Source organism: Manis javanica, chromosome 9 (genome assembly GCF_040802235.1).
Source record: "Manis javanica isolate MJ-LG chromosome 9, MJ_LKY, whole genome shotgun sequence".
Taxonomy (NCBI): Eukaryota; Metazoa; Chordata; class Mammalia; order Pholidota; family Manidae; genus Manis; species Manis javanica.
Window position 1 is genome coordinate 66,674,653 of NC_133164.1, and position 144,179 is coordinate 66,818,831.

Consider the following 144,179-nt stretch of genomic DNA (forward strand, 5'->3'; position numbering starts at 1 on the left):
ACCAGGACATTGGCACTGATAAAGTCAAGATAAAGAATGGTTATACAGCATAAATCTCCCCATCACCCCTTCACAGAACATCCAACTCATATCCCACAGTCTCTAGCTTCTGCCAACTGCTAACACATTCCCTGTTTTTGTAATTTTGCCATTTCAAGAATATTTTATAAGTAGACTCATACAGTATGCAAAATTTGGGTGTTAAATTTTTTTTTGTCAGTATAATTCTCTACAAATTCACCCAACTTGTCACAGGCATATCAGTAGGTTTCCTTTATTGCCGAGTAGGATTCCAGAATACAGAAGTACCACAGCTTGCTTACTCCTCATTCACACGCTGAAAGGCACCTGAACTCTTCTCAGTTTTTGATTATCATGAATAAAACTGATATGAAGGCCCATATATGGGTTTCTGTGTGTGTAAGTCTGCATTTCTATGGGATAAATTCTCAAAAGTTCAATGCTGGTGATATGGTATTTGTATATTTAATTGGATAAGAAACTGCCAAACTTCTCCAGTAACGTAGCAATTTACATTCTCAGCTACAGGGTTTGAGTGAATCCAGTTTCTCTGCATCCTCACGGGCATTTGGTGCTGATATTACTTTTTATTGTAGCCATTTGGGTAGGGATAGAGTGACAGCACATTGTCGTTTTAATCACCTATTGACTAATAAAGTTGAAAATCTTTTCATGTGTTTATTAATCATCTGCGTATCTCTTCACTGAAATGTCTCTTTTCTCCTGCCAATTTTATAAATGGATTGCTTTTACTGTTGAATTTTGAGAAATAGTTACGTATTTTCAGTACTAGTTCTTTTATATGCAGTTGCAAATATTTTCTCCCAGTCTGTAGCTTGTTTTTTCGTTCTGTTTGTAGTTCATTTGTAGAACAAGAGTTGTTAATATTAACACAGATTGATTTATCAGTTTTCCTTGTTATGGATCATGATTTGGGTGTCAAGTCTGAGAACTCTTTGCCTAGTTCTTGATCCTGATGAATTTCTTCTGTTTCTGTTATGCCTTTTTTTCCCTAAAAGTTTGTAATACAGAAGCTGACTCCATTTTGGATGTCTGAATGCAAACAGTTCAAGTTTCGCCTTTCTTCCTGTGCCCCACATCTGGGTAAACAATTTAAAAAGACCACATGTTCCCTCTTATGGCACTGGAAGAAAGTTCAAATCACATGGCCCTTGCCTGGTCCCCATGTGAGAATCTGCACCCCAGTCCCATCTCCTTCACCTGATACAACTCAGCCAGGTGCCCCTCCTCGTCATCCTAAGCCATTTCCAGACCTGCTTGCAAGCCTTCTCTGCTGTGCACAGAAAGCCTCCCTATATGAGTATAAAATTTTCTTTGTGTGTGTATGTGCCAACATTACTCTTGACATCTAAACTCAATTTTAGGAGAGAGATTGTCATGGTTCATTTCACATGTCCACTTAATTTGTGATATTATTATTGAGTTTCTATAGGGAATTCCTTTCTATTTCTTTTTTGTTGAACTCCTTTATATACCTTGTTTGTTGAATTCTGTTAAGTTCTATTTTATTTCTAGTTTATTAAATGTTTTTAGCTAGAAAAATTGTAATTTTATAGAATCTTATATCTGCAACATATGAAAACAGTCATATGTTTTCTTCTTAGAAATGTTAGTGTATAGGTAATTACTTCAGTCTTTTGATGGTATTAGACTAAGCTTGCATTCCTGGAATAAACATAACTGCATCATGGCATGTTATCTTTGTTCTAATTTGCTGCCTTTGCTAACACTTTGTTTAAAGTATTTTTTATGATCAGAAGTGGTAGATAGGTGTGCAATTTTCCTTTTCTAACTAGTCCTTACTTGGTTCTGAAATTAAAGTTTTATTATTCTTGTGAAATATTTTGGAAGTGTTTTCTACTTCTCTCTACTCTAAAAGAGTTTGTATAAATTGAACTTACCTGCTTATTAAATACTTAGGAGAACTACCCTGTAAAGCTGTTTAGGGAACACTAAAATTTAGATTTCTTTATGGTTATGTTTCTTTGGGGTTTTCTATTTCTTTTAGAGTCAGTTCTGATATACTGTATAGTCCTACAAATGTAAATATCCAAGTTTTAAAATTTATTGGCATAAATATATCCATAAATTCCTTTATTAACTATAAAATTTTATTTTATATGACATGCATACATAAAAGTGCATAAAACATATAGTTTAATAATTTCTCAGCAAACAAACATGTATATATTCAAAACCCACATGAAGATAAAGAACATTTCCAGTGCCTCAAAAGTCCAATATATCCTGCTTAACATCCCTTAATCATCCTTTCTAGAAAATTCTATTACTCTGAATTTTCTGGTTGTCACTTGTGTTTCCCCATATACTTTTCCCACCTAATTAAGAATTACGTATCATTGTAGTTTAGTGATGTCTCTTTTTTAACTGTATATAAATGGAATCATACAGTACATATTATTTATCTCTGGCTTCTTTTGATTGATAATAGTTTTGAGGGATTCAGCCATATTTTGGGCTGTTGTGGTATTTCATTCATTCACATTTCTGTATAGAATTCCATTTTATGATTTTTCACACTTTATTTATCCATTCAAGTTTTAATCACAGTTTGAGTGGGGTTTTTTTTCCCTACAGATATTGTCTATTTTGTGTTGAGAATTAACTTGATACCTATTTTGTCACTTATTAGTTGTCTGAGTTCAATTGATCACTGAATTTTTTTCTGTTATTCTATAAAATATGGAAAGCAATACATATTTCATAGTTTATATTTATGAAACGATATTAATAATGTAAACAAATCTGCATTTTCATAATTATAGTACCATCCTTTATGCTCAAAAGATAATATAAAATATATTATCAATACAAGATAATATAAAATATATTATCTTTTGAGACTTTTGGAAGTTGTCATTATTTACCTGTTAAAATATGTATATTGATATTACATATATTATAATTATATAATCATGTGTATTATAACTCTTAGTTCATAAAGAAGTCTGGACTATAAATACAGACATCATTTATTTCCCTCTTAAGTATAATTTTTCAAGACTATAAAATTAACAACACTTTTTAGTTTTTCATTAGTTTTAAATGTTGTTAGACTGTGAGAATTAAGTGTTTTAAAATATTTCTTCTCCCTTGGGGTCTCCAGACATACAAATTTTCAAATCATTTCTGAGTTTTTGAAATCTGTTTTTCCAAAATGTATCTTAAATATTAACTCTGAATAGTTTTTATTTCATTGGGAATCCCTGCATACCTCCAACTCTTCTGAGTCACACAAACATGTAATCTCAATACAAATGTTTAGAGCCTCTGTAAATGCAGCTTCAAAACTAGTTACCTAGACTCAGAGTAACCACATAGCTCAGTTTGCCTGGGATAATCACCATTTAAATCTGCCATCCTAAGGTTATTAGTAATAGCCCTTTTACATCCAAATCTCCCAGTTTGAAAAATAAAGTATAAGGTTACCCTACCTGGTCCTCATTCCAATGAAACTGTTGTTGGCAAACCAGCTGTTTCACCGCTAAGGTGAAATGGCTACTTTTCTTTCTATGGCCCTGTCATAGATTTAAACTGTTCCTCTTGCTGAACGAAATAAGTCTGGCATAACAGCTTTTTTATATATTTGAACACAGAAAGAGACAATTAATTTTTCCAAGAATTTTATGAAATAAGTCTGAAGGTTTTATTAATTTGCATGATCCAGGTAAGGAAAAGAGTCACAGGGTTGCGGTGTGACTATTGCCCAAGTTCAAGGTAGAAGAGAAGACAGAAGTCTTGATTCCTGATGTTTCATTCATTGCTCTTTCTACTAAAGATCAAACAGCAAATATAATATTTGGAAATAATTGGCTGACTGAGAAGGCTTTGCACAGATTTGGGATGAAAGCTACTCTTAAAGAGCAAAGAAAAAAGAATTGCCACCCATTAAAGTTTATATTTTACATTATATCTGGTAGGACCAACAGACTTAGCAGTATGTTTTTCATTTCTGAAATTTTCACATTTGGTAACCTTGAGAGATTGAAAAAGGTTTTAGATTGTCGAATCAGCCACCCTAAAAGAGGATTGTGCTTACTCATGCCGAAGTTAATGAACACATGTTATGACTTAATAGAATATTTGACTAAGTAGAAGCAGTTTTTCACCAAACTAACCTATTCTACCTATTTGCTAATATACAGCCTCTCCAAGGTGCTCCGGGGCCAGTCTCAGCCACGCCTACATCCACTCACTCCATGCTCTGCCTTCTTGCATGCAAAGCCATGCTTCTTTAATTCCCACCCCCTACTTTATTTATTATTATGATCTGTCTGAAGATATTCACCTGCATGCCTCTGCGAGCCTCCTGATCCTTTCATTCCTTCAAGTTGGTTATTTGTCAAACAAAGAAGGTAATTTGCACTCCTATAAAACCATTGGATTGTATAAGTCTGAAAATTACTCTTACATGTTTACTGGGGCTGCATATTATTAGAAACGTGAAAAATATGGCAGGAAAGGGTAGGTAGACTTAGGTAAAATACATGATACACAATTAAACTGGATTTTAAATAAACAATGAATAATGTTTTAGTATGAATCCCAAGTATTACATGGGATACACTTACATGCAAAACTAATTTCTTGTTTATTTTTATTTCAAACTTAACTTGGTGCCCGCGTTCTTCTCTGTTAAATCTGCAACCCCAGAAAGGGGAACGACAGAGTGCTCGTATTGCAATCCTGGTTCCTAGAACAGAAGACAAAATTTCCTTGACAAAAAATTGGATAGTGGAGTTAGCCAATTATTCTTTTTCTCCCTCTTCTCTTTCCTCCCTGTTTTCTTGCTCCTCCTCCTCCTCGTCCCCCCATGTCAGAAACAGTAGCAATAGTGGCACTTGTGCTCATAGTAATAGTAGGCGAGGTGGTACTCTAACAATATTGATAATGCCTTCCTTTGTGTGATGCTTTCACATGCATCATCTTCCTCAATTTTTAGTGATTTATATATATTTTTCCATATAGATACTGAGAGTGGGAAAGAAGGAAAAATACGCTCAGAGATATATTTAATATTTTTCTTCTTACTGTGCAGGCAGCTTCCTATGTAAGTAGGGCAGGTAAAGTGAAGGTAAGACAAAATCCTGATTAACTCAGAACTCGAAGTTGTGCTAGGCTTCATTTTTGAGATCAATTGCTATATTGACTTTGTTCATTGAATAAAAGGATTTTAATTAAAAGTATTTACCCTGGTAAAGTATGGAGGGAATTGAGCAGACAATTCAAACACCTCTCTGTTAATGAACCGAAGGGGAAAATTGAGGTAAATGTTACAATAGGCTAAATCATTTTTTACTTCTTGACCTCAATAGATTGAGTACTATAAACCAAGGTATATGTAGGCCTGGTGTAGCTGTATAATCAATCTCATTTATACATTTTATACTCCTTTAGTAGTAGAGGAGTTAGTTCAGACCCATTTCAAGAACTTGAGGATTTTAGTAGATGATTGAGTTCCATCCTGTGCAAAACATTTTTGCAGGTATCGTGCTGTGATGGGAGGTATAACACTGGGTTTTGACATAACTCATATTGTTCAAATCTATTATTCTACAGTTAATATTATTGTACACAAAATTTAAATATTCTAGCACTGCAATGAATGTTTTACAAAGACTATTTTATTTTTAGCTTCCAATATATAAGGTAGCTATCACCTTTAATTTATGAAGGAAGGTTTACATTTGTAGATATTAGCAAGAGGCTCAAAGTCACTCAGCTGTAGGGTGATTGAGCGAGTACTGATGGATGCTTGTGTGTACCTCTAAGGTATGATGAATTTACAATAAACTCATGTATAAAGCATACAGTCTGACAAATTTTGGCACACATACAAACCCACAAGTCGGTCAACAAAGATAATGCATGTATGTGTCGTCCCACACATTTCCTCCTGCCCCTTCGTAATCTGTCCCTCTCCTCTCTTCCAATCACCCTTCTTGTCCCCAGGAAATATTGATCTGTGTCACGTTACTGCAGATGAATTTGCATTAAGATATTTTCAAGTCTTCGTGTACTAATTCTATCACCTTTTTCATTTCTGATCAGGGTAGATTGGTTATTTTTCCTCATTATGGATAGTATTTTACTACTGCTTGACATATTTGGTAACTTTTGTTTGTCCAAACTGTGAATGTGAGATGCTGGATCTTCTTGTATCATTAAAAATATTATTGAACTATGCTCTAGGACAAAATTAAGTTACTCAAAATCAGTTTGTTCCCTTCAGATCTTGTCTATAAGCTTTGTTATATGGAACCAAAGCAATATTTAGATACTTATTCATACATTAAATGGTGATTCATAAATTATAAGGCTCTCTCCTCTGAGTGTTTGGAACAGGCCCCCTGTACTTCTTATGTCCCATGGACTTTACAGTTAATTCATTCTTTCTTGTCTTGAGTATTTTCCTCAGATGCATGAGTTGATCTGTATTCAGCTGAATACTTCAGAAGGACCTTCTGAAGATCTGTTTTCCCCTCTCTACACTGGTCTCTCCTTTCTGTTACTCTGTGCTGCAAATTTTAGCAACCCTAGATTTCTCTGGACTCTCCACTTGGGAAGACCCTGGACTCTGCCTGGCTTTCTCTTCCAAGAACCACAGCCTGGAAAATTATTCCAGCAGTGAGATGATCACTCCATGCGAAGGAAACATTTTGCACAGGATGGAGCTCAATCATCTACTAAAATTCCCATGTTTTTGAAATGGGTCTGAAGTAACTCCTCTACTATTAAAGGAGTATAACATGTATAAATGAGATCACAGCAATCATAGAGCTCACTTCCTATTTCACATATTTTAGAGATCATTATCCTTTGCTGTATGATGTGAGATATCTTGAGAGCTATTGTTTCATACATAATTGCCCTAATTTCTAGCTGTTTCATACAAAGAACTAAATGTGGCCCCTGTTACTCCATTTTGGATTGAAGTGGAAGTCTTTGTGAGGTCAATTTTAAACCTTTATAATTACAGCAATTTGAGCACTCTATTTAAAGTGTCACATTGTCATATGAAAAGCAAACAATTTAAGGCAAAATATATCTGTATCATGTGAATATTGATTTGTGTTTTGACTTCAATAAAAGATCTTGGAAGCAATTTTTATATTCAAGGAAGTTTTCTGTTTCCTAACTTGGTGTCCTTTAGGAAAGAACAAACCAAATAAATCTTTTCTCTATGTTGATCATGTATCATGAATTTATAGTGACTCTGTACTATGGGCAAATGACTTCTTTTTAATGAGCCAAATTTTTATTAATGTTATTACAACAAAAATAACACTTTGGTGGAAATAATGTGTGGTTACATGTTTATTAAAATATTTTAGAAATTGTAGTTTTATTTTCATTTTCATATTAGCAGTTATAATTTATTTACAGACATACTTTCAGAGCCTAAATCTTCAGTTTCCAAAGTAAACAGATACTTAATAAATGATTAATTATAATAAACTCTCCTGTGCTTTTAAAATAAGTAGGAAAAAACTGAAACGACCATTTGCTTATTGCAAGTTTAAAACAAATATGCAAAGACAGCAAAACTATTATTTGAAATCCTTCTGAACAAACACAGGCTTAAATTGTTGAGGCAATTCCCCATATGGATCAAGTCACTGTGACTTCAAATACCTGGGATATTGTCCATTTCTATTTTGCTTGCATCTCCATATGTTTGGAGAAGATAAGGGAATTAAGACAAGTATTTCATAATTCAAAAAAAAAATTACAGGTCGTGTTAACAATTACTAGCCAGGAGTTACACATGGCATTTATCAAGCAAAAAGCCCACCACATACTAAAGTGGGAGTGCAGAACAACTACTTGATGCTTCACAATTAGGAAAGTTATGTTTCTACTTAAATCTGCTTCTTATAAACTGATCTTTTTAAAGCCAATGGGGAAAATTTCTTTATTAAGTCATAATAGTCATAATGGAGGCATGCTGCCTTACTGACTTAGATACAGTAAATAATCAAAATATTATTTTAGGTGATTTTTCTTTTATTTCCATTTTCTTTTCCTGAATATCTGTATTGGTTGACAGTGCCATGCTGCTAATTGTGGCAGACGTGGAGATACGCTGCCTGGAGCGCCCCCTGGGTCTTGCCGACCCGTCTGCGGGTAGAGCATCGAGGAAGCAGCCTGCAGTTATCTGTCCCTTCAGGGACTGGCTCACCTGTAGAGAGTCTCAGCCACAGGATCACACTTTCCTCAGGCAATCCACCTCCAGTGACTGATTATTGTATAGATATTAAGCCCTGGACATTTGGACCTGACAGTTCTGATGGGTGATTCGAGCCCAAGAGCTCTCTGTGTGGTTAGCAGCAACTGATCTCTGGCCTGCCTTACAGCTCTACTTATTCCTCTGCTCAAACCTGCTTCCTTCCCATTCCTTCCATACAAATGATTCTCCCAAGTTCTTAATAAGTGCTGTCACCTCTGTGTTCGAGTATGGTTGCCAAAGAAAGGACTTTTGGAGGTAGTCTGTGAAGCCAGACATAAAGACGAAGCTCTAGCGCTGGATCAGTCCCCACCGAGGTGTCACTGAGATCATTATCATGTGATAATTGTGATAGAATTCTTAAAAATTTCACCAGTGGTGAGTTGACATCATATATTGGTGAAAGATTGCAAACAGTGGGTATAAATACTTGGTTTGAAAAGTACAAAGGAAATAGTAATTACAAAGAAAACGGAATTTTGTGGCTATCACTGAACTCAGTTGATATTCTAGATTTAAAAAAACAAAAATCAAGCTGATTAGCAGTGACTGAAAGCTGTGAGTGAAATCCAGAGGGCCTCTTGGGCAGCATGACCTTCAAGGCAAGAGCAGAGAAGGCTGATTCCCAGCAACAGAACTGAGATGTAAAAACTAACATGCTCGAAAGACTGTAAAGGCAGGTCGGTTATGCCAAAACAATGGCCCTGGATGAGGAAGAATGAATAGTAACGTAGGAGAAGCGGCCATCTGGACTAATTAGCCCCAGCACCTTGAATTCTTGGATTTCTCTGAACTCTCTGAATGATGGACGTGATCCACCCCATCCCTGTTACAAGCTAGCTCTTGGACCCACTGAAAGTTAACTCAGAACTCCTGGCTTCCTCCCCTACACTGCTACCTCCACCATAACCACCAAAGTGCAGCACAGCCCTCCTCAGGATCTGCCTGTCACCCTTTGTTTGCATGATGTAAACCTACTATTAACCAGGATTGAGAGAGCATGACCCAGTCCTGTACGTGTTGGGTCTGACAAGATAGGTAAGGGACTGCTCCCAGGAGTAAGGCCTACATGTACTGGCAGGCATGAGGGTGAAAAGGGTTGGTTATATTCTGATTGGCTAAGGGGGCAAAAACAAAGGATTGGATAAGGGGAACTATTTAGAGCATTCTACTAATATAAGGCTTTAACTCACTAGCCAGAACTCAAGGAGATGGTGTGAGCTGTCTATTAAGATGGCCCCAGGAAGTAAGAGAAAAGAGAATGCCAACATGGGTAAGGTAAAAATGTCAGAATTACAATGGCAAAGTGTGAAAAAAGGAATGCAAAGCATATAGAAATTATCTTCTTAATGGTTCACGGCCACTATATAAGGCTAGAAAATCCACAAAATAATTAAGGAATGAATGGAGGGTACACCATTTACCAAAGTCAAAGTGAATGCACTGGAAGAGGACACCACTCAGAAACTCTGTTGGTAATTGTCTATAAGCCAGAGCTGATAATAGGGGATGTTGTATCAGTGGATTCCCAGGTAGGAATGGGAATGATAGGCCCTTGAAACAATGGAAGCCATGTAGGTATGCTTAACCCTCAGAAGCCAAGTGGTCACAGTTATCAGGATGAAATACAAGATTGGGGCAGCAGCAAAAGCTTGAGCCACAGAGAGCTGTGCAGATGTTTATTAAAACATAGCATTCCTAAGAACAAAATGCATGGATAAACAAGAGTTCTACTCAAACTGGACCATTAAAAATGATTAGGGATGGATGATGAGGAGATTAAGAGTAATCTTACAATCTTACAAGTCACAACTGCTTGCTCAGTTGCTAGTCTGGAATCATACTTAAGGTCTTTAATCAAAATATGATTAAAGAAGAGGACAGTGGCCAGGAGAAAACACCATGTAACTCAATGGCAAGTACACATGGTGATGATCTGAGCAGTCCCCCCAGACGGGCCCTATGGCTAATAATACAGATTACTGAACACTGAGGAAAAGGATTACAGGATATTCAGATTTGTACAACCCATTGAATATAAACTCATATGGCCAGGGGAGAGATAAGTCTCTAAATCTTAGAAATAAAAAAGAATATCTAGCTTCCCAGAGATGTTTGGTATTTAATTACATAGCCCAGAGGTGTAGAAACATGCAAATATTCATGGAGCATTGTCTCTCAGCAAGTATGTGGCTATGAGTCTGGTGATTGTATGGTATGCTATTTTTTTCATAGAAGAAGAAATTATTTGTATTCATAAAGAAAAGACAATATGATATACTTGCTCTGCCTACTTCTGTCATAAAATAGTCTCAATATAATATAATTTGGGTGTCCCACATAATATTACATGTATTCATTATAATGACATCATGCTATGTAGGTCAATAAGCCACTGGAGACCCTGGAAAGATACGTGTGCTCTAGAAAGTAGAAAGTAACCACTACAAATTTCATAGGTCTGGCACATTAGCAAAATTTTAGTGGTTAAGGGCATGTCAGAATACCCCATTTGGATTATTGCATCTTGCACCTCACACCATGAGGAAGGAAGTATAACCCCCTACTGTGCCTCTTGAGTAACAGAGCTAGTGTGTGCCACACCTGGGAATATTCCACTCACCTATAGCCTGCATGGTATGACAGGCTGCTAGCTTTGAGTGGGTTAAAGAACATCCAGGCCACTTCAGTGATATACTCCAGCAACCCTAAGCTATTAGGAATATCAGTGTCGAGAAAAAGTGCTGTGTGGAGTTTATGGCGAGCCCCAGTAGGAAAATCAAAATGTCAACCACTGGGGTTAGGATAAATACCGTGTCATGTTCAGTGAAAAATCTCACTCTTTATTGTAAAACAAGTCCTGGCATGTTCCTGAGTCCTGGTGGAGTAGAGCATGTGCCATGAGTGTGGAGCTGTGTATCATCAGGCAGGTCCTGAGATATCCCCTATGTTAAAGGCTGGACAAGCCCAGCAAAAAATTCCCAGGTGCAAATGGCCTGGAACAGGATAGAGGGTGTGAGCCAGCAGCATGAACAAGTAGCTCTGACACCCATGTCTTCCATCATTGCTGAAACCGGGTTCCAGCCTCAGCTCAGCTGTGGCCATAGGAATGATCTTTTGCTACCAGGAATTGAGGAAGAAAAAGCCCAAATTTGGTTTAGAGACAGATTAGCTTGGTATGCAGATTCAAGCAAAAAATGGACACTAGCTGTACTACAACCTCACCTTCTTCATGTGTGTCCTTAAAGTTGTGGAGAAACTTCTCCCAAACAGTAGAGCTTCAAGAGAAACAGCTGTTACCCATTTTGTGCAGAAGGAGAAGTGACCTGGCTATTAGGTGGTAGGTAATGCCCTGGTCAGAAGTCTGGAAAGAGACAAATTGGAAGAACAAGGACCAGAAGTTAGAAAAATATAGAGGGACATGTAGACATGGGATAAATTGTGAAGATCTTTGTACCACATGTTAATTCCTATAATAAATGACTTCTCATGGAAAAGGTGCCTAACACCATATAGATAAAAAGACTCAATCAGTTGGAATCACCCAGGTTCTGTCACTGGCACCCTTCAGATGGAACAATGGGTATGTGAACAAAGTTACCGTGGTGGCAGAGGTGGAGATTATGCATGGGCTCATCAGCATAGGGCCTCAAGTACCTGTGGCTGATAAGCTACCGTGGCTCCCAAGGGTCCAGTCTGCTAGGCAGAGGGGCCAGTGACAAGCCCTGATAAGGTACCATTCACTAATAGCAATTAATCAGTTGGAGAAAGTTTGCATCTATTAGACCACTTTTCCTTCCCTCTTGTAAGGCCTCAGAAAACCCCATATTCAAGGGCTTGCAGAGTTGTTAGGCCTTCTGCATGGGGTTTCACATACTACCTACCATGTCAAATGAGGACCTCGTTTTACAGTAGAGGAGATGTGAGTGCAGCCCATGATTACTGTCATTTCACACATTATGCCACCTAAAATCCACCAGCCTCCTGGAATTTTAGAGCAGTCTGTCAAAAGAATAGCCAAAACTCTAGCTCAGAGACAATATATCGTGAGCTTAAGAGGCCATCACCCAGAACACAGTATGCTCCTTGAATCAGAGACCTTCAACTGTGCTTTCACTCCAAGACTGCACAGGTAATGGATCCCAGTCATGGAAATGGGGATAGTGCCATGCACCTTCCTTCCCAGTGATGCACTTTGGGAATGTGTGCTTCCCTTAGCTCTGGGTTAGAGATACATAAGCAAGGTGTGAAACACTGCTCTCCTTTGTAACTCACACCCCACAGCATGAGATTTATGGAGCTAGAAGCTACCACCATCTCCTGTGTCAGGCTTCGGGAGACAGTAAGCCCAGAAGGGTAGTCCCTACCTTGGTAGAGAGAGTGAATCCTTATCATCGGGAGGCTTTCACACCACAAAGACAGCAAGGGATGCATGTGGATCAGGGTGATCCTCCTGGGTATCTCTTGGAACCTCCTCATTTAATATTGATTCAGGAGCAAGGAGCAAAGGCACCAGAGGTGCAGTCTCCTCACAGATCAAAGTCCAAGTTATGCCAATGGGTAAGGCATCAAGAGCAGGAGAGGATATGCATTCTAATCTCATATAAAGAAACAGAGCCGGGTGGTACAAGGACAGGATTGCAGTGGGCATGGGGATATTTCATCTGGATCCTCTTTAAAGAGAGAGTTTGTTGCCCCAGATGCACAGAACTCTGAGCAAGGTAGCCCTCAGCTATCAATAACTTCAGGAATCGCCGTAGTTGCAGAGAATGGATTCCTCCCCCTGCCCCACCACTAACAGCACCAAGGCTTCCTCCACATCACGCCCTTGCCAAGTGACCCAGATCGAACAGATGTAGTTATGAAGGTTCACCATTTTTCACCAGTGTGGGATGATTTTAACATTTAGTTCCAGAGCTCCCTGTGATTTTGGGCAAAATTATTGCTGAGTTTGCATTACAGGGTGATTCTGTATTTACCCAGTCCTGCTTCTCCCTATTCTTCCCACAGTTGATCCCAAAGACACTCCTTAATAAATACCCTCCAAACTTAACTCCATCTAGGAATCTGCTTTCAAGAGATACAACATGCTACCAGGGTGTAACGGAGACACCATTCAAGTTGGAGTCACACGGAACTAAATTTGCAATCTACCAGCTCCACATGCATGGACAAGCTACTTAACTTCTGCAGACCTTGGTTTTCACATATACCCCCTCTTCCATGCAGTTTTCTTTAAAACAAAACAAGAGCTCTAGTCTATGCATTGTAGTATAGGAAACTAGATTATCTCAAAACGCTGGATTAAATCTCAAGTACAGCTCTTATGTTCAAATACGTAAAAACACCATCTTGTTTAGATAGAAGAGAACAGGAAGGTGCATTCTTATCTGAAATGTACACATAAGCACAGTGGTATGAGGCACGTGTACACTGGAATATTCAGCAGCTAAAGGCACGTGACTGTCTTCAAAGCTGGCCTTATAACAAAGAATAGTTAGGTTATTAATGTGGCCTACCACTTTCCACTCAGGTTTACACGGGTACGATCTCATGAAGCATTCATGGAGAGTTAATGGGGATAGAGTTGAATTGTACAACCACTAAGCAGAGAGATCCTCCCCACCAAGGACCCATACACCCCTTCAGGAGGTACTGCTTCACACCAGCATTTAAAAGGACAGAGGGTTTTCTGGTTTAAAGGGATCTGAGAAAGGTAAAAATTTTGATTAACTTTATTGTTTTTTAGCTTGAATTACAGACAAAGAAGAAGTACAGAACTTCCAAAACAATAAGGGAAAAACCCTACCAATCAAGAGGAATCCAGTAAAAGCTAAAGCAAAGAGAAAAATCAGGATAAATAGCAGAAAATAAGATAGGGGAAGGAATTCAAATAAATAAATAAACACAATAAATGTAAAGCAACCTAAGTTTCCAGTTAAAATGCAGGTGTTATAATGTTGAATTTCAAAAGGTATACTTATGTAATTTTATGAAAAATAAATTAAACCACAGAAATGTTAGAAATAAAACATGAGAAAAAATACACCAAGACAAAAATAACCTGAAAATATACTGACAGTAATATCATCTAAATAAAACATATTTTAGAGGAAAGTAGTAACAATAGCATAAAAAAGAAAGAAAACCACCTTAAGTTCATCAGGAAAATATAAAATTCTATAATCTGGGTGAACATAATATATACTCAAATTACAAGGAAGAAAACTGATAGAATTACATATATAGATGGACAAATCCAGCATGTTGGAAATCCCTTCAACATCCCTATTTCAGTAACTGATAGGTGAACAAATCAACTAATATGGTTTTTTAAGGTTTGATAACATATATCCATTGCTATGTAGTTCTAGCACTTGGAGAATCCATATCCTGTCAAGCATAAAAGAAACACTTATGAGAAACTAGAAGGTCCTAAGTAAAGTCTGAAAATCTTTCAAAAATCCATCTTGTAAACCATACTCTTTTATTCTACTATAATTACTTTTTAAATGAAATAAGAAAGAGATCACCCAACTCATAAACAATCTGTGTAAGTGTGGTATTGACTTCTGGCTGGCACCTGATGCAGGGTGATGATGGTTCCCAAGGAGGCCCAGGAGTCTACTACTGACCCTCAGCCAAAGCAGAGATAAAATGTACTAGCTGGCAGTTTTCAATATGTTGCAGAAAGTCCAAAACTCCCCTGGAGTCACTCTGTACTAACTTGTCTCTATTATTTACTGGAAATATATATAGACTGATTCTCTGCAATTTGTTTAACCTGTTCCTTAGCCTGGTTTTATGACCAGTGAGATACAAAAGACCCTCAGTAAATTTGCACCTTGGCTTCTTTGAGAACAAGGTATCTTTGCACGTATCTTGTTGTTTAACCACCTGAAGATAAAGCATACTGTGCTACCGGGAAAAGACCCTGGGGCTGTGCCTGGACGCTGCTGGACCTCTCTGTGTTTGCCTGTTATATGCTGCCTTTATTAAAAGCCTACATGAGGATGCCCAGTGAGTCTTACAGGTCCTTCAGTGATTCCAGTCTGTTATTACAGAGTTGGTGCCACGAGCGCAGTGATATGAGGGAGGCTTTGAGGAATCTAATTGCTCAACTCCCACAAATAAGGTTAAATGAAAGGAAAAGATTGGGATTATTCAGAAGAAAAGGAAATAATAAAAATATTAAGCATGAAGAAGACCTTTAGACAATTCAACTGGGTAGAAATGTTTGGATGATTCATTAAAAATTGCCAAAAGAGGAAGTGATAGATGGAGTAGCTACTAACATTTTAATGGATTGCTCTAAGTGAATAGATGATCTGGCCACTCCACCAACCCCTCAAAGTAGCTTCCCAATTATCCCAGGTTTGTTGAATATTGCAGATCAGATAATGATTCAAAGAGGAATCTACAGTCCCCAGGACCCAAGCTGATTAAAAATATGTGAGGTAAAGAAGAGGATTATGATTCTGAGAAATAGGATGGCTATGGTTTCTTGTGCAAACTCCACCAGGGAAATGAAGGTCACCTTGTAGGAATTCCTGGACACTGGTGCACAGTGCACTGTCAAATATAAATATAGTGATGAAAAGTTAAAGGTCAGTATATCTAAATTAGGGACATATGGTGATGCAGCTGTAGAAAGCTCACAAGTGAAAAATGTCTCCAAACAGGAATTTATTAAGGAGAGTTAAGAATCATTGTTGCTTCACCTACCAGAGTTCATACAGTGCAGAATGAGAATCCGAACCACTGAGAAAAAGAACCTCATGCAAATCTATTTTTCATCAAGTTTTCATTGGGCAGTAAGATCGAAACCTTTAGAATTAAGACCAATTGGAATTCATTTAAAGTAGTATAGATATATGGTGGAGTATCAGGAAATTTTAGGTTCCCTTAAGGGCATGTTACACACAGATGCATTTGTACTCACAAATTCCTTCTTTAATAGCATAAAATAGCCTGTGAGAAAAGCTAACGAACCCTGGACATTGATTGAGGATTACAGATCTTAATAAAATAATAGCCCCATTGCATCAGTTATGCCCAATATACTATTAACACTTCAAGTTGTGCAACTATGATTACAGGAGATTAGTATTCTGTGATCTATTTGGCAAATGTTTTCTTTTAAATCTCTACTTCTAGAGAATATTAAAGACAATTTGCATCCTAGGGACTAACTTCAGTAGTCATTAACTGTGCTTCTTCAGGGGTGTTTAAATTCTACTTATAATCTAGAAAAAGAGACAGATTTGATTCAACTAAAAAGTGCATTTAAAAAGATTATATTGATAATATAATGCTGATATCCCAATCAGAATATTGAGCTAAAAATGAATTTCAAATCCTGTTTAATCCAATGACCACCAGAGACTATCTAATTAACCTGGCTAAAGTACAAGGTCCAGCATAAACTATTAAATTCTCAGAAATTGCTTCTGCTGCAGCCATGGGAGACCTTCGACAAACAACCAAAAATAAGTTATTATCTTTCCAATTCCAAAATTGAGGCAAGAAGCACAAAATTTAATTGAATCATTTGGTTCCTGGAGAAATCACTTGGCACATCTGGGAATTTTAATACCCCTATTAATTCACATAGTTACCAGGAAGAAAAGCTGACATTGAGTGGGGAGCTAATTGGTGAAAGTAACCTGAAAGGCTGAAACATTGTATTGTTCTCTTAAAAATTTTATTATTAATTTAAAAAATACAAAAAAGGAAGTACATTTACAATATATGTAATAGAATTATAAATGCAAGTGAACACTTCAGCACCCATCTTAAGAAATAAAACATCCCAGGCATGACTCTTTGATCTGATAACCTCTCCTCTTGCCTCTCAAAGATTGCCACCACCGTAAATGTTTTGTTTATTGTTTCCTTCATTTTCTTTATTGCTCTATTGATTTATTACATGTTTATAATTCTCATTAGAATGGCTATCATCAAAAAGAACAAGAGACAGTCACACTAGTCAAAAAAGTTACTATCAATATGACAAGACATAACAAGTATTGGCAAGGATGTGGAGAAAGGGGAGCCCTTCACTGTTGGTGGGAATGTAAACTGCTGTAGCCACTGTGGAAAGCAGTATGAAGTTTCCTCAAAAAATAAAAAAATAGAAATGTCATGTGATCCACTAAGTCTACTTCTGGTTATTTATTTGGAAAAATGAAAACACTAATTCAAAAGGATACATACCTCTATGTTTATTGCAACACTATTTACAATAGCCTAAATGTGGAAGCAACCTAAGTGCCCATTAATAGATGAATGGATAAAGAAGATGTGGCATGGATTATCAATGGAATATTATTCGGCCATAAAAAAGAAGGAAATCCTGCCATTTGTGATAACATGGGTGAACTGTGAGGGTATTGTGTTAAGTGAAATAAATCATAGGAATGCAAATTGTATCATCACACTTACAGATGGAATCTACAAACACCAACGCATAGTAACAGCAAACAGACTGGCAGTTGCTGGGGTGGGACAAGGAATGGGTGAAGGTGTTTAAAGTGTACAAAATTCCAGTTGTAAGATGAATAAGTTTGGGGGTCTGATATACAGTTTGGTGACTAAAATTAACTATATTATATTGCATACTTGAAAGAAAAGAGTATTTTTTAAAAGTTCTCACAACAAAATAGTTACTGTGTAAAGTGACGAATGTGTTAACTAACCTTTTGAGGTAACTATTTCACAATTACATGTGTATCAAATCATCACTTTGTACACTCTGAATTTATATAATATTATGTGTCAATCATATCTCAAGTCTGGGAAAGAAAAATATTCATACCAACATAATGAAGGAAACCAGACATTAAAGAGTGTATCCTGTATGACTCCATTTAAATAATGTCAACAGAAACTCAAAATGAATAAATAATACTCATTTTTTGTTACATAGCATTTCAAGTGGCATCAAAGCTGCTCTGCAATTTTGGTGGAAGAGAATTAGTAGCATTAAGTACCCACAAGGGCACTACTACTGACTACAGGAAGTCAACATAAAATCTGTGTGCACTTGCCTGCCTTAAGAATAAATAGGATCCATTAGAAATAATTATTCTAAATAAAACTTGAATCATTTTACGCTATAAGAATGCAATTCTTATACTATTTTTGAAGGCAAAATGACCATGTAAAGCAGAAATCATTAAAATGTGCATTCCTTTAAATCAACCAATTTCTATCAGTCAATATTTGATTAGAATAGGTAAAGAAAACAAAAAAAGAGTGTATGACAAATGTCACAGAATAAGAAATGATTGGTTTAATTAGCATTTCTTCTGGTAAACTCTTTATTCAGCTATAGGAAAGACCAAGATCTTGAGTAAAGAGTTTGGTCAGAGTTATTTCTGAAATGAGGCAATAAAACGTAACCTTAAATACAGTCAGAGGCAGATCTTCTCAAATCTCATTAAAATCTTATTTGTAGGAACAGATTTATAGGAATAGACCAGTGTATCTGACCTTTATAGCAAAACATGTCATATTTAAAATAAAACACTAAAAAATGGTCTAGAAAATATATAGTGTAAGGAGTAATCTTTTGTAGAAAATAAGCTAATTTAGGAAAGAGAAAGTTCTTGTTGGTTCCATAATGCAATTTTTAAAACTCATATATAAAGTTTAACTTTTTAATTCTTTTAATTCTTTGAAAAAACTGTATTTGGAAAGTTAACATGTCACAGACTGTAAACTTAGGAGTACAGCATGTTACTTTGACACATTTATAGGATTACCATTGAAGCAATATTTATCACATTATATTAATATACTACAGTATTATTGACTTTGTTCATTATATTGTACATTTGATCTCTATGGTTGATTACCATTTGTTATACATTTATACACTTAAACACCATCATTCCTATTCCCCACTCCCAACACCTGGTAACCACTATTTTATTCTGCTTTTTTTTATAAGTTTGACTTTTTTTTTAGATTTCACATGTAAGCGATATCATACAGTACATGATATCATATAGTACTTTCCTTTTTGTCTGACTTATCTTATTTAGTATAATGTGCTCCATCCATGTTGTTGTAAATTGTAGGACATCTTTCTTTCTCATGGATGAGTAATATTCCACCATATGTATGTACCATATCTTTTTATCCATCCATCTGTTGATGGGCATTCATGGTGTTTCCATATCTTGGGTTTTGTGAGTAATGTAATAAATATGGGAGTGCATATACATCATCAAAATACTGTTTTCCTTTCCTTTGAGTATATACCCACAAGTGGAATTGCTAGATCATAAGCAGATCTATTTTTAATTTTTGAGAAGCTTTCATAGTGATTGCATTAATTTGCATTCCCACTGACAATGCCCAAGGATTCCCTTTGTGCCATATCCTCACCGGCACCTGTTGTCTCTTGTCTTCCTGATGGCAGCCATTCTAACAGATGTGATAGGCTATCTCACTGTGGTTTTGATTTGCATTTCCTTGATGATTAGTGATATTGAGCATCTTTTCATGTGCCTATTGGTCATTTTGATGTGTTCTTTGGAAAAATACTTATTTTGTTCCTCTGTCCATTTTTTTAAATCAGTTTTATTTTGTCATTGTTATATTAGTTCTTTATGTATTTTGGTTACTAACCCCTTATCCCATATATGGTTTGAAAATTTTCTCCCATTGTATAGGCTGCCATTTCATTTTGTTGATTGTTTCTTTTGCTGTGCAAAACCTTTTGAGTTTGATGTAGCCCCATCTGTCAAGGTTTGCTCTTGTTTGTGCTTTTGACATCATGTCCAAAACATCATTGCTGAGACCAGTATCATTGAGTTTCTTCTCTATGTTTTCTTCCAGGAGTTCTATGGTATCAGGTCATATGTTTAAGTATTTTACACATTTTGAGTTCATCTTTGTCAATGGAATGAGATAAGGTTCCAATTTCATTATTTTGCATGTGTTTCTCCAGTTTCTCAGCACCATTTTTTGAAGAGATTAACTTTCCCCTGTTGGATGTGTTTGTCTCCCTTGTTAAATATTAGTTAATCACAAATTCTGGGATTTCATTCTGGGTTCTCTATTCTGTTCTACTAATCCATGTGTCTAGTTTTCTTCTGGTGCCATATTGCTTTTATCACTACAGTTTTGTGATATGGTTTGAAATCAGGAAGCTTGAAACCTCCAGATTCATTAATTTTTCTTAGGATTGCACCGGATATTCAGATCATTTTGTGGTGGCGAAAAGAAAATGGGTATAGCTGTACTTAGACAAAGTATACTTCAAGCCAAAAATGGACAAGAGACAAAGAGAAGGTTATTGTATAATGATAAAGGGATGAATATATCAAGAAGATGCAACAATCATAAATATATATGTTCCCAACATCAGAACATCAAAATAAAATATATTAACAAATACTGTCAGATATTAAGAGAGAAATAGACAAAAATACAACAATATTAGGGGATTTAAATACACCACTATCAGTAGTGGATAGCTCATCCAGACAGAAAAGAAAAAAGGAACCACTGGGATTGAACTGCACTTTAGAACAAATGGGATTGACACATACAGAAAATCCCATCCAACAGTAGCAGAATATTGAACCTCCCAAGTACACATGGAACATTCTTCAGGGTAGATCATCTGATAGGCCACAAAACTGACCTTAAAGAATTTAAGATTGAAATCATACCAACTATCTTCTCTGACTATAAAATTAGAAATCAACAAGAGAAAAGAGAAGATGTTCATATATTTTATAATAGCATTTAAATAACCTTTTACTTAGTTTAGGTAGGGGTTCACTGGAGTAACAGTATTTGCTTTATTTCAGTATTCAAATAGAAGTATTTTTTTTAAAGAAAGGAAAAGAAGATGGTATGTAACTGCAGATATTAAGAGTTTAGAAAAGAAGGGACATAATAGCAGATAGAATTTTTTAAAACAGTGATTTATATGAAAAGAATCAATGCTTTCAAATAGGATAAAAATCTACTATTTTTAGAAAAACAAATTCTCAAAACTGAATTAAAAAGAGAAACTTGTATAAAGTTAAGGAAATTGAGTCAGTAATAAAATATTTCTTCTCAAAAACATGTCTAGGCCAAACAGTTTGATGATTCATTAATCTTCAAAGAACAAAGAATGTCCATCTTATAAAAAAAAAGGTTTTCAAGCATAAAAAACAAGTAAAGCCATTAAAATTATTTCACATGGCTTTTATTGACTTGAAAGAAAAGTGGGAAAGAAGAGTACAAAAGTGACAATTAGGGAGTAATGTTACATTTGAATATATAGGTTGAAATACTGAACAAAATTATTAAATTGAATGCAATCAAGTTAATATACTAGTAGGTTCAGTGCAGGACAGTAAGGATGTTCTTGTATTAGAAAATATGGTCAGTATAAGTTCTCTGTCAATAGATTAATGATGAAAAATATCACAAGAGATGCATCAAAAGGTTTAATAAAATTAATAGCTGTCTTTTAAATTCTCATTTAACTACAAATACAAGGGAATTCCATTGACCTGATAAAGATTATGTATCAAAACCTTACTTTAAACATCATGTACAACATCTTAAATATGTTTAATGAAAGACTGAATAAAGATGGCCTCTAAAACCTCATAATTTCCCACTGAACTTAAAACTCTAGCTGCTAGCCAATTAAATAAGATAGTAAAACAGAAATATGAGGCAAAGTATTTTGAAGGAAGAAAAATATCATAGTTATTTGTGTAATCTGATTGTCTGCAGGAAAACCAAAGATAGTCTGTAAACCATTAGAACTAACAAGAATGCTCAGCAAATTTGTTTTATACAAAGTCAACAATTAGCAATAACTAAAAAAAAACAGTTGTAAAAGAGACCCCATTCACAATACCATAAACAAAAATATTTAGGGGGAAAATAGGCAGCAGATAGGTGCAATTTCTTTAGAAAATAAAAGATTATGAAATATTGAAGAATGAAAGAAGCTCTGAATAAATGCAAGTATATAATAAGTTCATGAGTGAAAGACTTTATATTGTAAATAAATTTACTTTTCCCAAATTTATTTATCAATGTAATGCAATCATAGTGAAAATCTGGAAAACAGTTTTCTTATGGATATTGGACAGACTGATCCAAAATTTCATGAGAAAACAGACAAAAGTAGACAAGATGACTCTGGGGGAAAATAGAAAAGAACAACAGAAAATATCTTCTTGCCATATATATATATATATATATCACAGTTTATTATAAGTGTGATTTAGAATCAGAAACAGAAATTGCACAGGTGGAACAGAATAGAGAATCTAGAAATAGGCCCAGGCAAATGCAAGATTTTGGTAGAGGAAACATTACAAATCAGTGGGTTAAAGGAGCATTATTATACAAATAATAGGATATTAGGATGATAAAATAATTATTATACATTATACATTGTATATAATATGCAATATATAATATACAATATATAATACAGATATAATATATAATATAATATATTACACAATACATTATTATACAATAATAAGATATTAGGATGATAAGAGAATAAGACATTTTGGGCCTTATCTTACATTATATATAGTATTTCCAGATGAAGGAAATAACTCTGGGAAATACAACATAAAAATATTACAAGAGATGATAAAAGAACATACCCAGTAAATGTTAATGAAAGATTTAAGTCCAATACATAAGGAAATCATATAAAATAAAGATTGATGCATTTGATTATATCAAAGCTATGAACTTCTGCATGACTAAAGTCACCTTAAAAATGTCAAAAGATAAGGTAGGCAAAGAAGCAATCTATTGCCACTTTGTAAAAGATTATTGATTTGTATTCATTAGCATTTCTAAATTCAATAAGAAAAAAACACATAAATCCCCATAGGAAAAAGAAATTATAAGATTCGGTGATAAGCAATTCACTGAAGAGGAAACCAAGAGTACAATAAAAATATTAGAATATGCCAAAAAAAATTTTTACCAAACTGGGAAGTGCCAGTTTACTATGCAAATAATATTTCTTATATTTACCAAAGTTTTTAAATATTTGATAATGTCATATATTGGAAAATGTCTTTGAGAAACTATCATATGTACTTATAGGCATATAAAATTTAGCAATAACCAGTTGTGAATTAATTACATCTCTTTTCAATCAGCCATTCTATTCTACATACAAGCTATTTAAAAAAAATGTTGCACAGGTGCAAAAAATTCATGTACAAGGATTTCCATTTTAGCTCCTTTTCTAATAATTGGAAACAATTTTATGTGTGCATAAGCAAACTTGCAGATAAATAAAAAGTGTTACCTACTCTATGGTAGAATGCTATATACAGAAGAAAAGGAATTAATTACATTAGCATATACTGATAAAATTGAGGTCAAAACAATGATGGAAAAATCGCAGTATGCTCAATATTTAAATGAAACTCACTCACACAAAGTAGTATTGTAATTTGCTCACACACACCATCAAGAGACAAACTGGAAAGTTGTACAATGAGTATTTATCATTTCTTTTAGTACAATAGAGGTACAAGGGGATAGGATTTGGGGATGAGGGCACAAGAGACCTTAGTTTTATCTACAATGCTTTATTTCATTAAAAGAGACTGAGAACAGTATGATAAAAGGTTGCAATTCAAAGAAGCAACAAGAAGTAAATATTGTCATTCCACCACCTAGAGAGCACTAAGTACTGAGTCAAAATTGAGTGAATGTCACTTTTGAGTTTTGTAGTTGTTTTTACTTTTAGGAAAATAGTCTTAAAACTCTTGAGATTATAGTTTGGATGAGTTTGTAAATGAAGCAAGAGCTTACAGGGAAAAATACTTAAAGTGTACCTTATTATTGTGATTCTCTATCTCTTTCTCCATCAAAACCAACTGATCACTTACCTTCTTACATGCAGTCTTTATGAGCCAACAGTCTTACCCATTAGAGCATCGTGGTCACTGGCACACTGTTTGATGCCATTTCAATTCTTTCCTCTCTAACACTGACCCAAAACATCAGTATTTTTTATGACACAGCTAAGATGATTCTGTATTAGATATTTTAGAAATTTTTCTTAGTAATTGGAAGAGAAATTGATTTTTAGCTTCTGTGTTCAAAGTGTTTGTTTAAGCCTTACTGTTTTATGACTAGTTGATATATTTTGTGTTTGTTGAACAATGTTTTTAACACACCTATGTACTGATTATTTCAATCATGTAGTAGTGAATGAGATCTAATTGCAACCTGCTGCCAGCAAATAAACTGCATGATTGATTTTTTGATAAAAGAGTAAACGATTTTTAAATTCTTAAATCTATAAATCCATAGTTATAAAAAACAGCAGCATTATATGGCTCCAAACAGAGATTATGAAAGGATAGTGAGGAAAATTTGTTCTATTTTCACATTCAGAAACATGTCTTACTATTAAATCCTGTAAAACAGAAAGGAGATCAGTTTTCTTTGATGACATATAAAGCTTTTAAGCCACTATATTAAAAATAATAATAATAATAATAATAAAACCTTCAAGCCTGAACTAATGTGAGTGTACTACACTCTCCTGCTCTGGGATATTTCCATATCTAAGTTATGTATAATTAACTTGCTGATGAAGAAAATATTTTATATATGATCCTAATGATTCTTTGAATGCAGAAAAACATCTGAAAATGAAGGCATCCAGCTGCTTGACACATTTTTTTGTTGTTTTCTGAAACACACAGCATAATTTTGCTTGTTGAAAGTCAGCTAAATGATTTTTCTACTTGGGGCATTTTTATCTTCAAGGAACTTTCAGTGAGTATTCCTAATTTCATAACTGGTTACTTCTTTAAACAGTTAATTTAAGATTAGATGTCGTATCTTTCAGATATTCCCCAGTCTTTGAAGCTATAAGTAAGAATATGGAACAAAATATGATCATGAACATAGTAAGTGAAAATCAAACATTATAACATTTAACATCATTACACTTAGTATCTACATTATAGACAGGAGAAAAGATCTGTAGAGAGTAGCTCATATAATCTCTTATACTAGCATTTATCCTCTTATTAGAGGCATAGTTATTTATGAAAAGTAAAAAATAATTTTATATGCAGAGACCACATTAATTAATCATTTGGCAAATATTTAAGAATCTGTGGTATTGTCAAATTGTTTTGCTTTGCTACATTAAAAAGCATTAAAAGATAGGATTTCTGGCCTTGAGGTCCGAATGCTTTTTTTTTGGTTTTCTGCCAAAAAGACAATGAGAAGGAATAAAACACAATAAAAAAATTAAAAATAAGTGAAATGGCACAGATAAATACAATATGAATTTAGTGAAGTTCAAAACTATTGGAGAACTGTACCTTAAATTTGTTTTTGTGAAAGGCTGGGATTAACTAAGAGTAGGTGCACAGGTAGACCAATATGCAGAAATGTTGTAGAAAAATCTCCACACCCACACCCACAACATGTCCTGAATTAGAACAGCATAGGGAAAAATTAAATATAGGTTAAAGAGGTTGAAAAAACAAAACACCAAAAAAAGAAAAAATTATAGAAGAGTTAAGTTGAACAGCTATAGGAAAGATGTGTGTGTTTTGAGCATATTTGTGAAGAATTATAGAAGTTTGTTACTGAGCTTTAAGTTAGATTATGCATGAAAAGGAGTGATTGGGTGATGAGAGGGGAAGAAGTAGAAGCAGAAACATTTAAACACATGAAATGTGTTATTGTAAGGCAGTGAAAAGCAAGGTGTATCTAGCAATTGGTAAAGGCTTTCAAACTAAGGCTTTGAATGACTACTCAAAACCTTCACAGTGAATAAAAAATACCAGAAATGGACAGCTTCCCTGGTGAATTCTACTAAACGTTCAATGAAGAATTAATGCCAATCATTTTCAAACTTTTCCAAAAAATAGAAGAGGAGAAAAATCAAGCTTATTTTATAAGGCAATCATTATTCTATATACAAACCAGAGAAGAATGCCACAAGAAATGAAAATTACATGTGAATACCCCTGAACATAGGTGCAAAAATCCTTGAAAAAAATATTAGCAACCAAATTTAATAACACATTAAAGGTACCAGACACCATAGTAAAATGGGACTTATTCCAGGGATGCAAGGACATACACAAATCAATCAACATGATATACTACATTAACAAAATGAAGAATAAAAATTATATGATAATCTCAATAGATGCAGAAAAGGCATTTGACAAAAGTCACCACCTATTTATGATACACTTTACAAAGTTGATATAGATAGAATGTGCCTCAACATAATAAAGGACATGTATCACAAGGCCACAGCTCACATCATACTCACTGTAAAACTGACAGCCTTTCCTCAAAGATCAAGAACAAGTATATCCACTCTTGCCACTGTTTATTTAATGTAGTGTTCAAGTTCTAGCCAGAGCAAGAAGGCAATAAAAATAAAAAAGTCATCCAAATAGGAAAGAAATTGACAATGTTTGCAGATGACAATATATTGTATATGGAAAACCCTAAAGATTCCATCAAAAAAACGATTAGAGCTAATAAATGAATTCAATAAAGTTGCAGGATATGAACTCAATATACAGAACTCTGTTGAGTTCCTGTATGCTAATAAAAAATATCAGAACATTAAAAAAACAATCCCATTTAAAATTGCATAAAAAGAATAAAATATTAATGAATGAATTTAATTAAGGAGGTAAAATACCTATTGAGAACAATAAGATTAAAGAAAAATATTGATAAAAACACAAATAAATGAAGGACAGTCTATGCTCATGGATTGGAAGAAAAAAATATTGTTAAAATGTCTATACTACCCAAAACAACCTACAGATTCAATGCAATCCTTATCCAAATTCCAATACTATTTTTCACAGAAACAGAACTGTATGGATCATAAAAGACCCTGAATAGCCAAGGTAATCTTGAGGAAAAACAAAGTTGGAGGCTTCGTGCTTTCTGATTTCAAACTGTATTACAAAGCTATAGTAATCAAAATAGTAGGCTATCAGCATAGAAACAGAGACATAGATCAAGGGAACAGAATAGTGAGCCCAAAAATAACCCCATATATATGTGGTAAATTTATGTTAAACTTTACGAAAAAGGAACCAATAATATACAAAGAAGAAAAGACAGTCTCTTCAATAAATGGTGTTGGGAAAATTGGACAGCAACATGCAAAAGAAGGAAACTAGAACTATCTTACACACTACCCCAAAATTAACTCAAAATTGCTTAAAAACTTGAACATAAGCCCCAAAACCATAGAACTTCTAGAGATAAACATTGGCAGTAAGCTTCTTACATTGGTCTTGGTATGGATGTTTTTAATCTAGCACCAAAAGCAAAAGCAACAAAGGGAAAATGGATAAACAGAACTATGTCAAATTAAAAGGCTTCTGCACAGCAATGGAGACCACCAAAAAAAAGAAAAGAAAAAGCAACCTACTGAAAGGGAGAAGGTATCTGCAAATTATATAACTGCTAAGGGGTTAATATCCAAAATACATAACGAAGTAATATATCTCAATAGCAAAAAAACAAATAAGCCTATTAAAAAGTGTATTGAAGATCTGAAGAGACATTTTCCAAAGATCTACAAATAGACAACAAGTACATGAAAAGATGCTCTACATCATTAATCATTAGGGAAATGCAAATCAAAACCCACAATGAGATATCCCCTCTCACCTCTTAGAATGGTGACTATTAAAAATACTAGAAATAAAAAGTGTTAGCAAAAATGCAGAGAAAAGGGAACTCTTGCACCCTATTGGTAGGACTGCAAATTGGTGCAGCCACTATGGAAAATAGAATGGAGGTTCCTCAAAAAAATTAAAAACAAAACTACCCATGATCCAGTAATTCCACTTGTGTATTTTTCAAAAGAAAATAGAAACAACTAGAAAAGTCATATGTGCCTCCATGTTCACTGTTCATAATAGCCACAAAATTGGAACAACCTAGATGTTCATCAGTGGATGAATAAAGAAAACATGGTATACATGTATATATATGTACACACGCACAGAAATATTATTCAGCCATAAAAAAGAATGAAATCTTGCCATTTGTAACAGATGGACCTTGAGGGTATTATTTGAAGTGAAATAAGTCAAAGAAAGATAAATACCATATGATCTCTCAAATGTGGAAAACAGTAAGTAAATAAACAAACAAACAAATAAATACACACTGAGCTCATAGATACAAGAGAACAAATGTGTGGTTGCCAGAAGCAAGGAGAGGTGGAGTGGGATGAATGGATGACTGCCTCTATTTTTTAATTTAGTAAATAAATAAATAAACACATTAAGCAGGGTTCCAAAATCTTCAGCCTGACCATATCTCTTACACAGAGTGAGGCCATGACTGGGAAGATGTCAACCCTAAGATCCTTAGGACATCTGGGTCTGTGCACTCAAGAAGCTTGAAGTTCCAGATTTTCCTGAATCTACTGGGCTTACAGAAGTGGCCTAAAAATTAAAAAGCTTTCAATTGAATATTTATAAGTAAAAGTTAAATATATATATATATATATATAAAACTAACCAAGCCAAAGAAAAAGTTATAGAATCAGGAGGTCATTGAGTTACAATCTCTGATCTAAGTTCTTTAAAGAAGGTTGAACAAATTCAATTCCATTGATGGGAATGTATTCCTTGGCAAATTAGTATGGTGGTGTTTTAAAAAAACGGTTTCAAGGGAAAAGAAACTTCATTTTAGGAGAATCTTATTCTGTAATCCAGGTATGAGGTCCTCATAAACATAACAGGACAACAGCAAAATTAAAACAAACTCAGATATTCTCATTTCTTATTTAATCCAGTTTATCAGCCCTAACTTTCCCCATATATTCAAGAACAATCTTCAGAAGTAATGTGTCAGAACTATTAACTGGTAACCACATAAAACCATCACATCCAGGGTTTCCCCACTTTACCTACTTTTTTTGACCTTCCTCTTTTATTCCTCGTTGTGATTGTTCAAGGGTTGCATTGTTTTGGGGTTATTTAGTCCTGCGGGCAACAATTCTGTTCAATTATTTTGCTTTCTGTTGTTGAAATTACCTCTTTCTCAGTGCTTTCCTGAGACGTGAACACCCAGATGCTGCAATGAACATCATTTAAATACCTGAATAAACAAACTTGTCCTAGGGCTATCAATTTTTCTTTTTGAAGCTTCCTGAAACATTTCTTAATGTATCGCCCTTTGTTAACCACTTCATCATGTTTCTAATTAATTGTATCCCCTTCTAGGCTAAGAAGAATGCTAAGTATTTCTGTGGTTAGGGAAGGAAACACAGAGAATTTTTCTGCACCTTTCTTTGTTTCTAGAGGCCAGTAGACAAGCCTCAAGTAGCTGTCATGTACTGTATGCTTCTCATGTGTGTAGTTTTTTCAAACATTTGCAAAGGTTTCCCTTTAGCACTCAGCTCAAAGCCTGGTGTAGAGCAGCCTTTCAACAGTTTTGTTTTTATTAGCCTGTTTCTGTGATTTGTGAATCTTCTTGCACATTACAAGTCCCCTCTAGAAACTAGCCGCCTTCTTCATGCCTTGGGTCCCTGTCCTAATCATGTTTCCAGCTTCTGTAAACTTCCCCCTTCAGCATCTGTCCTGAACTCACAGGCTAAGCGCTTCTGGTGCTAGACAACTGGGTAATGTCCGATCACGCGGCCTTGGTCCCCCGTCCTTTGTCACTCTCCCCATTTGGAGGAGTCCTCCTGGGAACATGCTTTCCACATGCGAAACAGCCAGTCCGGGCTCTACGCCCCCAACCAGCAGCCTCACCGGGCTTTCCCAGTGTCAGCCACTACCCACCTGGCCTGTACAGCGCCGTCCAGGTTCCGGACAGCATGGGGGTGTCCCTGGGAAGTCAGTCTCACTAGCCGATCCCAAACGGCCCTGCTCTGCCCTGCCGGCTCCTTCCCGTAGAGACCACAGTGATGTCTCTTGCCATCAGTCCACCCACTGCCTGTGCCTGGCCTCCCACCAGTTGCTTCCCCAGTTAACCCCGTGGCTGGAGTGCCCCCTTCCCTTGGCGACCGTGTGTAGCAAACTGCCTTCTCAGTAGCAATCATCTCCTAGTCTGTTAGCATTGCTATACCTTGAATTTAGTTTTTACTTTATTCCTTTATGACCCTTCAGTTGTATTTAAGCCCTCCCTTAGTAGTAAGTACTTCTGCCTGCTCCTTGGCTTTGACAAAATTTCCCAATTTACCCTGGGTTCATAGATTTGACATATGGACCTGTTGGCCCATGCAATCCTGACGTTCTCACCACCAGATCTGATCTCTAACTGCCTACTGAATATATCTTTTGGATGGTCTGTAGGTAACACAGTCAGTATGTCCTTAGATGAACTAAAATCTCACTTGAACCTTTCCTCTGTCAGTAATCTCAGATCATGGTAATTTCATACAAGCCAAAACAGAGAAAGCCATTTGAATATGGTCACCTTACCAACTTGCCATTACTCTGCTTCAAGTCCTATCATATTTGGCTTAGACTGTGACAATGGGTTTCTGACTACGTGCTTGTCATTATCATCACATTATTTTTCACACTGCTCCTAATCATTGAATGTGGATGCAAACATGACTTTCAAGATAAGGTACAAATTGATATTTAAGGCCCCCTCATGGTCTGATTATTGCCTGCCTTTCAGCTTCACCTGCCATAATTTCTTGCTTTCAGTTTTATTTTCACAAGCAATACTAGTTGTTTATGATTTCCTACCAAGGAGACAGAGTTTTGTACTTCAGCCTTTGTGATCATCTTCCATTTGCCCACCACCTTCTTCGAATAAAGTAAAAAAAATAAAAAGTAAAAATGGAGCTGTTTTAAAATAAAATGTTTCCTTGGCTATATCTTACTCATTCTTTAGGACTCCATTCAGGTATCATCTCCTCTAGAAAGACCTTGCCTGAACCCCCATGAAATAGTACTATTCTCTTTGCCTTTGAAGTGCTCTGTGCAGTTTATGTGTTGTCTGGGATATATTTCCAAAGATTCTCATCTGTATAAAATGTGTATTACTGAAGAATACATCTTAGCTTTGCATCTCCATTGCCTGTCACTAAGTCTGGAATCAGTTACTTGTAAGGCAGTATTGATTCAAATGAACTATATCAGCTGGGTGAATATGCCTGCGGTACACTCTGTCCCTCAGCTCCCTGGTCCCTTGGTACAAATAAGATTAATCATCATGAGAAGATTTAGTTGATCATCTCCAGTGAATGTGTCAGAGGAGGTCATCCAGAAGACGGGACCACCCGCCAACCTCCGAGCAGACCCCCGCAATCAGAGGCCCCCTCTCCGTCTCCAGTCCTGGGAATGGACTCTGCACATGGTTCCCACATGCTAGCCGTTTTCAAGGGTGTCACCTCGGGTGAGTAAGGTGCTGTGGACACTGTTCGGATCGCAGAGGTGCCTGAACTGAAGGCCTCTAGATGACCACTGACGGGGCTCGCGTGCCAGCCACGGCGCCTCGTCAGTCCCCTTGTTCGTTAAGCCAAGAATCTGGAGTGGCCTGCCTCCTCCAGCCTCTCATTGTCTGCTGTGTAAGGTGGCCAGTTGGCAAACTGAAAAAAAGGACTCAAGGACTTACAGCCCATCATATTCACAAAAGCGGAAGCTAACCAAACATGCAATCGGAATGGGGGTAAAGGTAAATAATGAAATGGAATACTTGGAACAGAAAATAGTATCTTGGTTTGAAAAGGTCATCCTGGCTACTGTGTAGAAAACAGATTGGAAAAGTGGGTAAGGGAGACAGGGATAGAAGAATAGTTACAGCAGAAGGGTGGGCAAAAAGGCACAGTGGCTTCGACAGAATCGGCAGTGACGTAGCTGGTGAGGACGACAGGATTCAAAGTACAGCGTTTTGAAAACATAGCTGAAAGCCCCTGCTGATGGATTAGAGAAAGAATGGAGAATGACTTAAAAGTTTTCTCCAAAATTTTATTCCTGAGCATCTGGGTGAATGGGTATACCTTCAGGTCGGATGTGTTCAGTTTGAGACGCAAGTTAATGTTCCACGTGGAGAAGCCGAGTAGACAATTGGGTAAGTGTGTGGGTTCAGAGGAGGTGCTCGGGCTGGAGAAATAAATATGGGAATCATAGCAGGATCATCATTTCTTAGAAGATAAAACTGAATATCATGAAGGAAATGACAGAAGATAGAAAATAAAATCAACCTGAGTCCTGAGCCCTCATCGCTGCAACATTTAGAGATAGGAGAAAGGCAGCTGTTGGAAAGGAGAATGAGAAGTGGCCAGTGAGGGGAAGGAAACCGGAATGATGAGGCCCTCAGGCAACAGGGATGAGAGGTTCCCGTGACAAAGGAGGTGACCCGGTGCACGGAGAGGGATAACGACGTCAGAGACTCGGACACCGCGGCATCCCTCGATGGAAGAAATTTTTGGCTGAGTCAAACTAAGGAAGTCAATCTCTAATTGAGGTCAGTTCAAGAAAGATGGGAGGTAAAGTAGAGGATAATGCTTTCAAGGAGTTATGCTAGAAAGGGGCCGAGTAGCTGCAGGACTTAGGAGTTTTGTTTGTTTTGTGGGATAGGCTGCAGAATATGTATATCCTGACGTCATCTGGTCTGATAGAGAGCTCAGCACTGCGGGTGCAAGAGAAAGAAGATATGACTGCGGGGCAGAGGCTAGGGATGGGAGGGGCAGAGCAGAGGGCACCACCACAGGGAGAGGGGGACCAGTCATAGAAACAGGAATATTTCACCTATTGGTAGAGGGAAAGCAGTGTATATAGATGCCAACAGAGATATGTTAGTAGATTTTTAATGAAAAAAATACATCAATTCTCCTTTTATTGTTTCTATTGGGTAAAGTAAGAAGCATTACATCAGCTGACACTGGGCCAAGTAACAGGTAATGGGGATTTAGGAAGTTCACAGACAAGCCAAGTACAGGGAGTTGCCAGACACAGCTGAGCCCCACTAAAGGCTTGTGATCTGAAGTGGGTGTGGAATGTGGATGTTGTTCAACAATAGACCATGTCACGACCTCTCCAGTATGGACGGCGAGTAGACAGGAGAGAATGGGGGCATAAGAGGATTCAAAGACTATAAAAATGTAAGACTCAGTATACTTAATTTTTAAATCTTTTCTGTTTATTTAGCTCCCATGGTCTCAATTTCATCCTTCAATGCCAGTTAGCCGGGTTGGTGGATGCTAAAGCACAGAGGAAACAATGCTTGTCTCATTTTGTTATAGCAGCTATAATAGTGTGTCTGGCGAGCCTCAACAGATGGTGGGTGCACCAGTGCCTTTCATATATATACACACACACACCCTTATATTTAGTGTAATAATTCAATTGCCAAACAAAGGGAAATTTGACATAACTGAAATACAATTTATGGAAAATAATTTTAAAGATGAGTGATAATTGAATATGGGTTTAAATAAAAAGAATAGACAGACATACTGAAAATAAGTGACAACTGTTCTTTGCTGTAGATATACTGCTTCTGTGTATTTCTAAAACAAACTCACCAAGTACAGTTCCCTGAGACTTGCCCAAAAGGAGTTAAATTTGCAAACAAATAGTCTTCTGCCACAGTTGCTCTGAAACGATTGGTTGCACATGGCCAACTGTTTTTCAGTTTCACCCTGGAGTTCCTCAAAACCCTCAGGTAGATACCATCTGGTCCTAGTGATTAATCCACATTTACTTCGTCAATTTTTTGAAAACATCCAGAGTATTGACCACTATTTGATCTTGTGTATCCAACCTGCTCGTTTCCTGGAACAATCTGGATTTGAGAATCTCCTTAATATCTCCCCAGTTAAAGTCTGAGGCAAAAATTTAATTCAGTCTATCAGGCCTCACATTTTTGTCTTGAGTATGTTATTTGTCCCAAAGTCAGCCAGGTATCCCAGGATGGTACCACCGCTGGATTTCTGCATTAGAAATCGAAACGCCTTTCCTTTGCTTCTGATTCTCTCATGAGACATCCTTTGCTCAACTTGCTTGCAGTTTACATAATGAACTCTTCCCTCATCATTCTGTCCATCTTTGATCCTCCAGCACATTTGCCAAACAGTCTATTTTTGGCAAGGACCTGGTATGTTTGATAACTGACACACATTCTTGCTGTTCACCATAAGGTGCATATCAATATTCTCCAAACATTCTGTACATATTAATTCTGAAAAAGATCCTATACTGTTTTCTCCTAGACATGTTAACATCTTTTTTCCCCTCTTGCTCACTCAGGTGTTGCATTAAATTTCATAACAACTGTTACTTAAGAGACAAGAAACTATTACTATTTGTGAGGATTTTTTCTTCTTTTCTCTAAGTGCCTGAAAGTCTGACGTGTCAATTTTTGTGTAGATGCACACTATAGGAGAATATGAGAACAATTTGGGTTTCCTTGTATATTATCATAAAAATGATGAAAGATTATCTATTGAGAGGGTCCTGTATCTTTTCTGTAATTCCTCTGATACACAAATGTCTAGAAATATTAAATTCAAGGTGATGAAGTATTTCTATTAATGTGCATCATATATGACTAACATCAATAAATCATACTAATATTTCTCAGAAGAACTCAAAAGATTTAGCAGCTTTATATTAACACTTTAAATCTCACAACCAGAGCTGTGAGCTGTGAGCTGAGGATGAGGAGGAGAGAGGTTGATCTGGTCAGTACAGCCACCCAAGATTGCTCTCTTCTCCTGCTGTCCTTAGTCTGCTTATAGACAGATATCGGATAATTTTCCACCTGACACTGCAAAGCATTTCAGTACAACTATAATCTGTCCACTGAAGCTCTTCACCTGTGCAAAATGAAAAGTTATTTTACTTTCAGTCATAGCCAAACATTTATAAATATAGCAAAAATAAAACTTTAGTAATTGTGCAATTTCAATTCAGTCTTCATCTGTTCAGAAATTATTGCTTGCAGTGAGTCAACACCCAAATCTAATAAGTACATGAAATTGAGAGACATTAATGAACACAAAGGAAGTGTCAGCTGTAGAAGAAATAAAGGAAACTATCATTTGCCACAGTGCTCGTTTCAGCCAGGTAAATAACTGCTTATTATACTCTCCCTAAGGGACCAATTAAGAATGAGTCTCAGGTGATGAAATGTATTTTCAGCAATGGAGACAGACTCATTTTACCGTTGCTCCTATTTTGTTTGTATATATTCATGGTTAATTAGCATAATCATATTTTTCAATGTTATATACATTAAGTAAAATACATAAAACCAAATGCTGGAAAAATCGTATGTACAAATTACACACATATGCACGTAAATACTACCACACACGTATACTTCATGGCTTTGGATGGCAGAATAAGGTGAATTTTCACCTTGTGTCCATTGCTGACATGATGGGCAGCTTTAGGCAAATTATTTTAATGTGTGAATTTTAGAATTTTTCGGAAGCAGTTAAGATAATGCACCTGAATCAATGCTACTGATTCAGTTACTAAATTACATTATTGCATTTGCATACTGAGGATTAGGCTTGAAATGGGTAGAAATTGCCTTGGGTTTCCCTAACATAACAGTTAATGACACTTGGCCATCTCAGAGAATCACCTGGACCATCTCTCTTTCTACAGGCTTAACAACAGACTATACCCCCAGTGCACCATTTCTGATCATTCCAGTCTTCTGCTTTTACAATTTGAAGTTTAGGCTCTCATTTCTGTTCAGTGTCTACTTGGATGGCCTACTGCAGCCCCAAATCCCATTCTACTTCCTAATTAAACCTTTTCCTCTCACCTCCCTCCTGCCATCCTCAGTGACTTCCAGATTCACACTGAAAATTTGTTACTACCTGCTAAATAATTATACATGTTTGACACTGTTGCCAGCAGGACCATTTTACTGTCTAATTCTCAGGAATTATTTATATCATCATCTGCCCTACTTGCTACATCCAGCAAACATGCTTCAGGCTCCCACTGGAACATTCTACCTCTCATTACTACAACCTTTCCTTAGATTGCAACCTTTTTGGCTGCATAACATTTTCCTCTCTACTCTCAGTGATCTATAAATAAATGCTTTAAAAGCACTGTAAATAGTACATGAGACTCATTCATTCCTTAAGTTCCTCTTTTGTCAAAGGCTGTGCATTATTCCTCTGTGTGTGTGTGTGTGTGTGTGTGTGTGTGTGTGTGTGTGTGTGCGCGTGTGTGCGTGCTCTTAACGACCGTGCTTTGACCTTGATACCTACACAATAAGCTTGTGAAGTTCAGCTAAGGGAATATTAAGAATTAAAGAAGGAACTTCTATTTCCAATGATAAGTGCCAAGTATTTATCACCTATTCCTCCCTGTATTTCATTGAAGTGATAGGAGTGACCCTTTGTAAAGAATTCCTTCCTGTATGACTGCCCCAGAAAGCAACAAAGAGTTCCATCAACTGATTAGAAATCTTGGGGGGAATTTCTACTTTTATTTATTTATTTTTATTGAAGTGTAGTTGACATACAATATTTTATTAGTTTCAGGCATGGAACAGTGATTCAATACTGAGCACACTCAAAAGGTGTGTGTGGTAAATTCTGAAAAGGGGACAGATGCTCCTGCATGGCCCTGCTGTGCGTGTGGACATGATGTCTGGGTATGTAGCAACAATTTTCATACATGAGGAAAGAAGGATGAAAAAATACAAAAGAATTATATTGTGCAAAAAAATACAGCTGTAGGTGGAAGAGAAATTTCAAAAGAACTGAGGTTGCTATGTGCTGACATCATTGTATAGCTGTGGCTGATTGTAAACATGCTTACAAAGATGTACAAACATCCATAGGAATATGAATATGAAGTAAACTAGACCTAGCTTACAGACCAAGGTGGGCTGGAAATTGTCATGTTAATCCACCATAAGCTTTTGATTATTCAAAATGTCAAAAGTAACATCACTTTAATAACAAGTTTGTCAGATTCCTGTCAAGCCCATTCAACCGAAGTCATTGTTGAGCACTCCATCGTTGAGTCACTAAAATATTCCCAAATTTAAAAGAATGTCAGCTTTTTATCCAGTTAGCCCCAGGAGGAGACTATGATATTGAAATCCCAGCCCCACCAAGCTGGGAGAAGTGCCTAAGTAAATCGGCACAGTTACAATACCGAGTACACCACGTTTTGTGACTCAGGGTCTGCTCCCCTGTTTCTGACAAATGCAGGCACTATCCGATAAGCTGTCAATTCTCTTAGATGTGTAATTTTATAAGGGGGTAATTTTTTCACACTACCTAATGAGGTTTTGCTAGCAAATTAGTGCCTAAAACATATGGGGACAATGTACATTAGATCCAAGAGAACTGTTATCTTTAGAACTATCAGAGTTGAAATTTTGAAGAGATAAAACTGATTTTTTTTCCAAAATTAATTGCTTTTGTCTGCTGTTCAACACATATGTTAGAGCTAAAGAATTTATGCTAACATCTACAATTGTTTGACAATTCATTAAAAAGCATCATGTTTACATTTTAATAGGAGACTAAAATCATACTTGCTCCATCCAGGACAACTGAGTTTATTATTGGCAATGGCTTATATTAAGAAAGTATAATATATCCCCCAGTTCCTATCTTTTATTGTGTCTATAATATATATTAGATTCACAAGTATTATTTTTAGAGTATAATGTATTTTGATATATGTACTCTGCTTACCCAAATTAATTGTAGACCCTTTAAAGAGAAATTGTATGTTGACTTTATTTTTAAGTAGGAATATGTATTTGCTCTGCCATACCCAGAAAAAGTTACGTATCTAGAGAGATCTAGATATATGGCTTTATATATATATATGTGGCCTTGAATCACAAGGCAGAGGTCACAATCTTCGGTGCTGGTAATAATGGAGGTCTTGTCAAGTCCCTTAAAAAGCCAAACTGTACCCATCTCTAGGGGTCTTTATTGCCCTGTGTTCCCATCCTGAAGGTATACAGTTAACTCTGCTATCCAAAGGTATGAAACGTTTCATAAGCTGAAATGGCAAAAAGGGAAGAAACAATTACCACTAATTTATCTGGGAAGATTTATGAGTGTTCCCAGACACAAGAACTCATCTCTTTTAGGCATTTCTGATGTCTTAGGACACATCTTGCTAATGGATGCACAAATAAACCAAGATAAAGCACAGCCACTGAAAGGCTCAGCTCGAAGCTCTAGCAGCTTGGTGCCCAGACTCTGAGTGCAGCCCCTGAGAGAGAAGGCTGGCAGCACCGTTCTTGCTGCTAAGCACTGTTTTTGCAATAACCTTTTTCCAGAAAAACAAAAGTCTTCTTTGGACGTCTTTCAGAAAGTGAAAAGAGATACTAATGTAGGTGTTTTTAAAAAGCCAACTGGTATGATGTAAACTTTCAAAAAGCAGGGGATAACTGCATTACATTCTGATGTGTCCTGGTGCCTAACCTGCAGCCAAAGGTGAACCGTAAGCAAGTATACAGTGCAATTCATTGGCATATTCATGCCCATCATTCCAATCATTTACATAAATAAGACTTTCCAGTCTCAGCTGGGTTGAGTGGGAGATAAATGCCAAGTATCCCTGGGTGGTAAACTCAGCAGGTCTGGTCTTGTCTAACCCTTCTGGGCTGGATCTGTGCTTGTATCTCCTGCTTTCTCTGTTTGCTGTATGATCGTAGAAAGATGAGTGCATGTAACTCCAGGGGAAAGTATATTCCCACCCTGGGGCAAATAAACTTTGAAACTGAAATCAGTCAAAGGGAGAAATAAAGTGGGAGAAAAACATTTATTGCCCACAAGCAGTCATCCACTTCTGCTCACCTGTGTCTCTCATGACCCAGCTGCAAAAAGAGACCCCACCCAACCTCTCTGGTCCAGATATACCCTCACTCCCCATGTAATCACCCATTAATATGAAGATGGACTACTTCTCTCCACCCCTTAGAAACACCTTATTGATATAGAAATGCACAAAGGCCAGGCGAGAGATTCTGGAAATATTGCAGTTTCTCCCACATTGCACCTCTTGAGTCAGGCTTCTCATTTGTAAAGCTGAGTGAAAAGGCCACATAATTAAATAAGATCGTGTACACAGACAGCACAATGTCTCTTCAGTGCTGGTAATAACGGAGGTCTTGTCAAGTCCCTCAAGACATGCCTTCATCTCTCAAGACATGGAAGAAGAGAAGTGAATTCTTTTTCCATACTTACTTAAAACAATGAAGTGTTGGGCAGTATTTCCTATCACAGTTGTAGATCAGATTTGGTCTTAGAACCAACACAATATCAAAAAGTTATCACAGAGGGTGGCAATATTTAAAAAGTTAAAAATACAATGAAATTTCAGCAGAGGTGCAACAATGTAGTCACAATTCTTTTCTATCACACTGGGCATGAGTCTACCCCTTTGTTAAGATTTTATCTTATTTATAAGCCCTGGAATCCAGAATGCAAACACATTTTCATGATTATCCTTGTATTTACAAAAAATGGATTATGATTTCCTTTAATCTATATTGAACCTCTTGTTTTTCACCCTGTGAACTTCCTTAAAATTAAATAAGATCTTTCAAGACTTAACTGAGTTCTCTTACTAGGACTGTTTGCTTTCATTTTAAATGTGGTTGTAAAAAAAACAAAAGTATTATAATCAAGTATTTAAGATTTCTTATGAAATTCTTTCAACTCAGAATATGAAAGTTTTACCTCTCTTATTTGAGCATGGGCAATGTAGGGACAATGGAAGTTCCATGGCTAGGATCCTCACCTGATACCCATTGTGCACCTGCAATGAGGTAGTACTTAGCCTATTGCACAGGCTCATACTTGCATACCCGTTGGCAATAAGCCATTATTGACTGTGTGGCTATATAAAGACTTCTGCCTGGTGCTCAGAGGAGAGGGAAGCAGGAGAGATAGACCCTAGAGAATAGAGCTAAGACTGGGAGAGGAGACAGAGCCTTTAGTGGAGGCCACACCTGGTGCAGAGATGGAGGCAGATGGGAATCTTGCGCTCAACCTACTGCTGGTAGGAGACCCTTTTTACCTGCAACATTCCATTGTCATTATTTGGTCTCCTCGAATCCATAGTGAACTTGCCAGGAGCTGAGAACCCCCTTCACCTGGAGCTACAAATACCTCTAAGTATAGGATTTTGCCCTGCACCTGTTAGTAATGAATGGGGAAATTTACTTAACCTATAACATGTCAAATCCATGATTATTTTCTAACAAACCCAGAATCCAGTAAACAAGTTCAATATTGGCTAAGCTACAATTCATTGGTTTTCTTTAATGGGTGTTAAGAAACGCATTTGTAGTTCAAATTTTTTGTGACAGATGAAAATGAATTTTGTTTACAGCTTCACATTGTGTCTATTCTTTAAAAATCATTCAAATATATTTACAGGGGAATAAAGCCAACAATTATGGTACTATTGGTTAAAGTGATGTCAAGAAAATCTGACAAGAATATTAGGAAAAGTGAGGACATAATAGAGAATAAAGAATAAAAAAATCTCCTGAAAACATTACGCAGTTAAAGAAAGTGCTCAGCAGCCAGAAGCAAGAGCACAGGGGGGAACCATGTCACTTTCATCCCTTGCTATTTCACACAGATCTGAGCTCTCTGTGGAAACTAAGATATGAAGCTCACTGGCCTTAGGCATATAAAAAACAACAAAAGTGAAAAAGATCTCACCAAATTTCAGGAAATCTTGCTCTTTATGTTAAAAAAAGAATGGAAAGGCCTAATCTTCTGCTATTTCACTACAGGATGAGAGATTTCCAGACAAATCACAAATGTTAAGAGAACACTTTCAAAAAAAATTGCATTTTTGAAAACATAAAACTAAACCAAAAAATTATTCAGGATATCTAGGAACGCTTAAAACTACACTACTAACGTGGTTACTATTTTTAACCATAATGTATAACAACTGGAATAAAAAAGCAAGTTTAAGGATTATATTTGAACATTTAGGTTATGAAAAAAATGCCTTAATGAATAAAATAAACTATGTTAACTTTTTATCATTTAAGGTTTATTCAGAAGTTTTTTTCCTTAAAGTTGAAGTATTCAAGATAAGATATTTAAGAGATTTGAATCAAAGTAATGAAATAAATTTTGATCATTGAAAAATCATGATAATTGAGAAAAATCCAAGTTCTCCTTAATAGAGGCCAACTTATAATCCGTCTTAACATAATTTGCTGTGTACTATATTCATTTTATTCACAGTATTGTAATTCTGGATTGGGATAGATATAGAAGGTAAGATACCAAATGACAAAATCTCTATTAAAACTAATTCTTTTTTTCTTTAGAAGTGAATGAAAGCACCCTGCATAAAAATAGTTCTGTTGCTTGGAGATGCGTGGTTTATCATTAATTAAAAAATCGTAGAGGACATGTGATATTTCAGAATTGCTAACGTAGCAGCTTTGGGAATGTGCTGCTCATACCTGCAGTGGGGCACTGCTCACTGGCAGCCCTGGCCGGATCCATCCGCTCTCTGGATCTCCCACTGTGTTCATCCTGAGGCTGTGCTCAGACCAATAAGCGGAAGCACAAGCCCAGGTCCATTCCTACAGGCCACAGCTTTTCTAATGGTTGATTTTAGTTTGAGAATATTGCATTTGCCTGTTCAAATTTTTCTTAAGACTGCTCTGCTGTCCGGGTTCTTTCCTCGCAGTCTCCTCCTTGCCCTGTCACACTGAACTGCACTCTGAAGACACCCTGTCTTCTGTTTCCTCCCCTTTATGCTTCACAGGAATATCCTCCAGGGTATCTTTGAATGTTAATACTGCCTTAGTGTCTGCTTCTTGGAGAACCTGAACCCACACACTAAGTATAAGGAAAATGACCATTGTATAATCTTTATATATTAATTCACATGAAAAACTTTCCCACTAAAGTATCATTGTTTATGAAACAACATGGAGCTCTAGGTATGGTTAGTGAAGTGAGTAACTTGGATTTAAAGTTCCATTTTAAAAATTGAGTCAAGTATTTTGGCATTCATTTTCAATATTCATGAATCACACTTAACCATTAAGAATTTTAAAGACTTCGCAAACCAAAGAATGTTGTTTTCAGCAATATCCATGCAATTAATGTAATCCATTGAATAATAAATTTCATAAACTGTAAAATATAATAAATAAACAATGAACAACAGATCCTAAAAATATCCTAAAAGGAGCTTGCTCGCTAGTTGGTTTTACTGTAGAATTGCTTTAGTTAATCAAATAAAAATTAAATAACAAACTTAAAATATTATGAAATGGTGTGACATATCTTTAATGTGTATTTGAAAAGATAAATGTGTTCCTTCTATTGTAATCAATTAAAGGGAATATTAATAAATTTATCAACAATCATTTACTATTTTTAAAATCCTTGCTTGCCAAGACTTTCAGTTTCTATGTTTGCAGCAGTTAAATCAGGACAAGATAAAGCAAACAAAAACAAAAATGAAACTCTACTGCTCTCATTCATGCTCCATGTAAAAAGATATAATGCTTCACTTTAAAAATCTGCACATGCAGTACCAAATTGGATGATTAATCCATTTGAAATGGATGTGAAACATGTTAGCCAATAATTCAGGAAGAATTAGTTAAACATGATTTTGAAACTAAAGCATGATTTAATACATTTTATTATAGTTAGCTTTGGACCCAATTAAAATTTATGTAACTCACTTCTTGGAAAGCAACTAAATTACTTTCAGCATTTCCAACTATATTTTGATTAAAACAAGTGTCTGTATGAATTAGCACAGTTACTGAAAGGCAACAAAACAAACTGGATATATGAATGAAAAAAATTTGAGGGTTTTTTTTAAACAGAGGTAAAACCATATTCTATTAAATTAGAGATGCATGAAATCCAAGGATCCCATGGAACTTCTTTAATAAAGATGGCTTAAATGATGTGTCATTATCACTTACTATTATTGGAAAATTTACATTAAAATTGTTTTTACTTTTGTTTGTTTGTTACAGGCATTTTGTTTTTTTTCAGTCCTATAATGACACAGTCCAGGAGCTCTACTCTGTCTCTAAAGCGTTTTGTAGTATTGTCTTTTTAAAACTCTCTAACTTTAATTCTAGCTCTGCATGAATTCTAAAGTCTTTTTAAGCTAGAGAAACTGGACAATTGCCTTAAGAGAGGGTGGGATTTTGTGTCAGATTGCCTCTTTTTTCTTTGAGTACTAGATCAGCTTGAGGGTCAGCTGGTCACACGGTCACATTCCCACTTTCTTTTATGTGTATGTATGGGCGTGCAACTAAGTCTGTGTCAAGGCACAAAGAGTAGAGAGTGTCTGCAATTCTGAATCATCTTAATGGTGCAACCCGTATCCTGGCTGTCCCTTCCCTGATTGCTGGTAGCTGAGAAATGGTGATATCATGGACAAATTGAAAGCTACATGTTGGCATCAGACTGTCTGATGTGTCCTGGACTGCTCTTCTCTAGACTGTATCAGAAATAAAATCTACTGTACTTAAGGAACAAATTTTAATCACTTTGTTGGCCTCTTTCTTTTTTTTTTCTTTTGTTTTAATTAAGGTATCATTGATATACAATCTTATGGAGTTTTCACACGAACAACATTGTGGTCCCCCCACACACCCCCTTGCAGTCACTGTCCATCAGTGTAGTAAATGCTATAGAGTCATTACTGTCTTCTCCATGTGTTAGCCTGTTTCTTAAGAATACAAATTCTCAGTCATGATTTGTTTCCTGTGGTACTTGCTACCACCCCTAACACAGAGAATGATTGTGACATTAAGCTACATCTAAGAGGAGCTTATTTTTGAGAATACCTTTCCTCATTGTCTGCATCTCCAGTCTATAACTTGTCTTGGCATATTATTTCTATGGCATTAATGCCCTTACTTGTCTCATCGAGTATAAAAACAAAAAGAAACAAACTATTATTACTTATCCTAACACCAATTTTTTTTCTGTATTTTTCTTTACTGTTTATACAGATGGTCTCTGATTTTTTTTACTTTTCTTAAACCAACATCCATTAATTATAAGGGGGTTACAGTATCAAGCTATATAATTACATCTTCTTGTTTAGTCATCCAAGCAATTTACACTGAAATGCAATAGTTTATTATCAATTGCTTTTTTATTTGCCTTTAGATATGTATACATACATAAATAAAATATATGCCTGATGGATAGAGACTCATTACAGGGATTCACCTAAGCCTTCAGTCATTCAGCTCTGAAATATCTACATCATTGAGAAATGTATCAAGGAATGTGTGTTGTGGGAGAAGCTAGATTTTACTTTAGTGAGTTAGTGTAAGAAGTATGAGATGATATTGTGGATGATATTCAGGAGTCCACCCTAGAAGAACAGAGATACTGAGGGACACAGGGACATGCTAGGACAAATAGGTGTAGAATGGGATCTGGAGTCACTGCGAAAACAAAGGAAGGGAAATTTTTCAGCTGGAGAATAGGAACATAGGAGGCATTTTGATTTATTTATACATTAATATATTTGCATTACATCTCTTCCACAAACTGGTGTAAGCATTAGAGGGAGAATGTGAAGCAAAAATGATTCATTATTCTTCAAGTGTAGTCATTAGGAACAGGAATTGGATTGACTCTGAGATGAAGGGCAGCCACTATGTACTGAAAAGCTGTGGTATGACCTGCAGTAGACTAGACACCTCCTATGTATTATCTCATTTATCGTCAACATTCATTGAATTATACACTTTAAATTATAAATTTTTTGTAGCTGAATTACATCTCGGTACACCTAATTATATGTATATAATTAAATATTATTTAAATACATAAATATATATTTGAAGCCTCTATTTCTCCAAGTGTACTAACTTAGGTGGAGCTCTATTACCAGAATGAACTAGAGCATATTCATTTTTCAAATTGATTAATTCTTTATCCTTTGAAAAACACCTGAATTCTTTCATTTAGAGGAGTTACCATACCCAGAAGCACTGATCCAGTTTCAAAGGTTGATCAAAGCTAGAAACTATATTGTGCTGTTTGGGAGAACAGGTACCAATTGCTTTCCAATTTGCCTGAATCTGCCCCTGAACAGGCCATTCTGCAGGAGCACTAATGTTGATTCTATTCCCTCTAGACTTTATTTGCATATGTTTGTCTTACCTGCATTTGAGTAAATCAGACTAATTACTATAAACAAACATACATAAGAAGCAATATTTGGACAGTGATGATCATCTAAAAATCTGATTATATGAGGTGATTGGAATTTCATTAAAATTAAAAATAGAAGTCCTTGAGGAGGAAACTTACATATGAATAAAGTTGATTCTTTAATATTACATTAACTGGGCAGGTTATTGTTATAGCAGGGAAGGGATACAATTCTGCTACACAACCGTTCAGACTACTTAATATTATTTTAATGGAATAAAAAGAGATAATATTTGGTGCATAGATGGTTTGTAAAGTGTTTACTCATACTCTGTCTTGGCTTTAAAGAACTATCATGAAAATATCGTTATCACTATCTGAAAGATAGTATTTGGAAAGTAAATAATTTCTCTCAACAAATACGATTGAAATGTCTTCAGGCAAAGTGATATGTAACAAGCTTCAGGAAGATGCATTTAAATGGAGCAGGGATCATACAGTAAACATTTCCTGAGTTCATTTTATGTTTCAAGCACTTATTTACTTGGTATTTCACCTCTTCTGCTTCCAGAAAAATAAAGTGTAGTTGAAATACTTCAATAAAATATTTCAGACAAATTACTTTAAGCATTATGTATACGAATTAGTATTGGCTTTAAGAACCTTTGACATTTAAATGTAAGGAGAGACTTTTCAGGATAAGGAAAACGGTAACCTAAAGGTTTTTACTGCAGACAATGGGAAAGGAGAGCAGAATTTGCCACCCCAGAATACGCCTCTTTGGCATAAGGAATATCTTGAGCATTAATTTTTTTTTAAAGAAACTGCAGACACAGGAAAGGCTCTGAAAAACCGAGAGAAATTTGCATTTACAAGGGAAATCTCCACTTGTAAGGGTATCTCCTTCTCTGGACTAGGAAGAAGTCAGTGACAAAATCTCTAGAAAATTATCAGTGAAGAAGACAAGGACTTAAACCCGCATAACAACCAGACCTTTGTTTACTGTGCTTTGCCTGATAATCTGCATTAACTGACTCTCTACACCCCCAACATCTCCTTTTGCCCTCAGCTGGGGACGGTTTTTTCAGTAGTGGCTTGGGCCACTTCCAGGAGTAACTTGGTTTTCTTGGATATATCCCATGTGCATACAGATGGTATGCACATTATGATGTTTGTTTTTCTCCTGTTCTTAGGTCCTTTATTACAGGGGGATCCCAGCCAAGCACACAGAAGCATACAGCGAAAATTATTTTTCCTGTTAGAATATATTTCTAATTTAGTATTATTTTATTCATAGCACACCCTCATTGTCTAGAATTTTAAATTATATTCACATGTTAATTACAGTGATTATTTTACAATTTTATCACAAATTTAATTATATTAATAATACAAAATTTCTTAAATGCTCACTAGCTGCCAAGTGCTATGGTGAATAGTTACAGTGATGACTCAAACAAAAAATTAGCCTCTCTTCATGAGCTACATTTACATATATTCATTTGTGGGGTTGTTTCCCCTGTTTATGCATTTAATAATCCATCTTCTCTTCTATATTGTAAACTCATGAAAACATACATCCAGTCCATTTTATTGACTATTTACATTTAGCACATGACACAGTCCTTAGTTTCTAGCAGTTACTCATTAAATTTCTTTTTAATAAATGGATGAAAAGTGAATGACTGTTTATTTATAAAGCTTAGCAGTATTACTAAAGTTGATTAAAAAAACCTGAAAATTCAGAAACAAAAAACTATGTTATATTTTTTATTCATTTCTTCATTCAACTGTTGAGGAGATAAAACAGAGAAATGTAATACAGACTATTTACACTTAGAGCACTCAAAGAACTCGGGGGTTAGGAAGTAGAGACAGACTTATAAGCAAATGGTCACTCCAAAGCCTCTCAAGTCTCTGAAGAAAAGGATTCAAGGTGACGGCTAACCAGATCCTTAATAAATGAGCACCAGACAGAACAAGGGAGGAATTATTTCTTTCTTTTTTCCCTTCCTTCCTTCTTTTTCTTTCTTCTCTCTTCCTTTTCTCCTCTTTCTTTTTTTCTCTCCCTTACTCTCTGTCTTTTTCCTTCTTTTTAAAATTATTTTTTGCTAATAATAAGAGGCCCAAGAATGGCCTCCAAGTGATCAATAACACTCTTCCCTTCTATTATAATTTGGAATCATGTCAGTTTTACTCCCCACTAAGATTGGCACATGTTACTAAATATTCAATAAGTTGGCTTTAAACAAATGCCACTATGAGAAACGCTTCAAATTACGAAAACTACAACCAGCTGTGCACCAGATCGATTACTACTCATTTCAGTCTTATGCTCTGTGATTAATTAAGGACCAACTCCCTGTGGGATGTCTTCAGGGATATATTTTGGCTGTTTATTGGACGTGAGGATGGCATGAAGAGCCACAAATATTCAGTCACCTATTATAAAACCTCAGATGCATATTATTTCCTGAGTGACACTAGGAGTAGAATGTTGGGGAAAACAAGAGAAAAAAAATGACATTGAAAAGTGTGGGGATCTCAAAATGCTGATATTATCTGGTCAAATGGGCCATAGCACATATAATAATATATAATAGTTATTTTTAACACTTACGCAAAAGAGCAATTATAATGACATATAGTAAAGAATCAGAAACATGTTATTGTTTGTCTTCCCAATGGTAACTGTTCTGTTAGTAGAAGTAATTAAATGTATATCACTATGAACATGAATGATTTGGTTTGATCCAATATTTATATTGCCTGTGACGTTGGGTGAGCTGGATAATCCCTTGCACCTCAATTTCTGCCCACTCTCCATCTTTCATAGTATTCTTTAGATTATGCAGATTTAGGTTTTACAAGATGTTAGCTGCAAGCAAAGTTGTTTCTGGCACATGGAGATGTTAAAATAATGTAGAAAGTCATAAAAGCCAAAGAAACTTAAAATACTTCATGCTCAAACAGTTGGTGCCCAAATAGAGTAACCTTATTAGTTAAACAACAACAGCAATATACATGATGGTGCTGAACTTCACCTGAGCCCAAACAATGGTGATGGTTAAGAAATCTCCACTCTTTTGTGTTCCAGAAAAGGCTTCCCACAAAGAATCTCCCTACCCCCTCTAACTGAGGTAATACTCACTGACCACCCTTCCCCATGACCCCATAAAACTCACAGAGGACCCTGTATTTACCCATGACAAGGGCAAATACAAAGTTTCCCCTTTTATCTGGAAATCCTGAAATGCCAGATGTGAAGCCTCCAGCTCCCAGTTTTTATCTCACGAACAATTGGCTGATGTTAAAACCGTCTGTTGCCCTGGAACTAGCTAGACACAGGGACCACCATTTCCAGTTCAGCTAACTGACTGGACATATCCTGACTGCCAAACAGTCCTGCCTGTAAATCAGCCCACCCCTTTTAACTGGTTTATTCTGCCCGTCTACATCTAGGCAAAAACCACACTGCTCAGACACTGATTCCTAACTCCCTATTGCAATAGACTGAATAAAATCAATGCCTTCCTTGTCTGGTTTTAGCCAACAAGATATTCAGTTATGTATTAACTAAATATTTACTATCAACTTTGTGCTAAGCTCTGTTCCACATTCTGAGAATTTAGTAGTAAGCAAAACAAAAAAATGTCCTGGACTTATGGATCTTATATTCCAGTATGGGGTGAAAGAAAATAAAAATGGCAACAGATAAATATTTGTGTGTCAGGCGGGGTAGGTGTTATGAAGTGACAGGATCACAGGTAAAGGACAGTGGCTGGAAGAGGAATGGCAATGCGGTGCTGATGAATCCGGGGCCAGGGGGAAAGCACCTGAATGACTGGTGGGACTGATAGCACACCCCCGGCAGGGGAAATGGTGTTCTTGGCAGGAGGAGAAGTGAGTGCAAGGCTGGGAGTGAGATGGGTACCAAAACCCAAGGGAGAATGGCAGGGCCAGGAGAGGACAGGTGGGGATGATAAAAGACTTGGGGACCTACATCAGTTAGGACCTTGAAGTAAAGGAAAAGGCATTGGTGGGTTTGAACACAGAAAAAATAAAATTTTGCCTAATGGTAAAGACTTGTGTTCCTACTCTCTACAGAAGACTATTCTTGAGCAAGAGTAGAAGCAGGGAGACACGTCCAGATTCATTTGCTGTTATCAAGTTGGGACTATGGGGAAGGATGTCAATGGTTGTGATTTCCTTATATCTTCAGAGGTCAGGATAGTGAAACCTGGTCAGATTCCAGGTGTATTTCCAAAGTAGAGCCCACAGAGCAGGCTGCTCTATTCCATGTATAATTTCATAAAGAAGGAAAAGAGATGGGTCTGTGATAACTCCAGGTTATTTCTTTTTCTTCAGTTTTTTTTAAATTAACTTTTTAAAAATTTAAAGAGATGGGACAAAATGGAGATGAAAATATTAGGGTGGATTGGGAGTAGATGTTGAGTTCTCTTCAGGATATGTTCAGTTTTGAGACACATGTTTGACATAATTAAATATGTCCAATGTAAGGTTTGGTATATAAGACTGGGGGTAGAAGGTGGAGACTCTAATTTGGCAGAACTCAGTGAAGCAATATTATTTTCTATCTTGAGACTCAAGAAGTTCCCCAGGAGGAGGCTCATGTATAGGAGGGAAATAGGTCAGAAGACTAAGTCCTGGGATCTCTGGGCTTAGAAGTAGAACAGGGCAGTGGCCTCAAACTGTGTTTCACAGAGTCCCATGAAAACATTCTGGAATAACTAGGTATCCTTTCGTACATTTTCAAATCAGCACTAAAATTTTTCATCATGAACCCAAATTGCTACAAGGAACATAATTTCAGTGTATTATAAATATTGACATTCTTAAGGTTTAAAATAACATTGTTCTATCACCTTTTAAATATACTTTGACCACATACTTTGATGGTTATCCTTGTTCATCTACAAATACTTGAGCAAGCCCCCTTTAATAGTCAGAAATTTCACATTTTTTATTTTGAACTGATATTTTTGTTCTACTTAAATATATATATATATATATATATATATCCAATATATACTATTATGCTATAAAAGTTTTAAAGTTCACCCACTAAAATATTTCTCAAACCAAAAAGAGTCTATGTATATTTTTAAATATAAGTTTGCTATGTCATAAAACCATTGGGAAAGAAGACTTCTCTAAAAATTCCCATAGGTTCTAAGTGTGGAAATTATTTTCTAGTTAAATTTTTGTTACAATTATTGTTAGCACATAAATAAAAACAGAAATATAAATTTTTATTATAAAGCTAGTAATGAGATATAATTTAATATCAATTTTATTAATATTTTTCATTATATATGTGTATGTAGATAGAAGTTCCAAAATGCTTTGCAACATAAGTAGATGGGAACTGATAGGGTCACTTGATTTAAAACTTCTAGGTTTCATGCCAAAAACATATAATCATCTACAGTCAAAGACTGTTTTTAACTATCAAATGCCAGTCCCCAGATATCACTGACACAGACTTGATAAGACAAAGCTGAGTTTATTGCTCAGCATGGCAAGAGAGAACAAGCCCCTAGCAAAAACTTCAGAAGTGTCTCAGAGACATGGCAGAAAAGTTTTATTAAGAATATGAACTTTAGTTTAAAGCAAGAGTTTCAGTACAGAGCTTGACTAGACTTGGGTAAAGATCATGATAGACCAATTTACATTTATTGGACCAGAATTCAAGGGTTTTGTGGAGCAGGGTAACTTCCATTGATGCTTCTATTGAAGAGTTTGTGAATCCTTCTGGAAGCTTCTGTAATGAAAAATTAAGTTATTGCCTCTGTAATTGTCTCTCTTGGAATAATAAATATATCAATTCTTATCACTTTAACTCTTTAAACATTAGACCTTAAGATGTGTGTATGTTGCAGGGCACAGTAGGAGTCGGAGGTTGAGTAGGTAAATTCGATTCTCAGTGTCCAAGCTGTGTTCGGAGTTACATGGTTGCTGATTCTCTACCCAACAGCTCAGCAGGTTCTCCATCAATTCTGTTAAATATTAGGAAGACTAAGCAAGCTCTGATTTGCAAACTATTAGTCACTCAGTCATTACAGTCTTTCATTTCCTGAGCACCATCTTGAGCATCTCTATGGAATGCTGCTGTCTTTAAGGCAGTGCAGCATAGAGAGCTTCAGGAAGGTGCTGGGCAGGGGTGGGGAGTGGGGTCTTTCTTTTGTAAAGTGAGAGAAAGGTGACTATGAATGGGAGCAAAATAGAACCAGCATGAATTAGTCTCAGGCAAAAATAGAATGAATACAGTGATTCCTTTTAAACTATTTACCACTGGGATTAAAGATGGAGGTGTGAGAGGTGAGACAGAGGCTTCCTCCTAAAACTGCATATAATACAAAAATACAATTAGTACAACTAATCTTGAAATAGCAACAGAAAAAAGGACTGCACCAGACGGCATACCCCTAGAGGAAAAAACAGACCTCATGGAACAGGGTAACATACCAAAGCCATGGCCCGGCGGGACACAAGCTCTCCCCTTACCCCAGCTCACCAGAAGGAGGAAGAGAAACAGAGCAGGGAGGGAGTGGAGGCCTCGGACTGCTGAACACCTACCTCTGGAGATCTGCTCTGGGAGCACAAACCTACATTACATGGTGCTCTGGAGATCAGTGTGGTTGGGAAAGCTAAGACAGGCAAAATTTCTGGAGAGACTGAGATTCCAGCCACCTGTGGAAAGAAGGGATCCACATTTGGCGGGCTGCTCTGGGACAAAAGAAAGGCAGGCAATCGGACAGACTTCCTAACAGCAAGAGGGCTGCTAAAGCAGCAAGGATTGCACAGAGCTTACTGCTCAGAAGAAAGGACAGGGAGACAAAATTGTCTGGGAGGACTCTGCCCAGCAGGTTGGGAACGTTCATGATCTTCAGAGGCTCCATCCCCCTGGCTGGCTACTCAGCTCCAAGGCCCCCCCTCCATGATACACAGCCTGCTGTGTCTTCCTCCTGGCCAGCCCCACCTGGCTCACAAACGAGCAAACCCTACCCTGGAGTTAGAACAGCCAGAGGGAAGCCCCACTATAGCAGCTACAAATGCAAAGGGTAGAGGCCTATTCCTGTGTGGTTGGCCCACTGGTTCTGGCAATGGAGACAGGCATAGCAGCTGGGAAGCAGGAAACAGCTCTTTCCTTCCCCCAGGCACCAATACCACTTCCCTGTGATCCCCAACATTGCTTCAGAGGCTGAGCAGCTCCAGAGAGTAGAGCTTCTGGATACTAGAGGGTGCCATATACAAATATGAAAAGTCAAAGGAACCTGGTTCAAAGCAAAATTATGAATACACCAGAGAAAGAGTCAAATGAAATTGACCTCATGAATCTTCCTGAAAGAGATTTCAAAATAAAAAGCATTAACATGCTCATGGAGGTATGGAAAAATATTCAAGAACTCAGGAATGAATTCTGGTCAGAGATCCAATTATTACAGAACACAGTATCAGAAATGAAACATACAATGGAAGGTTTTAAAAGCAGGTAAGTTATGGTGAAGGAGATGATAAAGGAAACAGAAATTAGAGAAGAGGAAAAAAAGAAGTGGAGGCACAGAGAGAAAAAAGGATCTCTAAGAATGAAACAATATTGAGAGAACTGTGTGACCAATCCAAAGAGAACAATATTCACCTTATAGGGGTACCAGAAGAAGAAGAAGAGAGAAAAAGTGACAGAAAGTTTCTTTGAGGAGGTAATTGTTGAAAACTTCCCCAATCTGGGGAAGAAGATAGTCTCTCCAGCCATGGAGATCCACAGATCTCCCAACACAAGGGACCCAAAGAAGACAACACCAAGACATTTAATAATTAAAATAGCAAAGATCAAGGATAAGGACAGACTATTAAAAGCAGCCAGAGAAAGAAATAAGATCACATACAAAGGAAAGCCCATCAGACTATCATCAGACTTCTCAGCAGAAACCTTATAGGCCAGAAGGGAGTGGCATGATGTATTTAATGCAATGAGGCATAAGGGCCTGGAACCAAGAATACTTTATCTAACAAGATTTTCATTTAAATTTGAAGGAGGGATTAAACAATTTCCAGATAAGCAAAAGCTGAGAGAATTTACAGTGAATTTTGGAGGAACTGCTATAGATGGAAGTGTTTCTAAGATTTAATAGCTGTCAACAGAGGTAATAAAACCACAATAAAAAAAAGTAGAACAGTTCATTGCTAAGCAAATGCAAAATTAAATCAACTACCCCCAAAGTCAATCAAGGGATACACAAAGAGTATAGAATATGATACTTAATATAAAAAGAAAAGAGGAGGAAGAAAAAGGAGGAGAGAGAAAAAACAACCTTTATATTGTGGTTGTAATAGCATACTAACTGAGTTAAGTTAGACTTTTAGATAGTAAGGAAGTTAACCTTGAACCTTTGGTAACCATGAATCTAAAGCCTGCAATGGCAATAAGTACATACCTATTGATAATCACCCTAAATGTAAATGGTTTGAATGCACCAATCAAAAGACACAGAATCACTGAATGGATAAAAAACAAGACCCATCTATGTACTGCCTACAAGACACTCACTTCAAACCCAAAGACATACACAGACTAAAAGTGAAGGGATGGAAAAAGATATTTCATGCAACTAATAGGGAGAAAAAAGCAGGAGTTGCAGTACTTGTATCAGACAAAATACACTTCAAAACACAGAAAATAACAAGAGACAAAGAAGGACATTACATAATGATAAAGGGGTCAATCCGACAAGAAGATATAACCATTATAAATATCTATGCCCCCAACACAGGAGCACCTACATATGTGAAACAAATACAAACAGAATTAAAGGGGAAATAGAATGCAATTCATTCATTTTAGGAGACTTCAACACTCCACTCACTCTGAAGGACAGGTCCACCAGACAGAAAATAAGGAGACAGAGGCACTGAACAGCACATTAGAACAGATGGACCTAACAGGCATCTACAGAACTCTACACCCTAATGCAGCAGAATACACATCCTTCTCAAGTGCACATAGAACACTTTCAAGAATAGATCATATACTAGGCCACAAAAAAAGTCTCAGTAAGTTCAAAAAGGTTGAAACTGTACCAACCAGTTTCTCAGCCCAAAAAGGTATGAAACTAGAAATAAATTATGCAAAGAAAATAAAAAATTCCACAAACACATGGAGGCTTCACAACATGCTCCTAAATAATCAATGGATCAATGACCAAATAAAAACAGAGATCAAGCAATATATGGCAACAAATGACAACAGTAATTCAACACTGCAAAATCTGTGGGACCCAGCAAAGGCCTTGCTAAGAGGGAAATATATTGCAATACAGGCCTACCTCAAGGAAGAAGAACACTCCCACATGAACAGTCTAAACTCACAACTAATTAAACTAGGAAAAGAGGAACAAATGAGGTCCAAAGTCAGTAGAAGGAGGGACATAAAAAAGATTAAAGCAGAAATAAATACAATTGAGAAGAATAAAACATTAGAAAGAATCAGTGAAATCAAGAGCTGGTTCATCATCCATTCAGGATAAAAACTCTCAACAAAATGGGTATAGAGGGCAAGTATCTCAACATAATAAAGGCCATATATGACAAACCCACAGCCAACATCATACTTAACAGAGAGAAGATGAAAGCCTTTCATTTAAGATCGGGAACAAGACAAGGATGCCCACTCTTTCCACTTTTATTCAACTTAGTTCTGGAGGTCCTCGCCACAACAATTAGAAAACAGAAAGAAATGAAAAGCATCCAGAATGGTAAGGAAGAAGTGAAACTGTCCCTGTTTGCAAATGACATGATATTGTACATAAAATACCCTAAAGAATCCACTCCAAAACTACTCGATCTAATATCTGAATTCAGCAAAGTTGCAGGATACAAAATTAACCCACAGAAATTTGTTTCATTCCTATACACTAATGATGAACTAGCAGAGGGAGAAATCAGAAAAACAATTCCATTCACAATTGCATCAAAAAAAATAAAATACCTAGGAATAAACCTAACCAATGAAGAAAAAGACCTATACCCTGAAAACTATAAGACACTCATGAGAGAAATTAAAGAAGATACCAATAAATGGAAACACATCCCATTCTCATGGATAGGAAGAATTAATATTATTAAAATGGCCATCCTGCCTAAAGCAATCTACAGATTCAATGCAATTCCTATTGTAATACCAAAAGCATTCTTCAAAGAACTGAAGCAAATAGTTCTGAAATTCAAATGGAACCACAAAAGACCCTGAATAGCCACAGCAATCCTGAGAAGGAAGAATACAGTGGGGGGATTTTGCTCCCCAACTTCAAGCTCTACTACAAAGCCACCATAATCAAGACAATTTGGTACTGGCACAATAACAGAGCAATAGACCAATGCAACAGACTATAGAGAGCCCAGATATAAACCCAACCAGATATGGTCAATTAATATATGATAAAGGAGCCATGGATATACAATTGTAAAATGACAGTCTCTTCAACAATTGGTGTTGGCAAAACTGGACAGCTACATGCAAAAGATGAAACTGGATTATTGTTTAACCCCATACACAAAAGTAAACTTGAAATGGATCTAAGACCTGTATGTAAGCCATGAAACCATAAAACTCTTAGAAGACAACATAGGCAAAAATCTCCTGAATATAAACATGAGCAACGTCTTACTGAACGCATCTCCTCAAGCAAGGGAAACAAAAGCAAAAATTTACACATGGGACTACACCAAACTAAAAAGCTTCTGTATGGCATTGGACACCACCATCAACAGAACAAAAAGGCATGCTACAGTATGGGAAAATATATTTGTAAATGACATATCTGACAAGGGGTTAACATCCAAATTGTATAAAGAACTCGCATGCCTCAACACCCCAAAAGCAAATAACCTGATTAACAAATGGGCAGAGGATATAAAGAGACAATTCTCCAAAGTACAAATTCAGATCGTCAACAGGCACATGAAAAGAGGCTCCACATCACTAATCATCATGGAAATGCAAGTTAAAACCATGATGAGATATTACGTCACAGCAGTAAGGATGCCCAGCATTGAAAAGATTAAGAACAACAAATGCTGGTGAGGATGCAGAGAAAGGGGAACCCTCCTACACTGCTGGTGGGAATGTAAGCTAGTTTGATCATTGTGGAAAGCAGTAGGGAGGTTCCTCAAAAAATGAAAAATAGAAATACCATTTGACCTGGAAATTCCATTCCTTGGAATTTACCCAAAGAATACAAGTTCTCAGGTTCAAAAAAACATATGCACCCCTATGTTTATCACAGCACTTTTTACAATAACCAAGAAATGGAAGCAACCTAAGTGTCCATCAGTAGATGAATGGATAAAGAAGAGGTGGTACAAATACACAATGGAATACTATTCAGTCATAAGAAAGAAACAAATCCTCCCATTTGCAACCACATAGATGGAGCTAGAGGATATTATCCTCAGTGAAATAAGTCAGGCAGAGAAAGATAAGTACCTCATTTGTAGAGTGTAACAAGCAAAGCTGAAGGAACAAAACAGCAGCAGACTTACAGACTCCAAGAAGGAACTAGTGGTTACCAAATGGGAGGGGTGGGGGAGGGCTGGTGGGGAGGGAGGGATAAGGGGATTGAAGGGTCTTATGTTTAGTACACATGGTGTGAGGGGTCACAGGGAAGACAGTATAGCACACATAAGGCAAATAGTGAATCTGTGGCATCTTACTACACTGATGGACAGTGACTGCATTGGGCTATGGGTGGGGACTTGATAATATGGGTAATAGTAGTAACCACATTTTTTTCATATGAAACCTTCATAAGAGTGTATATCAATAATATCTTAATAAATTTTTTAAATAAATAAATAAATAAAACTATTTACCACTGTAACCTTCAAAAAGTCTGGGTGCCCCAATGTGCATGCATTCATAAATTTGAAAATCACTGCTCTAGAGGAGGAAGCCCAGAAACGGAGAACCAACTGAGAATGGTGTCCAGAGAATAAATCAGAGAGTTCTCAGTCGTTCAGCTTTCTTGAGTAAAAAGAGGATTAAGTATTGACTATAGTATTTAATAATGTATAAACTGAGTTTTGATGTGCTTTAAGAAAGAATAGGATAACAGATATTGGAACTTGTGAATCTGTACAAGATTTCAAGCCCAGCAGAGATATGAGCAATACATTGCAGGTAAACAGCTTATATAAATTCATAATATGTTTGTGGTTTTAAATGCAACCAAAATTATAGCATATATATACACACACAGCACATGAGTATACACACACACACACACACATATACTGTAGGGACAAAGGGCAGGTCGCCCTAAGATGTGCCACTGTGTCATGCAGATTATTCCAGAGTTGAGAACAAACAAGGCCCAGAAGACTCAGAAAGAAACTTTGAACTCCCAAGCCCCAATTGCATAAAAAGAATTTAGACAGAGGACCTGCTCCAGGAAAAGTGCTATCATCATAAAAAACTACATTATAATGTAAACTAGGTGTGAGACTGGGAGAGCTGTGCCTAAGACTTGTTAAAATTCCTCTTTGTGCCCCTGCAGTTTTATTGTGTGACTCGGCAAATATTTAATTATCAAATATTTACTCCTTTCATATTCCTGAGAGTTTGCTTCCCTTTTCCTTTGAAGTCTCAGACCCCTACCCCCTTCTCCTTGACTCAGGATGACACATGCACCTCATTCTCCCTGTCTTTGGGACCCACATCAATGGTCCCCCCGTATATTCTCCTGTTAATCTCTTTCATGTCAATTTGATTCTTAGACCAGCTAGAAGAACCTCAAGGGGGAGAGGAAATTTCTTTCTCCCTGTAACTCGGGGGAAAATATTTTCCCAATCCAGGGCAAATTACCTTTGAAACTGAAGTCTGTTAAAGGGAGAAATAAAGTGGGAGAAACCCATTTATTAATTACAAGCAGTCATCCACTTCTGCTCACCCATGTCTCTTGCGACCCATCTGCAAGAAGGGAACCCATTCAACCTCTCCTGTCCAGATATGCCCCCACTCCCCCTTGTAATCACCTACTGATATGGAGATGGCTACTTCTCTCCACCCCTTGGAAACACCTATTAATACGGAGATGTACTAAGAACAGGTGAGAGATTCTGGAAATATTGCAGTTTTACCCACACTCCCCAATAATTTACATATGTGTATATGTACACACATATAGTCAATACTTATTAAATCACAGATTTTGTATTTGTGGATCCACCTACTTGCTAAAATTTATTTGTAACCCCAGATCAGCACCCATGGCACCTTTTTCTGTCATTCTCAGACTTGCAGAGATGTGTGTGAGAAATTTGAGTCACCTGATCAATTATATTCCCAGTTGAGCTCTGCCTTCTTGTTTCAGCTCTCAAAATGTAAACAGGTGTTCTTTTCAAATTCTACTTATGTTATATTTTTTTGCAGTTTTGTGCTTTTCATTAGTGATTGCACTGTTTAAAATGCCTTCCCAGGGCATTTCAGAAGTGTTGCCATCTAGTGCCCCTAAGTATAAAAAGGCTATGTGCTTATTGTAATGCCATTGGCTCTGAGTTCAATGCTGATGAATCGACAGTATGGTGTTGTTAAAAAAACAAAAGTCAACCCAGTAAGTTTGAAGATCTAATTGGCTTTGTTAAGTGAGTCATGAATCAGTCAACTTCCCTCTAGCCAAGTAAAGAAACGCTCAAGGACTGTACAAAAGGAAAGGTTTTATAGGAAGAAGAGCGGAGCAAGGAAATTATTAACTAAAAGAAAATGAGGGGTTGTTTCAGGCCAGGTCATCTTCTCTTAGGGGGCAGAACAGGGGGTCTTACCATGCAGATCACCTCATCTTCTCTTGGGGATAGAGAAGTCATCCCCAAAATGACCTCTTTGGTGTGACCAGAAAATTCCTGATTGCTTGTTAAAAGGTCATATTCCTGGTAGAGGTGGAAACTGTAATTAAGTCTTGGCAGGGAGGCAGGGAGGGCAAATGACTCCATCCAGCCTTGCTGTTTCTTTTTTAAAAATACAATCAGAAAGATGAAGAGGAAATACAATGAAATGTATGCAGGCTACCCCAGAAAGTGCTGAAGTAACATCAATAGTGTGAAAAGGCTGTGGTAAAGGTGGAAAAGCAGCTGAATTCGTAGACTCTTGAGATGACGGCTGATGAGAGGCAGGGCGCAGCCCCTTACCGCCGCATTACTCTGGTTCAGAGCCGCCCGAGTCTGCTGACTGGGTCACACTTCAGAAGGAGATCTGGCGAGACTGAACTGAAGGCGGGCAGATCCCGCAGGTCAGGAAGCAACTGGAAAATTAAAAAAAAAATACCTCCTGATGTTATATAGGAGGAGGGCTACATGGAAAAGCAGGTCTACAATGCTGTTGAGACAGGCTTGTTTTACAAGGACGTGGGCAAACATGCCAGTATAATGCAACTAAAGTCCAAAGTTATTAACAAGTAACTTCTTGGCTTTAAATCATTCAAAGACCATGTAATTACTTATATGCAAAAAAATATATATTAAATATGACATTTTTAAATGGAAGCACACAGAAAACAAGATGTTGTGACCCAAGGCTCTCTAACCTGGTATGTCTGCTAGAAGAGCACATGTGTGTGTGTACATGCTTGTGTGTGTGCGTGAGCCTATATATAAACATACACACACATTTTGGATGTTCCACTAAATGAGAAAACCTGATGACTGAGAGAAGGAACTATGTAAGCAGCAATGTCTGTGAATGAACGAGATGTCAGAGTCCAGTGCACAAACTGACGTGCTGTCATCAGACTGTGGCAGGCGCCCATCTTTTGTAAAGTGGGGAAAGCAAAATATGTATGTACAGATCCAGTGGAGTTGGAAGATATGTAAATGGGAGCAACTGGAAGTTTCCCAATTCCCCTGCTAATGGAAAGCTTGGTTATTGCCTGAGAGCATAGAGGTTTGAGGAAAGAGAAGCAGGTAAGTTATCCCAGGGAATGCAGAGTAGGATTGTCCCACAGGACTGAGTCCCTGTGAGGTTTATAATCATGAATTTAAAGTGAGTCCAGTCAGCATTTTTCTCAGTTCACCTTCAGTTTTTCAGATGCAGACCAGGAATATGCACAGAACTGCATTTAACTGTGTTGAAATTTTGCTAGAAGGAAGATTGTTAATGCTACAATTTCAATATATTTTTAGAATTTTAGAATTGAAAGAAACTTTGGAAGGTTTTTTATTACCTTTGGGAGAAAAAATATTTCAAAACACAGATTTTGAAGCTGGATGAATTTGTTTCCAAAATCCAGATGCATCTATTAATAGACTTAGCAAGTTACTTTTTCTTTAAAACAGCAAATTAGAAACAGTAACATGTTTCTTTCAGAGTAGTTTAAAGATTAAATAAGATAAGAAAAATACAAAAGAAAGCCTCTATTACAGGACCAGACACATAACTGGTGTTCCAGATGTGTTCATTTTTTCTATCTTCATTGTTCTTTAAAATGATAGGATGTTTAGAAACATTTTCAGAGTCTCAAAAATATTTACAGTTTTTTTCCTGTGCTTCTATTGAATGTTTTTAAATTCTGCAATGGCCTCGGCAAAAGAGAAACTTTAATAAAAAAAGTTCTGTGACTCCTGTTAATCAGACAAAATTGGCCTCTAGAAGGTAAATAATGTTCCTTCGGTGATTTGTCTTTTTGCATTTTGCTCACAGTATTCTTCTTGACCAATATTTGATATAAAGCACAAAAACTTTCTCTCTAGGCAGATTACCATCAATGGAGAAAATGGCCACTGCCAAGTTTCTTAAAAAACAGAGTTAAACTCCTCAAAGATGTTCCATGGCAACAAAGTTAACTTTAAAATAAATGTTCTAGTGCTGGGCTTTGGCATATTTAGCCAATCCACCTTTGCTGATCATCCTTTTCTGTAGAAAAGTGGTTCCCAGGGCAGGCTCAGGCCCCCTGACAGTTTCATGGGTCAAAACTTCAAGCCTGAAGTTTTAAAATTGCTCCGTTATTGCCTCTAATGGTGTTTAAACATATTCTTACCTCAGAAATATTTCAGGAGGTTGAAATGTTTCCTTCCATTGTACACCATGTCACCTGGGCTGGGGTGCAGGGGACAAGCCTAGGCTGGCAGACTAAGGGTGGAAGTTCAGCCACTGGGAGGCTCAGCTATTAGGTGGCACAAGATCAGAGACCTAAAGCAAGGGTGTGATTATTTGAGAATGTGGCTTTCAGTGTTGACTAATTTATTCAGAATTTTGGATTACTACACCCTTGGAAAATATATATAATTTATGAACTCTAATACCTTGAATAGCATGATAATCACTATTTATTTGTCTGTTTTATACCAGCTAAACATATCACCTGATTTATTAATCTTTTTGCTAACCCTCTAGGTTAATTCTCTGAGTGAACAAGTGTCCCTTCCAAAGTGGAAGGTGGTAAGGGGCAGAGGCTGGGATCTTCTCGGCGTCCTGTTCCTCCGCCTGGCTCCAAGTTGCTCTGCAGGAACCGAAACACAAAGGGCGAGTCCTTGAGCAAGTGTCTCCATTCCCTCCCCCTGCTGCCTGCTGTAATTCGAAACTAAATGCTCAATTTTGTGACCCAAGTCTACCTAAACACCAAGAGGAGAGTTGGAAGGGATTAGAAATCCTTTTCTTTCCCTTTTGATTAGCATTTCACATTCTGATTTGTCTTAGAAAAAATGTGTTAGGTAAGTCCATTTCTGTTATACAAAGCTTCACCTACAATGAGGAGTGGGTGTAGATAGAAGATGTGTTTGAGACAACTGTGGTTGAAAACGCTGGGTGCATTTTGGTAGGTAGGACCTGTAGAAAGTAGCAGGTCTCATATGGAAAGTACCCGCCACTCCTTTAACTCTTTCAAAAGTACTAAACAAAAGCACAGTTAAAGTTTGTTTAACAGTTACTCTCTAAAAATAAATCTATTGTTCACCTAAAAATAAAAATCTTTAGTTTCTTTGTAGATATGGAACACTGACCTTCCTTCCCCCTATTGTGTAGGTATTCAATGTCCATATCTTCCAAAACCCCTTTTAGTGTTTCTTAATGAAATTCTTCCTGCTTATAGAAGATTGTCCAGAAACCTTCAGTTTTAAAGGTTCCTTTAGCTCAGGAGATTCTAAACAGTTAAGAATATTGTTGAATTTATAATTTATGGTGTGATTGTCCAATGTGCTTTTATAGTTTGCTTTTTTTGGTGTAAAGTCTCTCATTCAAGTGTGTCTTTAGGTTCAAGCCAGCTGAACCTGCTTTTGCACACACCACCACCCCGAAGCCTTTGGTGCAAGAGGCAATGGTAAAAGTTGGAGCCACTTTCCCTGCCCTTCCTGAAACTTCTTCTTGAGCTGCGTGTTGCACTGCAGATAATGAATTCTATCTGTGAGTCACATCTTCACCTACAGAGAAATAACATTCAAATGCTCTGAGCCAAGAACTACCTTCAGAGAAGCTGTAAAAGTGTGTAGCTAAAAAAAAATCAAGAAACTTCTTTCTGGAGTCCGGAAGCACTCTCCATATTCTGTCACCTTAGCTCATTCTCCACTAAATGGAGCCCTTCAGAAGAGCTAATAGAGAAAGCCATCCAAGTAATTAGCTCATAATCAAAACTCCAAATAAAGGCTCTTGTTATGATTTTCTCCAACGTACCTTTATATATTGTGTGATGGGGTCAGAGATCTTTAAATGAGGAAACTAAATCTATTTAGAAGTTTCATATGCATCATTAGAATCTCAGAACTAGAAGAGCAAACGCTGATAAAAATGTTAAAATTAAGTCACTCTTTTAACATTGGTAAATCAGTGGTGGGCTGTTTGCCCTTGGGAGATCCTCTAGGTTCACTCAGGTGACTCACAACTAGAGTTAAGATGCAAGGAGAGGTGACTACAATGCGCCTATACAAAGACAGTCGGTATTAGAAAGACAACCACTGGCCCAAAACACTGGGAAGGACTTGATTGCAAATAGGCTATAGAAAACTAGTTTTCTAATTTTCCAAACACTTTCCAGGAGGAAATCAGCTTAAAATTGCAAAACATATTTGGATGAAATAAAAGAACAACAACTTGGCCTTGTAGTATAGTGGGCAGCGCACGAGGGCTTTTCACTAGCGTCTGAAACGTGTTCTTACAGCTTGCTTCAGCTATCCATTCAGCAGTGCATTGTGACAGAGAAACAATTACCTCATGTCACAAGGAGAAGCCAAAGCACAGAGAAGTATTTGACTTCCCTGGTGCCAGAAAAGCTTTTACAGAGTCTCAGAACTAGAATCCAAGTATTGAAGATTTTAGTTTAATACTTTTAGTTGTCAGATTTCAATGTTTCCTGACTTTGGGCCTTACACAATTCCTGAATGTATTATTTAAGGGCTCTGTGAACTCTTCCCTGAGATCTCTGAAAACCAACACTGTTGTTTTGCTTTGGATACAATCCTACTTGGAAGGTGAAGAATGGTGTTTTCCTGCTTTTTTAAAAGCTGAATCTTTCTATCTCAATGTAGGTCAACAAAGAGTCTGTAATTCACCAGTATGGGAACATTTCAAATCACCCACAGTGGACTCGAGCTTTGAATTCTGGAATAGCAGTATTACAGTGGCCTAGTTCAGTTTAATTTTTGCAAATGGCTACAAGGCCCATTGTCTAAAATTGGGTTTAGATGGTGCCGGGATCGAAGGGTCTATACAAAACACAAAACAATCTCTCTTTAATCTGACTGCGCAGGTACCAAATACCTTCTAGATCTGTGCTTATTTTGCATGTATTACATTGTATAGGGAAGGAAGCACAGAGTGATCCAGGTAGCTCATGGTAATGACACGCAAAGACTTGCAGAATCTCAGACCAAAGTATCTTAGAGGTCATCTGGACCAATGCTACCTCCAACTGTAGAATATAATCATCTGGGAAACTTTAAAAAAATGTATTTTTGGGGTATCATCCTACACAAACTGAATTTGGTCTGAGGTTGAGTAATCATATGAGTACTGTTTTGTTTTGTTTTTAAGTTCCCCCAGTGATTTAAGAGTCAGGTAAGTTTGATAGACACATACTTATGCGAACTATGCCAAATAGAAAGAACAGAAAAGATGAACATCTAATTTGTAAGGAAAAAAAAGTATCCCACGGGCTGGGAAAGTAGATGCTGGTTCTCCACCAATTTGCTGCTCCTGGAAGAAGAGACCACAGAGATCTGAAACCCTCAGAATGTGGAGCGATAGCCACCATACCTGAATCCTAGCATATGGAAAATTGCCAATTCAGCTTAAAATAAGAGGAGCTATAGTTCTATTAGAAAATATTTTTAGTTTTGTTTTCAATAAAATTACAAATCAGTGCAACATTATGTAAAACAAATGTACTGAAATTGTCAAATAGGACATATAGAAAATGCAATTTTTTGAACAGCATCATACAGTCCTGGCTGCTAAAAAGAAAGCTCCTGTTTCAGTAAGAACAATGTCTAACTTAAAGTACTACATATGACTACATATAGAAATATGTGTAGATGAGTGAATATTCGTACGCACAATGTCTCCTTGCTCTGTCATCCGAGAGGTCCTGGAAGCAGTGACATCCCCTCTTCCATGAGCAGGCCCAGCATCAGTTACAGTGCAGGAAGGTCAGTCCTCAGCACAAACAAAAAGGGTCCAAAACAGAGCAATGGCAGGAATACCTCAAAGAGATAAAGAGCCAAGTGAAAGACATCCCCAAAGGCCAAAGCTAGAACTATCTGGGCAACGAAATAAATACAATGGTGTGGAAATGCAATCCAAAATGCATGTTCACAAGTTAGTTTGTTACAAAAAAATGGTGGACTAAATAAATACATGGAGGAAATGAGACTGACCTCCAATGCAGAAGAATTCCAAACAACTGATGTAGATGTTCTGCTTTTAAGGAGGTGGGGCATGACCCCCACTCCGTGAGTGTGAGCAACATGCAGTGTTAAGCCTGTAGTGTAGGAAACTGACAAACACCACCTCAAGTCAGATGATGAAGGTTAACAGGGACAATGATAAGTCATATTGACAGTATGTACACTTGATGTGATGTGAGGAAATGGCGCAGTAACTCCCTGGTCTTTCTGCTAGAAATATATCACCCCAGGCTAATGAGAAAATACCAGACAAGCCCCAACTGAAGGAGAACCTATAAAACACCAGCCGGGGCTCTTCAAATAGTCAAGGTCATCCAAAACCAGGACAGTCTGAGAAACTGTCACCAATGAGGAACCTGAGGGAGGGGACAACTCATGTAATCAGGTGTCCTGGACAGCATCCTGGAAGAGGGAAAGGACATTATCTCATGACTAAGAGAATCTGGATTCTCTTGTATGAATATTAAAAAGAACATGACAGGTCATCACTCCCTGGTGGTGACAAGCGCACCATTCCAATGTCAGATATTCATAATAGGAGAAACTGAGCATGCCGTATGTGAGTGCTCTTGGACTGTTTTCACAGTAATTCTGTAAATCTATACCTGTTCTAAAATAAGAAGCTTACTTTTTTAAAAAAGGGGTCTCTCTCCCAAAAGAAAGAATGGATTACTAACCTGCCCGGTGTCCCTGCACAAACTTACACATGATTCATATCCATCACAGAGGTCAAAGGTCTTCATGGTCTCTGTGTGGAGTTGTCTTGACATTATTAAAAATTTCAAAACCCAATCATCGAGAAATTTTCTACATTAAATCTAGAGCCAGCCATTACAATATTATCTATTCCATAGTAGTCTCAGATTACCAGAACTAGCTACATATTCTGTGGAGCATAATTGAGATTTTTAAGATAGAAAATCTCCAAACATTGTCCTCCCAGTAGTAATGAAGTAGTAATGAAGTCTGTATTTTTTCAGTCTCCAGCCCTGCCAAGCTGTTTTTCTCTCGGAGAGTCTCATGGATTTTTTTTTTTTCCAACAGTGGCTGCTGTTCAAACTTACATAATAGAATTGTCACACTTTATAAACTGTGTTGAATATTCTGATCCCTTTCATTTGAAGAGGTCCTCTATTTCATGCCCAACTAGCTTTGAGGTCCTTCTGAGATAATCAAGTAGTCATTGGCACCTTGCATGTAACGGCCACTGCTGCATGAAGAGTCCATAAATTCAATTCTCTGTGCAAAAGCCATGGAAAACAGAGCCTTCCAGCTTAAATCAGTGGCAAGCTACTCTATTAGATTTCTGCGGCTGACCCTGATAAAATTCTGGAGGAAATCTTCCGTTATTGATTGCTCACTATCAGGTGACTTAGATGTAAATTTCAACAAGGGCTTTCTCTATAGAGTAACGTTTTAGACTGGTTTTTCAGACTACTTTATATTACATGATGCTATTTTAATGGCTCAGCTGCCTCCATGATTTGTGATCGCAATCTTGGCAGCCTTGGCAGCCATTGTCCTGACTCAGTGGGATAATGCGGTCTTCTCTGAGAATTCAGGCCACGCTATTATTCCTGCTACCCATCAGGCTGTGAGTTGCCACTGCACATCCGAAACTCATTACAAGTGAGAATTCCATCTAACTAGTGTAGATTGCCATGTATTTATAGCTGACCTGAGGCAGTTTCAGACACAGGTGACTCTCTTTAACTTGCTCTAATTGAAATCTTCCCATGTTCTCCTGAAAAGAAGTAATACAGGCTCAGTGTCAGCATTATTGTGAACGTTTATCTATAAATTTCACCCTAAAGTCTGTGCTGTTCTTCCAAAATGCTTCAGTTAAAAATATATTATTAAAATATGTATTTCTACTTTATCAGAGCCATATGCCTTCCTTTATCAGTCAGCAACAAAACAATGGTAGAAGAAAAAAATTGCCCTCGTTGTCATCGTTTCTATAGTACAATGGCAAGAGATGATATGATATCAGCTAGCCTAAGCAAACAGCAAGCAAGCAAAACAGAAAACAAAGATCTCCAAATTTCCTGAGGAGTGAAAGAAAATAAGCATAGCTAATACACACATATGTGTGCATGTGCTCACATGTATGTTCATAGCTAATACAAAAAAATGTATGTAAATTCTTGAACCACAGAGAATTCACATAAAGTGAACACTTGACTTTTTTCCTTTTTATTTTCAATGGACTTAAAACTTGATGAGGATGAATTTTAAATTAAAGGAAGAATAGAAGAACAATTCTAAATTGCAAATACATATATTGACTCTCATCAAACAATGCTGGTGGTACAATTAGCAGCAGAATTCCTAATCAATGTTTTTCAGCATTTTATTCTTTCTTACCCTCAGACTTAGTCCTCATCCCCATCATTGCCACAAATAGTGTGTAAATAAAAAGCAACTCTCCTCTACACTTAATTGGGACTACATTTTCATGGATTACCTATTTCTGTTCCCTTAAATAACAGCATAGCTACACTACACAAAGCATAGTGAGAGTTTCAATGATTCTTAATTTTCCCTACATTCTATTCATTATTTATGTACCAAGGATAACCTTACTAACACTAATAAAAGCTAAAGCATTTAGATTTGTCAATGATCTGAGCAGCAAACAGTTCACAATTCATCTGAATACAGGACAATTATTGTTGTATCTTTAAACATGAAGTTAGCATTAACTTAAAACATGAAATTTTTAGTTAAAAGTATTCCCCAGATCTATTTTTTATTTATTTGGTGTGTATATCTTATGATAAACTAAAACTAGCCAGAGTTTTCATATAATGCAGCAGAATTGAAACGTCAGGTCTAACCCATACCAGCTGTAGGTCCCAGAACACGTTATTATTCCTGCTGAACTCAGTTACTGCAATGTAAAGCAAAAAGAGTTATCCTTGAAATAAAGACATTACTTAAAGATTTAAATCAGAAAATAAATACCAAAAAAAAAAAAAAAACAAGCACCTGGTTTGTAGGAACAGAAAATGCACAATAGGCACTAAATATTTTTGTTTCTCATTACTTTGTTCTAGGAAGAGCTTTGGACTTATTAGACTTTAGTTCTTTCCTCCATTCGACCAAGACTTGCTGATCACATTGCCTGGCCAAGCACTGTGCTAAGCATTGCTTCAGTGGTAGGCAAAAAGAGACAGATTCTACTTTAATGGCTCTTGCATCAAAGTGAAGAGCATTTCTCACTTGTGTGACCTTGAACAAATATCTAAATGTTCTTTTGCTACAATTTCTCCATTTGTCAACAGTAGATAATGACTTTAATATCACAAATGGAATTAAATGAGAAACCACTATGAAAGTAAATTTTAAACTATAAAAGAGTAGGAAATTGATTATTATATGAGTTCAAAAGAAAGAAATATTTACAGATACTCTTATTGAAGTGAGAGGAAGCACTTGGCATCTTCCCAGAAATTTCAGTTAAAATAGTGAAATAACTCACCATATGTACAAAATAAAAATACTTTCTGTGCAATTATATTTATGTGCTGGAAACTTTATTCATGAAGAGACCCAGTGACCTATAAGTGTCAAAAATGTCAGGGTTGCATCTATTCTGTTCTTCTTTATATCTCTGCTGAATATCAGAGAAAAATCTCTTCATGCTTCTGGCACAGTGAGGGGAAAATAGTTGATCTCAACATTACCATCAATAAACTAATAGAACTGGCACCTATAAACTACTTCCTCCAACAACAGAAGATTACACATTTTCTCAAGAACATATGGAATATTCAAGAACAGAGCACTTTCTGGGCCATAAAAGACACCTTCACAAATTTGAAAGAAAAGAAATCATACAGTTTGGGCTCCAGAACCACAGTGGAATTAAGTCGGAAATCAGAACCAGATAGTTGTAAAAGAAAAGAGAAGAAAGATATACAGACTGCAAGGGAAGATACAAAAACTGTCTTCGTTCACAGATGGCATGATCATCTATTCACAAAATCCAAAAATATCAACAACAGTAAACTCCTGGAACAAAGAAATGATTGTAGCAGGGTTGCAGGATACAAAATTTCTGTGGCAAGTCAATGACTGTCTTATAAACCAGTAATTAATAAATGGAATTTGAAATTAAACACATTGCCATTTACTATTACCAATTACCATTTGCACCTCCAAAAATGAAATATTTAGGTCTAAATGTAACAAAATATGTTCAGGATCTGAATGAAGAAAACTACAAGACAGGGAAATGTATCAAAGAGGAACTAAGTAACTGGAAGGATATTCCATGATCATGGATAGAAATATTCAATCTTGACAAGATATCTGTTTTCCCAGCTTGATAGATTCACTGCAATTGCAATCAAAATCCAAGAAGTTATTTTGTAGATATTGTTAAACTGATTCTAATGTTTATGTGGAGAGACAAAAGAACCACTGCAGACAACTCAATATACACTGAAAAAAGAAAAAATGATCAAAATGATATGTCACACATGCAAATATATGCACTTACAACATAGCTTTATATATTAAAACAATAACTTACAAGATTATATGGAAGAAATAGAAAAATTAACAACTATGATTAAATTGTTATATATTATTTAAGAAGTGAATAGATCATACAATCAAAACAAGCAAATTATTGGAAAGGTAATCAAAAGTTGTAAGTTTGAATTTATATATATGTATATATGAATATATACATGCATATTTTTATACTAAAAAAGTCCTAGAGTGCATATGCTTTTTGAGCCTGTATGAAAAATAGACTATGTACTAGGCCAAGACAGGAGGTTTCAACAAGGCCACAAAGTACAGACTATTTATGGTCTCTAGCAGAAGTGCAATACAATTAGAAAACAACAGTGAAAATAGTTTTGTAAATTACAGTGTGTTTGAAAATAAGAAATGATAACCTTATATCACCTTTTCCTAAGGAAATTACAAAATATTTAGCACTTAGTGTCAGTGAAAGCCCAAAATGGTTAAAGGTTGGAGGATATAGTTAAGGCAGTCCATCTAGGGGATTTTGTATGTTTATCTATAAGGGAATAAGGAACGTTGAAAATAAATGTGAAATGGTGAAACAAGAGAGTAAAATGAAGAAAGGCAAAAAGAATTTAAGGGCAGGAATGAGTAGGGCAATTCATGCTGATTATCAAAAACAAAGCCAATTCTTTGCTTAGACGTAATCTAGGCAAAAGAATGACTATCTAAAAAGCAAACAACCAATCAGCAAGTTAGGTACAGAAATTTAAGATTTACAAGAGTTATAAAACATTATTGCAAATATCTCTGTGTCAAAAAACTTTAACACTATACATATGAATGAATTTTAGGAAAAAATAGACTTATTTTATACTAAAAGACAGGATAACACAAATTTTCTGTAATACAAATTTTAAGGTCTGACTCAACACACATTATTCTTTAAGGTAATATCAATACTGCTATGAGACTTCTGAATTAATCTGAGGTTTCTGAATATATCCACATAACCTTGTTTAGAAAATATGTTTTACTTGTTATAAAAAATTTGTGGAAAAGATTCAAATGTCCATATTGCTAAAAATCAGGATTGAGACCTTGAACTCATTTTGCCAGTGTTTTCTGAAGACAGGGACAATGATTTGTGCATCCCTGTGTCTCTAGTGTCTCAGTTAGTAATATCTCACATATAGTGAGTCAACACGTGGTTACTGAATGGATGGACACGTGAAGTCAACATATGGATGGACACCACTCTTGAACATAATGTGGTGTGATTAGCAAAAATGTCTAGTTATAACTCAAAGACATTGATTAAAATGAGATGTTAATATTCCTATGAGATGAAGGCTAATATTTAAATGAATGAATAGATTCACTTTGTTTACAAAAATTTGCAAGTATGTGCTATCACTTTAGGGTATCAGGTTTCATATTTAACCACACTGGTCTGGTATGTCCTTGCCTCTTCCTCCAGCTTCTTTTCTGACAACAGAGGTACTGGACTGGTTGTTAGATATCCTGGGTACTACTACTCTTTTTGAAAGTTAATATCATTATATTTATTCTAGGTTCAGAACCGAGAGAAAAGGATGGATGGGGGCAGACATGAGATACATCAAGTCAAAAGTTGAAGGTCATCATATCACTTTTATTGCTGTTAAATCTGATTGGAGACACAACTTTGAATCTTTGGTGAGATGACTTGCTAATATAATTTGCTTGAATTACTCAGATTAACCCAGCAGAATATAATACAGGAAGCCTCCTACAAAATAGGGATCAGGCCAGGAAAACACCTTCCCTGCAGGTAATTATTCCCAAAAGGAGGGAAGGAAGGACTAAACGAAAAATAGACATTTTTTTCCCAAGCATATCACAGAAAGATGTGAAATGTGAGGAAAGAAGTCAGTGATGGTACCCAATGGCTAACTGAAGTCATTCCAAAGAGAAGGAAGCCAGGGAGAAAGGGGCTCACCCCCAGCAGTAAGCACAGCATCCACAGCATTTTGGTTTCTCATAATAAATACCAAATTTAAGATTTCTATCTTTTCTATATGTACAGTGAGACATTATTCAATGTTTCTAGACTAAAGTCTATTCAATGAATAGAAATAAAGGCTGGATGAAAACATAGTCTTACCTGTCCAGATCCACTGAATTCCAGAAGCCCATCCTCTGAAACAGTCTATGCAGGCATGAAAGAAACTAATTAGAAAAGTTGTGGATATCTAGAGAGCCAAGTACACTACATGAATCCAGCAGGTGAATTAACTAAGTTCTGAGTCTGCCAGACTGTTTGCATGGCCCAAAGCAAGTCTCTGCATTAATTGGTAGCATGATTTGGTCAGGCGGCTGGCTGAGCACTATTAGCGATTTCACGCAAAGTAAGAAGCCTATCGTGTTCTGCTCAGCCTCAGATGTAAGGACCCTTCCCCCCATCTATAGATCAATCAGCCTCTTAGAGCAGATAAGATAAACTCTCACAAGGACATTTTCCATCTTCTGAAGATTTTTATCACATATCCTGTCCACAGATATTTATAAAACATAAAGGTGGGTCATAATATAAATAAGGTGATTATTTCCTCACACAAAGGTTTTGAAATAATAAAAATCTGGCGGTTCAACCCAGCCCTGCTGTTTTGTGTCCTTGGTGAACCTTACTTAGATTCAGCTTCCTGAACTCTAAAATTGGATTAAACATATCTACCATTATGTAATCGATACAAGGATTCAAAGAAACCTAAAAACATTGCAGCTATTGTTATTATTAAAACCGTTCAGCAATGCAGCAGAGCACCATGGTCCGGTATTAAAAGTCTGGGCCGAGAGCCAAGGCCCGCGGTCATATGCTAGTTCTTTCTCTTGCTAACATCTCTCTTTAGGACATTCACTTAATTTCCCTGGGCATCATGTATAAAATCACAGAAGAAAAATTTTGGCTTTGGAATTCTATGATTGTAAGTGAAAACCACATCCACTAAGGTTTAAGACATCTCGTTGTCAATTATTTGACATTGCCTTCAAGTTATACTGCTTCTTTTGTCATTTGTTGGTCTCAACCTTGTTTTTCTATTGTTTGCTATATTTGTTTACAATGGCATTTCTAGAAATCTGCGAAGAAATAGCTTATCTGCCAAAGAGTGAGAATTATGGTGAGGACTTTGAAAAGAGCAAGTGCAAAAAGTAGGTAAGCCTGACTTCCTTCAGTGTTCACACCAGAACATGTCTGAATAAAAGAAATTTTATTTATTCATAAGGCCAAATAGATTCTGACTTGAAAGCCCATCAGGCACATAAATTGAGGAAAGAGAGCATGGCAGTCCTAGAAAGAGGGCTAAGAGTTTCCTTAATAAGATTATATTTCAGATTCGGGGTACAGAGGTCCTGAGATTCACATTCTGCAATATATCTAATTAAAAGGGACAGAATTTATGCATGTTTCTGGGTGCAAACTATGTTTAAGCTGAGTCATGTCTGAGTCAATCAGACTTTACACATGCATGGTAACCTCAGCAATAACACATAAAACCAGGATTTTATAAATAAGCCACCAAATTATGTGAAAACACAAATATCTGTGAATCAAAATGGACTAATGCCTTTACTTTTTGGAAAAGTTCTGCTTCAAGCTTACATCTCTTTAGTTTAAGCCAGAATTTACTAAGGGTGATTATCTTAAATCCAAGATTAGAAGTAAGTTCACTAAAAAGAGCAGGACTACAAAAATCAGGTATACTGATCAGGTGCCATAAAGTAACCAGGAAAGAGGGAGAAAAAAGGATTTTGACAAGTAATGTATATGATTTTAAAAGGCTCAACAATCTGGGGCCACTTTTGTAAAGCTAATCAGCCATATAGAGCTAAATAGCTTTCAAGTTCATCTTTGTAACTAAATGGACCTAATTAATCATCAAATGTTAAATTATCATTAGTATACTCTGTTTCAGAATCCACAAAGTATCAATATCAAATTTAAAATGTACTAAAATTTTTTAAAATATTAAACATACAAATAAAGTCTTTCATTAGAAGAGATTACATTTACGTGAAATGCTTTGTTTCTATAGAATACCAAAGAAGTAAGCCATTGTCTCATTCAAGGGGTGATTAAAACTCAAGTCCTTTCAGTGTATGAAATTAACCATCAGAATTTTAAATATATTCAATCCCATGTAAACCTTTGCTTTACTTATCTAATTGTCTGTCTTCCCCTCCATTATTTTTGTCTCAGTTGTTTCTTATATCCACAGCACCTAAATGAATGCTAGCACATACCAGTTGCATAATAATTTTTACTTTGGTTTATGATTCATGAGGAATAAAAGAGTCTTGTGACACCCACTGCAAAACTGGTGCTCACCCCACCACCCCTTCCCTATTTAAGCATCCATCTGTAACTCACTGGGTGCCAACTTGCTCAATTAAAAATCTAACAAAATTAATAAATACGAATAAATTAAGATGACAACTAATTCTAATAGAGCAAATAGTAATGGAACTAATCCTAGTGAGATTTCTAGAATGTTGAATAAAAACTATGATTTTTTGTACAGCCCTGTTAAAATTTTTTACTTTATTTTTTTCTTTGTTTTGTCTCTGTTCCCTTTAGCATTTAGAAAATTAACTAGGTTTCCCTCACGTACAGGAAATAGAACAAAAAATGAACAATTGGGCAGGTTAGTTTTCAAACCTATGAACTTTCTGAGTTTCCTTGTACAAAACGCATGTGCCCACAGACCAAAACTCTACATGAGTTCATGTATAACAGTTTGGGACTATTTTCTAAGACACACCAAATAAGGTGAGGATATCCCAAAAATGTAACAGATGGAAAATATCACAGTAGCCAAAGAAGATCAAATCTGGTTAAAATATCGTAGCTCCTCTGGCCGGGCTCACTTGCTCCTTCCCGGCCCGCCCCTGCCGCGAGGAACTCCGCTCGCAGGGCCGTGAGATTGACGGGCACCGACCAATTAGGTACCAGGAACGGAGGGGAGGCAAGAATGGCCGTTTTCTCTCCAGCCCTTCCCCTGGCCCCACCGTGAGGCTCTGCAGTGGTGAACACCCACTGATACGTAAATGGACTAAGGCTAGGCAGGAGATTCTGGAAATTCTGCCATTTACCCCACAAATATTAATTTTATTTGTTGAATCCCTACTAAATGTCAATTTAGGTGTTCTGCCTGCTTACCTGTCTATCTGATCTCTTTTAATATCTACAACACCTCTTTATTAGTGTCCTATTGATCCATGAAAATTTCCACAAAATTACTGTCTTAAACAGTGCAAGTGTATTATCAGCAGTTCTGTAGAAATCTGACTCAGGTCTCACTGGGCTAGTATCAGGATATATTGGCAGGGCTGTGTTCCTTCTGGAAGCCCTCCAGGAGTATGAAAGCTGTAGTTAGCCACACATTAACCAGGTTTGAAGCACATCTACCCTTTACTAGAAGGGCAGCTTTAGTAAGTTATGCGCAGGAACCTTATATGTACAATGGATACAATAATTCCTTCTTTGATGCAGGTCTGTGACATTGTGTTTCTAAAGCATCTGCCAAAAGGATTGTCCATAATAACCACCCACCCACATTTGCCCATGATGCGCATCTTGGCCAGTACATTGTGCATTTGTGTTTGCCAGCTTTGTGTCTGTCCTGGAATAAATCACTTTGCCTGTTCAGTCCTCAGTTTCCTCAAGTGTAAAGAAAACTTTAAATAATTGATTTGCCCTGAGGATTAAATGATATCCTGAATATGAAAGCACCTGTACCCTGAGAAGATAGTTCATTTATGTTATTCTGGGGCCACTGTTTTAAATTCAGGAATTCTTAGACCTTAAATGGTTATCAGTGTTTCACATCTCAGAACATCAATGGTTGATGAGCTGTCTCATTTCTAGACCTAACATCACTTAACTAATAAATAAGAAGAACCCAAGAAATATTTCTGAGCCAAAATTCAGAAGTTTTTCCCTAGGCTTCTAAGACCAATTGTCTTCCCCAGTAATACACTCTACAAAAAAAATTCCAAGCCTGTTCTCCAAGGGCAGGTCTGCAATTTCAAACAGACTCGCACTGCCATCTGCTCCTTCTGATAAGAGACTCATCTATCTGTTGAGAAGGTAGAGAAAAAGCACTCTAAGAGAGAATAATGCAACTCTGCAACCCCTAAAGGCTTGCTGGGAGGTTCATGGACATGCACCAACTTATTAGGGGTCAAACCAACATTTTTAGGATGTATTTGGATGGGATTTGAATTCATTGTGACTGCACTCTAAACAGCATTACATACAGCTACTGCTGTAATTTGGACAATGAGCCCCCATCTGCTACCTTTCCATAACAAGGCATTACAAGAGAGAAGTGTGATTCAGGGAATTCACCTACCTCAGTAGCTTTTATGATTTTCAAAAGCAGAAATGAGAGGTGTTCCTCCACAGACAAGGGAATATGTGTATCTGTGGTTGTGTATATGATGTTAGAATAATTACAATCATGTAGCTTGCTCAGAGTAATGAACACCCTAAAGTTAAACTTTCTGAAATAATTCAAATAAAAGATCTTATTCAATTGAAGATAATTAGGACTTTAATCATTAACATGATCTAATTAATAATACAATCTTCATAATTCAGAGTATGTCTACACTGGGTTTATAGTTAGAAAGTGAATTGGAAATATTTACTAACATAGATAGGCTTGTATATGTACAGAAAATTCCTTGAGTTACACAGAAAAAAAATGTTAGTAATACATATTTCTGGGGAGTAGAATAAAATGTTGGATGGTAGGGAAGTTGGAACAGGAGGAATTTTAACATTTTTACTAATTACCTTCCTGTACCCTATTTCAAAATCCTGAACCTATATTACTTTATAATTTTAAAAAACCACTCACCTAATTTAAAAAAAGGGATCGGAAATTAAATCTAATTTGATCTAATCAGTCTAATTTTAAACTAATTTTGCAGTTGGAGTCATTAATCCAAGTTAGTTCTCTTTTCTACCAACAGTACTACAATTGATATTGAGAGACTTTGTCTGCATGATCTTCCTTTCTCATCAATGAAATCAGAACAGTATAATCAGATCCAGTCCACGTTTCAGAGATGAGTTAAGGCTAAAACCAGATTTACTGCAATAAACTTTTTATTGGTGTTTATCATGTAGTGAACTGGGGTCAAGTGTTTGGCTCCCGAGTCATGGAGTCAATCTGGTTTATATTCAGAAGAAAATTTCCATTTGCTTGAATAATTCAGGTAATTCTACCAACAAAGGCAGCTATTCATTCAAAATACAAAATTACATTATTTAATAAATACTATATGCTGAAAAAACTGCATAAAATTTGTACCTTAAAATAGCTATTTCCTAAATTTTTAGGACAGAATGCCCTGGATGATGAATATTATTGCTCAAAATCTCACATGTGACAGTTCTCCACTTGGCACTCACATTAACACAGTAGAAAAGACTGAGGATAAGAATATGCTTCAGGTCCTTAATTTTCACCTGTATTTTACTCTTTTCTTCTGTAAGACACAATAGCAATTCCTGATTTATATTCTTGAAAGACACAAAATGACCTTCCAAGTTTAAATGGGAAAGTAAGCTGTAAACTAAAGAGATGAATGAAGGCTGCAGTTTCCCTTTGAGTCCTTTTCTTAGCCCCTAATTCTTTTCTCCAGCCAATACTGAGCCTGTCTGTGAGGTCTGTTGTAGAAGGAGTGAAAATCAGTATAAGTGAATGAAAGAATAAATCAAAGAATCAATCAGTCCTGACAATGTTGGCTTCATGACTTCAGCTACAAAGAGAGAAGAGAAAAGATACTTAACTTGTTTCAAGGTAGAGGAAGGCAAAAAGTGGATGTAGCTAACAGGGAAAGTCTTCACAAAGTTTGCATAATCTGTGATTTTCCAGGGTTCTATGAATGTTCAAATCATATCGTTCGCACTCACATAACACTGGTGGTGCTTCAGGAAGCAGTGTGTGCATATACATAATATATATATATATATGTTAAAATACATACTTTACTTGTAAGTTTCATATTACTAGTAGGTGTGTTATAAATTACAGAGTCATCACCTTCTAGCTGGTTCACATACGCTGGGGTAGAACTGTAGCCTCAGTAGAAAGCATCAGGTGGGATAATGAAACATTATTATGACCAAGCAGGCAGAGGCCTCTTCTTTGCACAGGTATTTAGAGACTTATAGGAACACACACATCCTTCCCCAGTAGGAGATTCTTTCCTCAAGCCAATGACAAGTTGATAACACTGTACTACCTAGTACATTCCTGAAGCCTCTTCCCCAAGGAGGCCACAGTGTGTTGCAGATATTGTTTCATAACTCTCCAGGTTTCTGTGAGCTTTGGAGGAACTATGGATTATTACAGTCACTCAGCAGAAGCAGGGCACAAAGACGGCATATATATGCCTAGAAAAACAGGAAGACGGCTCTAGGGCTTCAAAGTCATCTCAGTGAGTCTGTGGTTTTGTTTGTTACTTTGGGATTTGTTTTCTCATAACCAGGCCGACTGTTTTGCTCCTGAGATCTGGAGACCAACAGCATAGGCACCTCCTGGGAATCTGTTAGGAGTCAGACTCTGAGGTCCCACCTCAGACCCACTGATCTGCAACCTGCATTTTACCAAGATACCCAGTGATGTGTGTGCTCATGGAAGTTTGGTCTTTTTAAGTGTATTTTTTATTGAAGTATGGCTGATATATAATATTATATTGGTTTCAAGACACAACAAAGTGATTTACAGTTACCCACATTATTAAATCCTCACCCCAACTAGTGCAGTTACTACCTATCAACACAGAAAGATGTTACAGAACCATTGGCTATATTCTCCAAGCTGCACTTCCATCCCATATATTATGATAGGCCTTCTGTGCCTCTTTATCCCTCTCACCTTCTCCAGCCACCCACTCAACCCCTCCCTTGGTAACCACCAGTCACTTCTCAGTGTCAATGAGCCTACTGCTGTTTTGTTCATTTTGTTTTGTTTTGTTTCTAGATGTAAGTGAAATCATATGGTATTTGTGTTTCTCCACCTGGCTTATTTCACATAGCGTAATACCCTCTAGGTCCATCCATGTTATCACAAATGGCAGGATTTATTGTTAAGGCTGAATAATATTCCATTGTGTATATGTACCATCTCTTCTTTATCCATTCAGCTTTCAATGGACACTTTGGCTGCTTCTGTATCTTGGCTATTGTAAATAATAAGGCAATAAACAAAGGGGTGCATACATTTTTTTGAATCAGAATCTTTTGTTTTCTTTCGGTAAATTCCTAGAAGTAGAATTGCTAGAGTGTATGGTATTTCTATTTTTAGTTTTTTGAGGAACCTCCATATTATTTTCCACGGTGGCTGCACCAATTTATATTCCCACCAACAGGGTAGAAGGGCTCCCTTTCTCCACATCCTCCCCAACACTTGTTATTTCTTGCCTTTGAGATAGTGGCCATTCGGAGTCTGAGACGTAAGGGACTATAGCATTATAAAGGCCTAATGGCTTTTTCTTTTTTTCTTTTTAAAATTCTTCCCACACATACATGTGACAGATACTGGATAGCTATGGACCAAAGTTATTTCCCTTTCCTTCCGAGCATGCTGCTTGATTACATTTCCTGCTTTCTCTTGCAGTTGGGTATGGCCATATGATTGAAGTTTGGTCAGTTAAACATGGGTGGAAGTGATAAATATTCCTTTTAATTTTAGCCCATATGAACCTATGCCCTTTCTCTCTTATTCTCATGTCATTTACAGAGTAACTGGGGAAGTGGTGACTGTACTGAAGCTAGCAGAACTTTCACCACTTGGATGCCTTAATGACCATAAGGAGTCCAGGCCCTCTCCATTTTCCTCCCCCCACCTGCCCCCCGGTAACCTGGGACTGTGTAGGAGCAAATCGGACATGTTCTTGGTGTTTAGTCATTTGAGTTTCAGGGTTTATCTGTTAGGGGGATAATATTACTGTAAAATTTTAAACATTTTGGGAGACAGTGATTTAAAAATAGTTACTTGAATTGTGATACAGTTAAAAGATTGATAGTTGCCCAATATGGGCTCATTTTGGCCCTTGCAGCCGAAGGACTGCAGTCTTCATTCCTTTGGACTCTCCCTTTCTTCAAAACTTCCTTATTCATATCTCCTTCAAATCTATTATTCATAGCCTCTGAGCTTCTATTGCTCATTTTATCACCTAATCATTCTCATTTTCAGAGTCAGGGAAAAATGACAGGTCATGGTTCCAATATGGTAGATGCACAATGCCCCTGATCTATGTCATTACTTATGTATAGCACCAGGGGGACCATGGCGATTTATAAGCATACTAGCATGCTTATTCATTTTTCTTTTGGAAAATAAACTTAATAATTCATGTATCTATTCAGATGTTTGTTTATTTAGTCTTTATTATAAGGAAGCACTTTTATAAAAATTAGAAATTCCACATTGGCAGAAAAAAAAATCATCTCTTCTGATTGACAGTTTTAATAAATGATTTATAATTAGCTCTTTGATTTCTTGTTATGAATGGTTTCCTCAAATACCACACTAACAGACATAGAATAAACACAGTTTCTATTTCAAATAGAACTTTGCATTCATGTGGAGAAAATGGTCTACAATGGAGAATCATTATATACCATTTTATAAGCATTCCTTTGTAGAATAAAACCATAAAGTGGGCAGGGTCCGACTGGGTGCTACCCAGCAAAAGTCATTTGCCAGCCATTCACCAGCAGCAACATTTTATTTACAAATGTAAACACTTATTGCCAAAAAGGGAAATGTGACCTTACTAAGGAAACACTAAGACTTTTCAAATAAAAAGATTTTTGAAGAAAAGAGTAAAATAGGATGCTCATTCCTCTTTCTCTTTACTTGTTTTACTTATAAAATTATTCACAATTTTATTAGAAAATCAGTGTTGATCAATATACATAATTCATGTAAAGTGATTTGCTTATGGTACTTAAACTTAATTCATTTGGGACTAATAAGACAAGGTCTTGCCGATTCATTCAGTTCTACTTATCATTTTAGTAGGTCCACAGTCTACTTAAGATACTTTCCTTGACTTCTGGTTAAAACCTGTTTTAAATGATTTGACATGATTGCTGAATTAAGTCTTCCTTTTCAGCTTCCTTCCTGGATGGGAACGAACACTTGCTCTCCGCCTGCCCGTCTCCAACACGAATCCCCCGTGACTGGGGGGCGCTTGGAGCGAGCCACTCAGAGAGAGAGCAGATGTGGGGGTCATTGCCACCTCCAAATTCCATTAGAAATACCCACTTTGTCTACCCAAAGCCCACACTCTACAAAACTGATCTTATTTACCCACTCTCCTTGTTTCCTTCTCTAATATTAAGCTAACCAAAGTTATTCAAAGATGTTTTCTCCCTTCCTATATCTTTTATCCTCTTGTAAATTATAAGGGAGAAGGAGGCAGGGACAAAAATGAACAAACACGTCAAAGAGAACAGTGCACCTTTGCTTACGCTGTATTTAATGCCACGGCCTTGGAACCAAACATTCTGCTTGGGAGGAGGCATGAGAAACCTTAATCAGGGTTTCGGAACTTAAACCCGGAACTACCACGTTACTGATGCTGTTGCACTGAAAGCTGGTTTTGGATTGTTCTCCTTGAGCAAGACATACAAGTAAACCCCCTTTGTTCATTCCTAAAACCTGGAGAAGCATAAGGGGAATATTATAGCAGAAAGCTCCATTTCTCTCTTCTCAGAGAAGCTGAAGAGGCATTTTTGTGTTTGTAATGTCTGGGTTTTACCAGAGAGATACCCAAGGAAGAAAAATGAGGCTTTGTGAATTTCCAGCATTTGTAGTGGGCAATCAAACGTAGTTGTCTGAGAAGAAATCGTGAAAGAATAGAATACATGCTGTCAAAACTGAGGGCTGAAAAGAGAACCACTGGGGTCCCGGAAGGAGAATTTTGGAGGAAAGATGATCTGAGTCCAGATGTGGATAGATTGTTGAGCCCTATCCCAATGTAGTTCCAGGTTTGATTCCAGATCCGAAGGGGGCTGGTGGCAGTAGACTGGGAAACAACACCCCCCCACACAAGACCAACGCCCACCACTCCCACACTGCCATGTGAGAAGGCCTCTCAGCATGTCCTCGTTTGCCATCACTGTCATATAATCAGAAAGTTAGGATAATTACAGAAAACTATTCTGATATATTTGAAGACTTAGAGAACTACTGGACCTGTACTAGTTTAGGGACGAAGCCTAAGCATCTAAAATTTGTAAGCAGAATTTAGTAAAAATTAAAAATTTGGCAACTAAGAGGAATGGATACACCTATTACATGTATTATGTTTTCAGCAATATCCTAATGCTATGTGTACTTACTTCCAATTCCAACAGATATATTGAATAAGTAATAAGTGTGTTAGGCATGTTGTATGTGATAGGCATGTACTATTTCTAATTCTGACAATAACTCAGAGGCAGATATCATTGTCCCCCATTCAGCAGTTGAAGAACTGGGGACCTCTAGTTTTTATTAATTTGACTAAAGTCAAGCAGCTATAAGTGGCAGAGCTGTGATTTAAATCAAGGTACACGTCAGGTACAGTCAGATGTTCATATGTTCTATTAATTTTTTGCTTTTAGAGGACATATGCCCTCACGTTATGTCAAGATGAGATGAGAAATTTTGATGACACACACTTTACTCCCCATCAGCTGTTATTCTTAGTATTGAACAGTGTGAGCAACTTGCTTATTATCCAGCTAAAATGTTCTCTTGGTCATGCCAGCAGACTGGGTATATAAATATAATCTAGCTTTGGTTCACGTATAAGAATCAGCTTACTTGCCTTCCCTATTCCTCATAAAGACTCTAAAAAGATATAAAGGCAATTTCAGGGCGGTATTATCATATGACTGGAGTTAAGCAGGCTCTTGGAGAAATGATAATAGATGTCTTATGGTCATCTCCTAGGAAACAAGTTTCCAAATATCATCCTAACCTAAATTTCAAAGCCTGGATCTTCTGAATCAAATGAACCATTTTTGATATTTAGCCACACACTCCTCCCCCGGCCCTCCCACCACCAGCTGTGACTATGACTAGATCTAATGCACTGACAGAAAATTTTAACTCCAATACCCCCTTCTTTCACTACACCTCCAGCAGTACAACTATATTATTCCCAACAAGCCTGTTCATCAAATCAGAATGTTTAGACTCTAGATTGCCCACTTTCCATCCATGTCCAGTGGTCACTTGGGTCTTTTCTCTCCTCTATAGAGAGTCTGTGATTGAGCATCTGAACTAAACTCTCAACAAAGCTTGCACTTTCTTACAGCTTTATTTTTTCTTTGCACCCATTCAGCAAAATTTCAGCCTTGGGTCCTTTTTCTAACTAACCATCTCCAAGTTACTGAATGCTAGGACATACATTAGAACTAAACTGATATAAGTTAGCACCAGTAAAATAGCAATGAACTTCAGTTACAGTTTTAGCTCATCTATTCATTCTACTTATTTCTATTATCTTGCTTTCTCATTCCTTTCAAGTATTCCTGAAATTCACCTCTCCTCTAAAGTCATTTCAATCTCCATCAATTTTGCTTTCAGCAGACAACCTAAAAATAATAATCTCTCTGATTTTCTTTCCATTCTAACTCAAAAAAGTCTGTTATCACCATTCTTCCCCCTGCTCCTAGCTGGAAATGCGAGAGAACAATGCAGTCTGCTTCATAATGACCTGGTTTATTCAGAGTGCCATGGAGACCAAGACCTTCCAGCTTTTGTTTTTTTTCCAGAACATTGTTCCATCTATTCTGTTCACTCTCCAGCTGCTCCTTTTGCAACCTATAAACATATCCAAATCTCTATTTCATCTTCAAAACATCTCTCTTAACCATGTGTCCTCTTTATACTTCTGAACAAACATTTTGCCTCCTCACACAAATGGTGACAAGAAGCAAGCACGTTTACTGTTTCCACCTTCTCATCTCACTTCACTCAACTGATTCCAGAATTCAGCTTTCATCCTTACCACACCCTCAAAGCGGCACTCTCTAAGGTCACTGGAGACGCCCTGATTCCCACACCCCGTGAACATGCCTATCCCAGTCTACTTGACCTTGCTAACCATCTCCGCTATGTGGTCACAGCTTTCTAAACCTTCTTTATATCCTTGTCTTTGTGATTCTGTATTCTTCTGGTTTTCCATACACTCCTCCAATAATTCCTATTCTGTCTCTTTTTGAAAAAAAATATACTCGGCCATCTTTACAAATTGCTTTGTCTTACAGTGCTCTTTTATCACCAACTCTTTTTATTCTATTCCTGTTTCTTCTTCTCTCATGGGTTTAACAGCAACCTGTATTGGCTACTGCTAATCTATATATCCATATCATTTTTCTGCCCTATCTTTAGATATATTTAGTAAAAGAAACAACACAGTAATTTAAGAAAATCTTTTTCAGCCAGATATCCTGGGTTTATGTTCTGGCTCCCCTACTTAGTTACTGTGTAATTCCGAGCAGATTATTAAACATCGCTAAGCCTGTTTCCTCATGTGTAAAATGGAAACAATGGTAGTATCTGTTTTGAGGTTTAATACACTTATATAAATAAGATGCTTTGAATAATACCAGTCACACTGCAAGTGTTACATATGCAAAAGCTAGTTGTACTAATAGCATTTTTAGAAATGTGTGCTTTAAATGCCTCCCAGCCACCTCAAATTCCAAACCTTCAGAACTCATCCCATGCTGTTTCCCACTCAGCCGTCATCCATCCACTCTTATAAGCTAACAAAATTCTTTTCTTTCTTCAGCTCATCCCCAATTCTAATCACTTTCCAGATCTTCTGTTTTTATTTCATAAATACTGCTTGGATCTGTCTTTTTTTTTTGGCTGCTCCTCTTTGATTTATTTTACAAGCTTATCCTCCCCTATCTGGTCATCAATATCAGCAGTTCTCAAGAACTTTATTCAGCATTTCTCAAGAACTAGCCCTTTGCCCCTCTATACTTTCTTTTCAGTAAATTTCTGCCCAAACATAGTTTTCATCCTTTTCTTTATGCAGTTTCCAAATTTCTCTTTCCAGCAAATTCTATTCTTATGAGCACCAGATTTAAGGGTTCACCAGCCTCACTGACACAGTGAATTAGATGTTTTGAAGGCATCTCAAGCTTCTGTATTAAATCTGATTCTCCCTCAGTCTCCTTGTCAATGACCAGCACCAACACTCACCAGTTTCCACAGGACAGATGCTCGTTTCCCATGCTCAGTGCCTCCTCTTCTGACCACTGCAACTTCCCCCAAATCTAATCTGCTATCAAGGGCTATAATTTTTCCTGCTAAACACCAAATCTCTTTTGAAAATGTCTATTTCCACCTCCAGCTGCCTCGCTGCAGCCAGAGCCCTCCCAGGGCTTCCTCCAAGACTCCCTCACCTCGCTCTCTCGGCACTTGGTCCACTGCCCACGGCGGGCTACCTGTGCCAGGGTTCTCAGAGCTGAGGCCTCTGATGGTGGCGATTCCCCAGACCCAGCGCTCATTAGGTTCTTCTCTTAGGAATAGTTCTTCCATGGCTTGATACTGGACTTAGATACAGGACATGATGAACAAAAGCTGCAATGTCTGGCCTCTACCTCACTCATTTCTCCCCCAGCTGCATTTGATGCTGCCCCTCACCACATGTTCTGCACTACAGCCTTTCCACCATATCTTCTTACCATCTCTAAGCTATACAGCTTCTCTAAGCTATCCCTCCAACTACAGATGCTTTGCATTGGACGTACTGTGACAGGCACCATGGGGGCACCACTTCAGCTCTTGCATCGTCCCCTGCAGTGACCTGGTCCATGCATGCCTTGATCAGCTTCCCACAGGTGTGTCTGACAGCACCTAGTGTTGGCCTTGACCTGATGCTAATATTTAGGCATCTTTCTCTTCCTGTCCAGTGTCTTCTCTGATGCCAATGCTTGACACTCGACTGAGGTGCACTTCAGAAGCTCTTGCACTAGGCTCCAGTGGGACCCCCAGGGTGAGGCACTTGGGGTTTTCCTCCTTGCCTGTTCACTCCCCCCACCCCTGGCTTCTGTTCCTGGGGATCACGTCCTGATAAAATATTTTCATGCAAGCATTTACCTCAAAGGCTGTGCTTTGGAGTAATTCTGGCTACAACACTTATGTTTTATCCTGACTTAAAATCCTTCCTCTGCCATGTTTACCTGGTTAATGCTCAGTAATGCTTGGACCTTTCTGAGATGTCTACCTTAATGCCAACATTCTCCTTTCCTTGACTGCACATTCTTATAGCACAGTTCTCTTCACAGTTGATTCAGGTTGAATTTTATATTCATTTGTGCCAGGGAGCAGCAGCCATTTCTATAATGAGCTTTTTAGCAAATGTTTTAGGCTTTCTTGGCCATAGAGTATAGAGTCATTGTCACAACTACTGGACTCTGCTGTTCAGTAAATTAAAAACAAACAAACATGAACAGATATGGCTAGTTTCTAGGAAGACTGTATTTACAAAAACAGATACATATTAGTTTCCTGGAGCCACCATAAGACAGTGTCTTAAAAAACAATAGATATTTAATATTTCACGTTTCTGGAGTCTGGAAGGTTGAAATCAAGGTGTCCTGGTGCCATACTCTCTCTGGCACCTCTAGAGGAGAATCACTTTCTTGCTTAGTCTAGGTATTTTGTGGAATCCTTAGCGTTCTTGGGCTTCTAGATATGCCGCTCCAGACACACATATCACATTCCTATTTGTATGTCTCTCTGTGTCCAAATTTCCCATTTTCATAAGGATAGCACACTATTGGGTTACAGCCCACCTTAACGACCTCGTTTTGACATTATTACCTCTGTAAAGACCCTATTTCCAAATCAGGTCCCATTCTAAGGCATTGGGGATTAAGACTTGACATGTTTGGTGAGGACATAATTCAACACATACAAAGCTGAAGGCCAAATTCAACCTAAGAGATACTGTTCGCCAGTTCCTGATTATGTGATTATTTTGTTATCATAGTATAAAAATCTGAGAACAGAGAATATGTCTGGTTGCCTAACTTTATATTCCAAGGATTTAAGATATTACCTAATATGAAGAAAGTGCTCAATAAATTTAGCTGAAAGATAAAAATGGCACAATTCAGTCTCAACAACCTTATGCTAGATTATTAGTGAGACATTCTAAATGTTCTTTTTCTACACTCCATGTTGTCCAAAATCCATTCTCCACAGCAGACTATCTTGAGTGCCAAATTTAAAAAATTCTCTTCCTTACAAAAAAAACTTGAGTGATTTTTATCTCTGTGGATATATTCTAAAATTCTCAAGGGGCATACATTACCCACCTGGTGACCACCAGCTACTTGTCTATCCTCATCATCCATTGTCCATAGGTTGACATTTTGTGATGCAACAATGTTACAACTGGAAGTTTCTGATACATACCAACCTGTTTTATACTTTAGGCCTTGGTTTATGTTGCTTTCCAGGCTTGAAATTTCTGGCCATTCTCTTTGTCAAACCACCAGTTAGCCCAAAAGAGTCAATTCAGACATTGCCACCGTATTTTTTAAGTATTTCTATTTTCATCCCCATGAAAATACCATAGTGAAGGATAAAGATAGATTTTTATTTGTGTATCTTCCCAGTACTCTATACAATTCCTGGCACAAGGTAGAGGTCTGTTCAATGAATATTTACTGAATAAATTTAAAAAATAGCTGATAAAGAAAGCATGCTGTTGTGAAGTGTTCACTTTCAGCCAGAATGTACTCCTGACAACTCAAATCGAGACGAGGCAGTGAACACTGAATCAGAAACATCTTTTTGGACTTTCCTACTCTGAAGATGCTCACAGTCATTCCTGGTTCATGCAGCTCGAGAGGCGAGTAGGATGAAATGACTTAACTAAATACAGAAAGACTAGGACAGAGGGAATATGACCAAGCAGAAGAAAACAATGTGTTGTGCAAGGCCCGGCCCTCAGCCTTCTGCTCTGTACACCTCTGTCCCCATCCCTCAGCAACTTCCTGTTAACCTGGAAGTTACTACTTTCATCTCTTAACTCCAGTAATATAAATAAATACCTTTGGTACAACTGACAAAATATATTTTAAAAGTTCCTAATCAATAAAGAATTGATTCTCATCTTACCTAAATAAACTGGAGAAATACTCTTAGAGCTAAATACAAAATGTCAGGGTCAGCAAATCAAGAAAAAGGAAAATATAAGAAGGAAAAACAATGGGTTTGGGGCAACTCTTGGATATTTTCTTATACTTTGCATTTTAGTTTTGCATATAGAAATATTTTTGGCAATTTTAAAGTTAAAGAAAATCCACTTACCAAATATTTCATCTATATATATAAAAAGAAGCATTCATAAGACAGCATTTTTTTAATAGAGCCACGATAAACTACAAAATCACAGATGAAATTCAGTGTTATACTGAATATAAAAGAAATATGCTAAAAAGGCCATGTTTTGAAGTTCATAAATAGTTTTGAAAAGGAAAAATTTTAAAGCAGAGTTCCTTTGAGAGAAATAAATCTATTAGGGAAGATAAAAGCATAATCTAAGGTATAAATACATTTTCATCCAATCGGTAAAATACTCTGAGTAAATAGAGGGGGGAAAAATCCCAAAGGCATCTTTACTTTTTAGAAATTCTCTTTTTTCAACAATGGAGAGGTCAGAGACCACATTTAAATATCCAATTCTGACCAACATACATAATTTTTTAAGTCAAAAATAGGCTTTATGGAATATTTTGTAGTTCTTTGGCTATTTCTAGAAAGGAAACTCATATTTGGTTCTTTATCTTCTCATATAATAATATGGGAAAATGATAAAAGGTAAAAATGATAAAAGCTATTACAGCTTTGAAAACATTATTTTTAAATACTTTCTGCTTCCTGTAACTTCCACACAGCTATGAAAATGGCTCTTTGCCAACATCAACTTGCTGGTAGACTCTTCATGATCACCCCTTTAAATTTCCTGTGTGTGTGTGTGTGTGTGTGTGTGTGTGTGTGTGTGTGTGTGTGTGTGTGTGTATACTTGGACGATTGGTCTTTATTTTAATGTCTAAAAGAATTTCATTCAAATGGCATTTCATTTTGCTTATATTAGTAAAATTAAACGGTCTGTTTTCAATTTTTATGTCTATGCTTATTATTTATTTTGATAATGCTTTTAGCTACACTTGAAGTTCTAAACTGCTGTGAGTTGAATGATGTTAAGAGACATCGGTGATGGCATGAGTATGGGTCGGAGCTTCTGTCTCTGTCTATATTCTTTAAACAAATAGAAATGGACTTTTTATGCTTTTAAAGATGTTATGTGGCACTCATTATTTCTACAAGTTTACATAATTGGTAAATAACTCTATACATTTGAGATACAGATGTTACAAGTACGTATCTACACATATTTCACTATCATTTTCCACAGAGCATAAGATGAAGCAGGACAATGTGGATGACACAGCCCCTAATAGGTGTGGGGTCAGAGGCCAAAAGAGCTGATATGCCATTAGATTGAAGAGCTGAGCAAAATCCAGCAGGAGGGAGGTGGTAATGCTTGGTTATTGCATACATGACAGTAATATTCTGCTCCATTTAGCATCTGGAAGAGGGAAATAGAGAGACTGGAAGACACTAAAGGGTGCTCCTTAAAGCTTTAATGAAGAGATGACCAAGACTTACCTCATTAACTTAGTTCTGAGAGATCGTTATTCACAAAGGAAATAGTAGGTTAGAATAGTCACTGCTCCCAAATTTGTTAGGTAAGGACATGTGCAAACTAAGCTAACATATTTATTATTTCATAGTGGTAAAATTAAATCTTGTTTAACAGATAAGATTTTTGTACATTTGTTTTCCTAGAATTAATCCATCCTAAAAAATTTTTTTTCAAGGACACATGAAATATTTTTCTAACTTCATAGCTTCTATGAGCCACAAAAGCAGCTTATTTAGAGGAATATTTAATATTTTTCTGTACTTTCAAATAAATAATTATTGCTATTCCTAAAGTTTGTGAAATTCTCAAGAAATATTTAAAGTCTGACTTCATTTAGGGACAGTAATGGGGATTATATTATAATTACATGAATTGTTATGTAGGCATGAACTCAAGCTTTAATAAACTAAATATAGCATATAGAAAACGTGCACCTCCCACAAACTCTACAAAAATGGCAGAAAAAAATAAAAATAACAGCATAGTCCCATAAGGATGAAGAAATGGGAAAAGGTAGTAGGAGATGTGAGAGGTCTTCAGTATTGTGGCAGCTGAAAAGCAGGTGGCAGAAGCGGCGGCTAACGAGCAGGTCAGAGGAAGCAGGAGGAGGAGGGAGACCAGCCAGAGCAGTCAGTCCCCTGAACGGACCCGAAAGCGTCTGGGAACAGAGGCAGGAGGGGATGTGCGTGGGGGAAAGGGGAAGCAAGGAAAGTAATTGCACGTGATTATAAGGGGCCATTACACCCAAGATTCTCTTCTTGAGGCCCTTCAGTCACAGAATTACCTTTTACCCCGAATGGCAGAAAGCGAAAGTTTTCCTCTATGGAAACGTCCTCTGAGGGAGACCATGCCCCTGCCTGGGAGGGAGGAGCTGAGGGCGGCCGGGAGAGCGGAGGCTCTAATCAGTGCAGGCAGATCAAGGGAAAGCGCGGGTTCCCAGCTGACACCCCAACCCCATTATCTTGCTCAGCAATAAAGTAGACTTAAAATTTCCGGACGCATAAGTAAGACAGTTTTTCCTGGGGAAATAACGCACCCAAGAGGAAAGGCGCAGAGCTGCGGGTCTGGTGGTGGCCGGGCCGCTTTAGGGAAGCCTCACAGCAGCAAAATCTACGCCAACTTTCAAGTTCTTAACTGCTGACAGCATGTTGATCTGAATGTAAGTTAACACTCAGAGATGATCAGGTAGTTGAATGCCTCCCACGTGACACGAAGGCTAAGAAAGTAAACAGAAATGAAGTCACGCAGGAGAAAAAGGCAATGGAAAGAAGAAAATGAAAAGCATTTTTAAAACTAATTTTTTCAGGGAGATAAAAGAAGACATACATCCAGTAAGGGAAGACTGACTTTTAAAAGACATATTCAAAGAATAAGAAAGAGCGTTGAGAAATTAAATATAATATGGAAGAAATATTTCAAATCCATTGGAGATGCTCAAATAGTGTGAAAATTCACCCAGAAAATAAAATTTTAAATAAAAAGATGAAAAATTGGCAAAAAATAGTTAATCCAGAAGGTCTAACATGTGAAAACTAAGAATTCTAGAGGGAGAACATAGAAGGAAAATTATTAAAGGAATAATATTTTTAAAAATACTGGATCTGAAAAATCATTTTCCAAATAGTGGCAAGCAATTAAGTGTTTTTTATAATAAATAAAAAATAAATAAATCTTATTCCAAAGCATACCAAACTCAACAAAACTTATACCAAAGCATCATGAAATTTCTGAACTTTGGAATGAAAATAAGAGCTGAAAAGCTTTCAAAAGGTAAGAAATGTTTCTTAATAACATTAGAAGTTAGGAGAAAGTATCCTCAAAATTCTTAGGAATGATTGTTTTTAAACTATAATTTTTTGTTTGCTTAAACTATAAATTGGTTCTAAAGGACAGGAACCAGTATTTTCAGATTTGGTATGTATTTAAATATTTAAATCCTTCTATTGTGCTTTCTTAAAATGCTTATGGGGAATGTGCTCTACTGAATTGAGGGAGGAAATAAAACACAAAGTGTCAGGGATCCAGGAAAAGGGTCCCAAAGTAGGATACAGTCAAAGGAAGTGCCAGGACGGTAATGGGATTCCCCAGGATAATAGCTGTGCAGCAGGCGAAGGGATCACTGTCAAGCTTGGATCTAAACTAAAATCTCTAAGAAGAACATTTGTGTATTCAATGAATATTGTTGAACAAAACACTCCAAAACTTAGTTGCTTTAAAAAATCTATTATTTCTGACACATCCATAGACCAGCCGAGAAGTTCTGCATTTCTGGGCTAGACCAGTCTGATGTTGACTAGCCTTAATGCGTGTAGTCAGCAAGCAGGTGGGCTGGGGCTGACTATGCTCTAATGGTCTTGGCAGGACAGCTAAGCTCTCCTTTATATCTTTCTCTCTCTCTCTTATCTTAGTAGCAAGCTGACCAAGGAATAATCTCATAAGACAAAATGCACAAGCACATTTTCAAGCTGTTCCTTGAATCAAGTTTGCTGCATGCCTAGAGGTCAATGCAAAGCCTATAACCAAACCCAGAGTCAGGGCGGGAGAATGCTGTCAAAGTGCATGGATACAGGGAAAAACTGGGACCTTCACTGCAATCTCTCTGCCATAATCTCTAAGAAAAATATAAAATGGCACACTTTCGTATTTCCTGATATTCCGTGAGAAGTTTTACAGTTCTACAGTTTAGGGATAAATAAATAATAAGTATATAGAAAACCATGCACACAAACACACACAACAATCATTAAGTCCAGGAAAAATAGAGCATTTGGGAAAGAAAATGAAATCATTGCATTTTATGGGGCTTAATTGTGAATAATATTTACATTCATAACAATATAATAATTGAATATTAATCTAGGCTAAATCTATATAGCCACATTGAGAGATTGAGGAAAAGGAATTGTGAGTATGTATGGAAGAGGGCAGAGAAAAAAAATGGTCACTTTTGATGATAAGCAGTCCATCATAATGCCAAGACTTAAGAGAATCAAGAACAAACATGAGCACGTAATTCAAATCACAAGAGACCTCTGGTGGATGGGAAGATGTGGAAAAGAGATTTCTGAACTTGGCACAAACCTTACCATGAGTAAGGTTTACATTTGAGTTTGCAAAGTGTGTGCATATATTTATTTGTTTAAAAATCATATGTACAACACAAAGAAATCAAAAGAACATTAATATAACACACACCTTACAAAGATACCGAGAGCTGAATGACTTTGAACATCTTCATCCTCATTTCCTTTACAAGAAAGAACAAATGGGCTATTCTATCACTCTTTGTTTATTTAAAACTTCCAAGGTCCACAGTTTCAATAAATCATGCCAAAGACTTATTCTTTAAAATCATGTGCTTCTGATTTCATTTTTTAAATACTAACATCTCTTAATTTAATGTCCTATTCTTTATTCTTTTGTTCTCTAGTTCTGCCTATATCAATTTGCCCCAAAATCCTGCTATGGAGGTCACTACTTGTTTAATAATAGGACGTCTGCCTTTGTTCTCCCAGAGCCTGAAACTAAAATTACTACATTTATTCCTGAGACTAAAAATAATTTTTAAAAACATTTAGAGCAGGGTGTAAGCACCTCAGGCAGGAAAGTAATTTAGAACTCCTTCAAACTGATGTCTTTTAAGTATCAATTAACAACTATATAGTAAGATATGGTCAGTCACAAACACTTTATCTATTTTATAAAGTTGTTCTTAAGGGCATCAGCTACTGCAGGAAGAAAAGAATACTCTGCTTTTCAATAGTGACTTTTGGAGTTACATATAGATACACCACCTGGTATCATTTTGCATTTATTTCAGTGATGCCTCATGCCTCTTGTGAATTGCTGCCCCAAGCATGTCCCTGGCGGACCCGCTTTGCTAGTGGGCTCTGGCTGCAGGCACGCCTAATACCACATGCTCATGGAGGGCAGTGTGCCTCCTGCCTTCATGCCCTGGCTCCATTTTCCCTTGCTCACAGCTTACAAAGCTTTGGGGTGTTTGATGGCTCTACTTACTTTTCCTAGAGGGATAGTATAAACCACACTGATGTAATCACAGGCTAGCTCCTCTCCTGACTAGCCAGAGGGAAACCTTTCCTGCTTAATCACCTACCCCTTCCTACCAATCACCATCTCCCTCTTAATAGAGACTTTTGGTGTATGTCTAACTGCAATGGGAATTACTTTAAGGCAGAATCAGGGAGTGCACTAAAGGGATGTTTGTGAGGAGAAGATTGTGAGAAGAAGACTCAGCCAACAAGCTTCAAATCAATCCACACACACATGGAAAATCAGTTAATCATATGTACATGAGTTTATTTCTGGGCTGTCTATTTTGCTTTCTTGGTCTATATGTCTATCTTTGTGCCAGGAATGTACTTTTAAAATCATTGGTAGCTTTGTAACGTATTTTGAATTCAAGAAGTGTTATGTCTCTAGCATTTTTCTTTTTTCTCAAGGTCACTTTGGCTATTCTGGATAATTTGTGGTTCCATATGAATTTTAGGAATGTTTTCTCTGTCTGTAAAAAATGTCACTAGGATTTTGATGTGCATAACATTGAGTCTGCAGATCACTTTGGGTAGTATGGATATTCTAACAATAGTAAAAGAATGAATATGGGATGTCTTTCCATTTATTCATGTCTTATTTAATTTCTTTCATCAATGTATTATAGTTTTCAGTATACAAGTCTTTCACCTCCTTGGTTAAGTTTATTCCTAAGTATTCTAGTTTAAATGGGATTGTTTTTTTAATTTCCTCAGATCATTTGTGGTTAGTAAATAGAAACATAACTGATTTTTGTATGTTGATTTCTTTTCCTGCACCTTTACTGAATGTATTTGTTATAACAGTTTTTTGTGGAGTGTTTATGTTTTTCTCTGTGTGAGATCATGTTATTTGTAAACAGAGATAATTCTACTTCTTCATTTCCTATTTGATGTGTTTTGTTTCCTCTTCTTACCTAATTATATTGGCTAGCACTTCCAGTACTATGCTAGATAGAAGAAGCACTTCACACCTGTTGGGATGGCTGTGATTAAAAAACAAAAGATAAGAGTGTTGGTGAGATTGTGGGGGAATTGGAGCCCTTGGGCACTGTTGGCAGAAATGTAAGACCATACAGCCACTTGGAAAAGAGTATGGACACCCCTCAAAAAATTAAAATAGAACTACCACATGATCCAGCAATCTAATTTCTGGGTATATATCTTGAAAAGGTGAAACCAGGATCTTGAGAAGGCATCTGTGCCCCCACGTTCATTGCAGCATATTCACAGCAGCCAAGATATGGACACAACCCAAGTGTCCATCCACATACAAAAGGATAGAGACAAAGTGGTGCATACACACAATACAGTGTTGAGAAAGAAGGAAATCCTACTATTCGTGACAATGTAGATGAACCATGAGGGCATTCTGCTGAAGGCAGTAAGTCAGTCACAGAAGGCCAAATGCGGCATGATTCTATTTATGTGAGAAATAGGAAAGTCAAACTTGTAGGATCAGGAAATAGAATGGTGGTTGCCAAGGCCTGGGAGGAGGGGGCAAGGAAGAGTTGTCCCAAGGGTATAAAATCATAGTTACACAAAATGAGCAAGTTGTAGAGGTCTGCTGAACAACAGAGTACCTATAATTAACAATATGGTATTGTGCACCCAAAAATTTGTTAAGAAAATAGATCTCCTGGTAAATGTCCTCACCACCACAACCACAAAGAGACCCAGGGGACCTTTGGGATGTGATGGATGTATTTATTACTTTGTATGACAGGTCCAAACTTAGATGCCCAAACTCATCAAATTATACACATTAAATATGTGTAGTTTTTTTTTTGCATCTCAATTATACTTCAATAAACCTGTAAAAAAATCAATCTATGTAAAAAGAGTAAAGGCTGTGTGTCTGGAGGTTTGCAGCGAGTTGGAGCACAGCATGAGTGTTAGAGAGGGTTTTGTAAGGCTCTTTGGTAAAGAAGATGGTCTGGACATTTGGGTATGTTGGAAAATCGGAAGTAAAAAGAAGGGAAGGTATAGGATTGCACTCTTTAAAATTTCTTCCAGGAGCTATCAGGGGAGAATGGAATGCCTATTTAATTATTTCTGCCCTCTCAAACTGAGCTTCCTTAAATGATATTCTGCCAGAAATGCACACCACAGATCCCACTCAATAGTACAGTGAAAACAGTGCTGCCCTGCCCAGGACATGGAGGGGCCAACGGGGAAGGGCCAGCTTCTGAGCTCTTGCCACACTTTGTCACTAGGACACCAAGCTACTTTGTCTCCAAGGTCTCATAAAGTCTGCTCTGGACGACTCTTCTTCTGGTCCATATTCCACAAATGGCTTTCAAGTACAACAGCCCCAACTGGGATCAGGCTGAATAGCACCATATCACCTATCCTCCAGAGATCCTCCAACTCCTATCTAGTTACCCAAAACTTAAAAAAGAATCTCAAGCAAAAAAAAATTATGCATGGTATGAATGACAGCTGCCACGGCCGCAGCAGCTGGGACTATGTGCCTGCTCTGTCATTAGCCCCTCTGTGATCCGTCCTGGGCAGGAAGGGCCAAACCGGGTTGAGGTATCCAAGTGGGTGATGGGATGGTCTGCTTGTTGCCCAACAGATGTCAGAGCTGGGATTAGATACCAGAAACAGGACACCCAAACAGTGATTGAAATGGCTGTAGATGTGAGGAAATCTGAATTTGAATTTTGGCATGGTCGCTCAGTAGCTATTTGATCTTAAGCAAATCATGTAACTGTTTTGTACCTCTGTTTCCCTATTTGTAAGAAGAAGAATTACATATAGGAAATTACATAAATTGCCAAGAGATAAAGCGTTCAACAGAACAAGACAAAAAGAGCAGGTACACAGCTTTTTCTGCAGTTAACATTCACTTAGTAGATGTCATGTGCAAGGCTGCTGAATTATAAGGAAAATTAAACATTGCACTGATTCTAAAGGAACCAACCAACTATTAGAGAAGATAAAACAAATATGTTTTGCTCAAAACAGGAAGAAATATCACAAGTGTTATCATAGAGAAGAACACAAAAGTACTAGAGAAACTCAGGGAAAAGAGAGATAATGTACAGCTGGAGGGAGGAGAGAAAGTTGCATTTCTGAAGAATAAAAAAAGCTAGGAAACGGGATTTGAAGAAGCCCAGCCATATTAATGTTGACAGAGGGAAACATTCTCTTTCCAGAAAAGTAAGATTAGAGAAAGATTAAGGAAAAATGTTTCTTTAATATGCTAAGGTGGAGAGAAAAAATCATAGGTATTTGTTGATTGACGGAAAGAACTGAGAATCTTTTTTACTACAATCAGAGGTAAGTCATCATTAAAGTGAAAAAATTATGAGTAAAATAGTGGGAGTTCTAGAAAAGCAGCAATAGAATTTGGGGAAATCATGGATGTTTTTACCTGCCTGGACTGTCATGTGCCTGTCTCCTCTTGAAGCAAATAAAGCCTAACTAGCCTTTACAGATAAATTTGTCTTGTCTCCTTAAAGAAATCACTGTTCCTGTCTATTCTCTGTCTTCTGTGATTTCTCTTCTTAAATGTTCTCACCTTGTGTAGTCCTGATAATACACTTTTACATCAGACACATGCATTACAATTTCTTCCAAATATTTCATGGGTATGTCCCGTCTGTAAATGACGGCAACCCCCTCACGGCTAGAGATGCCATCTTATGCACACCTTTCACCACTCCTAGTTCAGGGAACATCCAAAATTAACTCCTTGTACAACTTGTACAAAGATTTATGGGAGGACAGTTGTGAAGAAGTAAACAAAGATTGTGTTCCCTTTATTATTCTAGAAACGGTTTATTTTTGTAAGACTGGAATAAATAAAAATGATTAAATCAGCCATGTTTATATTTTTATATACATAAAACAAGACCACAGCTGTATAGATCATGGGATTTTATATGACTTTGCATATGTATAATCCTCACAGAAACAGTGGATAGAATTTTATAAATATTCTCAGTAAGGTAGAAAATGAGCCAAGTCTGATTAGTTTGTTAATGTCCAGAGAGACCAAGTTGTCCATTTCATGACAATGCCAGATTCTGTACCCACTCTGAAAGGGAACAGAATCAAGGAGACGACAGAAAACACAAGTATAGGGTTAAATAAAACAGTGAATCTAACACCCACTAAGGAGAGTAGCCAAATTGATGGATTCCTTTGTAAAACAACTGGAATGGTCATGATGATCACTTTAATATAAGCTCTTTCTAAAATTTCAAAATTGATGCATAATAATGTTGGGAAATGTAGAAATAAAACAAACAATTAAAGTTATCTGTGAGCACTCTGCCCAGAAATAGTGTCGGTAACAGTTTGGTACATAAAATTCCAATGTTCCAATGCACATAAAAATCTCAGAGCACTTATCTTGCTAGAAAATTAAAGAAGCTGAAGACAAAGATGAAATCAGAACTAGAGTCTTAAAGGCACCCTGGGACATATAACATTTTCTGCTGCATCATGATTCAATCTAATAGTGTGGAAGCAATATAAAGTGTGTAAGAGACTCATTGGTAAATACACATTGAGTTCTTACTCAATTCCAAAGAATTGGGCCAGGCAGTACAGGGGTACAAAAGGAAAAAAAAATGATTCTGTCCCTGTTCTTAGGAATTCATAATCTGGTTAGAAAGATAAGACAGAAAAAAACAGGTAAAATATTTAAGTAACCATTCAAGACAACAAAACAGGTATCAGAAGATATATATGATTTATCACCAAATGAAGTCCAGACAGTAGCTGCCATTTGAGTTCACTAGCACCGAGTGTGATTTACGACAAGGCCCGTCTAGACAGCTTGTCTGTTATGACCCCTAAACTCCTTACAAGTGCTGCGCGTGAATGACAAAGGCACATGCACTTTCAAGTGCACACTGACTACTGAAGCTCTTCTGTTTTGGCTGGTTTATCATATTTTCCCACTTTTACATGTCTTGGAGGGTATCTGGATAGGAAATCCAGTATGTACATCCCATGTTAGCAGCAAGAGGCAGTACCGTTCTGCCAAGAGAGCAGATCCTGACCGCTGAGATTCACATCCTTGTCCAACCATCTGTAATGGTTTTACTCACTTTTACAAGGAAGATCTAGGTGCAGCAGACCAGTCCTGACCGAAGCAGTGCCACAGCTGCGCGGTTCTCCTCACACGCACACCCAGGCCATGCGGGGCTCTGGTTTGCTAAGCCAGAGGGAAGTGGAAGTGACCTCCCTTCCTTGTAAGGCGCTCACCAACAAAATACCTGTGGAAAAAGATGAGTGCTGGTAAATCAAGAACCCAGGAAGAGACAGCGCGTCTCTCTAAGGCTCCCATGCGCCTACCAGGCCCGGCGCACACACAAGCCAAGGAGCCTGGGGCCCCCGCCAGCCAGTTGCCCAGGATCGAGGGAGGAGCAGGTGACTCTCCCGAGTGCCTGGGTCCTGGGAGACACCTTCTGCCTGGACGTCTCAGCGGGGCTGGACCCATTCCCTCAGGCAGGGGACGGTGCTCCCTCTGGCAAGGGATCCTGCAGCTCTGGAAGGAGGTGGTGCCCCTGTGGGGTCCGGGTGCATTCCTGGGCTCCGTCTGTCGGCATCAACACATCCTGATCCCGTGGATGGAATTATAGTAGATAAGAGATAAGGAATGGATACAGATGAGATTTTCAGGTTCCCTTGGAAGGCAACAATAGGGGCTGACAGAAAGCTTTTTAAAAACATTATACCACAGTTTTCAGAATTCTGCCATCTTGGTCTCAGGGAAAACAGTGGTAGGCTGTTGATAATATCAATTTCTACTGGCTATGAATAAAAGCTAATTCTTCCATTATACTTTTGGAAGGTGTGGCAGATATTCTAAGTCAGCTCACTCAACACCTCTACATCTTCACTTGCATTCACGTGATGTGAAGCCTGGCAAGGTAACATTTCCTAGACATCCCTCAGCCCAGGACCATCCATGTCACTTAGCATTCCATCAGTCACACAGCCGTGAGCAGCGTGCATGGGGAGGTCTGAACTTTTGGGAACCAAATTGGCAGAGGCATCTGGTTCTTCTACACTGTTGTTCAAGTGCCTCAGCCACAACAGCCCTGTGGTATGTCTGGGCATTTTTTCCTGGTCAAGCTCTGAATTCATTTTTCTTAAGTAGCATCTGGAGAGCACTTTTCTGACTAAAATTAATATTGCTGACAAATTTGGGAAAAGTTTATGATTAAGAACAGTTTACTGGTCATCTTGAAAAGAGATTTTGACCAAAAGGCACAGATCAAAAAATTATTCTACAGCTGAGATGCATTCAGTCATTCATGAACTACTTTGTAAGCCCCTGGTATGGGTCAGGTGTTATGCTAAGTACTGGGGCTACAAAGAAGAATAAGGTGCTGTCCTCACTGTAAGGGAAACAAACACCCTGTAATAAGGCAATGGGAGAGGAAAACAATGGAGCATTATAGTATAGGAAAATAAACAATTCAATGAAGGGCAAGGGTCTTAGGCAGACTACCTCCAGGGGGAGGTGACTCCTGAAGCTTAGAGCAGGGACATGGAGCATGGCAACAGGTCGGAGAATATGGAGGGAATGTGAAGTCAAACAAGAGGTTGGCATGTGTTCAAGTGCTAAGTGAAGTGCTTGGTAGGGAGAGCTATTAATGAAGGTAGGAGGTAGAGACCAATAGGATCAGATGATGGAGGTCCTTGTAAGCCAAGCTAGGAAGCTTGGATTGTACCTATGAGTACTATAGGGGAAATCGTTATAGCATTTCAAAATGGCACTAAAATGCAATTGTAAATTTTCGACAGATCACTTGATCACAGTATGAAGATGGTTAGTGTGTGAAGGCTGGTGCACAGCCTGTATGTGAAACAATACAGCTTTGAAGTGAAACAAAAATATACAAGCCATGTTTGAAAAATATTTCAGAGAGAAATGAGTTGGGACTTATATTAGAAGCACAAAGTGATTCTCCCATGCCCGCAAGTTTCTCTCTTGAGCGTGTAGGTGAAGATAAGCAACAAAACCCATCATGCCTGCTTGGTAAACATTCAAGAAGGGAATATAGTCCAGTAGTCTATAGGTAGAGGTTAAAGGTTTGGCAGCCCCAAGGGAGAAAATGCCATGAGAGAGCTCACAGTTCCAGAAACAGTGCCTAATAAAGTGATGAAATGATATAATATATAGATTATAGAAGCTATTTTGCTCAATGCTGCTTTTTTTTTATAGTCTTGAGACAATGTTCCTTAGTAATCTATTGACTGATGCATGCTGTTAATTATACAGTTGGGCAGGCACAAATGAAGTAAAATTACCACACCTCTTTCATGGGAGACAAGAAAAGACAGTAGAAAAATGATTAATAAACATTTCATGTCAATTTCAGAGTAAATATTTGCTTCACAACAAATTATTCATATTACTGATATGAATATGAGGTGGATTTCACACCTCATTGGTAGATGGAAGTAGATGCATATTGCATTGTTAAAGAATTATGAAATTACCCTTCTAATATATCAGTTTCATGCTTCCTACATGCTGCCTAAATTTTAAAAGATTGCCTCTCACAAATTCATGCTTAAACAACTTAATGTAATTTAGTGATTCTGCCAAGTGAAGTCAGCAATGAAAATATTAGGACAATCCCAACTAATATGACAGAATGGCAAAAGCAGCAGCCAGCCACACAATATTTTCACCCCTGGACATTGTCTTCAATTACATTTTCTATCAAATCAAAGAATTGATTAATCTCTTCAAGCAAGAAGTCTTGCTTCCTGCAAGTAAACAGAATGATTTCCATTGAAGCTCTCAGTGCCTCTAAGAGGCTGTCATCTCTGGCTGGTGGAACAGTTGATGGTGTATCCCTGCGGCGGCTTTCAGTACCCACGCCTTGATCATAGGTGGCATTCTGTAGCTCAGGAGCATCATTGGCGGAGGCGATGGCCGGACAGCTGACAAAGACCCTAGAGGGTCATCTAGTCATCAAATTGTATCATGTGTATTTTTTTGCTTGGATGTGGAGTCGTGTATACACAATCTAATTAGTGTCACCATTAGCTTTATAATGAAAGAATCCATTTTCTTACGTGACACCTAATTTTTTTTATTTGCGCCATCTTTGACTACAAAAGAACACACCACACTGTCCTGTTGGTTGCAGGAAGGTGGAGCTCATTATCATGGCTATACACTGGGTGCTAACATGGATTTGACCAGGAAAAAAGAAACATATTTAAAATAATCATGTTGGATTGGTTTAATGGAGATCATCACATATTTATTTAAAAGTACACATGAGCTTCAAAAGCTTGGTATAAACTTGAAGCCAAAGTACCTTGGATATTCAACTTGTAAAAATGTGTGAAAACTAATATAGGTAAATTTGGTAGCTCTCATTCAATATTAGACCTAAATATGACTCAATTCATGGCTTGGCTGTGCATCTATCTTAATGATTAATTATTTGTTAGCAATTAAAAATAGTGTGTTTCTTGGCTGCCTTTAATTCCCTATGTTAACCTTCTGTTTTTATTCATGGCACAGCATCTGAGTCTTACATTCTCATACTTAAAGGTGATTGCTTTCATAGTTTATTATGAGTGTCTTCCGACCTTACAAGGAGCCTCTATGGTGAAGAATATTATGCTTCCAAGATTTCTCTTGCCATGCCGTTTCTGTATCATGTCTAAGACACATACTTTTGTAAAGTATATTAACAGAGATATTGGGGCAGTAAGACTTTACAAGTATATTGGCTACTATTATTGAGTTTCATTTATAGCTACCGTGCACATATACACAGATTTGTAGGCAGTGGAAGATAAGGACTGTGAACACACATGTATTTTAAAATAAACCATATTGTATACTTATCATTGTATTAAATATAATGTTAAGATGTAAAGAAAGCTGATGTTTTTGCCTCAGAAACACCTAGCAGCTCTCATTCATTACAGTGTACAGGGTGCGTTCACAGACACATTCCATATGGGTGTCATTCACGTCATAAAGAGTCAAGCAGAATTCTTATGTAAGTCTGAAACAGTCTATCAGAAACACTGAAAGTTATGTTATGAGGTAGCTATTAAACAGAGGCCTCAGCTGGAAATACAAAACTGCTTTGATTTCATTCTGTGATTCTTTTTTGATGACATTGCCAGTGTCGTGTGTTCCTTTAAGTATGTTTATCAAAAGAACTCTGCCCTGTCTCTGCTCCATAAGTCCCTGTATCTAGGAAATAATGTACCTATTATTCTTTGATCCATAAAACATCTGTTTGCTTTTCTTTTCTTTTTATTATAAAATCAATAAATATCATTAAAGAAAATTGGCAAGCAGATTAATATAGGGGGAAAATATCACCATAGTCATACCCCCTAAACACAGTTGTTACAAAAATGTGTTCCTCTGTTTTTCCTAATACATGCTTTCCTTTTTAGACCATTGCCATCCTACAGGATATACAGCAGCATATCCTGGTTTTTTTCCTATTGTACCATAGACATTTTAATGGATCATTATTTTAATACATTTCCTATTTTAAATAGTTTCAGATTTCAAAAACGTTATGGAGATGGTACAGAGAATTCCCAGATACCCAACACACAGCTTCCCCAAGTTTGAGCATTTTACATTAGTATGACACATTTGTCACAGTTCATTAAATAATATTGACACATCATTATTAATCAAAGGAAATACTTTATTCAGATGTCCTAATGTCCTTTTCTCTGTTTCAAGACACCACACTATGTTTTGTGGTCATGTCTCCATAAGCTTCTCGTAGAAGAGACAGCTTCTCAGACTTCCCTTGGTTTTGATGACCTTGACAGTTATCAGAGCTATATTCATGCTTTTTTCAGGACGCTCCCTATTGGAATTTGCCTCATTTTTTCCCATGATTAGAGCTGTGGAAGGAAGGCCTCAGAGGTAAAATGACATTCATTGTCATTACATCACACCAAGGGCAGAAATTATCAACATGACCAATCACTGTTGACGTGGACTGCCATCTCCTGGAAAAGGTAGTATGTGTCAGGTTTTCCCACTGTAGTTTGTCCTCTATCTCCCTTTCAGTTATACTCTTTGGAAGGACGCCACCATGCACAGCCCATGCTTGAAAAATGGGAAGCTCTACCCCACTTTGCTGAGCACAGGGTATCTACACAAATTATTTGACACATTCCTCATAGGATGTCTGTCTGTTCTTCCCCCTTTATTTGTGTCATCAATAACTATTTATATCAGTATGTGCTCACGGATATTTACATCATAATTTGGGTAATAATCTAATATTGCTTTACGTATTTTGTTGCTTAAACAGGAGAGGTTTGACTATTGGGAGCTCTCTGAGTCAGCTCTTGTGGTTATTTCTGAAAACCCTCTTCCTTTCCAGCACCCTAAAGAATCACCTTTCATCGTCTTCTCTGTCTCATTAATTATCTAATGTAATGCTTTATTCCTTAGACTGCAACTGCTAGGGCTTCAGTAGAGTCACTGTTAATAAAATATTAGCTCTCAGACCATCATCGTCCTGCAGCAGAACAGCTGGCATGCGGTTTCAAATTCCTCCCTCAAGGTGCAAGCGGGGTGGGGGTGGGTGAGGCAGAGGTGATTGTGGAGGGCCATGACTGGCCACACCTCCCACCTCATAGCTCCAATCATTTGTTTATCCTGAGGGTCAGCACTTTTTATTTACACCTAGTGACAAGTGCAGTTCATGTCACAAGTCTCGATGTGATGCATGATATTAACTTCAGAAGAGTTCATTCTTTCTCTAATTGTTTGCTCATCTGCCAACTGAAAGGGGAAAAAATCCTTATCCAGCAAAGCTATGAGGAAAATTAAATATTGTATGCACCATATATATAGTATATATCACATAATTTATATATACAATCACATATATGTGATATATATGATCATATAACCTGTCTATATAGTATGCAGAAATAAAAAAACAAAATGTAATCTCTACATAGACACACAAATACAGGTGCAGGATGGATATGTACCTTGTGTCTCATATTTGGTGCATTTCTGTGATGACACAGCAACTTCTTTGCTTAGCTCTTCTTATGTAACATACTAGTCCGTTTTGTTGAGGTCTAATACAGAAAAGAAGTTGAATAGCACTTAGTGATAACCTATTTCTGAGCCCATTGTCCCTGAACCACGTGTGTGTGAGCTTCTCACCCTCCCTCCCCTGCCTCTGCCTTAATTTGAGTTTCTGAGTAGGGAGACCTATCACCGTAAGTGGAATACTTTTGATTTGTCCTATGACTGTACACTCCCTGGCCTCTGCGGCTCTTTGTATGACAGGACAGGCTGGACCCACAGGGGCACACAGTCCTTTGCTCTGGCTCATTTCCTGTACTGAGTCTCTGGCCATTTCCCTTCTCCATGCCTGCAATGACACCCCCACACCTCTCTTGAAGGGTATTTAACCCTTCACTCCTCTATAAACACCGTGCTGTCGAAGTGGAATGTGGTGAGAAAACGCCTGGACTGCTGCACAAGCTGCCGGGTCAGCTCCCCACTGAAGCTGCACAGGTGGAAGATCTGAGGGGAGGGGAAAAATAACTGAGGGATGTAGAGTAAGGGGGAGAAATCACTTGAATTGGCTGCCTTCGCCTTTTGCTCTCCTGCGTCATTTTATTACGAGCCTTGTAAAACTGTTCATTTTAATATGTTAAGTCAAACTTTCTACAGTTTATTATTACTGAATGAAAAAAAAATATTTAAGCTTCCCATATGAAAATCTGTTAACATATACAAAAGAAGGGAGAATTGAATGCCCACGGACACATTACTCTCACCTATTACATTTTAGGTTCACTATGTGGCAAATATGATTAGCTGCCTAACCTGGAGTCATTCCCTCCCACCTCATCCTCTTATTTGTTAGGAGAATCTTGATTTGAGCCCAGGTGGCAATATGACCATGTGAAAAGCTTAAAGCAATTTTTTCCCTTTCAAAAGACACTTTCTAGCCATCACTGTGGAATATAGTCTGGCCAATGACATGGAGTCTTCCTCCTCCCTGACAAAAGAAAGTCTCATTTTGCCCATAAGCATCTTCTCAGTTTTAGATCATGATATGTGGATGCCACATCTGGAAATCTGGCAACTACCTTGTGATCATGAGGAGGAGAAGGGGAAGGGAATGGCTGAGTTGCCACTGTGGGGCACTAAAAATATGCCAACCACTTGACCCATCCTAGCACTGCCTGCTCCTCCAGACAATTTGTTGTGTGAGATGATAAAATAGATGAATTGCTGCTTCATGGTTGCAGGTAGCCAAAAGCATTCTGAGTGACACTTAAAATCTCTTGGTCCCCTTTTATAATGAATCAATATATTTGGTTTCCTATCACATGAAGTGTATAGAACATTCACAGTCATCTAAGCCTGTATTTTGTGTAGAGATGCACCTCACAACATGGCTGGTAAATCAGTGAAAGTACTCAATCAAAATTCCCTTGTGAGGGCTGGAAGGGAGAGAAATCAGAGAGAGCCCCAAAAGACATGGCCCAAGGCAGGTGTCTGGGGACTCATGAAGCCTAGGTTCAGACTGACAGCCGCTCACCCGCTGAGACATCTCTCTTTTCCATTCACCCCTTGTAGTATAATGATGCCCAACACTCACTGCCACACATCTTGCCACACATCTTGGAAATGATCGTGATCCAGCTAGAATGGAGTATTTTCTGTGTTGACACCTCCTGCCAAGTGTTCACTACATGGACACAATGAATATTTTGGCCTAACTATGCAAAACAGGCATTTTAAGAGCCAAAATTAAACTTGACTTATCCTTTAAACTAAGGAGTACTGATTGTTACCTAGCCACTATCAAGTTAAAACTTTCTTTTTCCCCATGAATTTTCTTTTAAAGATGAAGCTGTAGGGGTCCTTGTTTGAGTCGATTCTTCCTCCTCCCTCTTGCTCAGAAGCCCTCTGTCCTTCACCTTTACCTCCCACCTGGCCCCAGGCACTGCTAACACCGAACAGCTCAGCATGGAGCTTGATCCAACTACCCTAGGGCCTTCATGCTGGACAGAGCCACTCTTTTCAAAATTCCAGGGAAGAAATTATTCTCCTATGGCTGCACCTCATTTCTGAGGTCTCTGGGCCGCTCACACTCTGGAACTTTCTAGGCCCCAGTAATCTACTCACTGCTATCATGCCAACTCACTCAGGCTGCATAGCCAACATGTAAGCAAATAGCCTGTTTAAGAGGTGGATCTAAGATATGTCTTAACCCAGAGGAGTAGGTGGCGTGGAGCACGGGGCCAGGGGGCACTTACATTTATTGAGTGCTTATCATGTCAGGATTTGGGCTAAGTTCTGCACCCAGAACATTCCAGCAAACTGAGAACAAAGAACCTGGAATTAGGAGAGGAGGTCTAATGAACTGAGGGAGCAGCACCCAGACGCCACCTGCAACCAAATTCGGATGGGAGCCCTCGCTGCAGGTCCCTGGGCTGAGGAGCCTCCTAGTCCAAGACCGCGCTGCCGAGCCCGTGCCTCAGGGGCGCCTGCATCCAGCGGCTGGTGGGTGCAAGGCTGTTCAGGTTCCCCCGCACCATCCGCAAGGCCGTCCCGGACCCCGGGCCCCACTGAGGAAGCCCTTGCTGTGAGTTCACGGCGGCTCCGCTTCCCTCTGCCCGATCCGCTTGTCCATCCCTCCGTCCCTCCGTCCCTCTGCACGCACCCGTCGTGTAGAGCTTCCCCCAGGGAGCTTCCTGCCCGCTGACCGCCCCTCCGGGCCCGCTTTGCGGAGCCCCTCGCTGCCCCCCGCGGTCCCGCCAAGCCTCCTGGAACTGCCTGCCTGCGTCAGGGAGCCGGGCAGCCGGGCCTCACTCTCCCCTGGTGCTGCTCAGAGCCACCTGTTACACATTTTATTCTTTTCTAGGCTATTGCTTTGTTTTTCAACATGTAGTTATGTATGCCATGCGTGAGATCTTTTTTTTCCCCTTTCAAATAAATCATGTAACTTCTGTATTTGTCAAGAATCCCAAAGGGGAGAGATGTGAAATGCGAATGAGGAAAGCTCAGCTGACTGTGTCCCATTGGTCCTCAGGAAGGACCCGTCAAGGTCAGAGGAAGAAGGGTGAAAAATATCACCAACTATTTCCTCTTAAATAGGGGAAAAGTGAGCTGTGGGAGGGTGTTCATCACCTTCCTTTAGAAAATATTTTACAGCCTATAAATCAGGTATGGTAACTTATAAAACAAAGCCTGTAAAATCAATACTTTAGAGAAGTAAAGACTTAAAAACTTGGTATATTTTTACTGTATTTTATGTAATTTAAGGTGAAAGCATTGTATTCTCTCTCTGCCATATCAAAATGTCCTGAAAAAAAATTAAAATGTCAATTAGTAGCTTATTTTATATAAAACATTCAGATTTCATTAAGTGGATATTAATATATATTTATATTTACATATTTAACACTTAAAAGTCATGTTTGACATAATTTAAGAAAACATTGCATTGATAATATAATTTCTTCATCTAAATATTTTAATACCACATAAATAAATCAGTGCTGGGAACAGGGCCAGAGGTAATAATAGCATAACATTCCACCAACTAACTTTGGAAAATCATTTTCACTGGACTTTTTAAAATCTTCCTTCTTTTTTCAGGGCTCCAGACTGCTTAATAAATAAAGCAAAAAATTATGCTTACTGGCCTCACACCAACAGCAGTTCTTTAGAAACTAACATTTCTGATAGGCAGCAATATATTAACTCCAGTGCTGAAGCCAACCCGTTTCTGTCCTGAGGGTGACATCAGGCCCCTGTGTGACTTGTCGTAGATGCCGCCGCAGGCTCCACCCTCTCACTCTACCTCTTCTTTTGTGTCTATGATTCTATTATTCAAACAGCAGCCAGTGATGCCCCACAGCATAAAATCCTCTAAGGAATTCTCACCACATTTAGAATTTTTTTTCCACTGTCTAGAAGCCCCCAGATGGCCAGTCCCCTGTCTCTCCCTGTCATCCTCCCTCTCTGTTTATTTGAACAGTGTGAACAGGACTTTCTGTTCCTTTAACGTCCCAAGCTGGTTGCCACCCCAGGGTCTTGGTACAAGTGGATCTATCAGCATGAACATCACTTTTATGTTGACTATACAAAGGAGATGATTACAAGTGCTTCATATTAACATTTCCTGAGATTTACATGCCCCAGATTTTACATGACTGGCTTCCTTGCATAAATCTAAGTATCAGCTTCAGTTTTAAGTCTCAGAAAACTAACATTGTCTCTAAAGAAGTCTTGAGTGTATTGTAGCATTGAGTCTAGCACCCTGCTTCCCCAGCATGCATTAGTCTGTTTTCTTATTACTCTGAAATTGTCTTATTTCATTGTTTGCTTAATGTTTGTTTTCCCTTACTAAGTAAAAGTCCATGAAGTCAGGGAATGTGGCTATATTCTTAATATGCAAAACAATTCCCAGAATATACCACACACTGTGATCTATGTCTTAGTAGTTGTTGAATCAAAAAGGGAAAAACAGGTCTTTGCCTCATAGCTTTCATCAAAGATTTGTTATCAAGGGAGCTAATAGGAATATATTTGAATCATTATCAGTTAGCTTTTAATAAATTCCCAAAGTGTATTATCCCAACACTCATCTATGACATGTGTTTCTCTGGTCCTTCATGATCCATTGAATTTCTTTGCTCCATGGAATGACCACTACAGAAAGAGTCCTATGTAAAAATCAATCAAGGCAAAGGCCACTTATTAATTTTATTATTCAAGCAATACAAGATGATTGTATATGGCATAGAAATGCTGATAAAAATGATAAAAACAACTGGTGATTCTGTCCTTTAACTTTACTTAAAATTTTATGTAGGTTTTTCCAACTTTCTGTTTCTTTATATTGGATAATTACAGGATTGGGTTTGTGACCTACAGTCTTAGAAAATGAATTATGATGCTTTGCATAGAAGTTACAAGGTTGGGAAAACACTGCAGAAAGTGGTAGTGGAACGTTTGGCAATACCAAAAGAAATTTAATAACAGTGTAAATTTTGCTCAGGGTAGTAGGATTACAAATGACAAATTTAAGAGATCATTCACAAAGTCTGAAATAATTAGATCTGAGAGACAAGAAAGAATAGTTAAAATTAATACAGAAATGTATGGATTCCTTTATTTACTGAACAGTTCTTTATAATAGGCTTCCCACAATCCAGATGTTGAGTTAGGTATTATGATTAAGCAGAAAACACATTAGAAAAGAAACATACATTTGATGGAGTTTACATTTAGCTCTGGGTTGTATTCCAAGCAGAAAAGACACATAAAGGGAGGAGATGCACCCTACAGTAATGGAGAGTGTGGCTGGTGCTGGAGGAGAGAGGTGGCACGCACGGGGAGTTGAAGTGTAGAACCTTCCTCAGAGTGAGCAGATGGGCTACTTGAAGGACAGGAAGCAAGGCGGGAACAAAGGATGTCCTGGCACCCAGAGGATAATGGCCACTCACCCACACCCAATGGTAGGATTGATGTTCACATTTGTGAAGGGGTCACATTAAGCTCCAGAGCCTAGAAAGCAATTCTAAGTGTCTCAGGGGAGGCAGGGAGTGGCTTGGGGGAGGGCCACTTCTGAGTCTTCCCAGGTCCAAGGACTCAACTGCTAGTGAACAACCTGTGACAGCAAAGCTGGTCACCTTCTATAAACCAACATCTGGCCTGTCCCTCTCCGCTCAGTTTTCTAACCACACATAAACTCAAGATTATAGTATGATGCAGTGGAAGAAGAAGAGGAAAATGGCCTAGTAAATCAGCTTTGAGAATAACAATGTCACATTCCTTGGATTCTAGTAACATAGACAATCATACTTGTTATTCAAAGAAATAAAATAAAAGGTATTCTTCATAACCTTCTGGAAATTTTACATTATAGGGAATAGAAGAGGAAGAAAATGAGAGGGATTGCCAGGATAAAGTAGAACATTGAGTGAGTAAGAGGCTATTAAAGATGTTTTATTCAAAAGATAATCAGGGCGGAGCCAAGATGGCGGTGTGAGTAGAGCAGTGGAAATCTCCTCCCAAAAACACATAGAGCTATGAAAATATAACAAAGAAAAATCTTCCTAAAATAGAGACCACAGGACACAGGACAACATCCAGACCACATCCACACCTGCAAGAACCCAGCGCCTTGCGAAGGGGGTAAGTTACAAGCCCCGGCCCGGCAGGACCCTAGCGCTCCTCCCCCTGGCTCCCGGCGGGTGGAAAGAAACCGGAGCGGTTTTTTTTTTTTTTTTTTTGGCGAGTGCTTTTTGGAAGCCTTAAAGGGACAGGGACCCCATTGCTAGGGAGGCAGGGTGGCGGGAGAGGTGAGCGGGTGCCTGGGACCGGCACTTGAGGACGGAGGAAATCACGCATTTTTCTTCTTTTTTTTTCTCTTTTTGGCGAGTGCTTTTTGGAAGCCTTAAACGGACAGGGACCCTGGTGCTAGGGAGGCAGGGCGGTGGGACTGGTGAGCGGGTGCCTGGGACCAGCGCCTGAGGAAAAAGAATATCCCGCGTTTTTCCCTGTGGGACCAGTGGGCGGGTGCCTGAGACCGGCACTTGAGGACGGAGGAAATCGCGCATTTCTCCCCTTTTTTTTTCTCTTTTTGGCGAGTGCTTTTTGGAAGCCTTAAAGGGACAGGGACCCTGGTGCTAGGGAGGCAGGGTGGCGGGACTGGTGAGAGGGTGCCTGGGACCGGCGCCTGAGGACAAAGAATATCGCGCATTTTTACCTGCGGGACCAGTGGGCGGGTGCTTTTTGGAAGCATTGAAGGGACACGGACCCTGGTGCTAGGGAGGCAGGGCAGCAGGACCAGTGAGCGGGTGCCTGGGACTGGCGCCTCAGGACAAAAAAAAAAATCACGTGTTTTTTCCTTTTCTATTTTTCTTTTTTCTGTTCCCTCTCTCATTGTTGCTGTTGTTGTTTTGGTTTGGAGAGTGCTTTTTGGAAGTCTTAAAGGGGCAGGACAGGTCACTTAGACCAGAGGCAGGGAATCTGGGGATCTCTGGGCACTCTAACCCAACCCCCTGGGTAGCAGGGAGCACAGAGGCCCCTTACGGAGAAAAATAGCCTCCCAGCCGCTCCCCCTCAAACGGGGCTCCACCATTTTGGAGGAGCAGCCCCAGCCAGGCAACTCCCACAGCAACAGCGGAGATAAACCCCATAACAACAGGGCAGGAAGCAGAAGCCCTGTCTGCACACAGCTTCCCAGCACAAGCCACTAGAGGTCGCTATTATCCCAGGTGAGGAAGGCCACAAACCAACAAGAAGGGAAGCTCTTCCAGCGGTCACTTTTACCAGCTCTGCACACTATCTCTATCACCATGAAAAGACAAAACTACAGGCAGACAAAGATCACAGAGACAACACCTGAGAAAGAGACAGACCTAACCAATCCTACTGAAAAAGAATTCAAAATAAAAATCATGAAAATGCTGACAGAGATGCAGAGAAAAATGCAAGAGCAATGGGATGAGATGCAGAGAAAAATGCAAGAGCAGTGGGATGAAGTCCGGAGGGAGATCACAGATGTCAGGAAGGAGATCACAGAAGTGAAACAATCCCTGGAAGGCTTTATAAGCAGAATGGATAAGATGCAAGAGGCCATTGAAGGAATAGAAGCCAGAGAACAGGAACGTATAGAAGCTGACATAGAGAGAGATAAAATGATCTCCAAGAATGAAACAACACTAAGAGAACTCTGTGACCAAGACAAAAGGAATAATATTCGTATTAAAGGGATACCAGAAGAAGAAGAAAGAGGAAAAGGGATAGAAAGTCTCTTTGAAGAAATAATTGCTGAAAACTTCCCCAAATTGGGGGAGGAAATAATCTAACAGACCATGGAATTACACAGAACCCCCAACAAAAGGATCCAAGGAGGACAACACCAAGACACATAGTAATTAAAATGGCAAGGATCAAGGACAAGGAAAGAGTTTTAAAGGCAGCTAGAGAGAAAAAGGTCACCTATAAAGGAAAACCCATCAAGCTAACATCAGACTTCTCGACAGAAACACTACAGGCCAGAAGAGAATGGCATGATATACTTAATGCAATGAAACAGAAGGGCCTTGAACCAAGGATACTGTATCCAGCACAACTATCATTTAAATATGATGGCGGGATTGAACAATTCCCAGACAAGCAGAAGCTGAGCGAATTCGCTTCCCACAAACCACCTCTACAGGGCATCCTACAGGGACTGCTCTAGATGGGAGCACCCCTAAAAAGAGCACAGAACAAAACACCCAACATATGAAGAATGGAGGAGGAGGAATAAGAAGGGAGAGAAGAAAAGAATCTCCAGACAGTGTATATAACAGCTCAATAAGCGAGCTAAGTTAGGCAGTAAGATACTAAAGAAGCTAACCTTGAACCTTCAGTAACCACGAATCTAAAGCCTGCAATGGCAATAAGTACATATCTCTCAATAGTCACCCTAAATGTAAATGGACTTAATGCACCAATCAAAAGACACAGAGTAATAGAATGGATAAAAAAGCAAGACCCCTCTATATGCTGCTTACAAGAAACTCACCTTAAACCCAAAGATAAGCATAGATTAAAAGTCAAGGGATGGAAAAACATATTTCAGGCAAACAACAGTGAGAAGAAAGCAGGGGTTGCAGTACTAATATCAGACAAAATAGACTTCAAAACAAAGAAAGTAACAAGAGATAAAGAAGGACGCTACATAACGATAAAGGGCTCAGTCCAACAAGAGGATATAACCATTCTAAATATATATGCACCCAATACAGGAGAACCAGCATATGTGAAGCAAATACTAACAGAACTAAAGAGGGAAATAGACTGCAATGAATTAATTTTAGGAGACTTCAACACACCACTCACCCCGAAGGATAGATACACCGGGCAGAAAATAAGTAAGGACACAGAAGCACTGAACAACACCCTAGAACAGATGTATCTAATAGACATCTATAGAACTCTACATCCAAAAGCAACAGGATATACTTTCTTCTCAAGTGCACGTGGAACAATCTCCAGAATAGACCACATACTAGCTCACAAAAAGAGCCTCAGTAAACTCCAAAATATTGCAATTCTACCAACCAATTTTTCAGACCACAAAGGTATCAAAGTAGAAATAAATTCTACAAAGAAAACAAAAAGGCTCACAAACACATGGAGGCTTAACAACATGCTACTAAATAATCAATGCATCAATGAACAAATCAAAATAGAGATCAAGGAATATATAGAAACAAATGACAACAACAACACTAAGCCCCAACTTCTGTGGGACGCAGCGAAAGCAGTCTTAAGAGGAAAGTATATAGCAATCCAGGCACACTTTAAGAAGGAAGAACAATCCCAAATGAATAGTCTAACATCACAATTATCAAAACTGGAAAAAGAAGAACAAATGAGGCCTAAAGTCAGCAGAAGGAGGGACATAATAAAGATCAGAGAAGAAATAAACAAAATTGAGAAGAATAAAACAATAGCAAAAATCAGCGAAACCAAGAGCTGGTTCTTCGAGAAAATAAACAAAATAGATAAGCCTCCAGCCCCACTTATTAAGAGAAAAAGAGAATCAACACAAATCAACATAATCAGAAATGAGAATGGAAAAATCACGACAGACTCCACAGAAATACAAAGAATTATTAAAGACTACTATGAAAACCTATATGCCAACAAGCTGGAAAACCTAGAAGAAATGGACAACTTCCTAGAAAAATACAACCTCCCAAGACTGACCAAGGAAGAAACACAAAAGTTAAACAAACCAATTACGAGCAAAGAAATTGAAACAGTAATCAAAAAACTACCCAAGAACAAAACCCCGGGGCCGGATGGATTTACTTCGGAATTTTATCAGACACACAGAGAAGACATAATACCCATTCTCCTTAAAATGTTCCACAAAATAGAAGAAGAGGGAATACTCCCAAACTCATTCTATGAAGCCAACATCACCCTAATACCAAAACCAGGCAAAGACCCCAACAAAAAAGAAAATTACAGACCAATATCCCTGATGAATATAGATGCAAAAATACTCAATAAAATATTAGAAAACAGAATTCAACAGTATGTCAAAAGGAGCATACACCATGACCAAGTGGGATTCATCCCAGGGATGCAAGGATGGTACAACATTCGAAAATCCATCAACATCATCCACCACATCAACAAAAAGAAAGACAAAAACCACATGATCATCTCCATAGATGCTGAAAAAGCATTTGACAAAATTCAACATCCATTCATGATAAAAACTCTCAGCAAAATGGGAATAGAGGGCACGGACCTCAACATAATAAAGGCCATATATGATAAACCCACAGCCAGCATTATACTGAACAGCAAGAAGCTGAAAGCATTTCCTCTGAGATCGGGAACCAGGCAGGGATGCCCACTCTCCCCACTGTTATTTAACATAGTACTGGAGGTCCTAGCCACGAAAATCAGACAAAACAAAGAAATACAAGGAATCCAGATTGGTAAAGAAGAAGTTAAACTGTCACTATTTGCAGATGATATGATACTGTACATAAAAAACCCTAAAGACTCCACTCCAAAACTACTAGAACTGATATCGGAATACAGAAAAGTTGCAGGATACAAAATTAACACACAGAAATTTGTAGCTTTCCTATACACTAACAGTGAATCAATAGAAAGAGAAATCAGGAAAACAATTCCATTCACCATTGCATCAAAAAGAATAAAATACCTAGTAATAAACCTAACCAAAGAAGTGAAAGACTTATACTCTGAAAACTACAAGTCACTCTTAAGAGAAATTAAAGGGGACACTAATAAATGGAAACTCATCCCATGCTCATGGCTAGGAAGAATTAATATCGTCAAAATGGCCATCCTGCCCAAAGCAATATACAGATTTGATGCAATCCCTATCAAATTACCAGCAACATTCTTCAATGAATTGGAACAAATAATTCAAAAATTCATATGGAAACACCAAAGACCCCAAATAGCCAAAGCAATCCTGAAAAAGAAGAATAAAGTAGGGGGGATCTCACTCCCCAACTTCAAGCTCTACTACAAAGCCATAGTAATCAAGACAATTTGGTACTGGCACAAGAACAGAGCCACAGACCAGTGGAACAGATTAGAGACTCCAGACATTAACCCAAACATATATGGTCAATTAATATTTGATAAAGGAGCCATGGACATACAATGGCAAAATGACAGTCTCTTCAACAGATGGTGCTGGCAAAACTGGACAGCTACATGTAGGAGAATGAAACTGGACCATTGTCTAACCCCATATACAAAGGTAACCTCAAAATGGATCAAAGACCTGAATGTAAGTCATGAAACCATTAAACTCTTGGAAAAAAACATAGGCAAAAACCTCTTAGACATAAACATGAGTGACCTTTTCTTGAACATATCTCCCCAGGCAAGGAAAACAACAGCAAAAATGAGCAAGTGGGACTACATTAAGCTGAAAAGCTTCTGTACAGCGAAAGACACCATCAATAGAACAAAAAGGAACCCTACAATATGGGAGAATATATTTGAAAATGACACATCAGATAAAGGCTTGACGTCCAGAATATATAAAGAGCTCACACGCCTCAACAAACGAAAAACAAATAACCCAATTAAAAAATGGGCAGAGGAACTGAACAGACAGTTCTCTAAAAAAGAAATACAGATGGCCAACAGACACATGAAAAGATGCTCCACATCGCTAATTATCAGAGAAATGCAAATTAAAACTACAATGAGGTATCACCTCACACCAGTAAGGATAGCTGCCATCCAAAAGACAAACAACAACAAATGTTGGCGAGGCTGTGGAGAAAGGGGAACCCTCCTACACTGCTGGTGGGAATGTAAATTAGTTTAACCATTGTGGAAAGCAGTATGGAGGTTCATCAAAATGCTCAAAACAGACCTACCATTTGACCCCGGAATTCCACTCCTAGGAATTTACCCTAAGAACGCAGCAATCAAGTTTGAGAAAGACAGATGCACCCCTATGTTTATCACAGCACTATTTACAATAGCCAAGAATTGGAAGCAACCTAAATGTCCATCGGTAGATGGATGGATAAAGAAGATGTGGTACATATACACAATGGAATACTACTCAGCCATAAGAAGTGGAAAAATCCAACCATTTGCAGCAACATGGATGGAGCTGGAGAGTATTATGCTCAGTGAAATAAGCCAAGCGGAGAAAGAGAAATACCAAATGATTTCACTCATCTGAGGAGTATAGGAACAAAGGAAAAACTGAAGGAACAAAACAGCAGCAGAATTACAGAACCCAAAAATGGACTAACAGGTACCAAAGGGAAAGGAACTGGGGAGGATGGGTGGGCAGGGAGGGATAAGGGGGGGGAAGAAGAAGGAGGGTATAAAGATTAGCATGCATGTGGAGGAGGGAGAAAGGCGAGGGTGGGCTGCACAACACAGAGAGGACAAGTAGTGACTCTACAACATTTTGCTAAGCTGATGGACAGTAACTGTAATGTGGTTGTTAGGGGGGACCTGATATATGGGAGAGCATAGTAAACATAGTATTCTTCATGTAAGTATAGATTAAAAATTAAAAAAAAAAAAAAAGAAAGAAAAAAAGAAAGAAAAGGGGGATTACTCCTTGATAGGATAAAACTATTGGTAAATCAAAGATCAATGCATGCTTTAAATATCCTTAATGTTGATCACTTAAAGGGTGTCAGATGATCAGCTATAGAGGTACTCTTTTCTGATAATATTCCTTTCTCTTAATAAAAAAAAAAAAAAAAGCAGTTACTGTGTGCTGACCTCCAATGAGTTCTGCACAATGGTATAGAGGGCATGTCAAAGTGTGGGCAAAGGGTCTGTTTGTTTCTATGCAGAAGATCAAGGCCTAGCTTGAATACCCAGAAAATGAACTAAGATATGATATGAGGAGGAGCTTCCAGCATCAGCACTCTCTGGAGGACTTGTGCCAGGGGATGATCATCAAAAAGCCTCCACAGGGATCCGGACAATGCTGCGGTTGTGGCTGCATCCAACCCACCGTCTCCTGGACTTGCCATAGGAATGAGGAGGGAGATGTCAAGGCTGGCATGTGCATACAGTGAGACAACGAATTTGACCGGATCTGTACTGTTGGAACTCAACCAGGAGTTGGGAGGGGTGCAAGGTGTAGCACTCCAAAATTTTATGACTATAGACTATCTACGGTTAAAAGAACATATGGGATGTGAACAGATCCCAGAAATGGGCTGCTTTAATTTGTCTGATTTCTCTCAGACTGTTCAAGTACAGTTGAACAATATCCATCATATCATAGACAAATTTTCACAAATGCCTAGGGTGACTAAATGGTTTTCTTGGCTTCACTGGAGATGGATGGTAATTATAGATTTGCTTTGTTTATGTCACCGTATTCCTATTATGTTAATATGCGTGTGCAAATTAGTTAGTAGTTTAAAACCTATACATACTTAAGGTACTCTACAAGAAGATATGTCAAAGAAATAATCAATCCTCCCATGTTTCCTTCCATATGCTACATCTGTAGCTTTTCTTCTTTCTTCCTAATTACAACGCTTAAATAGAATTCGTGCCTCATATCGAATTTACCGGGTATCATAATTCCTCCAGGTGGTAAAGATACCTCGAGACAAGTGCTGGGCATAGAAGCCACAAGGCATAAATCTGCAAAGAAGTAAAAAGCTAACCTTTTCAAACAATATGGCTTCTCTCTCACTTACCAACTTTACATTTCCCTGTATGGCCCCGGAAGATGACTGGTTAGCCAGAGACGGGTAAGATTCCTCAAGGGAGGAACAACCTAAGACAGGCACAGTTGCAGGGGGGCCATCAGGTGAGAATTTGGGGGTCAACAGAGGTGAGGCTCAGAACCTCACCCCCCCTGCTTTGAGAGAAATCTTCTGCATCCGTGGATGTTTTGCTGCCCTTGTCTAGCCTGGATTAATACTTAGTCCATAGGCACACACCTGATCATCTGATCATCTACATTTGCCCTCTTACAGCACTAAACTATGTTTTCTACCCTTATCTTGCATCTACCTACCACTTCAGCATTTTATTAAAAATAAAAATAATAATAATAATAATAAAGGGAAAAATGTGGGATCAACATATAAATCAAGTACAAAAATCAAACGAATATTCATATTTGACCTGATTGTTTATAGGTCATAATGCGTGATCAAAACCGAAAGTTTCTTTGATGAATGCCCTTGTACTGTTCACCATGTAAGAATTTATTCACTATGTAAGAATTCGTTCACCATGTAAGAACTTGTTCGTTATGCTTCAGAAGATTGGAGACTGACGAGAATTAGACTTGAGATGGATTAATGATGGTACATTGAGCATTGACCCCCCTATACTGAATTTTATTGTTGTTAACAACCATTTGATCAATAAATATGAGAGATGCCCTCTCAAAAAAAAAAAAAGATAATCAGTAGTAACAAGAGAATGGGAAGATCAATCAGCATTATACCGAGAAAGCCACGACATGAAGCCTCAACAAGTCCCTGAAATGCGCAATGGTAAGCCTTAGAAATCTTTAAGAGAGCAATTTCTTATTGTGGGAAGAACAAAAATGAAGCTAGTGGATTAACGCTTTTAAAGAATGTGTACATCGATGGAAAGATGAACGTTGTCTCATTTTATAGAGTGCAAATGAAATTCACAGAGGAATGTTGCTCCAGGTTACAAAGTATAAAATTATTTCCTTTTAAAAATTATTTCAAAGATCCTCCCCAGAAAGAGTTAGAATGCCAAAGTGGGAGTCTCTTGGCAGTTTGACATGTGGAGGAGACACCAGCTGGCTGAGATCCCCTACCCGTGCCTCGCCCCGTCCCCCATCTGTCTTCCTCCCCGGGGTCCCTCCCAGAGCTGCTCAGCGGCCACGCCAGGAGGATCTAGGAGGACAGAGGGGCGAAGAGGCTGCTGCTCGTCCTGCCACCCAGCCCTGAGCCCAAGAACCCAATCGCCACCCCTGTGCCTTGGACCTGAAGCTCGTAGTGGCTTCCCGCCGCTGTGGGTAGTCTCTGCGGCTCCGTGTTCTTTTCCCAGGCAAGAGGTTTTGTATATACCAGGAGCTTGAATTATTTTCAAGAGATACCCCTCAAGGTTTGTTAGTTCAGAAACTTGTATTTTCCTTAAAACACCTGTTTCTTCACTGAAACTTTTGGTTCTTCAGGATAAATCTTTTGTTAACCACATAAAGACTGAACAGCAGCCTTGGAAAAGTTTCAAGCAAAACAGATTGCTTCTAAGGGCAGACAGCAGGAACCTGATGGGATTAGCAGGCTCCAATTCAAACGTATACCTTGTGTTAAAATTGTTCCTACCATATGGTGCTAATTCTATGGCCAGTTGTGAATTGCTGTCCTAAATAATGAGCCCAAGTTTATTTCTGTCCAATATTACGAATGTGTGATTGTCACAGTGGACAATAAAACTACTCTCAGGGTGCACACAATGTCTGAATAATAAATGGCCCCCCAAACAGGCTTATCTTATGAATCGCAGGCTTTACCTCTCTTAGTGGTTAGTATCACACCACCATAGAAGGCTTAAGTCACCCAGCACTGTAGCCACCTGCTTTAGAAGCCAGCTGTGGAAGAGCATTTAATGTGTTATGAAAATAATGTCCTTTGACATCCCGATTAATGAATATTTTTTGTTACATAGAATAAAGATGCAGCCAGTATCAGGAGTTAGTCTTGCAAATGCACACAGACACACACACACACACACACACACACACACACACACACACACACACACCCTACTTAAATTTTTTAAAAAGGCAATTGCAAAAGATATTTTGACAATAAGAAAGTAATACCTCACAAAGTGGACTCATTTAAATTGATAAAAATTCCATGGGCCTAGAAGGACAAATTCTATCAGTGAAAGGTCAGAGGGGGAGGTAGGACTAAGTAAAAATATCAAGCTTGGGGTTTTAGGTCCAGACCCATTTGGATACAAAGCCCCCTAACATTGGGTGGACCGTGTCATAGGTTCAATGCAAAGATGTGTCACCAAGCAAAGACCTTTAAAAGAACTGAGAAAAAATTCAAAGCTGAGGTAAAAAATAAACTCCAGGAAGGCAGCATCTTATCTAGGTCACATAATTAAAGTGAACTTTGTCTAAAGAAACTTTTGGGGGCAGTTTTTCATTTGTTTATATTTTCAATGTTTGTTTTGTCTCAAAAGCTAATTTCTTTTTTCTACACATTCTAATAAATCCTGCCAGAAAAAAAAATGAATAAGTTACCTAAGACCTTGTTAAACTTAAACTGGGAGTCTCTCTTTGCCAACCCCCCATGTGAACCAATATTACAGCTTGTCATTTGTACCAAGCACTTCATATTTTAATGAAATTACATGTAGTGTACTATGACTAGGTGCTAACACTTCCTGATGCTGAGGATACAAAGACAATAAAGACCTTGTCCCTCTCCCCAGGGTAGGGATAGTCTAGAAGAATAGCAACATTTAAACAAGTATAGCAAAAACATTATATAGTACACAGGAAAACAAGACAATGGAGGAGGAAAGGGAGAAAGCTCATGGAGGAGGCTGTTCCACTTCAGAAATGAAGTGAACTGCATCTTGAAATACTGGACTGTCTAGGAAAACGGACAGTGGGGCTAATATATTCCAGGCTGTTGAAGCGCGATGAGTGGAGGCACAGAGATCATGATCAGCGGCATTATATTGCCACTGAGGCAATAGAATGACAAGTTATTATTTCATTTCAGTCCACATATTCATTTATTTTTGCAGGGAGAGTAGAGATGCAGGGACAAGGGTGGCAGAAATAAAGCCAGAAAAATCTGCAGGAATCTGTGCACAGCTTACGATCTTAATGATGATTTTGAACTTCATTCAATAAACATTCAAGGATTTTTGAAGAGTTTGAGTTATCTGAGTATCTGTTTCCTTTGTCCTTTGAAAAATGGAAACAATAAAAAATAATGTATACCTTACAAGAGGATTAAGAAAAATTAGATGAATCTCTTAGTTCTTTGTGACTCTCAATTGCTATTATTACACATTTGGCCTGAAAGATTTATATTGGTTTTCTAAATGACCTTGTAATGAAGTAGACGACATCTTTGCAATGAGACAGAAGAAATTCCCTAATATTAATATTTATAACATGAATATCAATTTTTAAACTTCAGCATTTCCAAAGTGCTCAAAAATCTGGACAGGGCCAAATGATCATTCTTCATTTTAAATAATTTTAACTTTATAATACATATTGTAATTCTTACAAGTTATTACAATTAAAATTTCAATACTTAACTATTTGAAAATTGCCAAACAATATTACATATTTACTGAAGTCAAATTCCTACAAAACTTTGAAGTTAATAATGGAGCAGTTCGTTAAGTTTTCTAAAATTTCAAATACTAATCCTTATACAAGTATACAAGTGGTAGTGCGATGATTAGTTTCTAAGAATATGGACATGGCAGTGTTGAATAAATATCTGTTCAGTTGAATAATATTTTTATGATACTTCAAGAGTGGTGTGAAGTACATGTTGCCTTATGCAGAACAAGAGGTCTAAATCTTATACCAAAATGGTTAATTTTTATCAAGTTGACAACTGATATAACTGCACGATTGTAATGAATCTACTGCTACCATCAATATAATGTGAAGTAAATCCACACAGATATGAAGGAGATCCACACAGTGTGGCTATCTGCACAGACTAGAATGGCCACTGTCTTGTCCAATTTATTCAATCCATTTGCTCTTGACAATACAAGACACTCAATCCAGCAGCTGGCAATGTTTTGAGCACCGTCTAAGTTCACAGCCCAGTCAGGTGCTATTCAGGCTCCTATTGTTCTGGATCTATGTGGCAGAGGAGCACTGTAGCTTTCAATGTTTTGTGAGACAAGAGACATGAGGAATTGACATCTTGTAAAACTCATTTTATGACTTTATCAGAAAAGGCTTGCCATGTTCGTTGGAGTTCCGTCAGTCATTAGCAAGATTGCTTCCCAAGGTCAGTGTGACATGGTCCAGTATTAGAGTGCATTGTTCATCCAGCTGACATTCTACAGTGTGTGGGAGAGCACATAGTGAAAAATTAGCTGTTATTTGAGGATACGTGCTTACTGTTGTTTGCCAGGAGTTCAGATTTTTAAAGTGCAGTAGCTGTACTTGAAGAAGATTCCATTTGTGATTTATAAGACAAGGAAGGAAGATAGTATCATGGAGTTTCACTTGCATGCTTTGTCCCAAGAGACGTATGGGTAAAATTTTGTCTTCAGATTTACGTAAAAGGTTGATGGACTGTATGTGCATATTGGAGCAAAAGAAATTGCTTTTATTTAGAGATGCTGTTTTCTTAAAATGATATTTCTGTGCAAAATTAATTCATCATAATTTTTTAAACTCATATGGGCCTTAGTTACTCTGAAATTAGTCATGGATGCATTTTTAATCAAATAATAAATAAGTGATATTTCTCACTATAAGCTGGCTCTTCCTGTAAATTTTGTCACAGTGTGAGTGGGGTAAAGTATTCCTTGAATAACCAAATAAAATCATCCTGAGGTTCAACTATGAATTTTCTTGCTGTCTTTAACAGAAAACAACAGCCCCAAACCTCATTTTTCTCATCTGAAAAACAAAGATAAGAATGGGCCCTACCTCATAAGAACCCAACACATACCCACTCCACCCTCACTAAATATATGTACTATTATCTCAAAGAATTGCATGGTGTCTTTTTTTCTGTAATTCAATTTGCCTCATATTTTTACATTGTGCCTCATTTGAATTCCCTAGACAAAGAATGGCCACTATCCAAAAGACAAGAATTAACAAGTGTTGGGAAAGATGTGGAGAAAAGAGACCCTCTTACACTGTTAGCCGGAATGTCATTTGGTGCAGCCACTGTAGAAAGCAGTATGGAAGTTCCTCAAAACACTAAAAATAGAAATACCATATGGCCCAGTAATTCCATTTCTAGGAATTTATCCAAAGAAAACAAAGTCTCTGATTTGAAAAGATACATGTACCCCTATGTTTATGGCTACATTATTTACAATAACCAAGATATGGAAGCAGCCTAAGTGTCCATCAATAGATGTATGGATAAAGAAGAGGTGGTACATATACACAGTGGAATGTTATTTAGCCATAGAAAAGAAAGAAATCTTGCCATTTGCAACACCATGATGGACCTAGAGGGTATTATGCTAAGTGGAATAAGCCAGGTGGAGAAAGACAAATACCATATGATTTCACTTATATGTGGAATGTAAAAACAAAGTAAAATGAACAAAGTAGCAGCAGACACATAGACACTAAAAGTGAGTGGTGATTACCATGGGAGAAGGAGGGGGTAGGTGAGTGGGGAGGGTGAAGGGGATAAAGGGTCACAAAAATCTCGATCATAATGTAAGTTGGCCATGGAGACAGTAGTACAGCATGGAGAATATAGTTAATAGTTCTGTAACATCTCCCTAAATTTACAGATGGTAACTGCACTAGTGGGGATTAGGATTTAATAATATGGGTAAAGGTTGAACCACTGTTGTACACTTGAAACTAATATAAGATTGTATACCAATGATACTTTAATAAAAGCACATGTAATAGTTGCACATGCTACTTTTGGAAATGAAAATGTTTTTGTTATTTTCTGCCTGCTGTATTGAAATATCTAATGTTGATAAGTTTTTTTTAAGGTAGATGAAGCATACAATCAAGTTGAGAAACATGAAGAAAACACTTAACCAGGTCTAATGCACTGTTCTCTGGCCTAATGGTTCAATACTACTGTGAATTTTTAATCATTTTTTCATATTTATTTACAGAACTTGTTAAATTTGTCCATCTCATTTCAACTTCCACACTATGTCTCTCTTCTAAGCCAACATGATCACCCACCTGCATGATGACAGCAGTCTCCTAACTCACCTCTTTGTATTCACTGTCGGGTCCCTCCAATCCACTGTACATGCAGAACTGAGAGGAATGCTTCAAAACACAAATATGTTTGTAGCACTCATTTGCATAAAACCTCCAGTGACTGACATCTATACTCACAATAAAACCCAAAGACCTCAATTAGGCTGTCTCAGGACTTCTAGCCTCATGCCTTACCACGTTCCTTCCTGTCTGGCATCTACCTTCTTGCAGTTCCTTGATCCGACTAAATTCATAGCATTCAGAACTGTTTGCAGAGGTGTACCCGTCTCATTATTTGTTTATCGTGTGTCTGTCTCTCCCAGTAATCTAACAGTTCTAGGCAGGGGCTGTTGCAGCTAGACAGTCCACCCTGTGTCCTCAGCACTTCACACAGCACTCGGCACAAGTAAATGACGTGCAGCTGAGATTGTTCAGGAAATGAAGGAACATGGCTCAAGCACTTCAAAGTGTCAGATATTGCGCTAGGCCCTGAGATATAAATGAGCATAATGATATCGGTCCTCAGGAAGCCCCCAGTCTAGGGGAGATGATAAGAGGTGAGAAAACAAAACACTTAGTTGGCTACCAGAACAAAGACCCTTTGAGAGGTGATGGAGGTCAGGAAACTTCCTCAAAAGAAATTACTCATTAGCTGAATCTCGAAGGGCAATAGGAGTTAAGCAAAGAAGGGGGAAGGTACCATAGGCAAAGGTTCTGTGGACAAAGGGGCGGAGCTGTTCCAAAGCAAGGTGAGCAGGGGATGGACAAGTGTGATAAAGTGAGACATACATCAGTGTTAATTTTTATCCCTTCATAAAAAAGGAAACACCTCATGAAGGCCTTATTAGGATTCCAATTTTATATTTGTTATTTATGCCTATTGTCAGAAAAGTTAAACACCCAAGGTCCGCAGTTGAGAACATATCCTTGATAAGATGTTATATATACATTAATTTTATTGTTTTTTTAATTATTTTATGGCAAGGTGGATTTTATATTAAAATGTTAATAGTAGTATAATTACATGAACTTTCACTATTACTTTATTGCACTAAAATTACAAATCAACTTGCCTCTTCATGCAGTTAACTCCTAAGAATTCATCAAAGTGGGGATACAGGGCCATCTATGGCAGGCAACCTACTACATCTTTGCTTTAAAACACCCTATAATTTGCTTCACGATTTTTTCCAGAAAATACTCTTTCTTTGGTTGATCCTCTTGTACTATCACTTTCATAAACCACAAAGCATAATCAGTTTGTGTCTGACCATTTCCAAGGTCTTCTTTCCCTAAAAGAATAAGCTAGAAAGCTTAATTCAACTCCTCTAATGAGACAGCTTTCTAATGATGCATTTTAGCTTCGATAGCCCACAGATTTGGGTCTTATTAATGATGCAGCTACTGTGCAAAGAACTGATTCCAAAACTGAGAAGATAAATAAGCATATCCTCTCTTACCTGAGGGTCTCCACTATTACATTTCACACAAATTAAATACCCCTCCTGGATGTAGCAGAGCGACAAGTGCAAGACAAAGATCAAAGTCTTCTCATCTTCCAAACGGCATTAACATAATCTGTGTAAAAGTGCCTCCAGATTTCAGAAGCCCATCCCACTCTCCAAATCTCCCCTGACCCTGCCCTGCCTTTTCCAAAAGCCTGCTAAGTTGTCCTTGGTAGATTCCAGTGAAACATGGTTTTTCTGATTGTTTAACAGCACAGTGAGCTAACTGAAGACTGATACCTAAAGACTCACGTGGGATGAATCACTCACTCCCAGACACACACAGCCATACAGAATCAATGGAACTCCCATGCCCGGGTCTCAGATACGCAGGTCCAACTTTACAGGTTTTGTTTTGTTTTGTTTTCTTTTCTTTTTCAGATGAGCATCAATAGAGTGGTGAAAGCTCAAGTACAAATCCTTTGTCTTTGAGCAAATTCAAATAAATTCCATGGTGGTCTTGTATGGTGAGATGTTGTGTATAATGCTCCAGCACTGTGCCATTTAGTCATTTAGGAACCCTTCATGAGTCAGTCAGATGGCATCAAAACCTGGAATGCCTTAAAAATCAAAATAAACTCAGATAACAGAAAATCTGGAAGGTAAGTTATGTCTCTAAAGGTCATTGTTTCAGAGATCATTTAAATTAGAAAAAATAAACTCCAGATCAAATCAGTGAACACAGTGTGACATTAACCTGAAGTCTTTGTAAAGGAGAACTGCTTTTAACTGATTATCAATGATCTATTTCAGCCTATCAATAATTATCTTCTTACTAAAAGTAAACTCCAAAGTTGTATTTTTTACTTTACTCCAAAGTTGTGCAAAAAGTTAAAATTTCCTTTGAAATATAAACTAGTTTTTTATATCAAACACCCCCAATCCAACTATTAATTTAAAGAGTATAAAGTTATTATGAAGTTTTTGAAATATATAAATATGTTCTGAAATGTTCATTGTCCAAGAACCTAAAGTACATTGTTCATGCTAGTTTTCAGCATTAGACATCCCTTTTGACCATATTGGTTGAACCAATCAAGTTTTAATTACTTGTTACCTTTGAAAACAGAAAAACAGAAAATTTTTGATAGAATTTGGTTGGAATCCTGTGGAGAAATTATTTATGTTGTTCCATATATATTATATGATATGATGAAGGAATGCACTTGAATTCACTGAAAAACCGCACCTCCATTCACATTCACATGGAGACTTAAGATCTGCATTAGGCCACTAGCCTTTCATGGGTAAGCGCCTGGGCGGGAGTGTAGCACACTCAGTCTATGACCCAAAAAGCTAACTAACATTGTGCATTTGTTACAGCAAAGGAGAAGTCACTGTCCAATCTGGGACACACCAGGAAAACAAATGGAAATAAAATTTGTTTTCAGCTCACAAAGAATGGCCACTCAAGAACAAAAAGCAGCAGTTTAATTTAACCTATTATTTTAAAAGTATACACACACACACACACACACACACACATATACACATACATAAATATGTCTTTTATATATACATATATATATGTTGTGTGTGTTTTTATAAGAAGGGATTTAAAATGCATGTGATATAGAAACTTTTTGTACTTCTTTTTTCCTTTTCCTAAATTATATTCACTATTCCAAATATATATACTCTTATAACATATGATCTATTGGATTATGTACCCCTCAGAATAAAGTTGCTATTTAATGCTGGGAATGTGGTAGCTGGTGAGGTCAAAAACCACAGCCTCTTTGATCACTGGCTGACACTCGGAACACATGATTCCACAGTGTTAGAGTGAATTTAACTACACCCTAGCTGACTGAAGCTAATAAATCATCTTCCTAACACTCCAATAGACTAAATCTTTCTTCCTGATAATAATAATTTTAAAAAGATAATTTAGCCTAACTTACTGATCAGTTCATTCACTTTTTATTTTGCTGTTTCTCAAAATTTTAGTTTGCCTACATCAAATGATACCATGGACATACTTTGATGATCTTAAGATATCATTTTAGTTATGGGAAAGAAAAATAACTTATTAGAGAACATGTATTATGTGTTGCTTGGTTTTGGACATTTTACCATCATCCTATGTTTATTAATCCAGAACCCCACAATAATAAATTGGAAATTTTGGACATTAACTTTCCTCTTTTACATAGGTGGCTGAGAACATTATTATTATGGACTAAAAAACATAATTTTCTTCTTAAACTTTCTAATGAATCAGGGACCCAAATGACAAATTATGTTAAATTTCATATAATCCTAGAGACTGTGGGTACTTTAGAAGTCATCTGTTCAAATCTCCTACTGGAGGAAGCAAATGGAAGCAATGGTTTGTTCTCAGAATGATTAACTAGCTCATTAGTTCTATAATTACTCCACATACCTCATCTGGGGTCTGTGCTGTATTAATCCATCCTCTTTAATCCATCCATGTCCTTGTCAACTCCTTTAATGATATAATTTAAACATCTTAGTTTTAAATCTACTAGTTTACAAATATTTTCAGGTAATAAAAAGTAAATCAAAATATTAAGCTTTAAATTCACACTATTATTTCAATGCCAAAGAGCTGCTTCATCATTGGTTTCTTATTAGTAGCCATGAGCAGTAACATTTCATTCCTAATTGTCATACTGTAAAATGCTAGAAGCATGGAAATGAAGATACACTGAAATTCTGACATGCATGGATGATTCAGTCTGCTCTCAGGAAAAATGTACAATTGGCACTTTGCATGATGATGGGAATGTTTTTGTTCCCTCCCTTCTGTCAATACTTAGTTTTGGATTTAAGCTATGGATCACTAGAGATGAATCATATTGAACTAAAGGTGACTTTTCCCTAGGAATATCATACCAAGCTTTATATCAAAGTGTGAAATATTATCTAAAATGAGATTGTGAATTAATAGGATAAATATCATCAACTGTTCTAATAATCATTCTTTTAAAATGATTACAATATTCACAATAATGCCCACAGTAAATACACCTTTTATTTGAAAAACTACTTGCAATTATTTAATTGTACCATTTTGCATAAATGGTAGTATTCATAATTCATAATCAAATTATAATTCATAATCAAAATATTTTATGGCCATAACTTACATAGAATATGATAGTCATAAATAGTTCAATTCAATGATGTAATTGTCCTTGAGGACAAGGACATTTAGTAAATTACTATTAAATTACCATATATATATATTTATAATTATATGCTATATATGTATATATTTACAACTGAACAACTGAAAAAAATGTATAAGTAAAATACAATTTAAAAGAGATGGCCACCTGATCACTTACACAATCTCTTGGGAATTTGACAAGCCTTTCTTTATAAAATTAACCTGGAGCTGGAAAACAGAAGACAAGGCCATTGGTATGAACTGCCTGTGAACCCATCTATAAGGTCTAGATATTGACTATCAAGACAATGATCAGCAGCATGTGCTATAAAATACAATTTTTTTTGTAATTTTAAGTGAAAGAGGAATTTTAGTTGAAAATTATTAGCATTTAAATAATAAATGAACTTTACAAAGTAAGGTGATGCAGAAAAAAACACTTCACAGCAAATCTGTGTTTAGCACCAACTACATTAATAAAATCCTTTTAACATCCTGGCTGGGAACTATAGCAATAAAAAGACTCAGGTCAGAGACTGTGTCAAAGCACTAAATATTTCATTTCTCTTCCTTTTGAATAACATCTTTCTCGTGCCATAGGTGAAACTTTCCATTGTTTCATCTTTTTAAGCCTAAGGAGTGAGAAAACCAAGAGAGAGAGGAAAATATGAAGAGGAAAGAAGGTCAGCAGAGGTGAAGAAAGGTCACAATATAAAAAGATTACCTTCTTTTTGTACCTTTTCTCTCACTTTCCCCTTTTCGTACAATTAACACATTGGCAGAAGAATGAAAATTTCATAGTGGTTAATTTTTTTTCCAGTAATGAGACAAGAAAGAGAGAGAGGTAGAGACACAAAAGAGAAAGAGAAAATTACTTGAATAAGAGTAGAAGAGATGCAGAACAAGACAAAGACACCCACTCTCACTTTCATTCAGCACGTGCTGTAGGTCTGAGACAGAGCAATTAGTCAAGAAAAAGAAATAAAAGGCATCCAAATTTGAAATGTAATCACTCTCAAAATTCCAGTGGCATTTTTCACGGAAATAGAAAAAATAATCCTAAAATGGGCATGGAAACACAAAAGACCCCGAGGAACTAAAGCAATCATGAGAAAGAAAAACAAAGAGTCATCCTGATTTCACAGTGTTACAAAGCGATAGTAATCAAGAGAATGCAATACTGGCATAAAAACAGACACATACAAGATCAGTGGGAAAGAATAGAAAACCCAGAAGTAAGCCCATGCATAAATGCTCAATTAATTTTTGACAAAGGTATGAAAAATATAAAATGGAGAAAAGACAGTCTCTTGAGTAAATAGTGCTGGGAAACTGGGTAGCCACATGCAAAAAAGTGAAACTGGACACTGACCTTACCCTGTATGAAATAATCATCTTAAATGATTAGAGACTTGAACATAAGACCTGAAATCATAAAACTCCAAGACAAAAACACAGGAAAAGACTCCCTAACGTGGATTTTGGCAATGATTCTTTTCAATATGACATCAAAACCAAAGGCAGCAAAAACAGAAATAGGCAAGTGGGACGACATCTGACTAAGCAGCTTGCAAAGCAAAGGAAACCATCACAGAATGAAAAGGCAGCTTATGGACTGGGAAAAAATGTTTGCAAGCCATATACCCAACAAGGAGTTAAGACCTAAAGTATACAAGGAACTCAAACAACTCAATAGCAAAACACAAAAAAACTCAATTTTTAAAATAGACAAAGGATTGAAATAGACCTTTTTCCAAAGAAGACATACAAACGGCCAGTAGGTACATGAAAAGGTGCTCAGCATTACTTACCATTAGCTCACTGCAAAGCAAAACAAGGAAATACCACCTCCCCCCTGAGAGGATTATCAAAAAGACAAGAGATAGCAAATGCTGGGGAGGATGTAGAGCAAAGGGAACCCTTGTGCATTCTTTCTGGGAATGTAAACCGGGGCAGCCACTCTGGAAAACATTGCAGAGATTCATCAAGAAACTAACAACAGAACTACCACACGATCCAGTGATCTCACTTCTGGTTATGTATCTAAAGGAAACAAAATCATTATTTTAAGAGACATCTGTATTTCCATGTTCACAGCAGCATTATTAACACTGTTGTTTATTGTCCTAGTGAATAATTCTTCACCCTCCAAGACCCAATAGATTGTCTTTTTCTCTGTGGAGGTTTTCTATAGCTTTTCCCTTCCTAATTTGGTGTAAAATTAATCACATCATTACTCATGTTACTTAACCTTTTGTACATGCTTCTGAGACATTCGTCCCATGATAATAACATAATTGTTGTAAGAATTGTCCTTGGAGTCGGAGAGCCCGGGTGTGAGTATTTGTCTCGCCCTGTACTTGCTGGGAGAATTGGAACTCGTTAGCTCCCTCCGCCTCAGTGCCTAACCTGACAGATGGCGTTATGACATCTCCCGCATCGGATCGTGTTCGTTTAACGTGATTGTTTGTGCAGCATAGCAAGTATACAGTTCCTGATGCGTAGTGAGCACTTCAAAGGTAGATATTATCACTGCTTCTGGTCATATTTAGTAATAATATCTGCTGAATAATAAGCTGTTTGAAAAGAAAAAATATTACATTTTCCTCATTGTATCTCCAGCCCCTGATGACACAGTGCTTAGTTTAGACAAGGCGATTTATAAATACTTACCAAATTTGTAAAAGGACATGGAATCAAAATACCAAAGGACAAATAAAATGTACACTCCTTGAATTTATCCTTATCACATCCTGATGTGCAACATGATCTATTGAACTGGGTACTTTACACTATCATTAAGAAAACAATGATGGTCTTGATTCCAAAAGACAAGATATATGAGCAAAAGTAAAACACATCTTTTCTTCTTTTATCTTCTCCAATTCAAATTGAACAAATTTTTGATGCATGAATTTAGCCGACTGAGACATGAAAAGGTGAGGCATTTTCTTTACAAGTTAAAAGGATCAACTACACTGAAAGGGGATGGAAATGAACAGCATGACGCTTTGCAAAATAATATTCTTTAGAAGCATGGTGTTTTAACTCCATTCTCAGTCGCATTATCAATTTCCAAAGCCTCAAAATGCAAGATAAATTTTATTAATGTCTTACATATCATGTCTTTCTTTTCATTTACTTATATTACTCATGCCCCATTTAATAATTTCTCTTTGCTACAAAACTTACACTCTGTCACTTCTGGAAGATTCATAATTATTTTTGCATGAGAAAGCTAGAAAAGAGTTTAAAAAGTTAGAAATAATGATATGAGAGTATTTGAGAAGATATGTTTAGTGTAAAATATCCAGTTATGTTAAAGTGTTTTCATTATTAACATACATAAACAGCAATGTCAAGTTTTCATCAATCTGACAAAGACCAGAGAACTTGAGTCATGACCAGGAGAGAGGGGGGTGATTTATAATTTGCATGGTTTTCATTAAAAAGTTAACAGAAAAGAAAATGCTCCATCAACCTGGTGAAATAGTCATTGCTATTTTGTATTTAGGTGGATTATTACAGTATAGAACATGAGTAAAGTGAAATTAACAAGCACCAAATTTTATCTTGAGCTTTGAATAAAACTTTTGAGCAGATAGCAGCACCAGGCTTATCAGATCTATGCCTATAGTTCACACAGGGAAAACTAAGACCAGACATATTAAGTTCCCATGTTTACAGTCGGGTTGGTTTAGGAGATGGGGAAGACTAGGACATGCATGCTAACACGTATCCTGCTTCTATCACTGTGCCTTCCCTTCGGTTCAGACCTTGGGTTCATGTTTCTCACTTTGCTATAAAGTTTCATCCACTTTTGTCCAAAAGGGTGGAGTGCTAGCATCTTCCTGGGTGTTGCTGAATTAAATAAATTAAACATATTAATTGATGACTACCCATACATACTGTGAGTTGCATTAGCTTAGGAGTATGTAGAATGGTGTGATTTTCTTATCCAATAGTGGTAGAAGGGAGTAATGATCAGCATGCTGGTTCCTGCACACTCACGCTTAAGGACAAAGTAGGATCTGAAGGGTGACCAGCACTGGGGCTACCTGGGCAGCAGGCTCCTACCCAGCAGAGCGCTCACAGGTTTTCTTGGCCAGACCACCAATAGCCTCTCAGGGTAATTCTAAGTTTGGATTCCTAGCCAGGTATTGGAATGCTCCCTGTGCCTTCCAACAAGACTTTCCCCAATTTGTTACTTATACGTACATACAAGTACCCTAGATCTATGGGGGGACTTTATAATTAGTCTTAGTTTGTGCCCAGTTTCACTATTGTTGGAATTTCTTGCGTATCTCTGATTTTTGTTTTTGTCGAAAAACTCTGTCAGGTCCCTAAGCTAATATTACTTACCACTGAACGTTTACTCCACACGTAAGAATTCAAACCTGGCAATTAGGATGAATCAATGTATAAATGAGTTCTAAGTTTTTAATATCTCTGAGATATAATTAAAATAAGATTACAATAGCAGAATTGTGCCAGTATTATTTTGCTAAAAAAGATAACTTTAATGCCAAGAGAACATAAATCCATGCTGATTTCAATGACATGTAAATATGAGCACCATACACACCCAGAAGAAAACTTTTATTCTTCTTTAAATTAAGTTCAAACCCAACATAATAAAAAGTATTCCCCAACTCCATGGATCCAGAAAAATTCTGGAAAGTAATCATAAAGTAAAGAACATAGGCAGTAATAATGCCTTAAAGCATTGATATAACTCTATAATTGATAAAGTTCTGTTTAAAAGTTATCTCATTTGATCTTCAAAACCACATTTTACACTATACAAGTATACTTCTGTGATCTTTCATCTGCCATTTCAAAATCCAAAAAGCTCTGAAATACAAAGGTTTTCTTTTTACTTTTTTAAATTCCATTGCCAAAACTCATTTAAAGGCAAAACTAATCTGAACTTTTCTGAGGATGTTTATAGGTCTCATGTTCCTAACAATATAAATATTCATGAATCCCTGTAGTTACATGAGTGTGTTTCTTTGTGAAACTCTGTCCCAGACCCCACTTAGTATTAAATAATATATGATAGATGCACTACATTATTTTTCTAAATTTGTATTTAAACAGAACTAGACCCACAGGTTGTAGATGAATGTTGCAGACCGTTGTTAATATGGCCAGTTCAATGATAAGAAAACTAGTTAAGGTAGCACACCAAGACCACACTACTAGGTAATTATTGTCTCAGGTCCAGTGCTTTGAAGCCTTCTTCAAAAACACATTTTCTAGAAAAAGAAGATTTCCAGTCAGTGTGATAAATATTTAGTAGAGATTGTAGAGCACAGAAGCGCTTTCTCAAATATACTACTTACTCAGAATGAGTTGCGGGCAAAGTACATTTTTCATTTTTGTGTAAATTGATCTATGTTAACCTATTCACAAGTCTTCTGAGAAGAAAAGAAATGTAGATACATCTTTCAATCTACAACTTACTAACATGACAGTCTTTCAAAAATCTAAGTGGATATTCACCCAGAGTGAAAGTCAATTTTTCAATTAATGGAGTGGCACCTGCCAATAAATTCTCAGCTAATAGTGGACACTCACTGATGTTTTCAAAATAAGCATGTCTACTGAGAAGGAACATTTACTTACAGATCCACTCTATTTCTTCTACTCTCTGTAAGCTTACAGTTCTCTTTAGAGATATGAAACTTTACATACCAGATAAATTAAAGAACTTTTAGTTGGGTATTAAGAAGAAATACACCACTCTCTAATATCCTTTACTTACCAATGGGTAACATACCGTTGGTTATAAAAGGTGGTGCTGTAGATATGGGCATAAATGTTACCATTATATGCATCAATTCTTCCCCATTTTCCATTCTAAATATTCACTGTAAGACAAACAGATTTTCTCTTCCTTGATTAAGAGATCTGAGGGCATGTAGCATTACTTCAGGGACAAAGAAAGTCTTTTCTGCCTAAAAATATTACTCAGAATCATAAAAATCTTTAGAACCGAGGACACGTCAGAGGCCATCTAGTTTCAAAGGTCATCTCCTACAGTTTGAGAAAGGGGAATCTCCTTACTTGGATTAAATTTTGTCTTTGCTACTTATTAGAGACTCAAAAAAAATAAGCTACCTTGTGGCTTTCATGCAGTTTAGCATATTGTCCCTTAAAAATAGAGAATAATTCCAATTTCTTACACAAACGAGCACTTCAGATGGTTGAAGCCTGTCAGTCAACCCTCCATCATTTCTCATGACTCTTACCTCCCCATAATGACCTAGAGATTTTACTTGATTTTGTTAATTGCAATTTTTTTATAGCCATAGAACTAACTAGGTTGTTTTGAAAGGAAATGATACATAGCAAGGTCAGATGAAAGACAAATGGCAATGATTTTAATAATAATTCACACAGTATGCCAGGAGCTGTTACAGCACTATTCTATGTCCTGTGTAATAATAGTTAATTCTCACAGTAATCCTATGAACTAAATACTATTATTATTTCCATTTTATAAATGGGGAAACTGAGGCACAAGATTAGCTGACTTCCTCATAGTTACATGGCAAGTGGTGAAGCTGCAGTTTTAACCAGTCTGGCTGCATAGCATGCACGTTACCCTCTATTCCATACTACAGAACCTCCCAGGAACTAGTGGCACAAAACAAAAACAAATTGTCAAGCAAAGCTCATTTATAAGGATGAGAAGGAATAGACAAGAAAACAAAGTCAGCACACAGTGTCAGATAATACAAGCGAGCCAATAGAGTCATGAGGTTAACTTGAAGCAATTTCGGCTGAATTTTAAACTTTTAAAACCTACAATTAATGTTTGTTTGGAATAGGTTTTTTTTCTGCAGATAGGATTGCATCATCTCAGAACTGTAGTAGTAGAGGCAAGAAACCTAGAAATACAGGAAATTGATCCTCAGTTGAATCTCTAATGACATCTTAATAATACAGAACCATCCTCCTTTATAAAAATAATGGAATAAAAGCAGTTTTATTCTCTATTGTTGGGTTCACTTTATACTAGACCCGAACATTCATTACATAAATGATTATTGTGTCATTACTATATTCCACATACTATTGAGTATCAAAATACCATAACAAAAGAGACTATCTTTGTCTTCAAATTATTCATGTGCTGGTGAAAGGAACAGAACAGTAAATCATAAATGACAACCCCCTGTAAGTGCTAGGGTAGACATAATCACAGGTATGGTGAGAATAAAGCTGGTTCCTGCAGCCCTGATGGAGAGAGAATCATTGCACTGAGCCTTAAAGACTCTTTAAGTTATCTACGGGGAAAGATGGAGGCAATAGGCCCCTGAACAGAAGTAAGACATGTTACAAAGCCTAGAGAGAAGAGAAAGCATCCAGCAATGGGGAAATTGCTACCAATTTGTTCTACCCAGAGGTTAAAATGGGCTAGACTGATTGATTAGATATGCCTACTATCAAACGTGAAGAGACCAGACAACTCAAGATCCGGATTGGCTGACTAAGCAGCTGGGCTTTTATTTAGCAGAGGATTATGAGATAGTCCAAGATTTCACCTTTTCAAATGTGCTAGTTGGCATCATTTTTAAAATTTGAAAAAATCTAAATTAAATATATATATATATATATATTCTTATGTATGTGTTCCTAAGGACTTCCTTTTATTTTTGAAGGACTTCCTATATACCTTCACACAGTTTCCGATAACGTTAACAACTTTCTATGCATATACTAAAACCAGGAAATTAACTCTGATACATGGTTATTAACTAATCTACAGAACTTAATTCATATTTCATCAGTTTTACACTAATGTCATTTTTATGGTCCAGAACCCAATCCAGGATCCCACCCTGAACAGGTCGTCATATTTCTTTAGTCTCTTCTGGTTCCTTGAGTCTTTCTTTTCATCATGAGCTTGACACTCTTGAAGAGAGTAATTATTCCGCAGAATGCCTTTTAATTTAGAATGTTTCAATTGATACTGTAACCTCCCCTGTGGATACATCAGGAAACACAGGACAGCAATATGTCTTATTAGTGGTGCTGTTAACTTTACTCACACTAAACGTGGTGTATGCCAGATTTCCTCACTAGAAAGTCAATACTTTTCCATTTCTAATTATAAGTTTTTGGTGGGGTGATTCTTTGGGTCCCTATAAATATCCTATTCCTTACCACAAATTAGCTAACCACTTTCAGCATCCAGTGATGATTTTTGCCTACAAAAGTTATCATTATGATGTTTATTTACTGATGACTTCCTACTTCCATGATTTCTTCTATGCTTATTAATTGGAATTCTACTGTAAGGAAGGCTGTACACTCTCCTTTTATTATTTCTTCAATTATTTATTCATATCAATATAGAGTCATAGATTGCTTATTCTGTGGATTATATTCCATCACTCTCATTATTTTATTTTACACATCAACCCAGACTTGACCACTGGGTGCATGTTCAAGTTCAGTCCTGTGTCCCTTTTACAGGGTCCATCCCTCATCCTTTTTTTTGAGTACCTCCTTACTTTCTGACATCACAAGGTATTTCAGGCACATCCCATATATTCTCTGGTCAAAAACCATTTTACCAAGAACCTCTAGAACTTTTTAATGAAGAATGGTGTTTAGAAACCAAGATCTGGAGAGGTTTAATTTTATTTAAGAGAATCTCTGACAGAATTGTGGAATATTGATGAATTATGTAGTGAAAATTAAATCAAAGCGAATTAGGAAATTATGATTCAGATGTGAGTCAAAGAGTATTTAAGAAATAGAATGGACAGGATTTGATTAAATATATCAAAACAAATCAAAATGATGTTATTTAAAAGTAAAACCTTTTCTTAGCATGGAAGATCACTTCACCTCCTGTCATAATACACTGAAGAGCGTAGCATGTCCTCTAGCTCACTGCAAACTCTTTAGTCCAAGGTATTATGAAGGTCAATATATCTGGATCATTTAGTGTTCATTTGTTTTCACAGCCATAAAATGCCAAAAAAAAAAAACCACCTGTAAATATGCATGTTTTTCTTCATTTTCTAACAACAGAGCAGGGAAACCTTCCACACAAGACAATTAATTATGATAAGTAATGAATAAGAAAATTTATTTTTGAAGCAAAGTTAAGTCTCCCTAATGCAATCAAAATACTGGGGCTAAAAGTGAGGAGAAAAATGTAAATCAGAACAGACGTCTTGTTTGCCAACAATGGTAATACATTTATATTTGCATGTGGGGTTTGGTGCTATATAGAACTGAACAAATGAGTGAAGGGAACTGACAGGTCAATCCTTCCCACAGTCTTCTCCAGGCAGGTGTTCCAGAGGTGCATTCACTATGGTAACAAGAGACGGAACCACCCTGTGACTGCAGCAACTGAATGATTCATCTTTGTGTTGGCTCTATCCTTCGCTTTTGTTGTTCTGGATCACCCTCTCCAGTAAGTATTTAGACTTAACTATTATATCAGGCTCTATTTTTTGGCAAAGATAAGGAACAAATATTCACTACTAGAAATGGAAAAGACACAGATAAAGGAGACATTTTAAAAAATATACATTGATCAACTTGAAAAGAGTAGATCAAATGCAGTTTTCTTTAGAAATACAGTCTACTAAAACTGCTAAGAAAAAATGGAATGCCTTCATATATCCATTATCCATCTATCTATATCTATTTATAAATTACAGAAACAGAATTTAAAGAAAACTACACACACAGAGGAACTGACAAGTTCAGATAGTTTTACAGGTGAGACTTATAAAATCACAAAATACTCAAGAATTGAATCACACTGCAATATTATTCACCTTGTTTATAGAGATGTGATAAAGAGAGAATGCTGTGTAACATTTCCAAATAATATGGACTAAAAGGGACCATCCTGACTCTCTTGCCTTGAACAACCAAAAAGTAAACAAATAAATAAAACACACTGAATATGTGAACCAATTATTTTAAAGACCTGGGCAATCATCCACTGACTGACCGTGATTCCTGAGAGACTGAAAACAAAGACTGTGAGTTATATGATTGCCCCAGCTTCCTGATTAGAGAGTATTTCCAGGTCATGGTACAGGCAGGGGGAACCCAGAAGAACACAGGAGTTGAGCTGAGAGTTTAGAAAGACCAAAAAAGGCTAGAGATGGCAGGATTACTGGTGAGGAGCATGCTGCTCAGAGAGAACACGCTGGGTATGTCCCCCTCAATTACTCAGCTGAGTACTGATCAGCATACACAGATCAGGGAAGCACCTGAGGGCTGAGGGCAATTGAAAAGGATTAAAGGAAACGGTGCTGATAACACATAAGGTGGGGAATAGTGCCTTGTCCCGGCCTGCGGGATGAACGTGGAGTGTGTCAGAGACGCCTGCAGAAATGAAACAAGCAAGGGACACAAAGAACGACCAGCAAGACAGGATGTCTGATCAAGCTGGCCAAGTTTATTGTTTGTAGGCTTAATTTATACAGGTCAGCAAGGAAGGGGTGGGTCAAAAGGCAATTGGACCTTAGGTGACGCTGGCGGGAAGGTGTAAAGGGGTGGTTGGGCTTTGGTTGGCGCCGGCGGGAGCAGAGAACCTGGAAGAGAAGCAGGGAGCTCGCCATTTTGTGGGTGGGGGCTCTTTGGTCTCCGGCATCTCCTCCCTTTCTGTTCTTTTAGGAGGGGTTGGAGCACTACTTAGGGTGCTTTGAGCCACTTATCTTCTGGGTAGACGGTGCCTGTCTTAGGTTTAGAGGTCTTATACCTGGCCTCTGTTTCCAGGAGCTTGCCTCCTTTCGGAGTCGGCCTGGCATATTCAGGGGAGCTTGCCCCAATATTAGATCGGCCCCCTTTTTACTAGAGGTCTTATATTTGTTCTTGCAGGTATATCCTCTTAATTACCCGACATTGCCTACCCGTCTAGTTGCTGTTGTCTTAAGGCTGGGTTTTGTTTTTTGCAGGGTCTTTAACTTGTCACTTGGCTCTATCCTGTCTTCAGCTTCCCACATCTCCTCCTCTTCCTTTATAGGGACCAGCTGGTGTGGCTGGGTCGAGGACTATGCCTGTCTTAGGTTGCATGGCCAGGGACTACTCCTTACCCGTCATGGGGTCACAGCCCTCATGGCGGCTGTGCCCTGTCTTAGGTTGGTAGTAGTCTGCGCACATTGTCACAGCCTTGTGGTGGCCGAGCACGATGGGATGGTGTGCGACCATGTCTTACCCGTCATTGGCTACTAGCCTTGACTGGGGTGACGAAGGCTTTGCAAAGCACAGGTTTGGGTGGCAGCACCAAACGTTTTTTGGCTTTGGCTATCGTCACTTCTATGGTCGCTGAAAGAAGGAGGAGGAGGCCTCTTGATCGTCATCGTTACAGGCGAGCCTCTGGTAGTGGACTTGAATGGGTTTACTGACGAGAGTGTCAATTTGCTTTTTTATGAAGTTTGTTAAATGTTTGAGAGCCCAAGGGCCAAAAGACAGGAGCAATATTAATCCTATAAGGGGGCCTAAGAGAGAGGGCAAAAGAGTAGTGAGCCACGGCGAGGTAGAGAACCAATTTTTATACCAACTTTCACTCTGCTCTCTTTCTATTCTTCTTTTCTCTACCCCTTCTCTGACCCTTCTCATACTATCTCTAACAACCCCTGTTTTGTCAGCATAGAAACAACACTCTTCTTTTAGGGCGGCGCAAAGCCCGCCCTGCTGCAGAAAGAGCAGATCTAGCTCCCTGTGGTTTTGGAGAAATACTTCAGCGAGGGACGAGATCGAATCTGTCAAGTCAGAGATTCCTTTTTGCAATTCTTGGATATCTTGGTCTATAGTGGCACTGAGTTCGTGATAGCAAGAGTTAGAAAGAACTAAGGAAGAGATGCCCGTACCGGCACCTACGGCCCCTAAGCCAAGCAAAACAGCAGTAGTAACAGCAGTAATGGGTTCTCGGCTGAAGCGTTTAGGGAGGGAAGGGTCTGAAGATTGTTTCCAGATATGGAAGAACTCATCAGAGCGGTAGTAAATAAGCCTGGGTATAACTTTAACGAGAACACAAAAGCCATGTTCTTGTAATACGGGGTTGTAGGCACAGGGGGTGAGTCCATCTAGGCCGGCCCACCAGGTGTCATTGGGGGGAACAATATACTGGGGTCCCTGTTCAATAGAGAAGATTTCTTGACAAAGGTGGGCATATCCACGAGGGATTTTTTGCAGAGTGTTAGTTATACAAGTCCCGTTACTGACTACCTGGGCCAAGGTTAGGCCTTCCCAACTAGCACGTTCCCAACGGCAGTTGTAAGTATCATTGGAGGTGGAGAAATTGCCAGGGATGGCAGCTCCTTCATAAAAGAGGGGGGGGGAAGAGTGGTAACATAACCAACATTCAGCGGTAAGCTCAGGGGTGGTGGAATTAATACTAAGGAAGGTTTGATTTATGAGGGTGAAGACAAGGTCTTTAGAACTCGCTAAAGCGGGCACTGGCGGTGCAGGGGAGGGTTTAAGACTACTAGTTGTGAGGCTATGGTCAGGTGAGAGGGTGGAGGGCTCTGGTGGGGGAGGGTGCTTCCCAACTAGGACTGTATTTGGGCCTATGGCGACGGAAGGGGTGGCAGGGAACTCTTTTAGGAGTTTAATAGTAAAGGTGATGCCTTCATCATAATGGTCTTTATATAAGCGAAGACCCCAAGTATATCCTTGTGTCCAGCTTGGGGCTTTTTTCCCTAGTTCGGTGAATTTGACTGAAAGAGGATCACACCAACCTCTAGTAGTAGTATTCTCCTGATTGCACCCTGGAATCACATCGTCTGACCAAAAAAGTACTGTGGTGGGTATAATTGGCCTTGACAGTGATATAATCCCAGGAAGAGGAGGGCTTCCAATAAGTGTCTCCTGTGGTCTCACACCCCCATGATGCACAATAATAATCTGACTTGCCTCCACATTTATGAAGGAGGTGACGGGGCCGTTGCTGCCCAGGGCAAAGATAAAAGGAGTATGACCTAAGAACTGACCGGCGTTCTGAGTCAGAGCAACCAGGGAAATCTAACAGCCCATGAAGGGCACGAGGTGCTGCACTTTGGTCAAAAAGATCTTCTACACCCCAAGGGGCTCCTGCACCGAGGGCTAGCTTACAGAGATCGGGCTGTATAACGTTTGGCCACCAGATGTCTGGTGAGGTTTGAGAGTGGGACCAAACAACGTCTTCTCTTTCAGACAGCACTATCCAGGTGTAGTTCCAGGGGAAGTGCCGGAACTTCACGGGTGGTGGTGCTGGCTGATGACTCAGAACTGCAGTCGTGATTAGGAGAGCGAGGATTGTTGGCGACTGCATCTTGTCCGATGATGATGAATATTTATCTACTTCCTGAAAGGCAAGGAAAAACTGTTCTCAGGGAGGATTCTCTTCCCTGGAATGTATTGGGTTATTATTAATGTGTTTTGAAGGGGTATTAATGGGTTTGACAAGGCGCTCAGGTAACCATCGAGGTCCATTTCCCTGGGTATCATATACACAGGCGTGGCCTCTACCCCAGATAAGAACTGGGTCCAGACCATGCCATTTAAAGGTTAGAGGATCTTTCCATAAGACTTCTGCAAATTGGTTTTTTGTCTCTTGGTGCCACAACCTGTCGGCAGCAGACCTGTTGTGGTTGTCTATTTGTAAAAAGTTAAGCATGAATAGTGCATGATTAAGGAGGTTTTTTGGGGAGCCTTTTATAGGGTAAACAGTGTTGGTCTTAAGCTTATTAATTGTATTCTTTAGTGTCTGATGGGCTCGTTCGATTATTCCTTGCCCTTGGGGGTTGTAAGGAATACCTGTGATATGCTTGATTTGGAATTGATGGCAGAAATTTTGAAATGCTTGTGAAGTGTATCCAGGCCCATTATCTGTTTTAATAGTTTGAGGTTTACCGATAACAGTAATGCATTGGAGAACATGGGCTATGACATTTTTGGTGGCTTCACCACTATGGAGGGTGGCAAATATAAAACCACTGTAGGTATCAATAGTTACATGTGTGTATTTAAGAGTTCCAAATTCAGGGATATGGGTGACATCTATTTGCCAGATTTCATTAGGGAGTAGGCCTCTCGGATTAACTCCTAAATGAGGGAGGGGCAGTAAGATTATACACCCTGGGCAGTCTTTAACCATTTGCCTAGCTTGTTCTCTGGTGAGTTTAAATAAAAGTCAGAGAGTGTGAGCATTCACGTGGTGAAGAGCATGGTATCAACTAGCTTTGGTGACTGCATCGGTTGTAATGGAATATGTAAAGCGGGTATTTTTGTCTGCGAGGGCATTGCCTTGGGAGAGGGAACTAGGAAGGTCGGTGTGGGCTCGCAGATGTCCAATATAGAAAGGGGCTTGTCTGAGTAATATAAAGGTTTGGAGTTGTTGGAAGAGGGAAACAGCGTTGGTAGAGGGTTTAATATAAGGGACTGTTTCTAGAATAGGAACTGAATATGCTATGTAGGCACTGTCGGTATACAGATTAAAAGGGATTTGGCTCAACATTTTAAAAACTTGTAAGATAGCAAATAGTTCTACAAGTTGAGCTGATTTAAAGGGTGACTGAATACTGTAACTTTGTGAGTTTATAACATAGGCAGCAATACCAGAGGAGGAGCCATCAGAAAAAACTAGAGAGGCATTTTCTAAAGGAGTGGATGAGGTTATTTTTGGAAAAATAAAGGGATGTAGTCATGAGAATTGAAGGAGTTTATGTGAGGGATAGTGATTATCGGTTTTACCTTGGAAAGAAGCAAGGGATATAATCCAGTCATCTAATTCTGGGACAGCCAATCTGTTTGTTCTTTTGTATAAGGAATGATAAGCTGATCAGGGTCTCTGCCAAAATGCTGGCGGCTTTTTTCTCTGCCTATTTTTATAATCTTTGCAACTAGGGATGTGATAAGAACTTTAGGTGGGGAGGAGGGCAAATGGATCCATAACAAAGGATTGTTTTGCC

At 37.7% G+C, this 144,179-nt stretch overlaps 1 long non-coding RNA gene across 7 annotated transcripts; it reads right to left on the reverse strand.

The window, feature by feature from the left end:
• Positions 1 to 51,019: 51,019 nt before the first annotated feature.
• LOC108391276 (uncharacterized) lies at positions 51,020 to 90,767 on the reverse strand. Of its 7 annotated transcripts, none has more exons than XR_012121107.1 (10): positions 90,640 to 90,767; positions 71,956 to 72,000; positions 67,006 to 67,071; positions 64,978 to 65,123; positions 61,796 to 61,933; positions 61,472 to 61,623; positions 59,628 to 59,740; positions 51,739 to 52,139; positions 51,306 to 51,445; positions 51,020 to 51,210 (listed from the first exon to the last, which is right to left on the reverse strand). It is a non-coding gene; the product is annotated as an uncharacterized lncRNA (long non-coding RNA). The 7 variants fall into 7 exon arrangements; XR_012121106.1 differs by having other exon boundaries at positions 64,978 to 66,075; XR_012121104.1 differs by having other exon boundaries at positions 64,978 to 67,071.
• Between the last annotated feature and the right edge of the window lie 53,412 nt (positions 90,768 to 144,179).